At 60.6% G+C, this 139902-nt stretch overlaps 2 protein-coding genes across 6 annotated transcripts; both read right to left on the bottom strand.

The window, feature by feature from the left end:
* Positions 1 to 25548: 25548 nt before the first annotated feature.
* NACC2 (NACC family member 2) lies at positions 25549 to 94822 on the bottom strand. Of its 3 annotated transcripts, none has more exons than XM_057725106.1 (6): positions 94736 to 94822; positions 54554 to 55493; positions 31250 to 31414; positions 29001 to 29106; positions 28625 to 28722; positions 25549 to 27230 (listed from the first exon to the last, which is right to left on the bottom strand). In XM_057725106.1, exons 2-6 carry the CDS (start codon positions 55428 to 55430, stop codon positions 26725 to 26727), a joined length of 1752 nt encoding a protein of 583 aa, XP_057581089.1. In that variant the 5' UTR covers positions 55431 to 55493; positions 94736 to 94822; the 3' UTR covers positions 25549 to 26724. The 3 variants fall into 3 exon arrangements, with proteins under 3 accessions (XP_057581089.1, XP_057581090.1, XP_057581088.1); XM_057725107.1 differs by lacking the exon at positions 94736 to 94822 and adding an exon at positions 86684 to 86710; XM_057725105.1 differs by lacking the exon at positions 94736 to 94822 and adding an exon at positions 56648 to 56878.
* A 16822-nt stretch (positions 94823 to 111644) lies between these two features.
* On the bottom strand, positions 111645 to 115480 carry TMEM250 (transmembrane protein 250). 3 transcript variants are annotated; one of them, XM_057725222.1, is made up of 2 exons: positions 115360 to 115480; positions 111645 to 113935 (listed from the first exon to the last, which is right to left on the bottom strand). In XM_057725222.1, the coding sequence occupies exon 2, from the start codon at positions 113815 to 113817 to the stop codon at positions 113398 to 113400; it is 420 nt and encodes a 139-aa protein (XP_057581205.1). In that variant the 5' UTR covers positions 113818 to 113935; positions 115360 to 115480; the 3' UTR covers positions 111645 to 113397. The 3 variants fall into 3 exon arrangements, with proteins under 3 accessions (XP_057581205.1, XP_057581204.1, XP_057581206.1); XM_057725221.1 differs by having other exon boundaries at positions 115259 to 115396; XM_057725223.1 differs by lacking the exon at positions 115360 to 115480 and adding an exon at positions 114241 to 114841.
* Positions 115481 to 139902: the final 24422 nt, after the last annotated feature.

Raw genomic sequence — 139902 nt, 5'->3', positions numbered from 1 at the left:
GACACGCAGGTGGAGACGTGCGTGACGGCTCCGGGACGGCTCCGGGCCGTGGGGAGGGCAGTGGGGGCGGGGGGCTGCCCTGTCTGCCAACTGCACAGTGACCTGTGTCTGGGGACCTGCACAGGCCCTGGGCCAGACATCCAGCCTTCAAGGCCATGATTGGCCCAAGGTCGCATCTTACCTGAGAGCTGCCTGGCACCTCCCCCAAGAATACATTTTTTTTAATTAACTGAAGTCCGTACTTTATCAGATTTCCTTAGATCTTCTCTACGGCCCTGTGGCGGTGCAGGTATTTTGCACTTTGGGGTACACGTTGCATCACTGTTTGCTTTAGTCTCCCAGCTTCGGCACCCCCCCAGGAGGAGCAGGGTTGGCTTTCAGGGCTCCTGGGTCCTTTAACATACTCCACAAACAGGGGTCCTTTTCTCTCCCCTAGGAATTTTTAAAATATATATTTAAAGATTTTTTTTTTAATTTTTTTGTTTGTTTATTGGCTGCCTTGGGTCTTCGTTGCTGCATACGGGCTTTCTCTAGTTGTGGAGAGTGGTGGGGGCGGGGGGGCCACTCTTCGTTGTGGTGCGCAGGCTCCTCATTGCAGTGGCTTCTCTTGTTGCAGAGCATGGGCTCTAGGCGCATGGGCTTCAGTAGTTGTGGGCACACGGGCTTAGTTGCTCTGCGGCATGTGGAATCTTCCTGGGGCAGGGATCGAACTCATGTCCCCTGCATTGGCAGGCGGATTCTTAGCCACTGCGCCACCTAGGAAGTCCTAAAGATTTTTAAATTGTGGTAAAATACACATCCCAAGGTTTACCATCTTAACCACTCTTAAGTGTCCAGTTCTCTGGCATCAAGTATATTCACACTGTTGTGCAACCATCACCACATCCTCCCCAGGACTTTCTCATCTTCCCAAACCGACCCACTGTCCCCGTTAAACCCTCCCTCCTCCCCCCTCCCCCAGCTGCGGCCCCACCACCTGCAGTACTTCCTGTCTCTGTGGATCTGACTCCTCTGTGACCTCACCTGTGTGGAATCACCCAGGATTTGTCCTGCTGTGTTGGGCTCATTTCACCAAGCACAGCGTCCTCCAGGTTCATCATGCTACGGTGTCAGGATTCCCTTCCTTTTAATGCAGCATTTTTCGCCTGCACCTTCGCTGACCAGCACAGGATCTGTTGCTTCACAGGAAGGCACCCGACCCTTGGGGGAGGTGGCAAGTCCCAGATGCAGGCGGAGGGGCCGATCCCCCAAGTGAGCCCCAGCTGGTCCACATCAGCTCAGCACAGGGGTCACCGAGGGGGCCGGGCCTTGGGATGGGGCCACCGAGGAGAGTCCTGCACCCTCACCCGGGGGCTAGGGGGTGGCAGGCACAGGGAGGCAGAGCCGCCTGGCCACGCCTTAGCTCTCGGGCTGCAGGCGCCCCATCCCGGCCATGGCCCCATGGCCCCCAGGTGCAGCCCCCAGCCCCCAGGGAGCCTTAGAGCGTCTGGAAAGTCTCCAAACTCCTGTTGTAGAATCACAGACGCCGGAGCTGCTGAGACCCCCGTAGAGGCCCCACGCAGATGCGACACTGGCATGATTTGCCTGGAACAAAGTTCATTTCTTTCCAGGAATGAGTGGCCTCTTCCAGAGGGGTCTCCCCACAGGGACTCGCCTGCCCGGGAGCTGTCCTGGGCCGCCCCCAGCCTCTGCTGCTGAGCCCGCACCCTTGGAGACCTTAGGCTGGCAGCGTCATGGCCACGCATGCCTTGAGAGAGACTCAGGCTTGGGGGTCCTGCCCGAGCACACGCCGAGAAGAGCCAGGCTTCCGCGTCTGCCTCCTCGGCTGACACACACGCGGCCTCAGGCCAAGCTGGGCGTCCCCAGGGGCTCTTGGTCACCAGGTAAGGGACTTGAGCACAGTCCTGTGCTGGGTCTCGCCTCCCCCCACTCCCCAGGGCCAATGCACACTCAGGGTGGCCCTCCCGGGGGGGGGGTCCACCCTCCCCAGGGGGCTCGCCTCTGACAGAGGCACCTGGACAGGAGGCCACGGGGCGAAGCCCTGCCCGGTGAGGCTTCCCGCCAGAGGTGAGCCTGGCCTCGCCTCCTGGCAGCTGCTGGGAATCCCAGGAGAAGAAGGACAAGGGTGCACCTCGTCAAGGGCAGAACATCTTGCAAGGAGAAATCGAAATTGAGAGAAGGCCCAGGCCACCAGCCCTCGTCCTGCACCAGAGCCTCCGGGGTGACCCAGCACCCGCCCTGGCGTGGGGCTTGACGTGAGGTCCTCCCGACACACGGGGGGCCCTCCGTGACGTGGGGTGCGAGAGAGGAGCACGTCTGTTCAAGACCAGGGCCCCCCCGCGTCCGGGTGGTGCGTGAGCTGGAAATTGCAGTGGGGGGCAGAGTGCCGTGACCTGGGTCCCACAGACGCAGCTGCACCCACTAGGCCCTGCCCCTCACGTGGTCACCACTCCTGCCTCCGGGGCCAGGCCCACGAAGAGGAGGGGAAACTGAGGCACAGAGTGGGGTGGCTCCTGGAAGTGAACCTGCTCGCCACTCCCACCCCTACGGGCCCCCCATTCCTCCAGCAAGACCAGAACTTTTGGGGAGGAGGCAGGATCCCGAGAGGCCCCACCTCGCGGTCCGCCCCGCACCTCAGAACAGTCACGGAGGAGCCCAGGGCCTCCCCCGCATTCTCCTTCCCCTTCCCCCGCCTGGCTCCGCTGGACTCCGGCCACTGCTGGGCACACACGCTGCATTCAGAGCGGGTCCCTGCCCGGGAGGCGGTGGGAACACGGTGTTCCCTGGGTGCCTGGCCAGGCAGCCTGGCCGCCCGCCCTCCCCTCCCCCGGAAGGGCACTTCCAGCAGCCGCCGCTGGGTTCTCGGGCACTGCCCACCTCCAGATGCACTGTCTGCAGCCCTGGCCCGAAGGACGTGCAGCCGGCCCATAAGCCAAGGAAGTGATGGAGGTGGGTCCCACCATTCTGGACGCAGGGGTGCCAGGAGCCCACCGACCTGCCTGGGCTGGACTGGACCGTGGTCCCAGGTCACCCCTCCTCCCTCTGGGTCTGACCAGGCTCGGGTCTCAGGCCTGACCCGGGTTTGGGGCAGGCTGGGCCCCCTTCCGCATGTCACAGGTTCTCGGGGGACACTGGTCATTTTGAGTGTCCAGTGCTGGGCGACTGCATGTAACCATGGTTGGTAAGTGTCGCAGGGCTGTTCCTCCCAGCACGGGGCCCCCGGGCAGCTGCAGGCGGGGTGCACAGCCCGCATTCTGGGGCCTCTCCCATGTACCCCTCCCAGCGCTGCTCTCCATCTTGCTCCCACCCACCCCCATCCTTGCATCCCTCCTGCAGGCTTGTTTTTTCCCCTGCCCTGGCTCATGCTGGATGCAGGACTTTCTCCACAGCACCTCCTCCATGAAGCCTCCCAGACTGCTGCAACATCGCCTGACCGAGGCGGACCTGGGGTGTCCTTCCAGGGATTGGGGGACTGGGCTCCCTCCCAGAGGCACCCCCCACCTCCACTCACCAGGACCCTCTGCAGCCCCGCCAGGATAGAAGGTGGGTGTGGCGGTTGTGGATGGGGGCTTGTCTGAGGCCACCAGACCCTGGTTGGCAGAATCGGGACCTGACCCAAGCCCTACTCGGGCCCTGAATGTGGGGTCAGTCGGCCTGACCGCTGTAGGGAGGATTCAGGGGCCGGAGACTGGAGCCAGCCAGGGGGCCCAGAGGTGATGGGCCGCCCGGCCTCCTCATTCTCGGGCTGGGCTGGGGAGTGCAGGTGGGGTGGCTGGACAGGAAGGGCCCAGGCCATGGGGAAAGTGGCTACGGCTGCTCGTGGCCCGTGAGCGGCAGGCATCGTCATGGTCTCAGCTCCCTGGCCATTGAGCAGCCGCCTCACGATGTCCCCAGAGCTGCTTGAACGCTCTTCAAGCCTGGAAGACCCTTGGAGTGCCCCCCAGGGCCCCGGCCCAGATGCCAGCCGTTACAGACGCGGGCCGAGATCTGCACCCCATCCGAGAGCAGACACCCCTCAGGACCCCCAGGAAGGGTTCCTATTATTGTGCTGTTGCCGGAGCCTGAGCAGAGGAGGCACAGCTGACCATGCCCCGGGGAGCAAACCAGTCTGGGGAGGGTGGGTGGACAGAGGACACGCGGGGCAGGGCGGGGGAGGCAGCTGGGGGCTGAGGGACCACCACCTGCTATAGCTTCCCAACAAGGGGCCCTTCTGGCTCTGGGCGGGTCCACAGCAGGGACTGGAAAAGAAATCTTTCCAGCAAGAAACTGCCCCCACTGGGGATGCCAGCCTGTCCAAGTCACCCATGTCCCTCACCCTGGCGGGAGGACAGGCGAGCTCAGCCCAGGCCGCCCAAGAAGGGGGATCGGGCCAGAGCTGCTCCCTCTGCTCGTGAGAGGCCCCCCCCCCGACTGTCCCCACCCTCGGGACCAGGGTCCCCTGCTGCAGCGGACCCTCGGCCTGTCCTCCACCTCACGCCCAGGTGGCCTCCGTGGTCTCTTGGGCCCCAAACGCTTGCTGGGAGCTGCCCGGACCGACACCTCCCCCAGAGTCCCCGCGACCCCTCCGCTCCCCATCGGCCCCCAGCAGGGCTGAAAGGGCCCTCCCGTCCCAGCCGGCGCCTGCCAGGGGCACCGGAGTAGTAATTCCTAATTAAATAGGCACCAAACCGAGGACTGAGGAGCGATTACCCAGACCGATTAGGTTTTGAAGAACAAATAGCCGGCTAGCACCACTTCTGCTGCGTACACATGGCCATAAAACAGGGCCAGAAGGAGCCGGGCTGAGGATACAGAAACCTGCTTCTTTGGGGCGGCAGGCAGGCTGGTAAACGAGGCCGCGTCTCAGAGAGCCGGCGGGGTGGGGGGATGGGGTGGGGGGGACGACTGCTCCCGGCCTGATTTATCAGCGAGAACGCTTTGCGGTCCTTCAGTTAATAAAAATATTTAATAAAGAATCAAGATGGTTTATCTGTAATGCAAAGAGAATCACATTGCCTACATTTTTATTCCTGAAAAATTGGAAGCAGGAAGAAATAATGATATAAGCTACTGTATAAATGACAAAAGTACCCATCCCGGTTACGTGCTCCGCGCCGCAGCCTCCCCCTGCCTTGTAAACATAATCCATTCGCCGCCTCTCTCTGCTGGTTCTAGAGTCTGCGCCGCCTTGTAGAGTTTAATATCGCCCTGCTCTCAACAGCGCAGGGAAGTGATTAAATAAGAAATAAATTTGGCTGTCATTGCATTTAAAATCAAATCAAGGATCATTTGTTACCCCAAATGAACCAGTTCTCCTTTCCTGCCCATAAGTAGGCCGCTGTTTGCCAAGCCATTTAGAAATGTATATATAGTCAACTCCGCGCGTAATGGCTTGTACTAGAATATGATCTTTATGGGGCTGCCGTGCTGAGCTGCCGGAGAGCCCATAAACAGCACATGGCTTTTGTAATTTAAAGTTATGGGTGTGAGACTTTGCGGGCTTGTCTCAGACCCACCTGAGCCTCGTTGGCAGAAGCCCACGGCAAGTGGGGGCTGCGGCCCCGGGACCCCCACTCCGCCCCCACCACCTGCCCTGGGCGGGAGGTCCTGAGTGTGCACAGCCTAACCCGGACCCACCCTAGTGGGCAGGAGGAGCCTGCGTGCTGCCTCGGGAAGCAGGGCCCGGACGGCGGAGCTGCCTGCCTCGGGGATCCAGATGGGATGCGCCCGCGACGGCAGGCAAAGGGCCGGCCCGTGCCTGAGAGACCTTCTCAGCCTGAGTTAGGTCTCCGGCCTGGGCGCCCACCCACAGCTGAGGGGCAGGGGGCCGGCAGGGCACAGATGGAGGGACCGAGGAACCTCCCCACGGCGGCCCGTCCGCGGCGCTCAGCAGGCCCGAGCGGCGGGGCACCAGGGGGTGGCTTTCAGAAGAGCTTCCAGCACAAACGGTTTACCGGCGTCCAGTGTTTACAGGGGCCGAGTTTCAGGAAATGCGCTAAACCCTAACGCGGGCCCCCCCCACCCGACGCCGCCGGGTGACTGCGACGCTCCCCTGGGGTGGGGGGCGGCCCTCCCTCCCAGGCCCGGCCAGGAGCCGGCCTGCACCCCACCCAGACCATGAGCCCGGGCCGCCCTCTTGGTCAAACTGCCTGATCCTCAGCGCGAGGCCGCGTCCCGCTCAGGCCTCAGGGTCTGAGATGCCACCACGCGCGTGGCGTCCCCTGCATTTGTGTGGCCGAGGCGCTCCCTCGCGCCCCTTCTCCCGCCACTCCAGCCCCCCCGCAGGGAAAGCCGGGCACAGAGCCTGCAGAGGGAACGCCGGGGTGCATCGAGGGGGCCAGGCTGCGGAAAGTCCCCTGCGGCCCCCACCTTGGCCCCTGGGGCCCCCGGAGCTGTGGTTGGAGCAGCGTGCCTGCCCCGGCCGAAGCCAGCAGCAGGTAAAGGTGGGAGGAGACCCCCGGCTGGGGGCACTGAGGCCCAGAGACAGGCGGGTCGGGCCAGACTGGAGCAGATACTGGCCCTGCCCGCTGTGACCTTGAGCCCAGCACAGCACCCTGACCCCAGAGTCCTCTCCGGAAAGATGGGGTGCTGGGAGGAAGAATTCCAAGTACTCCCCCCGGGTTCCGGGACGTTAGCTGGGCAGGTCCCGGGGCCTGGAGCCGGGCAGGGGCCTCCGGTGTCCCAGTAGCCAGGGTGCTGAGGCAGGGCCTTGGCAGGGGCCCCAGCCCACCTCTGACCTCCGACCCGGCTCCGGGGCCCTGACTTCTGACCCCTCCCCAGACGGAGCCCCGCATCCCCCTGGACCCTGCCCTCTGCTTATTGAGCTGCCGGACATGCAGGGGCAGGAGGGGCGGGGCAGCCCACCCAAGCCCATCCCCCACCGCCCGGGGCTCGGCGCCGGGTCCGTCCAGGGCGGGTCCGCGGCTGCCTGCCCAGCGCGGGAAGGTTAACGTCCGCACCCCGCCAACGGCGCGCGGTGCCGCGGTGTTCAGCCTCAACTCGGAACTTGAGTGCCTCACCTTCCGAGGCTCCTCAGCTGCTCCTGAAAGGAAACACGCTAAAGAGCCTCACGTTAAAGTCAGTTCTCGTTAGAAGGTGATGTTGGACCCAATTCCTTTTGTTAGCTCGTGATTTCACATCGTCTCCTCCCTCCCAGAAATCTCCGTGCGTGTGTGTTGGCCTAATTTTTTAAATGCTCAGAGGAAAACGGCTGAGCCCTGGGGCCGGGGCTGGGTCTGCGGGTGTGGGACAGGCCGTGGGCACAGGCCCCCGGCAGCCTTGGCCCGGGCGAGCGCGTGGAGGGTGGAGGGGCTGCTGTCAGCTCCCAGGGACCGCCCCCATTCCGGGGCCCTTGGAGTCCCTGGGACGTTAAGGCAGGACCCCCAGGTCATGGGACGAGCCGCCCCATCCTCCGGCCTCGGTGCCCAGGCAGGGTCCACCCGTCTCCCCAGGACCTGAGTGCCGTGTCCAGCTCCTCCAGGCCTCGCCGTCCTCCGCCGACATCTGTGAAAGCCCACGGGCACACCCGCTCCTGGTCAGCGGCGCGGCAGGGGTGGAGGGTGCTCTGCAACTGTCCTGTGCTGGACACACAGGAGGCGTGGGCCTCCGTGGACCCTGCGGGACAGCTCCCTGGTGACCTGGCTCGTAAACCAGGGGCCCCAGGAGGTGGGCACCCAGACACACTCGGGGAGGGACCACGGGGGCAGGCGAGGTGGCCCTGGCCCCGAGGGCCCGGCCGGCGGCTGGAAGTGCCGCAGGGTCCACTGGGGGGCACGTCACGGCTCCTCGCACCACTGGGCAGAGCTCCCTGTGTCCCTCCCCACCAGGAGACGGGAGAGGGTGGAGACAGTGGCCCCCTTTCTGACAGTGGAGAAACGGAGGCCCGAGTGGGGCTCCTGATGGAAGAGCCAAGACGAGTAGGCCCAAGACCCCCATCTGCACCCCACCTGCAGCACCTCCCCCCGCCCCAAGAGCCACCCTCTGCCTTTTTTTTTTAATTATTTTTTGGCCGTACGGCGCGGCATGCGGGATCTTAGCTCCCCGACCAGGGACTGAACCTGTGTCCGCTGCAGTGGACGCGCGGCGTCTTAACCACCGGACCATCAGGAAGTCCCGCCCTTCTGTCTTCATATGACCCGTTCCCACGCGTGTGCACGGTTGAGGGCACACCCCCAGCCGGCGACCCTCTCTCGCTGAACCCTGAGCCCCGGCAGCTCCCCACCGCCCACCCCTCGCTCTGCCTGTCAGCCCCCGAAGGCCGCCTCGGAGCCAAGGCCGAGGGTGCCCCAGCCGGAGAGGTGGGCGCCGGCCCCTCCTCGGGGCTCCCGGCCGCAGGTGGGGGTGCGAGCTGCCCCAGGCTCCTGCCTTAAGCAGGCTGAGTTTATCGCCCGGAGAACAACACATCACTCTGACAAATGAGCAGACACTTCATTACGAGGCTATGAGACGCACAATGATTAATTTTAAATTGGGCAACTCAGTCCTGAAGGCTGAGCCTGAGAGCAGCTCGGTGGCTGGGCGCTCCGGGCGGCCCCAGCGCTCTCCCTCCTGCCAGCAGAGGGTCTGGGGAGCACGGAGTCCGCAGAGCCAGTGCGGCCTGGGCTCTGGGCCCCAGCGTCTGCCCTGCCAGCAAGCTCCGGGATCCACCTGGGGTGTGACACAGCCAGCCCCTCTTGCCCGAAGGGAAGTGGAAGGGCCCTCCACCCCGGGGGTGGTCAGCCCAGGCTCCAGATGAGAAGGGCCCTGAGACGGCGCCCCCTGCTCCGGCCAAAGTGGGTGCCGGTGTCAGCGTCTGCACCGGGAAAGGGGCGCCCCAGGGAGCCCCGGGTGCTTGTGAGCCTGACGGGCCACCAGGGGCCTGCAGAGGGGCCCCGCGGGCAGACCAGGACTGCTGGAGGGACTGGGGCCCTGGCACGGGACAGCCCGTCCCCCAGGCTCGGTGCCGCCTCCTCCCTCCTGGCACTCCTCAGCGCTTCCCACAGTTACCATCTCCCCAGAGCTCTGGAACTCCTCCTGAGGGGTCTCCCAGCAGGGGGGGCGGAGCGCCCAGGTTCCTCCTGGGACTGTGGGGTCTTGGTGACTGCAGAGGCCACCGGGGGAACAGCACGGGGGCATGGCGGTTGCAGCCCCATCGTGAGGCTGCAGGGCTCTGAGCGCAGCAGGGGACAGCCCTCCCCAGCCAGCCCCCCACCCCCACCCCGGGAGCCCAGCGGGAGCCTGGTGCCAGGCCAGGCAGCTTGCGTGAGCCGACTGTGAGCCAGGCTGGCGGCTGGCAGCTCTTGGCAGGCGGCGCGCAGAGCGGGAAGGGATGTTTGCAGACTGCGGGCGACAGTTTCCCAGCTGAAACCTCGCTGGTTAAACAGAAGAAGGGAGCAGTGCCCACGGCAGATCCCCTGCAGGCCCAGATGGAGGGCGGGGCCCCCTGCCCGCTCGCCCGGCCTGGGCCGCCGTGGGCACCCGGGAGAGATGTGGGGGCCTCGAGCTCCTGCGATGGGTTCCCCCCAGGTGGGCTGACCACCCCTCTTGGGAAGGAATTAGAGCAGATCCTCTGGGTCCCAGGATCTGCCTGCACCACTCTCCACCGAGGCCCCATCGCACTGTTCGGTGGGTAGGTGGGTGCCTGCTTCCCCCCACGCCACCGGAGGGCCTGGGGGCCTCAGTCTTCCTGAGGGTCCAAGCCCACGTGTGTGTGCGTGCGCGTGTCCAGCCGTGGCCCGGCTCTGCCGCTCCCAGACCGCCTGGGACCCAGGGAGCCCGACCGAGCTCTCACCTCCTCTGCAGGGTGCGGGGATGGGGCCCGTGCAGCTCCCTGGGGAGCCCGAGGGTGGGGTACCCCAGTGTGGGCTGGGGGTGGAGCGGGGCAGAGGAGAGCGAGAGAGACAGAAGGGGGGCCCTGGGCTCCGCCCTGCCTTCCCCTGCCGGCCTCAGCTTCCCAATCTGCAGCTAGGTCAGCAGTGGCCCCTCCTGGCCAGGTTTCCCACCGGGCCCCCAGCGTCCCAATTCTTGAAGGACAGTCTACAGGGTCTCAGTCCTTTAAAGGACCATGTCCCCCCCAAGCCCGACCCACCACCTGCCCCAGATCCCCGCAGACCGGGAGGAAATCTGAATCCACACAGCTCTGAGACCCAGGGAGGTGCTACCCTAGGAGCAGGTCTGGGGATGCAGCCCCTTCAGGGACCAGCCTGGAGGGTGCGGGGTCCCCAGCAGGGGTGCGCGGGAGCCCTGGCGGATGGGAGAGCCCGAGGGCCTGCGGGTCGCTGGCACAGCAAGAGCTTGGGAAATGACTGCTGCAATCATTAATTGTCATTATTATTTTTTTAATTGAAAAAAAAGAGAAATCATAGGCAAAAGGAGTCGCTTTGCAGGGTAAACAGTGTTGCCACGTACACGCTGCACTTGGCCCTGAGTGGGGGATCAGAGCGGCGTTCACAGAGCCCAGCGCTGCAGCCTCCTCCGAGGCAGACGCAGCTCCCCCGCTCCCCGCCTTCCTCCCCTCCCCCTCCCGCTCCCCTGCCTGAAGGTCAGGCCACGAGGTCCCTTGTCCTGCGTGATGTTTCCTACAGCGCAGGGAGGCCGCATGCTGACCCTGCCCTCCTTCTTTGTCTTCCCAGTTTCGGGGTGCCCCTCGGTGCTGGAGACCTCTCTGGGTGTGCATCTAGCTGGACGCAGAGCCCTCCCCCTTCGCCTTACAGTTCCACGCGGGCGCAGGGGACTGGCAGCTGTGCGGGTCCCTCGGTTCCTTCTGGCCTCTGCTGGGTCCCTCCTCCCATCTCCCTCGTGACTTGTGGGTCCCCTGTACCCCAGAAAAGCAGGCAGGGTGGCTTCTGCTGCTGTCACCAGGAACCAGGCTTCCCAGATGAGGAAAGAAGGCTCCAAAGGGCTGGTCCGCGGCCCGCGGTGGGCAGGGCGCCCCCGGAGCAATGTGGACCCAACCCCAGGCTGGACAGTAGCGGACAGGTCCCCGAGCTCAGGGCTGGTGGGAAGACACGGATCCAACACACAAGTCCACACAGAGCATGCTGAGAGCCATCAGGAAAGATGCTCCGTCCCCCGGGGATGTGGCCACCCAGGGAGGGACGCCCGAGCCTGGCCTGCGGGCTGAGTGGGGTGGCCGGTGCAGAGGGACCGGCCTGGACAAAGGCCTAATGGCTGAGACAGAGGGAGGCCGGGAGGCCGGAGCAGCACAGAGACGGGGGCTCCTGCAGGAGGAGCCAGAAAAAGTACAGAAATAAAGCTGAATTCCAAATAAACAATGACTTTTTAAAATACAAGTATGTCCCAAAACGGCATGGGACATACTTACACTAAAAAATTACTTCTCGTGAGTGTGAAATTCAGTTTTAATAAGGTGCTACGTATTTTCATTTGATAAATCTGGCCATCCTGGCCAGAGGTGACAGACGCTCCGGGCACCTGCCTGGTGGCAGGGCAGGCCCCCAGCCCACATCCTGCCCCCACTTGGGGGTCCTGCTGGGAGGACACCGAAGGCAGCCACCTCCCTCCTCGCTCGCCAGGTCCTTCACCCCATGGTCCTTTCTCGGAGGGACCAAGGGACCAAGCAGCCCCTTTCACGGGGGAAACGCTGGGCCCAACTCTGTCCCTGGAGGCCCCCCTCCAGTGGCCAGTGGCCAGCCCTGGAGGGCCCACTGCAGGCCCCAGGGAGGTCCCGCGCCCCCAGCTTCCTGCCCCACCCCGTTGGCCAACAGCAGAGGCCACGCTGCTCCCCTGAAGCAGGTGTAAGTGTTCACTTTCAGGGCTGGCGGACTGCTTATTAATAGCATGGCCGCCAGTTACAGGAACTGCGTGGGGTGTTAACCTGCTGGAGGTCGCAGAGCTGGTTTCCTCCAGTCTGGAGACCGGAGGGCACCCCCCCCGGCCCTGTCTCAGGAAGGACGAAGTGACCAGATTTATTGTGGCCACAAGAGACCATCAGGCACTTAGCAGCTTCCAGACCTGGCTTGAGGGGAAGTAGGGGCTCTGGGGGCTGAGGTGGCCGAGTGCTCCCGGAATCGCCCCTTCCCAGGGCTCCTCCCTCCCCCACTGGGTGGGCAGGATGGTGGGGGAGGAGGAGGGAGAGACTGGGGGGGCCGGTTCTGCTCCCCACAACGGCCCGTGCTCAGCAAGGCCCACCAGGCTCTGGTGTCCACCCCGCCACCACTGCCCCAGCAGGTCACCTCCCAGGCCCATCTCCTCCTGGCCACTGGGTGTCCCTCCTCCCCTCCCCTACCCCCACATCCCCCCAGCCCCAGCCAGCCACGCAGAGTGGCCTGGACCGAGTCCCTTCCCCTCTCTGAGCCTCACTCTCCTTTCCTGCAAAATGAACAAAGTGAGAGCAGCTTCTGCAGGATTCCACGACATCCGCCAGGCCAGTCCAAGGGTGGCACCTGGCCCTCGCCGGGCTCAAGCTCGGGAGCTGCTGTCAGCTCTGGAGTAAGGCCAGGGGGATGGGGCTTTGGAAACTGAGGTCCATGCAAGGTGGGGGGGCCATGGGGCGCTGGGATGGGAAAGCCACACCCAATCCCTACACGCCCTCCTGAGCGATTCCTGCAGTCAACGTGGTAAGTGATTGGCCACAGTGATTGGCTGCAGTACCGCTGGACCTCGATTCTCAGAGAATAATCAATGGGTCTTTAATTTCCATACAATAACTGTCTTATTAAATCTAAGTTTAATGTGCTTTTGGAATCCTTAATTTTAAGTGTTACTGCAGCACCATCTGCTCCACTCTCTGTCGCAAGCGCAGGAGCACGTGACTCAGAGCAGCGCCACGACCGACCGAGGTGCCGAGATTGACAGCACAACTGTCACTCCTGGGGCGGCCCCGCCTCCTGCCCGGGCTGGCCGGGGGTGGCACGGCCCCAGAGCCAGCCGAGGAGGCTGACGGGAGAGACGGATGTCTCAGGCCCTGCGTTCAAGGCCGCAGGAGCTCCTGCCTGGCCAGGGCTCAGGCTCCGTCGGCCGCCAACAGAGCAGCGGGATCTGGGCCCCGTGTCCGCTCAGGCTGTGCCTCTGCCCTCGCCTCCTTCAGAGACGCTCAGGGCAGCTGACCCCGAGCACTGCCCAGAGCGCCGCGGACCCCGTCCCCCACGTCTCTCCCTCCCTCACATGTGCCAGGTGTCCCCGGAACTCACGGGTGCCTGTGGATGCCGGGCTCAGAGCACCCTGGGTCGGGTCTTGGCTGCTCCTCCAAGTGTCCACGTGGCTTAGACCCTTCCGTACAGGGGGCGAGACGCTCAGCTCCTGGGAGACTGAGGGGCTTGGGGGGATGGGAGCAGCTTCCTCTCACAGTCTGGGGGCTGCAGTCCACAGGTGGATGTGGGCTGGGGGTGGGCCGTCTGCGGCTCTGCCTGCCCCCACCCCCCCCGGAGGCCCCTGCTGTGTCCCAGTCACCCCTGGTCTGGAAGGGGGTCAGGTAGCCCCTCCTGGGGCCAGAGTGCCCTGGGCCGGCCCTGGGCTGCAGCGCACGCCTCCTTCCTGGCTCTCCCCGCGACAACAGCGTCCCCTGAGTGGGTCAGTCACCTCCAGCCCTCTGTTCCGACACTGAAGCTCTAGCAGAGGCAGACCTCTCATCAGACGCGAGCTCAATTACTGCAGAAGCACATCCCGCCTCCACCGGGGTGCCCACCGGGGAAGCAAAGTAACCCGCTGCCCCCCTGCTCACAGCTCACGGGCCCCGGGCCTTGACTCAGTTTCCCGTCTCACCTCCATCACTCACTGGCCATGAGAGTTTTCTTTTAATTGTGGTCAAATACACAAAACATAAAATTTACAGTTTTAACCATTGAAAACGGAACAATTCAGTGGCATTAAGTCCATTCCTTATGAGGTTGTGCAACCAGCACCACTGCCTGGTTTTAGAAAGGAGCCCCGTACCCATTAAGCAGCCACTCCCATCCCTCCCTCCCTCGCCACCCCTCGGCCTGGCCCTGGCGACCCTGGCCCCTGGCCCCTGGCAACCACCCATCTGCCTTCGCCTGTTCTCTACATTTCTCGTAACTGGAATCACTTCGTATCACCTGGCTTCCTTCACTCAGCGGCATGTTTTCAAGGTTCATCCACAGGGTGGTGTGAGTCAGCCCTTCGTTCTTATTTATGGGTGAATAATAGTCCACCGTGTGGCTGGACCACATCTTGTTTTCCCTTCATCTGCTGATGGACACGTGGGCTGTTTCTACTTTTAGCGACTGCAAACATGCTGCAGTGAACATGGGTGTGCAATTTTGTGTAAACCTCTGTCTTCAAGTCTTCGGGGTGTAAGCCTCGGAGCGGAATTCCTGGGTCACGCAGGGATTCTACGTTCCCCTTTGAGGAACGGCCAGGCTGTTCTCCACCGTGGCTGCACCGCTTCGGTCTCACCAGCTGTGCAGTTTGCGCCAGGCTCTGGCCGCCTTGGACCTTCCCGTCTGTTAAATGGAAACCATCCCCTCTATCTCTCTCGGGCGTGTGAGGAAGAGGGAGCAGGGGTGGTAGCCGCTGCGTGGAAGGCCCTCCACACGTGGCGCTGACTTGGGGGCCACAGTCCCTGCCCACATGCGGTGCACTAGCCTCTCATTCGAGAACAGGCCGACGGGTCCCCCCGTAGATGCTGCATCCACCTTGGCCAACAAAACCGTGAACATCGGAGCTCCTGCCTGCGGGTAGATGCTCTATAAACACTGAGCGGAGGGGTGATTTCTAATTTCCATGACACCCCAGCAAGATAGAAACTGTTATCTCTATTTTACAAAATCTCACACAAGTGACTTCGAAAGCCCCCGGGCCAGAGGATGGCGCTGGGACCCTGAGTGCAGGGCTGACGCGCACCTGCCTGCAGGCCGTTCACGGCATGAGGGTGGTCGGCTGAGGGATGGACGGAGAAAATCTCCAGTCCCCATTCTTTTCCCTCCATCGGGGACCTTGAGGTCAGCACGGAGGCGCTGTGAGGTCTGCTGAGGGCTGGGCAGGTCCTGGGCCGCCCACTGGGCCAGGCTCACCCAAGGAGCTCTGGGCCGGCCCCCACCACACGTCAGTAAAGGGGCACAGCGCACCTCTGACACAGGAGTAGGTGGAGGCCAGATACAGGCTGGCCTCCTTGGAGGGGCCCAAGAGGGCCTGGACCCCAGAGTAGCACAGACCCAGAGTCTGCGGGAGGACACACCGGGAGAAGGCAGCACCAGCCTCCGTGTGTGGGGGTGAAGGTGAGATCCAGACCCTCCACATTCCCGCTCTCAGCAGAGGACGACCAGAGGGGAGGCCACCTGGACGGTGGTCCCGCAATGAGCCCCACGCCTGACAGACACTCCCCCTCCTCCCTCGGCAGCTACTGCTCCGTTTATAGAAGAGGGGACTGAGGTTCAGAGTGGCCGGGCCAAGGTGCGCAGGACACAAGCCCAAGGTCCTCCCCTTCGCAGGGCTTGTCTCAGATGTCCCTCGGGTAATTGGCTTTGGCTGCTGGACCTGCTTTCCCTGGATTCTTGGTACAGAATCACCGCCTGAAGTTACCCAGGGCTCTGAGTGCGTGCGTGCTGGGGGCTGAGATTTTGCTCTGCTGGTGAGAACCCACCGGGCCAGCATTCACTGAACGGACACCGTGCCCCAGGCACCAATGCGCACGTCGTGAACCTGGTCCCTTGTGCGCCCCTGAACCCTGCGAGGTGGCATCAGCACGATCCCATTTTACGGAGGAGAAAACTGAGCGCTTACCAAGGCTGAGCAGGGAGTGCGCTCGGGGCCCCCCGACCCCGTGGAGCGGGCGGGGCCCCCTCCCCCTCCCGAGCCCCCCTGCGCGGCGGGTCTTTCCTCGGAACGTTGCGCGTGTTTGCGGGGCTGGCTGGCAGCCTGGTCCTCGCGGAAGCTGACAGCTCTCTAATCAAATCGATTTCCATTCCAGGGAGGCCTGCGGGCCTCCATTCCAGGAACAGTCGTTTGAGCACAGATGCAAAAAGCAGAGGGCACCGCGGGCCTCGCTGCCGGTGGAATAGAAGCTAAAAGGCCCGCGCTGTCAGGCCTCACGGCGTCTGTGCTCCCGCTTGGGGTGGGTCTGCACAGAGCGCCGGGCTTAGCTGGGTCTCGGCACCGCTCCACCAGTCGGGGACCCGCTTTTCCTCGCAGCCGGGCCCGCCGCGCCCGGCCCGCTGCTGCAGGTGACTCCCTCGCGCCCCGCGGCCGCGTCCCCTCCGGGGTGGGGGGCTCTGCCGCTCCCTCGCGCCCTCGAGGCGCCTCGCCCTGCACTGGGGTGGACGCAGAGCCTGGAGCACACGCCCTCCCCGCAGTGGGGGGCTGAGGCGGCTCCAGCCCAGGCCGCCTCTGGGTCTGCAGGAGCCCTCGACGGGGAGCGTGGGGGTCCTGACGCCAAGGGACCGCCCGGGGCCTGGGGAGAGACCGACCCCAGCACTGCGCTCCGCGGCCCTCTGCAGCCCCCGGGGCCCCTGCGGCCGGCCCTGAGCCCAGAGGGGCCCTGATCGGCTCCCGCCCCAGTGTCCCCCGCGGTGGGAGCCGGCTTCGCCCTCTACCTCCTGCCTCCCCCATCCTGCTCCCTCACCCCACCCCTCAGGGCGCTTCATTCCACCCCCACTTGGGTGGGCACGTCGAGGGCCCGGAGCCCCTCCCCGAGGGTCAGAGCCTGCTTTGGCCTAGGGCCGCCCCCCCACCCGGCTCCGCGCCGCAGTCCCCTCGTCTAGGGTGGGTGCCTTGTGGGGCAGGTGCCCTGCGGCAGCCCCTTCACCTGCCCTGCCTCCTACCAGCCCTCGGGGCTGGATGCCCGCTGTGGCCTGCACGGGCTCTGTGGGCTTCCACGGGCCGGGGCTGGGGTCCAGGGCACGGCCCCCTTCCCACACAGTGGGCCAGCTGTGCCGTGGCCACACCCCTCTGCGGGCCTCAGGTTCCAGTGGGCTTGGTGTGTGGGGAGTGTGACCATCGGTGATGGTTTCCTCATCAGGGATGGGGTGCCTGTGGAGTTGGGGACCTCCTGGAACGGATGGGGGCCGTGTGGGCTAAGCAGCAGGGGTCTCTGGCCCCTCCCCTCCCCCACCCCAACAGAGGGCGCTCTCAGGGTCCATGCCCTTCGAGCATCCCCGCTGCCCCTCGGCCGAGGCCCCAGGCTCCCTTCCGGGGCATCAGCTCCGGTCCCAGTAACGGAAGGCAGAGTGGGGGCAGGCGCCTGTGTGGGGCCCCAGCTGAAACAGAGCTGCCCCCACACCCCAGGGCAGAGGGAGCCTTGTCCCTTCTGGGTCAAGGTCCAGGTGTCCTCCCTGGCCCTTGGCCCTGCGGGCTTGTCGGGCCCGTCCTGCAGTGAGCAGACAGCTTGTGCCTCCTGAGGGCCCTGCAGAGCCCCCCGGGGCGTCAGCCTACAAGGACACTGAAGTGGTGTGGAGAAGCCCCTCCCGGGACAGCCGGGCCTCCCCCACCTCCGGCAGGCAGCTCGGTGTCTGTGGAACCAGCTTGAGTGCAGCCACATAAACAAGGCGGGTGCGGGGCAGCGGGCAGCCCTGCAGGAAATCCTGCTGCCTTAGTCAGCAGACGGCCGGGAAGACCCTTCCCTAGAGGAGGGGTCTTGTGGTGCCGGGTCCTCCCTCCACCTGAGGGTCCCCGGCTCCGCAGACGGGGATGGCCGGAGTCTGAATCCAGGAGGAAGCCGCCCAGCACGTTTCTGCCATCCTGTGTCGGGAAGGACCCAGAAACGAGTGGAGATAAAAGCTCGGAGCCTCTGTGTGGCCATGACCAGCCCCCTCATGCCCCCCACTGCCCCCCACAGAGGACACATCCACGGGGGGCCGGCCAGCAGGCCTTTACACGAGGGCTCCTCGGATGCGCGAGGACGAGGCACCCCCCCTTCAGAAAACAGGCAAGGCCTGGGAGAGGCCTCACTAAAGGGGAGGCTCGGTGGCCAGCAGACGTGATAGGAGCCGACGCCCCACCCGGGGAGGTCAGAGCGAGCAGAGTGTGGTTTGCAGCCGCCCAAGCTGGCAAACGTTGCAACTCCCGTCGAGGCTCGGTGTCGGTAAGGGGGGTGGACACCCGCCCCCGCTACCCCGGGCGCTCCCGGGAGCCCAGCCTAGAGGAGCTGATGTGTGGACCAAAGCCGAAGCCTGGGACCACCGCGGGGGACCCTGCCACCCCTGCTCCGCCAGCCCCAGGGGGGCGGGCGCCTGTGGCAGATGACCTCAGCTCAGGGCCCTCGCCCCACACAGGCCTCCCAAGTGAGCCAGGCCACAGGCCGGCACCTGTCCCCATGGCCCTCCTCTTTCTCAAGAGCCCTTGGTCACCTCAGAGGGACGGCTGAGGACCCCCCTTGTGGGGGAGGCGAGGTGCAGGCCACGCACGCCCTGGTCTGGCCAGAGAGGCAGATGGACGGGGGGCACCTGGTGGTGGGAGGAGGCGGACCACCCTCTGCTGGTCCCTGCTGAGCCCATGCAACCTGCGAGCCTGGGGACACTCCCTTCCCCCGGCCAGGGGCACTGCCAGGGGGTAGGGGCAGGGAGGTCAGTGCCAGGCAGGGGCCTAATTCAAACCCTGGCTCTGCTCCCTTCCAGCTGTGCCCGGGTGACTTCCTAAACTTCTCTGAGCCTCAGTTTCCCCGTCTGAAAAATGGGGCTAGAGTTGGATCACCTCCAGGATCGTGGTGGGACTCCAGTGAAGCCCTGCGTGGACAGTGGGCCGGCAGAGGTCAGCTGGGGTCAACCCCCCACCTCACCCCCCAACCCCAGTGAGGCCTGAGGCTTGCTGGACAGAGACAGCTCAGGAAGCAGACCCAGACAACCCGGGGGGCCTCTGGAGCTCAAGTTCCCCACCCCTCCCTCGGGACAGTCCCCGAGGCAGGGGGACTGCCCGGGGAATCCTGCCCAAAGGCCAGTTTTGAACACCTGCCACTTGGGGTGACCTCCTCTCCACCCCTCCCGCATGCAGCCCCCCCAGCTGGGCGCCCTGACCTCTGCCCCCGCTCCAGGGGAAGGGCTGCCAAGGGTCTTGGTGGGGTTAGGGCCACAGAACTGGATGCCTGAGGGGGTGGCTTGCCAGCAGGTGTGGCCTGTCTGCGGCACCAGCAGGGGGGCACCCTGGAATTCCCTGCACCAGGAGAGCTGCCTGCTGGGGCCCTCGCTGCCCTGCAGGGGGGGCCCAGTGCTACCCAGAACCAGCCCAGCCCAGGGAGGCCAGAGGGGCAAAGGTGGCCGGCTCCCCCTTAAGGCCGCGCGGTCCTTACCTGATGGGACCAGGACAGAACCACACACCTGGGCCTGCCCCTCCCTCACGCAGGTGGGGAAACTGAGGCCCAGAGCCCAGGACAGGCAGGCTCTGTCCCAGGCCCTGGTCAAGGCCTCTCCCCTGCCCCACCCCTGATGGCCCCCCCTGGAGAATCAGGCTGCCTCTCCTGGAAATCGAGGCCTCCGCGCCCGCCCCCGGGAGGCAAGGCGCCATCCACGTCCCAGCCCCGCCTGCGCGTCTGGAGCCGTTAGTCAATGACAGTCCCGGGAGGCTGGGACCAGCTTCTCCGTGGCTGCTTCTCTGCTCAACGGGGCCCGTGTTCCGAGGGCAGGGTGGGCGCTGGGTCCCGATGAGATGCCCAGCGCCAGCATCAGCGCCCGGCCGGAACGCTGCCCACGGCGGCACCCTCCCCGCCCACACGCCTCTCTCTGTGGGCCCCAATCACAGATGTGCAGCAGAACCTGGCTTCTGCGAGAGGCCCCTGGGAAGGGAGGCTGGGCGGGGACCTCAGATCCAGGGGAGCCTTCCCACCAGCGCGCCCAGAAGGGCCTCCCTCAGCCTCCACGATGGCTGAGGCCCCTCCCCCCAGTCCCGCCCAGCAAGGACAGACCTGGGCGGAGGTCCCATCCAGCCCCGTTTTGGTGACTGCATCTCTACTGGGGCCAGCTGGAGGGAAGGCCACCCCCACCCCACCCCAGGACACACTCCTCAGGCCCCGTCCCAGCTCCAGCCACTGGCCACAGACATCCCAGGGAAGCCCAAGCAGCCGGGCCCAAGAGGGGAGACGGCCTCGTGGTCTGAACCCCCCACTCTGTCACAGCAGGAGTCCTATTGGCACAGCGTCACCAAATCCACCTTCTGCGCATGCCCTGCCCCGCGCGCCCTGACCTGTGTGGCCAAAAAGGCGCGGAGCTGGGGCCCCGGGCAGCGCAGAGGGCCAGGCGCCATCCCTCCCGCCCTGCCCGCCCGCCCTCCCAGCCCAGGGGCCTAACCTGTTCCCACCTGCCTGCCCCGCTCTCCTTCCCCCACCGGTGAAGACCCCCCGGGGTCCCTTGACAAGCGCCTGCGTCCACTTCCCAGTAGACCCTCCCGGCCGGCCTCCTGATGGAGTGGACGTCACACAGAACCGTAAGTGACCCACCCGAGCCCCCTCGGCAACAGCGGACAGGCCAGGACGCCCTCCGAGCGCGGCTGCTGCCCGTGTGGCCCGGGGCGCCTGGGTCTCCGCCTCTAGGGAGCGCCGGTGCCCACCCAGGGGGTCGTGAAGGACACAGCACTCAGTTTGCCCACCAGGGTCAGGAGCGGGCGTGACGACGGTCACCCCTGCGCTGCCTCGCACGATGTGGACCCGGGGGCGCCCGTGCCCCGCAGGCTCAGGACCCCCCCCCCGGGCTCTGACCCTTTGTTTGGGGGGACAATGGGCTCCCGGCAGAGCCTCGGGTCCTGCTGACTCTGCACCCCCTCCCAGAACTGCACAAAGGGGTGGGCGCAAAGGTTCTGATGCCTCAGCCAGTTTCTGTGGAGGCTGCAAGGGCGGGGAGGCCGGCTGAAGGACGCAGGCTGGAGGGGACAGAGCCAGGCTGGCGGGTGCCCGGACCCCCTCCTCCTAGGACATCAGGAGGCTCACACGGGGGAGAGGCGCTGGGCCGGGCGACTGGAACTGGAAGAACGTGGCAGGACTCCTGGGTTCAGAGCAGAGCCCTTCCTCACGATACCCACCGCCCACCTCCGGGCCTCAGCTGTCCCCGCCTCCGGGGACTTGGGGCCCGCCTGAGCGGGGCCATTTGGAGAATTATGTTGGCGTTTGGGGGCCTTCCAGGGGTGCAGCCTGTGGCCCTGAGGTTGGGCATCTCCGCCAGCCCAGGTGGGTGACCTGGGACCCACCGGCCCAGCAGCTCCGAGGCCCTGGGCAGGAAGGGGGAGGGGCTCGTACAGGCCGACTCGGCGGTGGGTGAGCTGGGCTCAGGGCAGCAGGGCACAGCTCTGAACACAAGACCCGAAGCCCTCGCCCATCGGGCCTGGCAGGGGGATGGCACAGGCACATCTGTCCCTCTCTGGGCCTGCCTGGGGCCAGACGTGCTCCGGGGCCTCCCTGGGAGGTCTGTGCGATGTGGCCCCTGCAGGGGGGACGCGGCTCCGGGAGGCCCCGAACCAGCATACCCATTGCTGCAGGAGGCCCATTTGGAAACCAAGTCCACCCAGGTTAGGCTCTGTGCCTGCTCCGTGCTGGCCACGGCTTTAGGGGACCCCATTCTGGGAATGTCACATGAAGCAGACCTACAGACCCCTGCCCCCCGGGGAGGCAAGATGAAGAAGCGAGCAAATAAATCCATCCCTAGCTTGGGCAGGGCAGCTGCTACAAGGCCTGAGAAAGGGGAAGTGGCCAGGCGTGCTTTTAGAAGCAGGTCAGAGGCGGCCCCTCTGGACAAGACCTCGCAGGACAGGGGAGGCGAGGAGCCTGCCGCCCAGGTGTCCGAGCATTGGAATCTCGTGTGAGGGCCCGAGAACTGACCCACGTCCGTGCGACACATTGTGCAAAGCCTTGCCCACCAGGGCCCAGGGGAGCCCAGAAAGGTCCTGTGGTACAGCAGAGGAGCGCAGGGGGACAGAGCTGCCAGGCCCGAACCAGAGAATGCCTGGAGGGACGGTTCCAGAGATGGTAGGGGATGGAGTGGCCTGGCCTGGCCGCAGGGGCTCCGGGCCGGGCCAGGCGACCAGCTCCGTCCAGTTGCAATTCCCCCTCTGTCCACCTGGGGTCAGACCCGGCCCAGGAGCAGGAGCCGGGGGGCGGGAGGCAGCCGCACACCTGGAGTGGCAGGCAGGTGAGCCAGGTGAGATGGGCGCCCAGTGTGCAGACAATAAGAGAGCCCCCCGCACAGTTCACCTGGAGCTCAGCGCCCTTCCCCAGGCACGGAACCCCCCAGGACATCCTGCCCACCAGCCCCCTTCCCTTGGAAGGTACTGGGGGGAGGGAGAGGTAAGTGGGCCGGGCCAGGTGTGCACAGTGGGCAGTGAGCCTGGGAACGGCCCCTCCCCCCCGGGGGGGCTCCTGGGTCCTGAGGGTGTCCGGGGATGGTGGATGACCCTGCCCCCAATAGCCTACCCGCTCCCTGGCTTCTCAGTGTGGCCCCCCAACCCCACTGGCCAAGCAAAGTGCAGGCAACCTGGGTTTGAACTGACTTTATTATTCTGTAAATGTGAATTTTACAAAGCGCTTTACAATGAACAATCACATCCTTTTGTTTGTTTGTAACGGATTTCCACCTTCCGAACGGCTCTGAGCAACGGCAAGCCCTTGGTTTCCTGGTCGCTGGCGGGCGTTGTGTCGTCTGAGTTACGATATGGTGTCAGCCGTGGCGAAAAAGCAACAGTCTGGACTCTGCCAAGTAGCAGCACGAAAGACAGGGAGGCACAGGAGGAACAAACGGAGCTCTCCTCCTTCTTCAAAGAAAAGAAAGAAAGAAAGAAAAAAAAAGCCAGCCTCTTCTGCGGCTGAAATGGAACTCAGTGTTACTGTGAAACAGGCCTCCTTTATACAGCACAGGACAATTTATTTATTTATTTTTAACAGTCGAGAGTCACAGTACTACTTAACCCCTCCACGGACTCTTTACAACCACTGTCTCCTTTTTCAAAGTCTCTTTTTTCCCAAACATTCCGTCCAAAGGATGAATGGTCTGTTTGCACCCAGTGCATCCAAACGTTCAAGTCAAAAATATTTATACATTTTATATTTAGTTCTTTTATGTATTTATTTTTTGTCTGCTAAAAATAGTATTGCAAGTTTTGGCTTCTTTCGACATAAAAATTACAATCATGTGCAAAACGCCAGGATGGAGCACTGGTCAGGGTTCAAGCGGGTTGTCCGATCCGAACGCTTTAGAAGCTGCGTCACTTTCTTTTCCATTTTTCTCAAAGAAACAAAACAAACAAACAAACAAAAACCAGAAACCCTTGCCTCGTTAGGAACGCCTTGTACCTACCGAGCCCCCCGGTCTCCGGCCGCCACGGCTGGCATGCCCGGAGCTGGCTGGCCGGCATCCTGACGGATTTCCGTAGCAGCTACATTCAGACACAGTAGTTACAGCTCAAGGTGGCCCTGAACTGGCAGTTCTGAGTTTAGGATTTACTGCTGGAAGAGAGGCAAACAGAGGTTTTCTCTGAGTTTCCAGGTGGTTACTGGGCCATAGCCCTTTTTCTACCTGCAGCAAGAGATCTCCATACGGATAACCCGCGGGGGGATCTAAGCTGTCAATGGCTGGGGCGGCCCGCAAGCTGGAAGGCTCCGGCCGTCAAACGGGGACAGGTCCGGCCGGGCACAGAGCAGGCCCCTCCCAGGCCAAGCCTCTGCCTTCCTCCTTCCTTTACACACCAAGGCCGCCGAGGAATGAGTTTTTGCGGAGGAGAGACACGCCCGGCGCCTGGAGACCCAGCACCAGGACAGCGGGAGGGGGCCGCAGGCTGCACGCCCGGAGCCTCTCCCCTCGCCTCTCGTCCACGTTCAGGGGCGAGGTGAGCCGATCGAATCACACGCAAGATTAAGCAACCACAGAGAGCTCTGGGCAAGACCAGACACAGTGCAGAAAGCAAGACAGGATTCAAGTACGGGGGCCGCCGGCCAGGCGGGCAGCCCCACCAAGCTCACAGTATCTGTCACATCTCCCGGTCCCTTCTCCTGGACCTTTGCACGCGTCCCAGATGCCTCCCACAGCGCATCCTGGCCGCCGGGGAGGGCAGGAGAGGGCGGGCGGCCGCCGGAGCCCAGGCCAGTCGCCCGCCGCAGCCGCCGGGACGCGGCCCGGTCCCTCTCCCCTCGAAAGGCGCTGATAGGACTTAGCTCTATATAGACTCTACGTAGTATACGCGTATTGCTAATAGTCAAGCTTAGGGGTGAAGGTGCGAACGTCTCACAAACACGGAGTGGCTCGTCTCGGGCTACAGGGTCTGGGCGAGTCGGGATCACGCTCACGGAACAGGAACGAGTACACAGAGGGGGGGAGGGTCCGCTTCTCTTAACTGGTTCTCCTTGGGGAAAATGATCAAAGGATGCTAAGGCACTCTGGAAGGCCCCTCCGAGCCCAGGCCCGCCGCCGCCTGCCCCGCGGAACATTCAGGACGCGGAGGGAGCACCCCGGCCACGCCCGCCTGCAAACGCTCCGACCCGCGCCCACCGCGGGACACCTGAGTGCAAAACGCTCGGCCCGGCCCGCCCGGGGCGCAGGGAGAGCTCAGAAACCATTCACATTTGATTATCAAAGTTTCACCTGTAGCTCTCGCCTTCCTTACCCAGAATAACAAAACAGACGGCGGTCATACACAACTAAAGGACAGAGGTCACGGGACACGGTGCTCGCCTGTGCGGCAGTCAGGCCGGCTCGGGGAGGCCCACGCTCCTCCGCCGGGCCAGCGGCACCCCTCCCTGTCCTGGCCTCGGAGTGGAGGAGGGGGAGAGCGAGCCCTTCTGTCAACAGCCAGGACCGGCGGCCGGCCCCGAAGGTCCCCAGGGATGGTCAAACGAACGTGCAAACGTGGGGCTGGGGCAGATGAAGGCAGCTCCATCCGGAGGAGAGACGGGGGTGTCTGCCTCACCCGCCACCCACCGCTGCTGCGCCCCACAGCCTCCTGGCGGCCTAGGGGGCGTGGCCTCCTCCCAACCCTAGGAGGATGTGGTCCCGGTCCCTGGCGGGATGTGGGCCCCGGGCCGTGCCGGCTCCACCCCACCTGGCTCGTGGGCCACGTGGCTGGTCCAAAGCCCCAGCAGGAAGGAGCCCCTTGGACCAGGACCAGAGGGCTCAGCCCTCCTTGGGCCTGGGCACGGACGGTGGGTGGAGGAGCTGAGATCCGCTCCCATGTGCCCACGCAGGGTCCCCCGACCCCGGCCCGGAGCCATCAGAGCTCCCTGGAGGGCAGGCACCTGTCTGGCCCGGCTGGAAGGAGCCCCCCCCCCGAGGTCTCCCTCAAGGGCCCTCCACAGGGGAGGGCTGCAGCCAGCAGGAGGAGCAGCCGCGCAGGAATGTGCCTGAGGCCCCGTCCTCCCCAGCCAGGCTGCCCCACGCTGGAACCCACGCTGGGGCGGCTCGGCTGTGCCCGTCAGGGGTGTTGAGCCACACCTGCCTGGCGTGGGGAGGGGGAGGCGGAGCGCAGGGAACAGGGTGGGGCAGGGAGCAGGCCCACGCGAGTCCAGGGCTGGGGATGCCTCTGGCTGGGCCTGGGGGCTGCCTGAGACGCGGTGGGGGGAGGCAGCCCCTGGACATCCGGACATGAGCACTTTGGACAGGCGGTGCCCCTTCCCTCAGACAGGGATTCAACTTCACAGTGAGCTTTCCAGCCTCAAACCAACCATGTCCCTGCCCTCCCCACCCCCATGCACTCCAGAACCTCTGCGCCGGCAAACCGCCCCAGCTCAGGCCTGTGCCCACCGGGCCCCCAGCCACAGCCTCAGCGGCGCGCACCCCAGGGCTCGGAGCACAGACGGGGGAGCCCAGCACCGAGGGGGCCTGGCTCCGGCCCCAGCCTGGCCCCCGGCTCCCTTCCTCCGGCACAGCCTGGCTGCACTTCAACCGGAGGTGGGTGGGACCTGGCCCCACGGCTGGGGGACATGATATCTAGGGAGACCCACCCCCAAGCCACGGTGGGTGGGGGCAAGGACCCCAACCTTCCCTAATTTTTTTGCTCTATTGGGTCTGAAAATTTCCAAATCGTATGTGAAAGAGATCTGAATTAAGACGAACACAAACAAACAAACATAAACCCGACGTGGCTGAGGGCTGCGTGGGCTGCACCAGGGGCGGCGGCCCCATCCCACGGGATAGCGGGCGGCCGGGCGGGCGGCCAGGTGGGAGCCAGGCGGACCCAGGGTCCGTGGAGCTGCGGGGGTCAGGCAGACCCCACGGGCGCAGAGCAGGAGGGCAGTCACGGCCAAGATCACGTCCTCCAGCCACACGGACCCGCGCAGCGCGTCGCCGTGCGTCACCACCGCCCCTGCACACGCTCACACGCTCCGCACACACACCCACACCCCACACGCACGGCGGACCCAGCGGGCCTGACCCCCGCGTCTCAGGAAGAAGGGAAAACAAGGAGTTTGGCCCCTGGGGGCCCAGCCCTGGCCCGTGGCCCCGGAGGGGTGGGGGGTCCCCATGGGAAAGGAACGAGGGCCCCGAGGCGTGTGCTCCTGCCCCACAGGCCTCCGGCTTCGTCCCGGGCAGAGGGAGTGGGGGTGGGGGTGGCGGGAGGCCGGCAGGGCCCAGCACCAGGGCCTGGCGGCCTCCCGCCCTCTCCCCGCGTGGGGAAGGGAGAGCTACACCTTGGAGACTAACCGCTCGAATATCAAAAAGGCACCCTGGGACCTTCCTCACAACTAGGTCGCCAGTGGCCTAATCGTTTACAGTATAACGAGTGCATTTGTTTCCTTCATAAATTTTAAATACAAGCAGAATAAAAATCACATTTTTCTCAGGCAACAGTAGCAGTTCAGTAGGTAAGTGGCTTGATCACATCTGTCTGTATTAGTAACGCATGCAAGCAGCTTCAGCACCCGCCCGGGCGCGGCGCGGCTTCGGGCTCCTACAAGGCCCCCGCGTACGGGCCCTCGGGTCTCCTCCCCGCGGCCGGCGTCGCGGGCCGGCTGCTGCTGGCGCTGCCCTGCTCGAAGGGCCGCGGGGGGCTCCGGCCGTCGGCGGGCAGCGGCTCGGGCGCGGCCACCTCCTGGATGACCGAGCCGGCCCCGTCGGCCTCCTCGCCGGCCTCGAAGGCGGGGGTGGCGGAGGCGCCCAGGTCGACGTGCGCGGCGTCCGTCCGCAGGGCCGCGATGGTGGCGGCGTCGCCCCGCCGCTCGGCGTAGATGCGCTGCTCGAGCACCTGCGCCGCGCCGGGCGGGAGCTCGGGGTCCAGGGGCGCGCCGGCGGCCGAGGGGCCCATGACCGTGCGGTACACCTCCACGCCCTCGGGCAGCATGGACCTGATCTTGGGCAGCCAGCGCTTGCGGACGCGGCGGGCGTTGGTGCACATGTCCGCGGCGATCACGTTCATCTCGCTCTCCTTGAAGCTGGGGGCGAAGTTCTGACAGTACACTGCAAGCACAGGCCCGGCAGGCGGCGTCAGCGCCCCGCGGCCCTGGGCCCCTCGACGCCGACCCGCCCCTTCCCGAGACGCCTGGGGCTGAGACCCACGGGCCGGGGGGTGGGGCAGAGCGCACCGGGCTGGAGCGGCCACTGTGGGGCCAGTGGGGCGGGCAGGGGACCTCCAGGGTCTCCTCCACCCTGCTCCCCGCTGCCAAGGGAGGCCACGTGGCCACCCAGGCCTCTCCCGGGTCTGCCTAAAGACCAGCGGTCGCTCTTCTCACTGCCGGAGGCCCCGACCTGCTCCTGTGGGACAGTCTCGAGGGAAACCTCCAGGGCAGGGGCAGTCAGAGCACGTGGGACCCTAGGCTGTGGCTCGAGCGGGAGCACAGGGGCCCCTCCGGACCACGGGCTGGCTGTGTGGCTGGGGGCAGGGCCCCATCTCTGGGCCTCGTTTTCCCACTCCGTCCCACCCCCCTCGCATCCTTGGTCAGACAAGCCTGATAGAATCCCCGCCCTGGTGGAGCGGGAATCAGGGCAGGGCCCGGCCACCCACCCAACTGTGAGGCTCGGGTCTCTCTGGGCCTGATCAAAGGGCTGGCAAGGAGTGAGGGAGGAGGGGGCGGGCTCACGCCCGCCCCCAGCCCAGTCCCCAGCCCAGCAGTGGCACCCTCATCAACAGTAACAAAACGCCCTCTCCGCCCTTCTCCTCCAGGAGCCACGAGACCCAGCTGTCCCAGCAGCGCGGAACCCGGAGGCGGGTCCCCCAGAGCGAGCCCCCACCACTGTGAGCCCGCGACGGGGCAGCATCAGCCGCACCCCCTCCCGGCACCTTCCCAGAGCCCCTGCCGGCACCCCCCGCTTTGGGCTGCAATTACCGGCTGCAAAGGCCCCTCTCTGCTCTAAAACAGAATTAGCCTCACGAGAGATATTTTTTAAGCAAGAAAACTAAGACAGTGTTTCCCATGCCGACAGCTCCAGGAGGACGTGCTCTCGGCGGGTCTGGCCCGTCCCCGGCACCTGTGGCTTCCTCCTCGTCTGGGGGGGGGACGGGGGCGGCGGTGTGCCACCGAGATGGACCGGGCTCCGCCCCCACGCGCCCAGGAGCGGGAGGCAGAAGCGGGCCGAGCAGATGGCAAAGGCTCAAAATAACCCCAAAATGTAAATAAGGGGTTTTGTTCAAAAAGGAAAATTAGATCTATTTCACATATTAAAATAGTTTCGCAGCTGAATTCATCACGCTTGGAAACCTACCAAGAACGTGAACACCTCGAGGCCGGGCCCCCACGAGCTGCTCTTTTCTCCCCCTCGACCCTGCAGCCCGGCTGCCTCTTGGGGAGCAGCCTTTTCCAGGCTGAGCTCCTTGAGACGCCCCCACCCCCCGGAGACCCCAGGGCCCCCCTTACGTTTCACAGCATTCAGGACGCGGCTGTCCAGCGGCTTGCGGCTCGGGTCACTGGTGGACGAGCGGATGCCCGTGCCACAGCTGTTGGCCAGCGTGTTCCTGGAGGGGGGACGGGAAGCGGGCAGCGTGAGGCCGCCGGCCGGAGGGGACGCCCAGGAACGGGGCCCCCACCCGCAGGCCCCACCGCCCCGAGGGGAAGGCGCACCCCCCGCAGCGGGACACGGAGCCACGCTGGGGGGGTCCGCAAGCCCTCCCCAGACCCCAGTCCCGCCGCCGGCCTCAGGCCGACGCCCGCGACGCCAGGAAGGTGCAGGGCCCTGAGCACACGCCCTCGTCCAGGGGAGACGCTGGAGGCCGCGGCGCCCGCGGGGACCTACCTGTCGAAGAAGGTGGCCAGGAGGCGCCGCAGCAGAACCTTGTGCTTCACCCCTGCACACAGGTGGCAGTTCATCAGCTGCCCGCGCGTGATGTAGACGCCGGAGCCTGCGGCCGCCGGACACAGAGGAGGGAGGCCCTCAGCCCCGAGCCAGGGCCTCGGCCACCCCAGGGGCCGCCGGGGCCCGGACGGGCGGACCACGGGGGCGGGGGGCGGCCTGAAGGCCTTCCTGACACTGAGAGCAGCTCCCCCGCCCCGGGGCTGGGACCCCGAGAGGCTGGGGAGACCAAGCTCCGGGCCTTCCTCGCTGCCCGGGGGCCCGGCCGCCCGGGGGAGGAAGCCTTCGTCACACGCCTCGCAGGGCTGTCCCCACACTGCCCTCCCAGCCTCGAGGGAGTCTCCAGGAGCCGCCGGGGTTTGGTTTGGGAAACACCTGCCTCTCAATTGCTCCCCGAAAACCAGGGAGCCGAGGGCAGTGATGGGAGCTGGCGTCACGGAGGCCGGCTGGGCCCCCCACCCCCCGCCCCAGCACCGAGCTCTCCGGTGCCGGGAGGGAAGAGCCAGCCCCGGGCAGAGGTGCCACCCGCGAGCCCACAGCGCCCTTTACCCCGCAGAGCCCGGCCAGGCCGGGGCCCGACCAGGGCTCGGGCCGCCAGAGCCGCAGGGAGGCCTGTCTACCCGGGGGCTGCCCGTCGAGGGAGGAGCCTACGCGAGAGGCGGCCGGCTCCCGGATGCTGCCGGCGTGAAGGGCGCTGCGGGGCAAGGACACGGCTGGGGCGCTGGGAGCCTCCGGGGCCTCGTCTGGGCCTTTGCGATCTGACTTTTTACAGTGCGCATACGGCCTCTTATCAAAAAACAAGGACAAGGCAGTGTTCCCTTGGTGGGGGGGGCAGGGCAGAGGCGCGAGGACCCCGTGAGGGCTGCCGCTCCGGCTCTGGGGGGGGCGCTTCCCCAGCTTGACGTTTTGTCCCTGCACGAACCAGGGCTCCAGGAAAGCCCGCGGCCATGGGTGAAGAGGCGTGTGGCTGATTCTGGATGGAGACCACCCTCGGGCCACGCCACGCCAGGCAGCCCCGAGGGCCTCGCCCCACCCAAGGTCTGCAGAGCCTCAAACCCAACAGCAGGGCAGGTCACTCGAGCCACGCAGGCCGGACAGCCCCTCGCTGTGGGAAGGTCTGTGAAGAGGATGTAAGCAGGAGGCTTGGGGCGGGGCGGGCCTGGCCAGGGAAGGCCACCTGACAGGCCTCCCCGCGGACCACGCCCACCCTCGGCCCCGAGAAGCCTGCCTGCTCCGTCCAGTGCTGCCGCTCCCTGAGCAGAGCAGCTGGGCCCTGCTCAGAGCCGCGACGGCCGGCAGGGGGCTCGGGACCTGGCGAGGGGCACCCCCACCCCACCTAGGCCCGCCCAGACCTGCCAGCACTGCCTGGCCGCTGGAAGGTGAGCCCGCCCGCTGAGGCTTCGCTTCAGCAGCGGGGACGGTTCGGGCAGAAGGAGCCCCACGACACCCCCGCGGGCGGCCGGCGGGGTGCTGGACAGCAGGGGGGACCGGCGGCTCCCCTTCCTCCCCAGGGGCCCCGTCAATTCTCATCTTCCCACCGGACAACCTTAAAAATCTACAAGGAGGGAATTCCCTGGCGGTCCAGTGGTCAGGACTTGGCGCTTTCACTGCTGGGGCCCGGGTTCAATCCCTGGTCGGGGAACTAAGATCCCGCAAACCTCGTAGCTTGGCCAAAAAAAAAAAGAAAAAAGAAATCTATAAGGAGCCGTGAAGCCAAATGAATCCCAACACTGAGACGATAAATATTTCTGACAGGCACCAGCCCTCACGGGCTCCAGACCCCATCGTGTTGTTTGTTTTTAGAGAAGAAACGAGTCCTTTTCTGGCTGGGAGCTGCCGTCGGGAACCTCCGGTCATGACCCCTCGACTGGACACTTGGGGCGCGGGGGTGGGTGGGAGGTGAGGAAACCGTACGGGACTCGGTTTTACCCACGACCTAAATTAAAACACAGGCGCGACTGCCGCCCCTGCCAATCAGAGGCGCGACCAGCCCAGGGGATTCTATTAGAATGCTAAATTAATTCAATTGAATAACTCCTCTTAATGACACATTCTTCTAAAAGGAAATTAGAGGAAATTTAAGATGTTCTTTTTTTTTTTTTTTTGACTGATTGGTGATGAATCCATTGTTCATCACTCCACAGAAAAAAAGAACAAATAAACGGGGTGGGGGTGGGGGGGCAAGGCCTCACCTGCCACCAGCTCCAGCTTCTCGCCGGGGTCCCCCTCAGAGTAGAGCTTGGGGTGGCAGCGGTAGCCGATCTGGCTGATGAGGCTGGCGGGCAGGGCCACCAGGTCGCGGCGGATGAGGACACACGAGCGGCTCTCCAGCGGCACCGGCTCCGGCTTCTCTTGCACTGCGGACACAGCACCCGCCTGCTCAGGGGCGACCCGGGGGCAGGGACAGAGGAGAGCGCCGCCCCTGCCCACCCGGGCCCGGGGCCGCCGGCCCCACGCCCGCCCCTCCCGCCCAGCGGGGGCCGTCCCTTCCGGGAGGACCCGAGTGCACCAGAGGGCAGAGGAGGCAGGCGAGGGACGCCCACCCCGGCCTGGGAGCGAGTCACTGGGGGCCTGGGAGGCTCCCGGGGGCGTCCACCAGGCCGAGGCCTGCAGGGCGAGCAGGAATGGGGGCTCAGGGCTGGGGGTGGGGCAGGAAGGGGGGCACATGCAGGGCCCCGGCGGCAGAGGACGGCCCGGTGGAGGCGGGGCAGCGCGGCCACCTTGGCGGATGGCGTGAAGGCTGGAGGAGGGGAACACCTCGTCCTGTCAACCGTCCCCCCAGCCTGTCTCCTCGCAGCAGCCCCGTTCTACAGATGGGGGGACACAGCCCCTCTGCGAGTGGGACCCCCGCCCAAAGGCTGCGCCGTGTACTCCCGGCCAAGAGTGGCTCCAACGACTTCCACCAGCAGCAAAGCCAGGCAGGGCAGACGCCGCGTCTCCACGGCCGGCTCCAGGCCTCTGCGCTGTCTGGGAATGTTCCTGACGAACCACTGCTGGGGGGACATCCAGGGACGCCCCCCCCCCCCCCCCCCAGTGCACCAGCACCTGCAGCTGTGACGGGGCGGCGGGGTGGGGGAGGCCCCCTCTGACGCCCCATGCCGCACCCTGCGCGGGATGCCAAGCCCAGCACGGCCCTGCCCCCCCACCCGCAGGCCCCCCTGGAGGCCTAGCGCTCACGGGGAGGGGCCTGGCCCATGGGCACTTGCTGGGAACCCAGCACACCGACGTGCCCCACCAGTGCCCGCGGGGAGTGCCCAGCCCAGGGGCTTCAGCAGGCGGCCAGGCCGGGTGAGGGCAGAGCCACAGGGAGGCCCCTCCAGTGGACAGCACCCTGCCTCCCCAGGCGCCACACCCCAAGACCCTTTCAGCAGGCCCCCAGTTCCTGCCCTGTACCCTCCTCCGCTCCCCTCCCCCCCAGCGTCCTGGTGTCCCTGGTCCTCACTGCAGGGTCAGCGGGAGGCCCGCACCCAGCAGGGCTCCACCCGCAGACCAGCTCCCCCACCCCAGCTGCTCCCCCTTCACGCTCGCACGCGGCCATCAGTCTAGCACTCCTTGCCCCGCAGCCCCCACGCAAGCCGCCCTGGCCAGATAGAGGGCACGGGCACTGCCTTCCTCATCTGCGTCCTCAGCACGCAGGCGACCCTGGGTCACTCCTGGGAGGGCCGCCTGCTCCCGGCAGCTGTCATCATTGAGACACCACGGCTGCTCGAGCGCAGCCCCGCCGCACACCTGGCTGAGCTGCAAGGCCATCGGGTGAGGGCCCCAGGGCCCATCCGCCGTCGCCCACCTTTCACGCGGGCACCCAGGCAGCGCCTGCGGGTTGGGTTTTCCTTGCTGAGGACGACAGCTCTCATTAGCAGCCTTACTGACCCCTGGGTGGGAGGGCGCGGCTATTAAAACCTCCCGGGCTCGGACCCCCAGGGGGCAAGGCCGGGCTGGAAGCCCCCCTCCGGCAGGCTCAGGGCAGGGGCTCCGCAGCAGAGGTCCCAAGGCCACTCCAAGATGGTCAGAGGCAGCCCCTCCAGCTGGCCGGTGTCCCATCCCCTGCGCACGGTGACACCCCTTTGGCCCTTTGGGGTCACAGGAAAATTCAACAGAGGCACTGAGCCTGGGGGTGTGGGAGGCCAGGAGGGGCTGGAGAAGGACCTGGAAGCCACGTGGGGGCTGCTGTAAAGGGGCCTGGGGAGCGGGGGTTGGCAAGGAAGGATCCCCAGTCTCAGACCTGGGACCGTGGGAGTGTGAACGACCCCACGTTACCTCTGCACCGAGCTCTTGGTGGGGAGGGTCAGGGCTGCCCAGTCCCTGGAGGGCCAGCGTGCCCCAAACCACAGGGTGAGTCCCGTGGGAGAAGGCAGGAGGGTCAGGTCCAGCCCCGAGGTCGGGCTGGGGACCCACCTGCTGCGCGAGCCTCACCCCCACCAGGGTCTGGAATCACCCACTCTGGAGTCACCCCCAGTCCCCACCAGGGGACCTCCAGGCCACCCCTCCACCTGTTCCCACGGGGCTCAGCCCTTTGGGGGAGGCAGCCGCCAGCGTGCACAGGACGAGGGTGGCGCGTGGTGCCTCCGGCCCGGCTGTGCTGCGGACTCCAGGGCGAAGGAGGGAGTTTTCCAAGGTCAGCAGAGCCCCGGGCGAGGCTGCAGCACAGCTCAGGGCAGAGGTCAGGAGGGCGGCCCCTCGGGCGCCAGGCCGCTTTTCCCACCCAGCGCGTCTGGGGAACGCTGGCAGGGGCAGATCGGCAGAGAGCCGCCAGGATCTTCCGAACCCAGGATCCCCCAGGGGCTCGGGGAGCACAGCAGAAACAACCCGGATGGTGTTTTAAAACATAATTACCCGCCCCTCCCCCAGCCTGCTGCGATCACACTGGAGACGCGAGAGCAGGGAGAGCGGCGCCAACGCCACGCCGTGGCGTTCACACATAGCGCGCTCGCCAGCAGGGATCACCCCGCGCACAGCCGCGATGTTTCTCCAAGCAGCAGAAGCTGTGTGCGCGCCACACGTCCCCCCAGCCCCAGCCCGGCTCCCCAAGAGCCAGAGGCGGTCAGATCCAGAGCAACCCAGAGCCTCTGCTATTTCTGCTCTGCGTGTGCCGGATACGTGCGGCTAAAAATACCCTCCACAGAGTGGTGGCTCATCTGGAAAGGTGCTCCCAACTGCCTTGTGCACGCCCCCCAGCCCCAAATCACCACTGCGGCCTCTTCTAGAGAGGGGATGCCGAGTTACAGAGAGGTTCTGGAGATCCAGGAGAGCCCACGCACGGGCGCAGGGACAGGGCCCTCGTGTGTCCCTGGTGGCCTCTGGCCGGGTCGCTCCAGTGCCTGGTGGCAAGGGTGGTGGGAGGCCCGTCGGTGGGCTGCGGGCAGGGGCGTGGCAGCCTCAGACCGCTCGGGTCACACCCAGGTCCCCCCGGTTGCGCCAAGACCAGAGCGGCCGCCGGCTCCACCGACGACCCCGTTTATAACCCTTTATGACGCTGGTTTCCAGGATCGTGGGCTCCCAATACTTAGGCCCCGTGAAATTTGGAGAGAAGCACGTGAAAGCAATTAGCTCTCTGCACGGGGAGGTGAGTCAGCGCTCTGCATGTAGGGAAGGTGAGTCACGGTAGGGAAGGTGAGTCACGGTCGGCAAGGTCCCGACGGGACGACCTGGAGCAGCAGCTGATCTGGGCAAACGGGCAGCAGGGATGGAGCCAGGTGGACAGCTTCCCGCAGACCACGCGGGCCGCAGGAAACGCCGGTGTGTTCACGGGCACGTGGCGGGCCCTGCAGGGGCTCTGACTGTGGGTGAGGAGGGGTCCCATCTGTGCCTTCAAGGCCCTGCTCCTCCCACCCCTCCTGTGACACGGCCTGAACCCGGACAGGGGAGAGACATAGCGTGAGTGAGGTGAGCCCGACGCAGGACGGACGGACGGACGGACGGACGGACACACGCAGCCTGCAGGACCCACCGTGTGAGGTCCCTGGAGAGGTCAGACCCAGGGAGACAGGAAGAGGAGGGTGGGGTCCAGGGCTGAGGGAGAGGAGGGGGGTGAGTGTCTAGTGGGGACGGAGCTCAGTTTGGGAAGAGGAGAAAGTTCTGGAGATGACGGTGGTGATGGTTGCACAACGTGAATGTACTTGATTCTGTGCACTTAAAAGTGGTCTAAACAGTAAATCTTCTGTTAGGTACACTCCACCACAATAAAACAAATTTTTTTCTTAAAAGAATGAATGGAAGTAGGGAAACTGGGAGGGTCACACTAGCCTCAGGCCTGAACTCGCTCAACCTCCGGAAGGTCACGGACTGGAAATCTGAAGAAAGCGCTGGACCCTCTCCCCAGGCAACACACACCAAGATGCCCGCCCATGGGATGCTGTCACATCCAGGAGGCCCCACAGGGCCCCTGTTCCCGTCCCCAAATGCATAGCGTGTCCTGGGGAGTCACCAGCGGAGACAGCACAGGCAGCCTCACCCCTGGGAGCCCAGCAGTGTGGGCGGCCACCAGCTGGTACCTGAGCCACCCTGGTCCAGGCCCTGGTCCAGCCCCAGTGGAGCCCTGCGAGGCCCGGGGGCGGGGGACGAAAGAGGTGACACCCACTCCACAAAAGTGTGTGCCGCCTGTGAAGATGGCAGACTAAGAAAATGAACCCCTAGTTCTTAATCGTATAGAAAATTACAACTGAAAACCAAATGGGAAGAAAAATGGTGCAGCGCCCCACCCAGTACTGGCTCCCCACAAAGCACGGCGACTCGGCCAGCCGGACCCACGGCGCGCGGCCCAGGGACGGACACACACGAGCCACGCTCGGCCGATCTGTGACACAGACGCACGCATACCCAAGGGAGGACGTGACCGCTCCCAACGGACGGTGCCGAGGCACTGGCCACACACAGGCACACACCACGTCCAACACCCGTGAGCCGAGCCTCACACCTCACGCCGAAATGAACACAAGTTGGTCGCAGACGCAAACGTAGAACACAAAACTACAAAACTTTCACCAGAAAATCTGCGATCTTGGGTTCATGACCCCAAAGCACAATTTCTAAAAGCATTTAATGAGAAACGAAACTTCATCAAAAGGAAAAATTATTTTCTACGAAAGATGAGGCCAGCCAGCTACTGACAAGGAAAGATCTGGAAACCACGCGTCTCCGTGTGTCTGTGGAGGCCTCACAAAACTCAACAGAAGGAAAAAGAACAAACGGATTTTAAAAATGGGCAAGAGATCCGAACAGACACTTTTACCAGAGAACACAGAGATGGCAAATGAGCACATGAAAAGATGCTCAACTTCCTGAATCATCAGAAAAACGGAAATTAAAGCCACGCTGAGACACCCCCCCGCTTAGGACGGCTTGGCAGGACCTGAGCACAGTGCAAGCCGCGAGGACACAGGCCATGGGAACGCCCATCCCCGCGGTGAGAACAAAACACACAGGCCACTGGAAACCGCGCGGCAGTCTGCTTTAAGTTGAATGGACGTGTAGCGGAGTCAGCGATTCCACTTTTAGGTATTCATCCAAGAGAAGAGAGAAATGAGGGCCGGACACACCGAACCCATACAGAAATGTCCACACCAGCTCTGTTCACAGATGCCCCAAACTGGAAACACCCACTGTCCCGCATCAGGGGAAGCGGCCGCCACAGAGCCGTCCACACGACAGTCACCACGGGGCCACAGGAAGGGACAGATGACTGATGCACAACGTGGATGGAACCCAGGCGCACGGCGCCCAGCGGAGGAGCCCACGTCCAGGGTCACCTCCTGGGTGGGTCCACGTGTAGGACATGCTCCAAAGACAGCCACGGGGACAGGGAGCAGTGGCTGCCAGGGGATGGGGTGGGGGTGACTGTCAGAGTTGCACGGCAGAGTCTTGGGGCCCTGGGGGGTGGACAGAGCTGTTCTGGGTGGCGGATGCTCAGGCCCCCCAGCCCCCCTGCTCAGCTCCAGGCAGCCTCCGCTAGCGACAAACGCACCACGGGGGGCGACCTCGCCCGCCTCTGCGGCTACCAACTCTGCCCCTACCCCACTGGCAGTTTTGAAAAGGGCCACACCCGTGAGGACATCTGTGCGCTAAACACACCCGTGTCCGCATCCTCGGAACAGGGCAGGTGGCGGTTCCTGCAGGTGCGCTCGGGCCCAGGTGGGAGCGGCAGGGCGGTGGAGGGGGCGCCAGCGGCTGGGGGGGTCACCATGGGCATCTTTTGCGGGCCACCAACGTAACCGTGAAACACCACCGACTGTCAGACGCATCCCGTTTCTTGGATCTAAAACAAGGGGACAAAATGCACCCACGAGTCAATGTAATTTGGCACCTGGGGTGAAAACCAGAAAAGGCCTGGACGGAAAAGCCAGGAAGAAAGGAAAATCACAATGGAAACAAAAACACGAGGCCAAGCCTGGGGAGGACCTGTGTGCAAACGCCAGCTGCCTGGCCCCCAGGAGCCAGGACAGAAAGGGACACGGTGGGTCTCCAGGCCCGTGCTCAGGAAGTTACAGGCACAGCTGCTGGAAAGGACGCTGGGCCGCGGGAGACCAGACGCTGGACAGCGCCCCAGCGGGGCTTTGCGGCCACCAGGACCTGTGGAACGGCCCCTCTGGGCCACAGCTCGGAACACCTGAAACTCCCTCTGGGCAGCTCCCCTCCCACTCAGCCTGTCCCAATCAAACCTGGCGCTGCCCCTCCCCAGGCCCAGGGCTCTGTTTTTCTTGTCTCCTGCACCCAAGTCCGGCCCCAGGAGACCCCAGTGGTCCCCACCCTGGTCTCCCCCTCCCACAGTGATCCCGACAGCTCTTCAACCGCCAGTCTGACCACGTCCCTTTCCTGTTCTCCATCCTTCTGTCCAGTGCTGGCCTTGAGATGCTCACAGCCTCCCTGCCCACCTGTGGATGCCAGGCCAGCTGTGAATGCTTCTGGGGACCAGAGTGGGAGGCGGGGGGGCCCACGTGGGAGAATGGCTTTCCACTGTATGATCGTCTCACACTCTTTAAGATAACGCGCATGCCTTAGCTACACCAAAAATAAATGCACTGAACTTCTAAAATACCCCCGAGACGCCCACTGTGAGTAGGAGGGGGTGGCCGACAGTGGACTGACGCCCTCAGCAAGAACACCTCTAAAAGCTGAATTTAAAAAGCTGCCTGGTAGATATGATCATACTAAGTCAGACAGAGAAAGACAAGTATCCTATGATACCATTTATACGTGTGATCTTGAAAAATGATACAGGGGCTTCCCTGGTGGCGCAGGGGTTCAGAATCTGCCCACCAACGCAGGGGACATGTGTTCGACCCCTGGTCCGGGAAGATCCCACATGCCGCGGAGCAGCTAAGCCCATGCACCACAACTACGAAGCCCACACTCCTAGAGCCCGTGCTCCGCAACAAGAGAAGCCACCACACAGCCATGAAGACCCAATGCAGCCAAAAAATAAATAAATTTATAAAAAAAAGAAAAAGAAAAAAATACAAATGAACCTATTTACAAAACATAAGCAGGCTCACAGACACAGAAAACACACTTGTGGTTACCAAAGGGGAAACGGGGGGACGGACAAATCAGGAATTTGGGATTAGCATACACACACTGCTACATACAAAACAGATAATGCACAGCGAGCTACTGCAGAGCGTGGGGCACTGTACTCAGTACTCCGCAACAACCTAAATGGGAAAAGGATTTGAAAAAGAATAGATATGTGTATGTGCAGAACTGAACCACTCTGCTGTACACCTGAAACTAATTTGTAATGAGACGCCTTCTCATTGTAAATCAACTATACTCCATTACAAAGTAAAAATTAAAAACAAAAACCCACGGGGACGGAGAACAGTGGCTGCCCCAACAGGGGATGGGGTGGGGAGACTATCAGAGCGGCCAGGCCCAACGAAGGGACGGCAGCCGCGGAGCGGAGCAGAGGGCCGCGGGGCCGAGGGCCGGCGGAGACTCGAGGGACCACGGCCCGGGAACCAGCACCTGGGTGTGACTTCCCACGTTTCCTTCCGCGTATCCGCCAATGCTAAGCAACACGTGTGCAGGGCCAGATGCAGAAAAACTACTGCCAAAAATGAAGAAACAACTTAAGTCAAGAATGTGGTGTCCCACGCGTGGGCTGGACAAACACGGGGGTCTGGGGCCTGCCAAGGAGGGGCACGCCGGGGAACACCCAGGCTCTCAGCCGAGCCCCGGGGACAGCCAGGGCCCAGGAGCAGGGCATCCAGGAGTGCCCAGCCGGACTTGCTCAGGAGGGCACGTCACCGCTTGACAAATCCGATGGCCTGTCACACAGACCTCTAACTACAGCTCCTGGACCCTCCTTTGAGCAGCTCTGCTTTAGAGGTTCCAAAATGTCTTCACAGAACGTGAAGCATTCAATAAAAAAATGACCAGGAATACAAGAAAGCAGAGCCGAATGATAAAAAAAAACCCACAATTTACAAAAAGACATTAGATCAGACCCATAGGTGATCTGTACCAGAAAATAGGCAGACACTGCCTTTCAAATAACTACTCTTAATTTGTGCAAGAAATGTACAAGATGGAGAATTTCACCAGAAAACTAGAATCAATAAAAACAATCAAATCCTAGAAATATGATTGGTTGAAGAGGAAATTAAACGGAGCAGATGAGAAGATTGGTGAACTGGAAAATAACTCAATCCAAAACATCCAGATTGAAGCAGCAGAAGAAAAAAGAAATAGAAAAGTCATAAAACAGAATAAAAGTCACCTGGAATTCACAGGCCACGGTGAATGCACAACACGCGTGTCACGGGAGCCCCGGAAGAGGGCGGCTGTGCGTGGGAAGCTGTAATGGAGGAGAATCCCACTCTGATCAAAGACGGGAAGACACTGGTCCCAGACAAGAGGGCAAGGGTGGGGGCCGCCCTGGCTGCCCAGCGGTTAGGGGTCCGCGCTCTCATGGCCAAGTGCAAAGGTTCAATCCCTGGTCGGGGAACTAAGATCCTACAAGCCTTGTGGTGCAGCCAAGAAAATAAATAAAAATAAAAATAAATAGAGGGCAAGGGTAACACAGGAAGACGTGGAAAAAATAAGTGTACAGGTAAGTATAAACACAACTATTTAAAACGACAACAAAAGGGCTGGTGCAGCTGAAAACATGCGAACATCCCAGCCCAGCATGACGGGGCGGGCGGGGTGCCACAAAAGAGGCTAAAGTGATGGAGGCCTTTGTAGTGGGGAGCTCCTCTAAGGAAGGCTGTGAGTCAAGATGAATGCTGAAACCTCAAACCTTTAAGAGACCAGCAGACAAATACAACTGGTATGGAAAGGCAAACAAACAGAGAAAAATACTTGATTAACCTGAAGGAAGAGGAAAACATGGAGAAACACAGAAGGGGACAAAGGGAAAATAGTTAAGATGGTAAGGCAGATGAAACCCAAAGATATCAGTAATTACATGAAACGTAAGTGGACTAAACACTCCAATGAAAAATTGTTAGGACTGGATTAAAAAAAGAAAACCCAAGAGACAATCTTAAACAAAAGGACAAAGAAAGTTTGAAAGCGAACGCTGGGGGAAAACATGCACCAGGTAAACATCAAAGAGAAGGATGATGGGTAAGACCACGCAGAATTCCAAGCAAGAAAGCTTCCTGGTGTTACAGGAAGGTTTCTTGAACTGGTCCTCTTATTTCACAACAACAAGAGGACCAGTTCACCGGGAAGATAAAACACGCCTGTGATTCACAGGCACAAAAATCAACACTTCATCATGACCAGCAGAACTAAAAGGAGGAACTCCACGAGCCTACTTCGAGATGTGGACACCCCATCTCCTGAGCCCACACAGGAAGAGGAAAGCAGATCTGAAAGAGGGCAAGATTTGACTTAATTATTGGTGCAATGTAGTTTTTCCTTAGGGCTGTGGAGCACTGCCTGGGCACAGCGTGAGTCTCAACCGCTGGTGGGGGCAATGCCATGGCCTGGGTACATCATGTGACCACAGGAAATTTAATTCAGAAGTTACAACAAAAAGATGACCGGAAAATCCAAAGCATGTTTGAAAATTTAAGCAACACACCACAATGTAACCCAAGGGTCAAGAAAAGAAAATCACGAAAGCATTGGGAAATATTTTTAACTGAATGATAACGGAAATAGGACATGTCAAAACGTGTTGGGTAGAATTCAGCCGCGCTTGGCCAGGAGACGGACAGCCCTACGTGCGTGTATTTTAAAAGGCTGAGAAATCAACTGATCACAAAAGCTAGGGAAAGAATAGCAGATTAACGCAGAGAAAGTAGAAATAAACTGAAATTTAAAAAAAACATATAAGTCCAGTTGATCCCTAGACAGCGTGAGGTTAGGGTGCCGACACCCCAAGCAGTCAAAAAATCCATCTATAACTTCTGTCTCCCCCCGAACCTAACTACTTACTGTTGACCAGAAGCCTTACGTATGCAGTCGGCTCACACACATTTCCTATGTCACATGTATTCATATTGCATTCTTAAAGTCCGCTAGAGAAAAGGAAATGTTGTTAAGAAAATCATAAGGAAGAGAAAACACACTTACAGTGCTGGACTGTATTTACCAATATTGTAAGTTTACATTGTCTGTTTACAAGATGAATCGTCTGTCTGTCGGTACGTACCTACAGCAATACTGTCTCATATGATAATGGAACACTGTAGGTGTTACACGTGTTACCAGCACTAGACATCAGAAAGGAAAAAGATAATGTGAAAAAGAAATGCATATTTATTTATAGGTACTGTATTTATTGCAAAAAATCTGTGTATAAGTGGACCCATGCAGTTCCAAGGTCAACTGTACACATAAGAGAGAAAAATCCAGAAGTTGGTTCTTTGAAAAGACTAATATGCTGGAAAATCTCTAGTGAACCTGAGCGAAGGAAAATGAGGCAGAAAGACACAAATTAACAATATTAATTGTTAATATATTAACACGACACAGCAGATTCTACAGAACAGGGGTTGGCAAACTTTTACTGTAAAGGGCCCAAGGGTCCATCTTTTAGGCTGGGTTCTGTTGAATATCCGTCTTTGTTTTTGCTTTTTTTCCTTTTAAACATCTCTTTAACAATCTAAACAGCACCCTTAGTTTGTGGGCTGTACCAAAACAGGCCATGCGGCACTTCTGCCCCGTGTCAACGTTTGCCACTTTTTTCGATAAACATGAGAGGAAGATTTTAAGAGGATATTCATGGTACATTCACACCAATTAGATGAAGCCCATAAGCTTCTAGAGAAACATGACTCACCAACACTGACACAAGAAGAAAAAGAAATTTGAACCTGGACCTGACAAAGACATGAATCTAATAAACACTGTCCTGCAAAAAACAGGCCTAAGTGGCTTCACCTGTGCATCACCTCAGATAGCTAAGGAAGAAAGTGACTAATGTGATACAAACTCTTCCAGGTCATCTTTAAAAACGGGGGTGGGGGTGGGGCGGTGGTCATAATTCTCAATTTATTTTATGAGGCCAGATAACCTCGCTAGAAAAAAGGGAAACATTACCTTAAAGGAAAATTAGAGGGCACCCTCCCTCGTCCACGTGGTGCAAAAATCCTGGAGAAAATGTGAGGCAACACGAAAAGCACGGGCTTGTCCCACGCGGCCAGCGGTCCAGGCGCTGGGTCCAAACGCCTGCCTCCTTTGATGTGGGTTTGGGGCACCTACACTGGCGCCCACACTGTGTGGGGCTTGTGTGGTGGGGGGGGCGTGCACTTAACAGGTTTCTCAGTGTTCAGGCTGGAGCTCTGCCTGGCACCCCCAGCAGAGCCAGGAGGTCCGTGCTCAGGGTCTGGCTGATTTAGCAGCTGCTGGACACCTGGCACCCCACCTGCCTCTCCCGCTGAGGCCTCAATGTGACCCTTCCTCAGTGTTCATCTCCTAGAAGGGGTCTGAGGAGGGGTCACAGCTCCGGAGAGCCCCCCAAAAAGGGCAAAAAAAAAAAAAATTGGACAGTTGAATCTACAGGTGTGTAAAAAGGATACTACGTCACAACTAGGCTGAACTTATGCCAGGAACACAAGGTTTTTGAATATTTGAAATAGCAGTTTACCATATTAACAGAGCAAAAGAGGAAAACTTTATGACCATTTCAGTATTTAGAGAAGGCTTCTGTTAAAACGTAACACTCACTCATGAAAAAAAAACAAACACTCAACCTGGGAAAAGAAATTTCCTTCATCTGATAAAGTGTATCACAAAAAAGCATGGAGCCAATATCCAACTTAAAGATGAAATACTGAAAGCTTTTCCTGAGTTTGGAAAGGAGACAGGATGAACAGGAAGCTCTGGCCAGTAGAGTAAGACAAGAAAGAAAATAAAAAAGGTAAAAAATAGGAATACAGAAATAAAGTTGTCCTTCTTAGCAGATGACATGACTGTACACAGAGAAACTCCAAAAGAATCCGCGGGTGAACTGTTAAGAATAAACAGGCAAATTTAGCTGGGTGGCAGATTTTTTTTTAAATAATCCAATTCGTTTCTAGATACTAGAAACAAGCAATGAAAAGAGAGAGAGAGAGACACACACACACACACTCAAATACCATGTAGACTAAAACAAAAAATGAGTTTCTAGGAATAATCTACAAAAGATATGCAGAAAACTACAAAATATTTCCAAGAAAAACTGAAAAAGATGTAGATAAATGGAGGGATACACCCAATCTTGTGGGTATCAGTTCACCCCAGACTAAACCACAGAGTCAATGAAATCCACCAACCTACAGCAGGAATTGTGTGGCACTGAACAAACTGGTCCTGAAAGTCATACACAAGTACAAAAAATAGCCGAAGCAAGGCAGCAGTAAGGAGCAAAAACCTGGAAGACTTCTAGATTTCTCTAGAAATTAGGAGAATGGGGACTGGCACAGGAGTACGCAAAGAACACAGCTCAGAGAGAATTCGCACGTTTTACAGACGTCAGGGGTACAATACGGGGGAACTGACGTGCCGTTGTGGACAAGGTGGTCTTCTCAACAGAAAGTGATAGAACGGTTGGAAAGTTATATGAGAAAAAAAGTAAATCTTGAGCCCCATATCACACCACATTAAAAAAAAAAATCAATTCCAGATACAGTACAGAGGTAAGAGCCTTACTAAGAAAGCAGGAGAGCCAGAATCTTGACTGTCAGAGGGAGAAACAGATGTAAGGAAGCGAGGACAGTGGGAGAAGCCTAGGGCACTGAGATCAATTTGGAGATGTCAGTAAAAACTCATGATTTTTTTTTTTAATTTTTTTTTTTAAAAACTCATGATTTTTAAAAATACAGATTCCTAGCTCTGACTACGAAAAGGGTATAAAAACCACAACACCCAGTAGCAAGAGACAAACTTTGCACCCAGATCTTGGTTCCTAAGCACCATCCCCTACTCGGAGGGAAACAGCTGACCCCAGGGCTGGGCGCAGGAAGCAGAAGGTGAACACAATAACATGAGCTCTGTTTAAAGAAAAATAACAGGGCCTCCATGCCAGCCCAGTGGTTAAGAATCTGCCTGCCAATGCAGGGGATACAGGTTCGAGCCCTGGTCCGGGAAGATTCCACATGCCGCGGAGCAATGAAGCCCCTGCGCCACAACTACTGAGCCCAGGTGCTGCAACTACTGAAGCCTGTGTGCCTAGAGCCCGTGCTTCACAATAAGAGAAGCCATCGCAATAAGAAGCCCCCGCACTGCAATGAAGAGTAGCCCCCACTCGCTGCAACTAGAGAAAGCCCATGCGCAGCAACAAAGACCCAACACAGCCAATAAATAAAAAATTAATTAATTTTAAAAAAAAGAAAAACAACAGGTCTACACGAACACTAAATAAGCAACAGCCATAAGTGAAGGAATAAAATAAGTAAGTCGGAGGTCTAAGGAAGCGCTTCCCTACAAAAGACCGCCATCTAATAAGTATAGGAGTTATGGAGTTCTGATCGCCACTTTGCAACCATCAGAGCAGGCATCAGTTGAGGTAAGAATCATCAGTAAACACTAAAAGGGTGAAAGGCTGATGACACTCCTTCTTTCCTCATGGAACTCGACCTGGCACAGACCACCCTGACCCAATGACCTAAGGGACCATGACCAACACTGAGCCAGGCTGGGATCGTGGGCCGGAGAAGGACACAGCGTTGTTTCTGTGGAATTCCAGCGGAAACGCACACGAGGCATCCGATCATGTGATGAAACCCAGCAAACCCAAATAGAGGGACCTTCTACAAGAGGGCCAGCCTGTGCTCTTCCAACAGGAAAGCTCTCATGAAGGATAAAGGCTGAGAATTTATTCCAGAATAAAAGGGTAAAGAGAGTAGTAACCAGAATGCAATGTGTGACTCTGAACTGGATACTGGATCAGGAAAGCTAACACGGCTGCAGAGGACAACACTGAGACAATTGGAGAAATTTAAGCGCCGATGGACAGTCGGTTACATAACAGCGCTGTGTCAAAACTGAATTTCCTGAGCTTTGAACACTGTACTGTGTTCACGCAAGAAAATGTCCCATTTGTAAGCAATGCTCAGTATCTGGGGTAAAATAGCATGATATCTGCAACTTGCCTTTGAATGGTTCAGAAAGAAAAAAAAAAGAAAAAAACAACCCTATACATAAAAAAAGAACGATAAAGCAAATGTGGCAAATTCTTACCAGCTAGTGAGTCTGAGGGGTTATACAGGAGTTTTTTGTACTTATCTTGAAACATTTCTATAAATTTAAAACAATTTCAAATAAAAAAAATTTAAGAATACAGAGGAGGACATCACAGCGATCTTCAGGAAAAGGTAGATTTCTCTAAACAAGATACAAAAGTTGCTATTGGTAAAGAGAAAAAAATTAATAAACTCACTACATCAAAATTATATTAAGACAATGGCAAGGCAAGGTGCAGAGCGGGAGGAGATATTTATGATGCCTACCTGACAAAAGAGGTCTATTCAGGGCATGTGGAGCTCGTGAGAAGTTGTGAGAAAGGGACAGACAAGTCACTCTACAAAAGTGTGGGGAAGATCTAAATGAGCACGTCACCAAGGAAGACAGCCAAGCTGCCAAGAGAATGAAAAAGCACTCAAAATCATGACTCGGCATGGAAATGCCACTTAGCGCCATGATGAGAGATCAGGACAACAGACTGCTGGAGCTCAGCATCCACAATGTCCAGCATCCGTGACAAAATTAGCAGACACCCGAAGAATCACAAAGAGGTGATCCTCAGGAGGAGAAAAATCAGTAGGTAGAAACAGACCAACAAATGACAGAGGGGACGGCATTGGCAGGCAAAGGCTTTACACTAGCCATAAAACATGATCAGAACTTCTTAAAAAATGTAAAAGCAGGAACTCGATGAGGGCAAAATGGAACCTACAGATAAGAACAAAATGGAACTGGCGAAAAGATCAGTGACCATGAAGAAACAGCAAGGGAAACGACTCCATCTAAAACCTAAATAGGGAAAAAGCTAAAAACTAATAAACAGAGCCTCAGGACCTCAGGGACAAAAACATGTTTAACTGGAGCTGTGGGGGGAGGGGCACAAGACATTTGCAGGAATAACAATATAAACGCACACGTCCGAAAAGCTCAACAAACTGTAAGCAGAGATAAAAGCAGCCTGTAAAGAAAAGACACAACTCATACAGAGAAACACAGAGAAGAATGACTATGATTTCTGGAGGAAAACGATGCGTTTCGGAAGACAAGAAGGTCTACTGAAAGCAGAAAGTTAACAGTCAACATAGAATTCGATATCCAGCAAAAATGCCCTTCAAAAATGAAAGTGACAATTGTACAATGAAAACTGATAAATTTTATTGTGCATAAATTATACTGCAGTAAGGCAGATTTTTTTTAAAGGTGATATAAAGACCTCTCTGCAATTTTTCAGAATTCATGACTAGTCTATCACTGGGACCGTAAGAAATGTTAAAGGAGATTCTTCAAGTGAAGGAAAATCACACCAGATGGAAACCCCAATCTATATGAAGTGTGAAGAACTAGACAAGGTAAATATAATAGTTTTTTTTTTTCATATTTTAAGTTGCTTCAAAAGAAAATTAGACATCCACATGAAAAAAATCAGAGCCTCGATCCATATCTCACACCTTACCCAAAATTTAACTCAAAACGGGCCACAGACTGAACATAAAGCCCAAAGCCATAAAACATCTCGAAGAAAACATAGGGAAAAAACTATTGTACTCTTCTTAGCTAAAGACTCAAATACCACATCAAAAGTATGATCTATAAGAGAAATGGTTGAACATTTAACTTCATCAAGATTTAAAAATGTCTATGCAAGACCCTATTAAGAGGAAGAAAAGACAAACTACAGTCTGGTAGAAAATGTTTACGAACCACATGTCCAACAAAGGACTTTCACCTAGAACGTATAAAGAGCACATCACACTCAACAGTACTCAATATTCAAAACACTGAATAAAAAGCGGGCAAAAGACTCAAAGAAGCACTTGACCAGAGCAGGTATACCGATGGCAAGCACACAAAGGGCGGTCCGCATCATTCAACATTAAAGAAACACAAAGTGAAGCTGCAATGAGACACCACTGCGGACCACGAGAATGGCTTAAAAAAAAAGACAGAACCGAGTGCTGACAAGATCACGGATCAACAGGAGCCCTCCTGCGTTGCCGGTTGTGACGTGAAGTGACAGAACCACTGCAGATGAGAGTTTGGGCAATTTCTTATAAAGTTAAATATGCACTTACCATATGACCCGTGCCCTCACGCCTAGGCTAATTTACCAAGTAGAACTGAAAACTCACGTGTGTGCGAGAACCTGTATGCCACGTGTATAGCAGCTCAGTCCATAACCACTAAAAACTGGAAACAAACCAAAGGTGCTTCGACTGGCAAATAGATAAACCCACTGTGGGAACACTACTCAGCAGTCAAAAAAAAAAAAAAAAAAAAAGAACCATGAACTCACACAACACGGATGAATCTTTCTCAAATGCATTCTGACTCAAAAGGCCACACACTGTATGATTCCGCTGATGTCACAGAAAATAGACCAGTGGCTGCAAGGGCTGGGGGAGGGGAAGAAAAGACTACAAAGGGGCCACCAGGGGAGGGCAAAACGTGGGCGGTGGCACTGCTCTGCGTCTTGATGACGGAGGTGATCCCATGACTACATATATGCATTTGTTTAAACTCAGAGAACAATACGCACAAGAGAATACATTCTACTCTATTTAAATTTTAAAAGTGACTAAAAATAGAAACAAGACAACTGGCTATTTCAAGTAAAAACAATGACATCATCCTAAGGCTTACAGCCTACCAAGAAGTAGAATATAGGACAACTTCACAAAGGACCAGAGCGAGGAAACGAAAGCACACTGTTGAGAGTCTGAGTTCCACGGGAGGGGGCCAAATACCTGGGAAGGTTGATGGGATAAGTCAAAGGTTCATGAGTCAGTTCCAGACAACGGAAGCACGGCAGGGGCAGGGTGGGGGTGTCCAACCACTAGGTCAACAGTGGAGCTAAAGAGGAACTCTGGAAAACATCAGTCAAAAAGTGCCGGAAAAGAGGAAAAAAGAAAGCATGACTAATAAAAAACTAATAGTGAGATGACGGATCTGAACCCTAACCCCCTCGAGAATTACATTAAACGTAAACAGCCTAAAGACTCCCAATAAAAAAGATGGTCAAACTGGATAAAAAAGCAGATCTCAACCACATGCTATCTATAAGAAATGCACTTTAAGACACAGGTGTGTTAACAGGAAAACGATGAAAAGATCCAACACCAGGCAAATACTAATCATAAGAGAGCTGGCACGGCTACAGTAATTCCTGCACAGATCAGAAATGGAGAAATTCCACGAAAGACACAAATTACCATGGCTTGAACACGATGAAAGAGTAATCTGAATAGTTCTATATCTCAACTAACAGAACGTGCAATTAAAAACCTTCCCACGATGAAGAGAAACAACAAAACTGCAGGCCCAAGTGGCTTCACTGGTGAATGAATTCTACCAAATGCTTAAGAAAGAAAGAACATCAAACTTATACAAACTCTTTCAGAAAATTAAGGAGAAGCGATATAAGGTTAGCATATCCTCCTACAAAACCAGACAAAAACTCTAGAGGCAAACTACGGATAATTAACCTTCATGAACATACATGCAAAATTCCTTAAGCAAATACTAGCAAACTGAATCCAGCAATATGTAAAGCTATAAAACAGTGACCAAGTGGGGTTTATCCCAGGAATACAAGGGTGGTTCAACATTTAAAAATTAACTAATGCAATACACCACATCAGTAAAAGTAAGGAGAAAACCCACATAACCACTTCAGTAGGCGAACAAAAAAGCAGTCCCACTTGTACGTGGATGTTCTCGGCAGCACGATGACAGCAGCCGCACACGACTGCCACTGGTGGCACGTCCACGGCGTGGGAGAAACCCGGCAACCACGAGGACCAAGGAACCACACTCAGAACCACAGGGATGCATCGATCTCCAGAGGCAGTAAATGAAAACTGCCAAAAAAAAAAAAAAAAAAGACTCCGTTCCATGTGATCCCACTTAAGGAAAAACGAAAGTGACAGGAAGCAGCCGGGTGGCTGCTGGGGGCTGGGGGGGCGGGCAGGGAGGACCCAGGGAAACGTTTGAGGAGGATAAACTGTTGTGCATCTTGGTCGTGGTACTTGACTGATTACAGCGACCAAACTCATCACCTGTACACTTGAACGTGGCACATTTTATTGTATATAAACGCTCTAATACACAAAAAAGAAGGGGAAAAAAATGCAGGGCTGCCCACACAGCGTAGGTGAGTCTCAAATGCATTCTGCTGATGAGGCAGCCAGACCAGTGCCTGCAGCCTGACTCCGTTTACGTGATGGACAAAAGTATCCGGAGAACACGAAGCAGATCCTGCCTATGGGGGGCGGGGAGGCCAGCAAAGGGGCACGAGGGCCCCTAGGGTGACGGACACATTCTCCATCTGACCGTGCTAACAGCGCCACACCCAGGTCTCAGATGGGTAATTTCATACCCGTGTCGCTGAGGTATGTAATTCACACCTCAATAAAACTGGTTTAAGAAGAAATCTCAGGGTGTTTGGGGGTGTGAGGGTTAAACGTGACATTGCATGGACGCTGAGGCCCAGGGAGCCAAGGAGGCCACTCCTGGAGGCCCTCAGGGACGAGCCCCGGATGGCACCTGGGGTGTTTGGCTGGCCCTCAGGGCAGCCTTTGGGGTGTACGATGGGACAGACACACTGGTGCTGGCAGCTCTTCAGCCCGGCCTGAGCTGCCAGGATGCTGTCTTAAAAGAGAGAGAACCCCCAATCCTGGGCAGGGCCCCCTGCTACCTGGGTCCCACCCTAGCCAGGCCAGGGATTGTGCTGGGCTCTAACAGTGTGGACACCCCCGGCTGAGGCCAGGAGGCAGTGTGGGTGGTGGGGAGCGGGGCTTGCAGAACAAATCCCACCTTCTCCCTCCTCTGTGGGACCCCCAGGCAACAGCCCTCGAGCTCTGAGCTGCGCGTGGAGCAGCCTCCCCCAGGCATCCCAGAGGCCCTGCTGGAGGGATGCCCGCTGTGCGCAGGGGGACGCTGTGGGCTTGCCCCCCACCTGTAAGACGGGACAGCAGCAGCGCTGACCTCACAGAGCGTGCTAGAAAGCCTTGGCTCCTGTGCACCGCCAGGGTCTGTCTCGTGTCCAGGCGTGGGGACAGCGGGCAGACCCGGAGGGGAAGGGGGAACAGGGCCACCAGCTCGTGGGCCACCAGCCGCGTCCAGGGGCACTGGCAGGACACCCAAGGGGTCCCCTCTTGAGAAAGGCTTAACGTGGAAGCCGGTGGCTGGTGGGTGAATGCCCAGGCGGGCCTGTGTCCAGACGCCCATGGGGAACACATCTGCCTGTGGGATTCAACATCTGCTGTGAGCGGGGCAGGACTGTAGGCCAGAGGGTGGTCAGACCCGCAGAGCTCAGGGGAGGGGTTGGCGTGGGAACCTCCCTCTCCCGTGCTCTGTGGGCTCACCCCCCCACCCCTCAGCCTCACTCCCAGCCTGCTCTGGTGGTGGCTCTGGTGGTGGCCCTGGCCACGAAGAAACACCATGTCAGGGTCTAGTCTCCGTCTGTCTGTCTCCACTGAAAGTGAGGGCTGGTGCCACGCGCATCCCGGACACCACCGCGCGCAGCCTGTGGGTACCGACGTGTCCAAGAAGCGTGAACACGTGGAGACCGTGGGAGCAGACCCCTCACGGCAGGGTGCCCTGTGCCCTGCCCACCCCGAAACAACACCAGCCTCTCCCCAGCCCGCTCTGCCTTGGAGGGGCAGCCTCTCGCGCCTGCCCAGCTCCTGGCCGGAGGCTGACGTGCGGATAGATGCCCTCCGGCTCCCGGGCCCTGGGGGCTGCAGCAGGAGCTGCCCTGCGTCTGGGGTGGGGGGCCGAGCCCCCTGCGACGTGGGGCGCGTCTGACGGGCCCCGTCACAGTTAGGGCCCTCCCGGGGGCACCTCTCTTAACAGCAACAACCCAGAAACCACCCCGTGTCCCCGGACGGGGAGGGGCGCCCGTCAGCCACGGCATCTCCACCGCCGGGGGACGACGGCGGACTCGGACACAAAGGAGGAGGCACACGGGACCCAAACGGGAAACCACGCGGGGCTGCTGGAGGGGCGGAGTCCATCCACTCGCCTGTAACATTCAGTTCCTTGGTTTCGACGACAAGAAGCCCATCACACAGGAGCTGCCAACGGCGCTCCACGGGGACGCGGGGGACGGGGTCTCTGGGGCGGGCTTGTGCGTCCTGCACTTTGCTGCACACAGGGTGCTGGTCAGAAGACCCCTGAAGGTCACTCAGGCCACCCCCTCCCTTGGCAGGTGGGGAAACCGAGGCCAGAAAGGAGAAGGGGCCCTTGAGAACCCTTACATCCCAGGAGTTCACCATAGAATGTTCCAGATTCCACCAGCTCCGGGGCACCGCCCCACCCTTGTCCAGGCCCTGGGCGAGGGCACCTGGCTATTCGGCCGCCCCTGGGGGTGTGAGGATGTCCCCCGACCGGACCAGGCCAGCGCAGAGCGAGCCTGGGGTAGGGGGAAGCAGCGCCCAAGGAGCAGCCAGCCTCTGGGAACACGCCCCTCTCTGCCTGCCCCGCCCCCACAGACCCTCCCCCCGACCCTATTCCCAGAGCGCCCGGCGCCCAGTGACGCCAGCCACGTCACAGCCAATAACCTAGATTTTAACCAAGAAATCACACCCCCCCCCCCCCGCCCCACTTACGGGCTCAGCGAGGAGAAAGCCCAGACCACAGCCTCCCAGGGCCGCTGCCCCCCAGTCTGCCAGCTTCCCACCACCCCGTCCCACCTCCAGCGCCCCCAGGGATGTGGGGTGAGGGGCTCTGAGGGCTGCAGGACGCAGGCACACGGGCCTTGGCTGACCCGTGCCCGGCCCCGGCAGCACCCAGCAGCCGGGCTCAGCGGAGGCGGGGCTGGTGCGAAGGCCCGACCACAGTCCAGGCAGTGGGGCAGCTCGGCCTCCCAAGCCCCACCCGGGCTGTCCACGGCCGCTGTCCACGGCCGCTGTCCCCTGGCTCCTTGGCAAGTCCAAGGACGCAGGTGGGCCACAACTGTCCAGGTGAGGAGAGGGGCCAGTACAGGCTTAAGTGGCCGGAGGGGCAGTGCCCGCAGACAGGCCACCTCCCTGCAGCCCCACGAGGCAATCCCGACACCCGCCCTGTCTCTCACCGTCTTGGACACACCCAGGCCCGAGGCCACACGGCGGGAAGGGGGCCGTGCAGGGAGGACTCCGGGGAGACACCTGCACTAGGATCCTCTCCTGGTTCGGCAGTGCACCGCCAGGGACCACTGGTGGGCAGCCCCGTCCACGGGCCCCTGGCAGATTCTGCCCTGACCCCCCTGCTAAGCCCTGTCCAGCTGCCGGCATGGGGGGTCCTCAGGGGCTGTGGGGGCTGCTCTGGGCCTGTGGAGCCTGTTTTCCCAGAGAAGGGCTTGGGGGTCTGGCCCAGTGTGGGTGTCTGCAGACCTTTCTAGCCCCTGGGGGCTGTCGGGGGGGGGGGGCGCAGGCAGAGGAAACTGCACACGGGTGGTGCCCGGGATCCCGGCCAGGCCTGACCCGCACCAGAGCTGGCGGGTTTCTTGGTGTCAGGAACACCAAGCTCTACCCACTGCCACTAACAGGGAAAAACCCAGTCCAGGTGCTCACGCCTTGCAGAATTTACGCAAATATGACAAAACGCATTCAAATAAAGTAATGAATTCTGGGGAAGCCAAGGCCCAGAGTCCCTGGCAGGGAGCTGCCCAGGGCACCGCCTCCCCCGCAGCTCTGAGAGAGACCCTGAGAAGGGCCCACCGTGGCCAGACCAGAGACCGGGACCCAGCCGCCCAGTCCTCGGCCACATGGGGACCGGCTGTCCCAAGGGCCCAAGCTGGCCAGTACTCCCGGCTCCCTCTGCCCCGGCCCCCCAGCACTGATGGACCCGTGCCTGCCTGGAGGTGGAGGAGTGGAAGGGGGGAGGGAGAGGAGCGGCGGCAGCAGGGGAGGAAAGAGTCCCCAGACTGCCCCTTGGGGCCCCCGCTCCGGGATGTTACTTCCCACTGACACCATGCATCCGGGCCAGTCACTGGACACGGGCCCCGCATGCAAATCAGGGCAGGCAGCGGGCCCAGGCACACAGCCAGTTTTCGGGGAACACGGAAGGCAGGGGGACACCCGACTCGGGGCCTGAACTACAGGACCCTCCATCCAGCAAATCCTGAACCATCTCTGCGACCGTGATGCATTTTACAGTCAACACCAGGCATCTCAAATCACGGCACGTCGGCTTTACAGATCCGAAGTGCAGGAGTGCCTCTCCTCCTCCCCAAATAAGCTGAGGGGCAACTCATTCAGTTCAACAGGCACTCTCTGGCCTGTCCAGTGGTGCTGGCCCCAGGAAGACAGCCGGGACTGGGAGGTGTCCAAGGGACTCTCTGGCCTCACTGAATCAGAGGGAAGGCAAAAGCACAGGGGTGGGAAGAGGGCTGAGGTCAAAGATAGCAAAGGTGGGCCTGCTAGGGCACTTCACCAGCAGGGACACTGAGGCCTCGAGCAGGTGAGTGACCAGCCTGGGTCACACAGTGCCCTGTGAGCCCGCAGGCAGGTCCCTGGTCCACTGAGGCCCTCCGTCTCTTCATCGATCCAGTGAAAGCCAGGGCCCCGTCCCACATGCTACGCTACGGCTGAACTTTCCCAGGATCAAGTTTAAAATCTTCAGCTAAGGCCCTGCAACACGGACCCAGGTCCTGCTCCTGCCCCGGGTGTCAGCTCCTGCCAGCCCGTCCGCTCTAGGCTGGGGACTGTCCCCACACACCTGCAGCACAGTGGCCGCCCTGAGCGATCCCGGCTCCCAAACATGCCCGTCTTCCCGCCAGGCTGTGAGTGCCACGGGGTAAGGCCAGGCTGGCCTCGGTGCCCACACAGGAGGTGCCTAGAGGTCTGCCCGGGCCCGTAGCCACCACGGGGGCGTGGGGCCAGGCCCCCAGCCCGCGTTACCTGCATAGCTGCCCGTGGCCTTGATGTACATCTGGCCGTACTGCTCCTCCACCATGGTGTCGTAGGCCTCGTCATCCTCCTCGTCCTCCTCGTTGTGGTAGGAGGTGGGGCTGTCGGTGGTGGGCAGGCTGCTGGCCCCCGGGCTGGTCCGCTCCCCCTGGGAGTACGGCGCCTGCTGGATGCTGGGGATGAGGGTGGCCAGGCTGGGCACCCCGTAGTAGGAGACCCGGGGCAGCTTGAGAGGGGCCGCGCCCGCCGCCCCCGCTGCCCCTGTCACGCCGTCCCGGGGCCCCGAGTCCAGCGGGCGCTTGGGGGCCAGGCCCGGGCCGGCGGCCAGCGGCAGCTCCACGGCCTCGTGCTTGACGCGGGTCAGCAGCGGGATGGGCACGGAGGGGGACACGGCGTAGGGCGGCGCGGCGGCGGCCGGCGGCAGCTGGTTGCAGGGGCTCTGGGGCTCGGAGCTGGCGTCCTCGATCATGGCGGTCTGCGAGTCGCAGTGGGGCGAGCTCACCTTGAACATGAGGTCCGTGCCGCGCTCCACGATGTGCTGGATCTGCAGGAAGCCGGCCGTGTACATGACCACGAGCTGCTCGCTGGCCGCCATGGTCAGCCTGCCCGTGTAGCAGAAGGACAGGATCTGCTGGAAGCAGGCGGGCGGCACCGTGCCGGGCAGCTCGAAGGCGCTCTTGCTGTTGCCGCTGAAGAGGTCGCGGAAGTAGAGGCTGCTGGCGGCCAGGACGGCCCGGTGGGCCTTGAAGGCCTGGCCCTTGACCACGATGGACACATCGCAGTAGAGGCCCAGCAGGCGCTGCTCGTTGAGGCAGCCGAGCACGGTGTTCCCGAAGTTGGGTATCTCGATGTGCAGCATCTGCGACATGGCGGGCGGGCGCGGCGCGGGGGCCTCAGACTCTCAGCGCGGCAGCCGCCGGGCGGGGCACATCTGCGGGAGAGGGGACGCGGGGCGCCTTGGTCAGGGCCGGGCCCGGGATGCCCGGCGGCCACGACGAGCCGCGCACCGGGTCCCGCTGCGGACCCGGCCGACAGCGGGGGGCCGGCCGCCCCGTCAGCGCCGCCCGGGACACCGGAAGCCCCTGCCGGGTGCCCGGCCAGGTGGGGAGGGCCCCCCGCGCCAGCCCGGGCAGCTCCCAGAGGCCGCCCAGGAGAGCGCACGGGGCCTCGGGGCCGGGAGACAGCCCGTCCCGGCGGGAGTGGCGGGCGGAGAGGCCTGCAGGCGGCGGACGGGCAGGAGGACGGGGCCCGGGCGGCCCCAGCGCGGCGCCGGCGGGGTGAGGGCGGCGGGCCCACGTCCCCGCGCAACTCTGCGCCCAGGAAAAAGTTAGCAGCAGAGGCGCCCCTGGCCGCAGGCCCCCCGGGAGGGGCCCGAGCGCAGAGCGAGGGGCAGGGCCCCGTGAGGGGGGTCTCGCGGGGCGGGGGGGTGTCTCTGGGAGCCTTTGCTTTCGGTTTGCTTTTCCCCGTCTCCCTGAGAGCGGCCGCGCAGAGGGCCCGCCGGGCTCGGGGTTGGGGGGGGGGGTCCTGCCCCGCCAGAGGCTCAGCCGCCCCCTCGGCCTCGGGAGGAGCGCGGGCGCCCAGCCCTCCGGGCACGGGGTACCTCGGGCCAGGGGCTCCCGCCGCCGGCTCGCGCCCCGGCCGCCAGCCCGGGAGTTGGGAGTCTGTCGCAGCCCCACCTGCGCGCCCTCCCGGCCCCCAGCTCCGACGCCGGCCAAGCCCGGCCGGCCCGCTCCCGGCTCCGCTGACGAGAGGGGTCCCGGGGAGACCGGGAGGGGTCCGGGGACGGGGCTCCCGCGTGCGGACCCGGTGCCCGGCTCAGAGGAGGGGGCCGGGCCGGCCGGCCGGAGGCGGCGCCGGGCCAACTCCGCGCAGCCGGCGCCCGTACAAAGGGCCGCTCCGTCCCGCGGGAGCAAAGTGCGGGCGGCCGCAGAGGCGCCAGGCGGCCGGCGCAAGGAGGGCGGAGCGCCGGCCCGGCCACCGGCCGGAGGTGGGCAGGTGGGCGGCCGCTGGGGGAGGGCCCGCCGCGCCCCCGCTGCGGAGAAGTTGCCGGCCTGGCCGTGCGCCGGCGGCGGGGGGGAGACCTACCTTCGGCCGCTGCCGCCGTGGCCCCGGCACTGCCCGCTCAGGCTGGCAGGGGCAGGCTGGCCCGCACGCCGGCCGCCCGCGGCCGCCAGCTGCTCCGGGAATGCAGCAAACGGAGCGGGAGCCCTTGGGGTGGGGAGGGCGAGAGGAGCCGGGAGAGGAGGGGGAGGGGAGGAGGGGGACGGGGAGTCGGCGCTGCGCTGGGCCGAGGCTCAGCTGCACCCAGCCCGGCTCTCCGGGGCAGCGCACAGCATCTAAATGAAGAGGCCGGATGCAGACGGACATTCAGGCAGCTCTCGGGAATGAATAGCCGCCTTTGATTTGGGAGCCGAAGTAAATGCCAGCTCCCAGCCCCGGCTTTAAAAACAGTGGAGTGTTGGTGCCAGAGGAATGCACGGCTCTGGCTGTTGGTACAAGACAGACTTTTGATGACTCACTGCAATGCAAACAAAGATGGCAGAAATACTGTACTGTGCGTGCAGAGACGCTCCGTGGTACCACGGCAACTGAGACAGCCTGGAGATTTACAGCGCAGGTTTGCATATGAATTACCCAGTAAACTGCCACCCTGCCATCCAGCACAGCCCGAGTGTCAAAGCATTTAAACTATTCCAAACAGTCTGCAGGGCTGGCACAGCCGCCTAACGCGTCCTGGGCGGGCAGGGGCCCGCCTGGGGCCGGCGAGGGGCGCGGGAGGCCAGGGGGTTGGGGCACACAGGGCAGGAGCCGGCTGAGTGGTGGGGAGCCCAGCACGGGAAGGAACGAGGGAGGTGAGAAAATGAGGCAGAGAGAGGAGACAGCAAGGGGCTAGGGAGGGAGAGGGCCAGCGTCCCTTCCCCCCAGCACCCCGCAGGGTCCCCCTCCCCCCCTTCTTGGCGTTCCAGCGCAGCGGGTCCAATTAGTCCGACCCCAGCACCCTCATCCCACTTGCCCAGGTAGTCACCTGTCCCCCAAGCCCCTGCCAGTGCAGCTCTCTTAAAGAAGTACAACTTTGCGATTGTAACTGGGGCCAGGCCCGTGGTGGCCACCAACCAGGAGCCCCCGAAGGACCAGCCCTGGTCCCTGATGGACCTGCCCTGAGAGGTGGCAGCAAAGGCACCGCCTCCAGATGACCCGTGCAGCCGAGCTACGGTGCAGGGCCTGCAGCGTCCACCGTCTATGAGCCTTTCCTAGGCAGAGGCGGCTGTGCTGTGCGCACGGCCTGTTCTGCTCTAGAGGACAGAGCCTCATTCCCGGCTCAAGCCCCCACCTGCTGGATGGCGTGGGCCCTGGCGCAAACCACTGGCCTGCCCAGCCTCGGTTTCCCTACCTGCCACCCACTGTGGCAGCCTGCAGGAAGGGGCAGGGTGGAGACTGGAGGTGGCCAAGCAGGGTCTGGTCCCCGCAGCGCCCAGCATGGCCGCCATCAGGTGACGCAGGGGCAGGGAGGCGGAGAGCGGGGCACAGGCAGCACCCCCCCGCTGTCCCCTCCGAGGCATCCAGAGAGAGAGCCATCTGGCACCTCCCCATTCACACACCGCGGTCTCGGCTTCGGCCTCCGAGACCAGATACAAAGCCGCTGAATGGAGAGCGGGAAGAAGTCCAGGTGTGGGGAAGCCGCCCAGCGGGCAGCGGCCGGCAGAGGCGGCTTTGTGCCTCCCGCCCGGGGCCGTGACGACTCGCCGGGCGATGGCAACGCAGGCCTGCACGGGGAGCGTCTACAGAAACGGCCCCCCTCGGCGCCTGGGGACCCGGAGCTGTGTGGGGCGAAAGCGCGGGCTCGGCTGGGCTCCCCCGGCTCGAGGCCCACGCGGGGCGGCCGCCATCTCGGCGCCAGCTGGGCTTCCTGTCCTGGCTCGGCCTCGGCCGCTGGGGCACCGAGCGACGGCCCTTCCGCACGGCGCTCTCGGGTCCACATGGACGCCAGTGTCTGCACACCTCCCCTCACACCCGCCGGGGAGCCCCGCCAGACCCCCACACTGGGCTGTGTCGTCCTGGTGGTCCCTACTTCGTGGGCCCCAGGAGAAGCCCACTGGCCCCAAGATGAGGGGCTGGGGCCTCGGGTGAGGGCTGTGGGCACAGCCCCATGTGCCCGCCCAGCCACAGAGGGGGGCAGACTGGGCACAGGCGGAGCCACTGTGGGGAAACAGGGACACTCAGAGGCCAAAGGACAGCGGCACCCATGATGCATAAGGAAGAGCAGGGCCAACCCTGGCCTGGGGCCAGGACACCCAGGCCTCCACTGCCCTCCACGCCCTCTCCCCTCCGCTGTGCTGCTCCCAGACCCCTGCCCAGAGCAGACCTGCTGCCTTCAGCCCCTGCTTCTCTGTCACCTCTGCTGGGACGTCCACCAGGTGCCACACGGGAGCTTGCTGAGGCTGGGGCGGGTCTGCCACACGTCTGACGGGCATTTAACCCTATGGTGGGCACAGCCAGGGAGGGCCTCAAGATAGAGGCCGTGCAGCCCAGAAACAACACAGCGCAGTGGGGAGGGCCCCCAGCAGGGCCTCTTCACCCACCGGTGGGGACCCCCTGGAGAGCAAGGTGGGGTCTCCTGAGCCAGATGGGGGCTCCTGTGCCAAGAGGGAGGAGAGGTGACCCAGCCTGGCCGGGGAGGGCAGAGGCGGCAACGGTGCCCTGTGCACGGGCCCCCAGAGGGTCCCAACTGCCCAGGGCTGGGCAGGGAGCAGCCAGGTTCTGAGCTGAGAGCAGGGGACAGCGCGACGCCTGCAGAGCTGGCCCTTCCAAGAGCGGGTCCTCAGTTCCGCTGGGCACGACCCCACACGCCAGGCCCAGCGCCGGCCACCTCCAGGGCAGGACCTGTGGCCTCCAGCAGAAGACTCCACGTCTGAGATGCCCGCCTGGGACGGGGGTCAGGGTCACCCTCCGATGGTGACCACAGGGTCGAGGCCGGTGATGTTACTGGGAAAGTGCTGGGCTGGAGCCTGGTGCTCGCGAGGCCTGTGAGCTGCGCCGCGGCGTCGCTCCCGCCGTGACCCCGCCTGCCGGGGCCCCGCGCTCCAACGGCCAGACCACTCACCCTGCGACCGGACCCTGCTGCCCCCGGAAGGGGCCGGAGCCGCCTGGTCCCCAGGGAGGGGACAAGCAGGCCTGTTGTTGCCGTGTCCTCAGGCCACCTGTGTGGGCCAGGGCGACGCCCCACGCCCAGCCGGGACAGCCCAGCACGCTGGTTTCAGGTTGCTTTCTTAGAGGCCTTGGCCGGAGCGAGAACAAAGCTGAACTTTAGGAGAAAAGAATAAAATAAAGGCTTGGTTTACACACCCCGGCCGTGAAAGCAGGACGCGCCGAGGGCCAATCTGCGGGCAGTGGCCGGAGGGGAGAGGGGCTGGGGGCCTGCCCCGGCCTCCCCCTGCCCCGGCCTCCCCCTGCCCAGCCCCACTCGACCTCCTTCCCCTTGTGTGCCTCCGCTTCCCACCCCCGCACACAAGCAGCACCACCTATCCCGTTTCCCTCCACGCAAGACTCCTGTGCCGTCCACCCAGGGAGGTCCTGAAGAGCCGGAAGGGACAGCCGAGATCCTATCTTTGTTCATTCTGGCCATCCTCAAAGCCACTGCACCACGGAACCCTCCCCCCATGATGCCCTTCAGAATGGAACCCACTTTGGGAAACCCCTGCCGACGCCATAAAGCCAGAGTCCAGCCCTGCAGCTGTGCCAGCCTCAGGGGAGCCCCGCTCCACACAGACTCCGGGACCCCCCAGGAACTGGGGGGGTCCCTTCTCTGGACCCTCGCTCAGGGACGGCTGGGACCCAGGCCTGGGACCGTGGGCTGGGACCGTGGGCTGTCCACCAGCACGCCCCCCGCCCCTGCAGGCAGCACACCCACAGGCGGACGAGACAGGGATGCGGGGGTCGGGCCCCCAGAGGGCAGACGCGCGGGCACACGGGGGCCGAGGGAGCGTCCGGGGCAGGGGTGTTGAGTCCAGCAGGGCCACCCTGCTGCCCCGCCCCCCCACACCCGCCCCAGATCCCACGGAGCCTCGGACCGCGGCGCAGCCGAGGAACGTGGTGCTTAATTTCTGCAGGATCACTACCAGCAAGGGAAAGGGAGGCGAGATAAATTAAATTAAATTAAATTATTTTGCAGGATTTAATTTTACCAATCTAATAAGAGGTCTGGACCTCGGCAAACACATAGCCGTTAAACACACCCACCGCCAGGGAAGGAGGGGCAGGTGTGCCAGGGAACACTCTGGCAGCAGAGGAAGGAGCCCCTCTCGCCCCCAGCCCCCAGCCCCAGCTGGGGGCCCATCCCCGTGGCAGCCCCACTGCCCAGCTGCCAAGCCCTGCCATCTCAGAGCCTCAGGAGAAGCCGGCCTGGCGGGAGGGACACCTCCTGAGAGGCGGGGCCCTCCGGGGTCGGGGCCGGGCCCCAGCGGCCACACCCCCCAGGACCGTGTCCTGCAGGGAGGCTAGTAGGTTACTGAGTCAGCACGCACACACGTGGACACACCGAGCATCAGGAATACCGCCCAGGCTGCCACATCGGAGGCTGTCAAGGTGGGGGGGATCCACTCTGTACAGCGGCCGGCAGAGGAATGGCCTTGCTTTCCGATCTCAGCACAGGCTCTGGTTACCAGCCTCTCACGCACCCATCGTGCGCCCCCTCCGCAGTCCCCAGTTGAGCTCTGCTCCTCAGAGGGGCAAGGGGGACGTGACCCGGGGGCAGACCCTTCGGAGGTCCGGGTGCTTGTCTGAAGCAAGGCTGCCCGGCTTGGGCGTGCCAGGCCCCCTGAGAGCTGGGCGAGGCACCAGCCAGTTTGAGCCTCAGGTTCGCATTAAACTTTTAACACATCACCACGCAGGGCTGGGGCCGGGCTGCTAGTGGAAGGACCCAGGCAGGGAAGCAGGGCTCCAGGGTGGGGTCTTAGCTGCCAGGAGCCCCTCCCCACGGTCCCCACTTGTGTGCTCACCTCCCAGCCCCGCTGCCTCCAGGTGGGTGCCGACGGGGGGGCTGAAGCACCCAGAGGCTGAGCTTCCCGCCCAGGCCTCTGGGCGGGACGACACCCATCGCCACCTGCCCCAGCTTCCTGCTTTCAACACCTGCCAACCACGGGCAGCTGAGGTCGTCAAGAGGGCGGGGACGGACTCCGCTGGACAGAGGGGCGCTGAGGCCTGGACTGGCCCTGGACCCCCAGGACCAGGACTCTGCTGCAGAGAGGCGAATCCCACTTCAGCCTCTGCTCCTGGCTGTCCTGGAGTCCCTCATGCCCCGGGGAGGGGGCGCACAGGCCTCTGAAACCTCAGGGTCACGCGGGTCCCCCCAGCTCACCGCGCCCTGGCCTGACAGGCAGAGGCGAGAGGCCTCCTGTGTTCGGCTGGGCACCTGGGCAGCCTCCACCCAGACCACAGCCTGCACCGGCATCAGGCATGAAAGCTGGTTTTAGCTGCACTAACAAATGTTTGCCTGGAAGCTTTTTTTTTTTTTTTTTCTTTCAAGCAGAGAAGGGCAGCCTTCCAGAATCTGCAAATTCAAAAATGTGCTTATCAGCCCGTCCCCTGCTGCCCCAAGGAGAGAGCCACAGAGGCAGGGCTGGTCCTCAGGGAGACGGAGCACACACACAGGCTCCCTGCCGGCCCTCCAGACGGCACCCCCAGCCCCCCGAGGGCCCAGGGCACCGGGCAGGGCACCCACAGCAGGCCCCATCAGCCACACAGGCCGCAGGACCGCGGCGGGGCGGGGCGGAGGCTGGGTGGACACCCTAGCAGATGGGAGAGCAGGCCGTGCGTCACGGCACGTGGCCCATGCGGTGGGCTCTGACCAGGGTCCAGCCCAGGGGCCTGGGTGGCCCGCTGATCCCTGTGCGGGGGGACCATGCTGCTGGGGCCCCTTCCGACGTGCCACGCCCCACCCCTACCCCCAGGAGGGATGGCCTGCCACCGCCTGCCAGCCTCCGCCCCTCCGCTCAGAACTGTCAACTCTGTGCGGGTAGGGGGTCGGGAGCCAACAAACAGGGCGTGAACCCGAAGGAACTGCAGCAGCCGGCCCGGCGGGAGGGCAGTGGCCCCCGTGAGCCCACCCGTCCATCCTGTACCCACCACGTCCCCGGACGCGCCATCAAACAGTTCCAGAGGCTTGCGAAGAATTAAGCAGTGTTGTGAACAGAGCCGGCAATCTCTCTCACCCGCATTTGTAATTTAAATACTGTAAGCTTGAAGAGTGTCCCCCTCGGGCATCATTTAATAACTTAAAAAGCCAGCTCTGCGCCGGCAGCCGGCACCCTCCTCCTCCCTCGTGGGCTGAAGCGGGGTCTCCCCCGGCATCCAGGCTGGGGGGCACGCGGGCCGGCGCGGAGAGCAGGGCAGCGCCCCCGGAGCCGGACCCCCCTCCGCCTCGCAGGGCCTTGCTGTCTCCTCCTGGGGCCCGCGGGGCCGGGCCGCAGGAGGAGGGGGCGCGTGCCAGGCCGGCCAGTCACCCCCTCATTAACGCCGGCGCCTCTGCACACACTCCCGTCTTTAATATTCACAGCTCTCTTCATCTGCATATCTGCCATAAATAGTCGAGGTAAGACACAAAGCTCCTCTGCATTTCTAATTATGCTTAAAAATCTAATGTAAATCAGACCAACACAGAAATACTAAGTCAGCCGCTGGGGGGGCGGCAATGACGCTGAGACGGGCGACAGAGCACCAGCCCCCACGCCACGCTCCCGGCACGGGGGCCGCTGGCGGCCGGGGCCCAGGGCCCCTGGCCTGGAGCTGGGCGGAGGGGCCCCGGGCCACGCCCTCGCCAGCCCTGAAGAAAGAGACGGGTGTGGGCAGGGGAAACGCCCGCGGTGCCTCAGGGACCCGGCCACCCCTCCTCCGGGGCCGGCCCGCCTGTCCCACCTTCTCCCGAGGGGCTCCCGGCACCTGGGGACACGCAGCCACCCCCCCCCACACACACCCAGGGGCCCAGTTCCCGGGCTCTCCAGAGGAACCTGAGTCCACGGCAAAGGGGAATCGGAGCACACGGGCCGCCCTCCCAGGCACGCCCACTCTGGGGGTGGGATCCGGCAGGCAGGGATGGAGGGCAGAGCGCCAAGCCACTGAAGGGCCGTGGGGACAGCAGTGGACGTGGCAGGGGGCCCCCGACCCCCGAGGGGGCTGCAGCCCTGCCTGGCCTCGGCTCTGCCCTCTGGGCCCAGTCCCCCTCCCTGGAGGAGACGCAGTATAGGGGCTCCAGGCCACTCAGAGCCCGACACAGCACCACCCCCCATGGGTGGGCACCAGAGGGGCACCGGGACCCCGGTGTGTGGCTGTGACACCAGATTTAGGGTCCCTGTGGGCTGAGTTGCAGCTGGGACGGTAGGGGCACCGGGGGGCCAAGTCGCCGCCCGGGGAGCCCAGGAGGTGCAGAGCCAACAGCAGGTGACCCGACCTCCTTCAGAGCACGCATCTGCCTCCCTCCCCTCAAACACACGCCAACACCCCCAGCCCCCGCCTTCCCAGGCAGCCCCGAACACGCACGCTCAGCACACGCCCGGCCCAGCTGCGGTCCTGGACCCCCACATGCAGCCTGGATTCGGGGCCCCTGGGCTGGCGCACCCCTGCGCAACCTGGGGTGCAGCGGTCGGGCCCCCAGAGGGACCCGTGGGAGGCACAGGTCCACGCGACACAGGGGTTACCCCACTCTGCCTTTAGAGCCGCAGAGATGCCTGCTGCCCGCATCTGCCTGGCATCATGCCCAGACCTATTTTTAAGCCCGTTTACTAGAAATCCCACAAATTAAAGGAAACACGGATAATGCAGTAAGAATCCTGGGGGCTGAATAAAAGCTACACAGAACTGTCCTCGTGCTCCAGCGTGAGAAGCTCAACCACAAAACCAGATCTCCCCAGAGCGCCCGCGCGACGCGGCAGGTCCCGGGTGAGAAGGAAAGTCCACCCGCGCCCCGGGATCGGAGGCACGGGCCACGGCCGACAGCAGGGCCATAAAAGGCAATTATGGTATGAAAAAATAAAGACCATAAATACAAACACCCAACTTTACGGCCTGGGAATGCCGATCGCCGGCGGCTGCTGACTGCACGTCGGGTGGTGCGTTCTTTCCAGGAGGTGGGTCCAGGCTGCAGACAGCACCCCGCTCCCCTCCTCACCCAGGTGGCTCCTCTGGGGGGCAGGCTGGGGGCACCAAGCGGGGACTGGGGTCCTCCCTCCCAGAAGCTGCCCACGGCCACAGCTCCGTGGCTTCCACCCCGCCCCACGTGTCACGTGGTTTCCCAGACAATCCAGGAGGGGCTATGGAGACCCAGACCCCCAGAAACCAAGACGCAGGGAGGGACCAGCCAACTGGGTTTGCCCAGGAATGAGGGGGCTCCGTGCACACCCCAGGAAGGGCCAGGCCCCCCAGGACAAGCTGGTTGGCGGAGATGAGGGGTTGAAAGGCCTCACATGTGGTCCCCGAGGGTCAGGCTCAGGCCTCCTGGTCTCCAAGGTCGAGGGCCGTCCTGCAGGCTCATCAATGCCTTAAGGTGTGGTCAGGACAGAGGACAAATGGCCAGGACAAAAAAGCACCAAAGATGCAGCTGGGTGGGCACCAAGCCCCTACAGACCCTCAGGAGCCCCAGGGCAGGTCCTCCCCAGCCCTCCCCTGCCTGTTCTACCTGCCAGGTATCCAGGTATCCGCTCTCCAGCCGCCTCTTCACCAGAACCTTCCCCTCTGCATCCTGAAGCCCACCAGCTCCAGACACAGCTGGGCATCCTGAGAGACTGGGGGTCAGGGGGTCTGTACAGGTGGAAGGGGAGCCAGGGATGGGGAGGTGCGTGAGTGTGTGTGCGTGTGAGAGAGAGAGAGGGGGAGAGACACGTCCTCGGATCCCCTGGCCTGAGGTCACACTGTTCATCCTGAGTTGTCACAGGGTGGGGACAAGGCCCACCGGTCCCACCACATTCTAGGATGGAACAGACCTTCCCCTCGGGGGCTTGGGGAGAGGAAGCCACGCCGGGTGGGCCAGCTCCACCCCAGGCCTGCTCCCCTGATGGCCCTGGAGGTCCAGGAAGCCGCGGCCACATCCTGCCAGATGCTGGGTGGTCTTCTGCTGCCTGGTGGGGTGGGTGGGGGGTGCTCCCGGTACACCAGGCACACGGAAGTGGGTCGCGTGCGCCCCCAGCCACCGGGGCCACAGCGGGCCCTGCAACCGACACCCCCACGTACTGGGAACACCTGACTCGGATGCTGCCCCCGCCCCGCGGAGCCCGAGGCTGACCTGGCCACCGAGGCGGCAACCGGGAACTCAACCCACAGGAGAGGTCCCTGCAGCAGCTGCTCCAGCCAGACCACCACGGCCCCCGGCCTCCACACCACCAGGTCGGGAAAGGCCGGGTGGAGAGGCTCTGGCCGCCCCGGGAAGGGCTGGCAGCCGGGTGGGGGGCGAGCTCGCGGGACACATGAACCAATTCCAGGTGGACAGGCGACCGCTCAGAGATTATCAAAAACTTGGAAATTAAGCAAAATATCAACTGACTGACCCTTCACCATCACAGGGGCCGCCCAGGGGACTGTCTGAGGACGAGGACCACCCTTCCGCTCGCACTCCGCCCAGGTGCTGTCCAGTTACGTGCACACTCATTCGTTGTTTTGTCCAAGATAGATGCAAGGATTTCTCTCCATAGAAAAGACACCCCAAAGGTTACAGATTTTGCCCTGCAGGACATTAGCCGGTTTGGGGTCGGGCCTGGCAGGTCCAGGACATCCCTCCCCAGGGGCCCACGCTGCCGGCTCCTTCACGTGGCGGTAGACAGAGCCCCGACACACACTCTCTCTCTATCTGTACGAGCGTCCTGTTCACAACCTTTAGACAACTACACGTGACAGGTGCCCAGGTGGACTCACCTGCAGAAGCAGGTCAAGCTGGTTGGTGGCAAAGTCAGTCAGTCCGCGTGCATCCTAACGTGTGGTTTGGGCCACGTCCCTCTTCTGCAGCGAGGACCAGGGATAAGCAGTTACTGGGACCACTAGGCTGGTCTCAGCCACGCTGCCCAGAGCACCCCAAGGGGACGGCTGCAACTGGGGGCTGACTCTGACCACGGGGAGACTCTGTAGGAAGGATGACAGGGTCCTGTCTGTCCCCACCGGTCACCTGTTTGTCTATTTGTCAATCAAGGAAATAGCTCATGTCCCCTGCAAAGGAAAACATCTCTCGGAGACGTGGAAAAAGCCATGTTCCGTGTTTGTTTCTGACCCACGGCTGAAGCGGTGGGTTCCCCGTGTCTAGACTCAAGGGAAGCCCTATCCTCACATTGGGGGTGGAATTTTTTCCTCCCTCTGCAGGGCATCCATGAATTACAGACTCTTAAGAGAGCTGTGCCCTCACGGGCTAATAGGCAATGAGCAGTTTTATAAGCCTAATATTTTTAGAATTCCCGGAACATAAAGAAATGTAACTTCTAATATTCTAAATGAGCTAGCATGTAAGGGGGAGGGGACCCTCTTCAGAGAAACCACTAGCTCAAAAAGCACTTCCACGTAATCCCCCAAATTCCTGCAATCAAGGGGAATCCTGGGCCAAGCAGACTGCTCTGATAACAGATTAAAGAGACAACACCATGTCTTTTCCCTGATTTATAAGTCCAGTGCACATTTTATTTTCAAGACCTGGACGTGTTTTCTCATGAGCAAAGGAGCGCATCTGAATTTCCTCAACTCCATATAGTTTCAACCAGAGAAGCTAGCATCACCTTTACATGATGCTCAAGGCTGTAAGAAATATAAAATTATAAAGTCAACTACACTGAAGAATTCTGACAAACTGATATCAAAGTTAATTGTGAACATGGAATACCGGAATACTGCGATGTTGCTTTAAAACCTCTGCCAGATAAAAACAACACCACCACAAAAACAAACAAAACAAAAAAAACCTCTGTCAGACAATTCTAACATCTGTCATCTAAAAATGCACAGCACATAAATAACACATAAAAACACTCAGCACCTAAAACAACACTCAACCAGCTAGGAATGGGAGGAACGTCCTCAATCCGATAAAGGACATGTGTGAAAAATCCAAAAGTCACATCGTACTCCATGGTGAAAGATCAGATGCTGCCCCCCTAACCTAAGGACAAGGCAAGAAGGTCAACACTGAGCAAGTTCTACTTTTGAGTGAGGGCAATTAGGCAAGACAATAAAATAAAAGACATACAGTTGGAAAGGAAAAAGAAAAACTATCTCTATTCATAGACAACAGGATCTCGTACAAAGAAAATTCTAAGGAATCAACCAAAAGACTATTAGAACTAAGAAACAAGCTGAGCAAGGTTGCAGCATATAAGATCAATAGACAAAAGTCAAATGTATTTCTATACATTTACAATGAACAATCTGAAAATGAAATCTGGTGAGAAATCCCATTTATAATGACATTAAAGCCTAAAATACTTGAGAATAAGTTTAACAAAAGTAGTATAAAACTTACACTTTGAAAATCACAAAAACTTTGTTGAAAGAAACTAAAGATCTAAATAAATGGAAAGGCATCCATGTTCATGGATTAGATCTAATATTGCTAAGATGTGAATACTCCCCAAATTGATCTACAGAGCCAATGCAACCCTAATCAAAATCCCAGCTGACATCCTTGTAGAAATTGACAAGCCAGTTTTAAAATTCAAAATTCAGAATAGCCAAAACAATACTGAAAAGAACAAAGTTAGAGCAGTAGTACCTCCCAATTTCAAAACTTACTACAAAGCTACAGTAATCAAGAGAGTGTGGTATTGGTATAAGGATAGACATATAGATCAATGGGACAGAATTGAGAGTCTAAAAATAAATCCACGTGTCAACAGTCAACTGATTTTTCAACAAGGGTGCCAAGACCATTCGGGGGTGGAGAGGGGAATTGTGTTTCAAAATATGGTGCTGGGACAACTGGATATTCACATGTAAAAGAAAGAAGTTGGACCCTTACCTCATACTATATACAAAACTTACAGGCATTAAGGTCTTTGATTCCAAAGACCTTAATGTAAGAGCTAAAACAATAAAACACTAAATCTCTGTGACCTTAGACTAGGCAGTGGATTCTTAGATACGACATCAAAAGCACAAGGGAAAAAAAAGAGATAAATTAGACTTCATAAAAATTAAAAACTTTTGTGGTTCAAGGAATACTACCAGAAAGTTAAAAAACAAAGAATGGGAAGGAATATCCGTAAGTCATATTTCTGACCTGAGACTTGTTTCTAGAATATATAAAGAACTCTGACAACTCAACAATAAAAAGACAAATAACCCAATTTAAAAAAGGGTAAAACATGTAAAGAGACATTTTTCTAAGGAAAATACATAAATGTCCAATAGGCACATGAAAAGATACTGAACATCATCAGCCATTAGGGAAATGCAAATTAAAACTGCAATGAAATAGCACTTCACACTCACTAGAATGGCTATAATAAAAAACACATTAAAAATGTTGGTGAAGATCTGGTGGGACTGTAAAATGATGTAGCCATTTTTGGAAACCAGTCTGCCCATTCTTCAAAAGGTTAAACACAGAGTTAGCACATGACCCAGCAATTCCACCCCTAGGTATCTACCCAGGAGAAGAGAATACATATATCCACTCAAAAACTTGTTCCTGAATGCTCATAGCACCATTACCCATAACAGCCAGAAAGTGGAAACAATCCAAATGTCCACCAATGGATGAAAGGATAAACAAAATGGGGTCTATTCATACAATGAAATATTGTTCAGTTTGCTACAACACGGGTGAAACCCAAAAACATGATGCTAAGTGAAAAAAGCTAGACACAAAAGGCTACATGTTGTATGATTCCATTTATATAAAATGTCCAGAACAGGCAATTTATAAAGACATAAAGTAAATCAATGGTTGCCTAAAACTAGGAGGGGTGAAGATGAGGGAGGGATGGAGGAAATGAGAGTGACTGATGAGAGGCAGGGGGTTGCTTTCCAGAGTGATAAAAATGTTCTAAAATTGATTGTGATGGTTGCACAACTCTGAATACACTAAAAACCACTGAATTGTACACTGTATGCGTAAATTATATGGTATGAAACTACATCTCAACAGAGCTGTTACTTTTAAAAATCACAGATACATCAAAATAAAATTTTTTTAAATGTTCAAGTGACTCACAGGAAGGCACAGGAAATAAACAGAGAATGAAGAACAAACAGAATCAAAAAATAAAATGGCAGATTTAAGCCCTGACATATCAATAATTCCATTAAATGTAAATGGCCTAAATGGACCAATTAAAAGACAAAGATTGGCAGAGTGGTTTTTTTTTTTTTTTAAAGACTCAATTATATGCTATCAACAAGAAACTCACTTCAAATATAATGATAAAGGCAAGGTAAAACACAGACACATACACACACACACATATATATAGCTGAATCACTTTGCTGTACACCTGAAACTAACACAACATTGTAAGTCAACTATAGTTAATAAAACTTTAAAAATTAAAAAAGGATAGAAAAAGATAAATCATGCCCACATAAAAGAAAACAATGGTTTTTATATTAATATCAAATAAGGCAGATTTCAGAGCAAAGAAAATTATCAGAGACAGAGAGGGACATTTCACAATGGTCAAGGGGTCAATCACCTAGAAGACACAGCAATCTTGTGTATGTACCAGACAACAGAACAGTAAAATATATGAAACACAAACCAGCAGAACTGGTAAAAAGAGAAAGACAAGTCCACAATTAGAGTTGGGGACTTCAAAACCCTCTTGAACAACTGATAGAACTAGAAAGTTAATCAACAAAGATACAGAGAACTAAATATCAACTAACGGGATCTAACCGACATTTACAGAACCATCCACCCCAAAATAGCAGAATACACACTCTTTTCAAGTGCCTATGAAACTTGCACCAAAACAGGCAATATCCTGGGCCAGGAAATAAATGTCAAGAAATTTAAAAGAACTTTAATCATATAGAATGTGTTCTCCAGCCACAGTGGGATCAAACTGGAAATGCAATTTAAAAAAAAAAGAAAAGAAAACAGGGAAATCTCCAGACACTTGGAAACGAGCAACATTCCTCTAAGTCATCCATGTGTCAGAGAGGAAGTCTCAAGGAAATTGAATTAAAAGAAAATGGAAATACAATACATCAAAACTTGCGGGACACCACTTAAGAGCTGTGAGCAGAATTTACATGTACTAGAGAGAAGGAAAATTTTCAAATCAATAATCTATGCTCTCATCTCAAGAACCCAGAAAAAGAACAAAATAAACCTAAAACAAGTGGAAGGAAGAAAAATAATGATAAGAGTGGAAATCAATGAAACCGAAAACAAAAAAATCAATCGAGGGGAGAAAATCAATAAAATAAAGAGCTGGTTCTCTGAGAAGATCAGTCAAATTGACAAGCCTCTAGCAAGACTGACAAAGAAAAAAGAGAGAAAAGATAATTACCAATATTAGAAGTGTATCGGGGGTATCACTACAGACCCTGTAGATGTCAAAAGAATAATACAGCAATAATAGGGACAATTAAAGGAATCGATTCCTGGGCACGGGCGGGGGTGGGGGTTACTACCACAATTCTCCACATATGAAGCAGAACATTCAAACAGCCTTATAACTATTGAAAAAATCAAATATTTAATTTAAAAATTCTCAAAAAAGGAATCTCTAAGCCTAGATGGCTTCCCTGGAGACCTCTACCAAACATTTAAAGGAAAATTAGCACCGTGTATATACAATGTTTTCCAGAAAATGACAACAAAGGAACACTTTCCAATTTATTTTATGAATTACCTGATACCAAAACCAGTGTCCCTCATGATATAGATGTAAAACTCTTCAACAAAATATTAATGAAGAGATTTTAGCAACATATAAAAGGAATTATATACCATGACCAAGTGGGATTCATCCCAGGGATGCAAGCTGGTTCAATATAGGAAAATCAGTGAAACCACATGAAAATTTCATTCAATGCATAAGAAGGATTTGACAATATTCAACACCCATCCATGATTAAAAACAAAACAAAACTCTCAAGAGAACTTCCTCAACTTGATACAAAGCTTCTACAAAAATCTTACAGTTAACGCTTTCTCCTCAAGATGGAACACAGCAAGGATGTCCACTCACCACTCTTACTCAACACAGTGCAGTGAGGCAAGAAAATGCACACAGATTGGAAGGAAGAAATAAAGCTGTCTCTGTTTGCAGATGACAGGGTTGTCTTCATAGACAATCCCAGGGAATCCACAAAAAACTCCCAGAACAAATAAATGAATTTATCAAGGTCACATGATACAAGAGAAACTATATTTCTATGTACTAGCAATTACTAAAATTAAAAATACAATACCACCTACAATCACTCAAAAAATATAACTACATGTAAATCTAACAAAACATATACAGGACTTACATGCTAAAACTACAAATTATTGATGAAAGAAATCTAGGTCTAAATAAACAGAGAGACATACCATGTTCATGGATTGAAAGACTCAACACAGTAACGATGTCAATTCTCCCCAAATTGATATACAGGTTTAACACAATTCCTTTCAAAATTCCAGTAAGATTTGTTTTGTAAACATAAACAAGTTTATTCTAAAATTTATATGGAAAGGTGACAAAACTAGAATAGCTAAGACCATTTTGGAAAAGCATTAAGTGCAAGGAATCAGTCTACCTGACTTCAAGACTTACTATACAGCTATAGTCATCAAGACTGTATGGGGACAGACAGACAGGCCAATGAACAGAACAGAGAATCCCAAAACAGACCCACAAATATGCTCAACTCACTCTTCACAAAGATGCAGAGCCATCAGTGGAGGACAGACAGACTTTTCAGCAAGTGGTGCTGGAGCAATTACACATCCAGAGGCAAAAAAGTGACCCTCAGGAATTCCCTGGCAGTCCAGTGGTTAGGACTCAGTGCTTTCACTGCCGTGGCCCAGGTTCAATCCTTGGTTGGGGAACTAAGATTCCACATACCATACAGCACAGCCAAAAAAAAAAAAGAAAGAAAGAAAGAAAAGAAAAGAAGAAAAGAAAAGTGACCCTCAACCTAAACCTCACACCAATACAAAAATTAACCCAGAATGGATCAAGAACCTAAACGTATAACTTAAAACTAGAAGAAAGCATAGGAGAATATCTTTGGGATCTAGGGCTATGCAAAGAATTCCTCCACAAGGAAAAATTGATAACCTTGAGTACCTTACCCAAATTTAAAACTTTTGCTTGGCAAGAGACTTTGTTAGGAGGGTGAATGGACAAGATACAGACCAGGAAGAAATACTTGCAAACCACGTATCTGCCAAATGACTAGTATCTAGACTATATAAAGAATGCCCCACTGCGGCCATGCTAAAAAAAACAATTGAGCCTGGAATAAGACAAGGATGCTCACTCTCACCACCTCTATTCAATATAGTATTGGAAGTCCCAGCCACAGCAATCAAACAAGAAAAAGAAATAAAAGGGATCCAAATTGGAAGGGAAGAGGTAAAACTGTCATTATACACAGGTGACATGATACTACATACAGAAAACCCCAAAGACTGCACAAAAACTACTAGAACTGATAAACAAATTCAGCAAGGTAGCAGGATATGAGATTAACATACAGAAATCTGTTGCATTTCTTTATACTGACAATGTAATATTAGAAAGGAAAAGTTTTTTTTAATTCCTTTTTAAATTGCAACAAACAACAACAACAACAAAAAACCTTAGTAATAAACCTGACCAAGGAGGTGAAACAATTACATGCTAAGAACTATAAAACACTGATAAAGGAAATCAAAGATGATTCAAAGAAATGAAAAAGTATCCCATGCTCTTGAATTGGAAGAATTAATATCATTCAAATGGCCATACTACCCCAAGCAATCTACAGATTTAATGCCATCCCTACCAAATTACCCATGAAAATTTTCACAGAACTGGAACAAATAATCCTAAAATTCATATGGAACCATAAAAGACCCAAAATTGCCAAAGCAACCCTGAGGAAAAAGAACAAAGATGGAGGTATAACACTCCCAGACTTCAGACAATACTACAAAGCTACAGTAATCAAAACAGCGGGGTATGGGATTTCCCTGGTAGCACAGTGGTTAAAAATCCGCCTGCCAATGCAGGGGGCAAAGGTTTGAGCCCCGGTCTGGGAAGACCCCACATGCCGTGGAGCAACTAAGCCTGTGCACCACAACTACTGAGCCTGTGTGCTACAACTACTGAAGCCTGTGCGCCTAGAGCCTGTGCTCCACAACAAGACAGGCCACCACAATGAGAAGCCTGCACATCGCAATGAAGAGTAGCCCCGGCTTGCCACAACTAGAGAAAGCCAGCGCACAGCAACAAAGACCCAATGCAGCAAATAAATAAATAAATAAATTTATTTTTTTAAAAAAGTGTGGTGTTGGCACCAAAACAGACATATGGATCAAACAGAACAGCATAGAGAGCCCAGAAATAAACCCGCACACCTACGGTCAATTAATCTTCGACAAAGGCGGCAAGAACATACAATGGAGAAAAGACAGTCTCTTCAGCAAGTGGTGCTGGGAGAGCTGGATAGCCACACATAAATCAGTGAAGTTAGAACACACTCTCACACTATACAAACATATAAAAAACTCAAATGGTTTAAAGACTTAAAGATAAGACATTACACCATAAAATTCCTAGAAGATCATAGGCAAAACATTCTCTGACATAAATCATAGCAATATTTTCTTAAGTCAGTCTCCCAAGGTAATAAAAATAAAAGCAAAAATAAGCAAACGGGATGTAATTAAACTTATAAGGTTTTGCACAGCAAGGGAAACCATAAACAAAATGAAAAGACAACCTATGGAATGGAAGAAAATATCTGCAAATGATGCCACCGACAAGGGCTTAATTTCCAAAATACACAAACAGCTCATACAACTCAGTAACAAAAGCAACCCAATCGAAAAATGGGCAGAGCCCTAAATAGACATTTCTCCAAAGAAGACATACAGATGGCCAAGAGGCACATGAAAAGATGCCCAACGCTAATTATTAGAGAAATGCAAATCAAAACTACAATGAAGTATCAGCTCCCACCAGTCAGAATGGCCATCACTAAAAAGTCTACAAATAACAAATGCTAGAGAGGGTGTGGAAAAAAGAGAAATCTCCTACATTGTTGGTGGGAATGTAAATTGGTGCAGTCACTATGGAAAACAGTGTGGAAGGTCCTTAAAAAACTAAAAATAGAACTACCATAATGATTCATCTATCCTACTCTTGGGCATATATTCAGAGAAAACTAACTCAAAAAGATACATGCGTCAATTGTATCTCAATAAAAGTTCTTAAAGAAAAACAAAACAAAACAAAACAAAAAAAAGATACACGCACCCCAATGTTCAAAGCAGCACTATGTACAATAGCCGAGACATGGAAGTAACCTAAATGTCCATCGATAGATGAATGGATAGAGATGTGGTATGTGTGTGTATACATATACACACACAATATGTTACTCAGCCATAACAAAGAAGGAAATACTGCCATTTGCAGCAGCGTGGATGGACCTAGAGAGGATCATACGAAGTGAAGTGAGTCAGACAGACACCATATGATGTCACTGACGTGTGGAATCTAAAATAGGATACAAATGAACTTATTTACAAAACAGACACAGACTCACAGACACAGAAAGCAAACCTATGGTTACCAAAGGGGAAAGAGGGTGGGGGAGGGGTAGATTAGGAGTTTGGGATTAACATCTACACACTACTATATATAAAATAAACAAGAAGGACAGCATGGGGAACTCCAGTCGATACTCTGTAATAACCTATATGGGAAAAGAATCCAAGAAAGAATAGATACATGTAGATGTATAACTGAGTCACTTTGGTGTACACGTGAAACAAACACAACATTGTACATCAGCTATCCTCCAATATAAAATAAAAATTGTAAAAAAAGAAAAAAAAGGATATAACTCATATACTATAAAATTCACCCATTCCAAGGCTACCTCACTTCCTTCTGTGGTCAGATAATACCCCATCATAGGAATGGACTGCTTTTGTTTATCTATCCATTCCGTACTCTTCACAGCAGCACCTGAATCTATAATTATCTCAAAATACAAAGTCTAAAAAAAAAGCAACTGTGTGGTGTATGAACTTAAAATACCCCCGGATCCTCATTCCCTTTAACACCCTGTACTAACATAAAGTTTAATTAACTAGTAATGTTTCCATAGCTGGATAATTTCTAAGTACAGGATCCAAACACTGGTCGGTAAGCCGAGCTTTAACGACGTGTGAGAGGCCTGCGTGAGTGTGCGCGTGTGCCTATGGCAGAAGGGAGGCTGACGGGCATGCTCTGGGTCTGCCCGATGTGCTAAGACGTTTGTGTAAGACCAGCAGGTCCCCATCGTGTCTCTGCCGTCACCTGCAGCCCTCTCGATCAGGAAGAAGCTAGTTACAGGAGTCAAAAGCTGCAACTGATAAAACAGTGCTGCCAGCAGCACGGCTCACATCCGAGCACATGGACGCGTGTGTTTCCGTTAACGCAGAGAAAAGAGGCATTCTGCTCTAAAGTGAAAGGTGTGGTTGCCCAGCAGGTGAAAGGGGACGGGAAAGATAAAAACTCCGATGGATACAGGGAGCACTGTGGGGGGTTCACAGGGAGGAATCTTTACTTCCTTGGGTTTATCATACCTGGACGCGAGTCTGAAACGAAGCCGTGAAATGTTAAAATGTGGGCACAATTTGCTTAGTTTTGATGGGCTTATTCATAAGATAATTTTTTTTAAAGTTGCTTATGAATCCTTTACTGCCAAGCATTATGTCTTGTAAAACAAGAACCTGGTGCTGTGTGAGAAGCGCGAGCAGTGCTGGCGTGTAGGGGCTGCGTCCCCGCAGGATGAGGTGACCGGGTGCTGCACCGCCGCCCTGACGGCTGAGCCGGATCACCCCAGAGTAACTTTCAGTGCTTTGCACTATCACATCCTTGACATTTTAAAAAAAATTAACATTCTTCTCTCCCAAAGCAGTTACGGTTCCTTGGAAAGGTGTTACTGATTTCTAAGGTTATTTGTTAAATGCACTGTCCCTTCGATTAGGAGAAACCCAGGCTGAAGCCAGTCACTGTTCTGCTTGATCGGATACATGCAGCTCTTCTGATAACGATACCGATTTCACCTTCCCCGAGTCAGACCCTGAAATACATGAAGTCAGACTTCACCTCTGACTGTTCTCTGCAGCTTCCCAGAGTCAATCACAAACGTGCTTTCAGCTGGTGAATCAGTGAAATGCTGGATTCCATGTCCTGTGATTCTCAACTCCATGGGAAGAACTGTCCAGGAAGAGGCTGCCTTCCACGGCTCAGCCCCGCCCACACAGTGCCACCCACGGGGATGGAACCCTCACGTGTCGCCTTCCAGAAGCACCACACGGGTCTCTGTCCTCACCGTCCATTTATGCTCTTACTCTGCAAAACAGCAACCAAACCCTCATGCTATGCTCCACTCGATGCCCGGGCGGGATGTCCCTTCCTCCAGGCTGGCACTGTCGGCTGCCCTGTGAAAGGGACCGACCCCATCTGGTCATCCACTGGTGGCGTCTGCTCCCTGGAAGCTGCCGGCCAGAAGGGGGCTGTCCACAAAGGGGGACACACTTGCCCACCTCCCAAGGAGCCACCCGGCATGGGCTCATCCTTGGAAAGCTGTCACCTCACCAGGGAAGGGGATCAGGGCCCCAGATGTCTTTAGGTCCAGGAAGTGATGGGCTGCTGACCAAGGTGCACGCTGACCTCACTGAACAAGATCTAACTGTGGTGTTGGTCTTGGAATATTGGGGAAGAAAACCCTCCTCTTCCGTCTCAATGCAGCTCAAGCCCTCCACGCGGTGGACTCACTTCTACAAACTACACAAAACGTTCTGTACACCGTGTGCCTTTCCCGAGGCCTGAGAATTCAGAAACAAATACTTTTCCAGAGTCCCTTTACCTTTCATGGCAATGTAGCTATTTGCAGCAGTTCCATGGGAACCTGGCCTCTCATTCCCTGACGGAGCTCGACAAGCTGATCCTGCGACCGAGCCAGAACCCGGCGCCACCGCTGGTGACACGCGTGGGCTCCCGGGCTCCAGGGGGAGACCAGTAAGAGCAAAGCCCACCTCTGCAGTAAGCGAGGTTCTCGAAGACGGATCTGAGCCTCCTCGTGAAGTGCAGAGAAACGGACCAGCTGTAGCGGCGGTCCGGCGCCCGACAGCTCTGGGGTCGCCCTCCACAGGGTGCCTCCCACCAGGGCGTGTGATGAAACCCGCTTCTGAAAACTACACTTGGAAGCTATGATCACAAAGGGACGCTGAACGATTATCAAAAACTTGGAAATATGGTAAAGAGTGACTGTGTTCTTTCCATGTCCCAGGAGGGACTGGCCACCAAGGCCACCAGGACTGTCTCATTCTCCAGGGGACTGGAGGTACCTCTGCTTGGCTTGGTATCTGATACTGATTACATCCTGGATCCTGTACCTGTTAACTCTTAAACAAGGTCGTGCCCAGAGAGATGAAAATGACTTCTGCCCAGGAGCAGAGAGAACCCCAAAGGCGCTGGCATTCTTGCCAGGAGGACGCCCAGCAATTGTGTAACTAACTGAATGGTCTGAGTGCAACATTCTTTCTCCAATGACTATAAATACACTCAGTTCCTCAAATGCTCTTTGATGAGCCTTCCTGCTCAGACCATGAAACATTACTCAGCCTTAAAAAAGAAGGGATTCCTGACACAGGCCACAACGTGGCTGACGCTGGAGGACATCATGTCCAGGGCCATGAGCCGGTCACTGGAAGACAAATCCTGCAGGGTTCCACCTACGCGAGGACACAGAGGAGTCCGGTTCATGGAGACAGAAAGCAGACAGTGGGGGCCGGGCCGGGGACGGGAGGGACAGTTAGTGCTTTGTGGGGACGGAGCTTCGGCTTGAGAAGATGGAAGAGTCCTGGAGACGGATGTGGTGATAGTTGCACAACGATGTGAATGCGTTTAATGCCACACTGAACTGTGCACTTAAAAGTGGCTACGACGGTACATTTTATGACATGTATGCTTTACTACAATTAAAAAAAAATTTTTTTAAGTTCTCCTTCATCAGACCTACTGTGAAAGGCACAAGAGTCGAGCTTCAAGAACAAAAGAGAAATGTGACCTTTGGCAAAAGGGTCCCCAACAGGACACAAACAGCCCCAACCATAAAGGAAATTGTTCATAAACTGCATTTCATTCAAATCGAGAATTCAAAAAGTCCACCATTAAAAGTGAAAAGATTATACTCCAATAAAGATCTGGGGGGAGAAAAGGGTGAAAAGACCACAGGGATGCAATGCCTGTAAAACAAAGGCTGTGTGGTCAGAATATTGAAAGAATTCGCCAATCAATCAAGGACAGGAAGGCTCAGAAAGGCGGGAGGGAGGCGAAGCCTTGAACAGGAGCTCACAAAGAGAGAATGCCAAAGAAGACAGGCAGCGCACCGGTCGGTCTCGGGGGACGCAAAGACTCCTGGCATCCAGGCAGGCCACGCACCTGTCCTGGGCGGGGTCTGCCGGGGTGGGGGTGGGGGGTCAGCTGCAGGCACCTGCACCGCAGAGCCTCCCCATTCCCCCAGCTGTTCATCAGCACCCGCACCTGGAACCTTCCTAGCAGACGGTGTTCACAACAGCTCCAAACCGGAAAAAACCCACGGCCCACAACAGACGAGACACTTAAGTCGTGGAAGAGTCCCCGGCCACACCACCCACCAGGAACCCTCCAGATCCGTCCCACCGGACGCATCTCAAAGTCTCAGCTCTGAGCAGAAGCCAGGCCCACTCTGCCTCCGGGAGGTTCAGGAACGTAACCTCTTCCAGGTTCAGGGTTTGGAGGCGGGGACTGGGAGCCAGGCCTTTACCTTCACCCTGGTCACACAGGTGTGTTGGCTGCATAAAAATACATCAGGGGACTTCCCCGGTGTCACAGTGGTTAAGAATCCACCTGCCAATGCAGGGGACACAGGTTCGATCCCTGATCAGGAAAGATCCCACATGCCGAGGAGCAACGAAGCCCGTGCGCCACAACCACCGAGGCTGCGCCACAACTACTGAAACCCGTGCAGCTAGAGCCCGTGCTCCACAACAAGAGAAGCCACTGCACTGAGAAGCCCACACACTGCAACGAAGAGTAGCCCCTGCTCCATGACTACAGAAAGCCCGTGCGCAACAACAGACCCAACGCAGTCAATTAATGAATGAATTAATTAATTTTGAAAAACCCATCAAACCGTGCAGCTGCGGTCTGTGCCCTCTTCTGGAGGCTGCACGGCCAAGTGTGCTTAAAACATCTGCTTACGTGGTGATAAAAGGTGAGTGGAAGCAGTGTGAGAAGTGAACGATGAATGTGAACATTTGCACCTCGTGACACAAAGGTGTGCTTTTCAAAGGAGAAAATCAGATAAATACGACCACTCTACTAATAGTTTTTGATCGTAAGGTTTTCAGGGCTGCATATAAAAAAATCCGTGTGCAAGTTTTAAACAACACAGTGTTGGGGGGACAGTGCCCACCACCGACCGTGTCCACAGGCCCAAGGCCCAGGCACACCCCCACCCAGCAGGGCAGCAGCCAGGCTCCCCAGGACCCTCACTCCCCTAAGCCCTGAATCCACAAAACCTCAGGCCCTCTGACTTCAGAATCCAGTTTCCATGAGAAAAGCGGACAGATGTGTGTGTGTGTGTGGGGGTGCTCCCTAAATAATCCCAGGCCTGGTTTCAATGGCTTAAAATTCCCAGGTCCTATGTAGCTCTTTTAATCCAAGTTCAGGAGAAATACCATTACCCCATTTTACAGATGGGGAAACTGAGGCTCTGGGTGGGGAAGGAACTCGCTCACTGGCCTGAGAACTGGACCCTGGACCTTGAGAGTGGACAAGAGACCTCTTCACTCACAGACAGGACTCCAGACAAAATGCTCCTGGGCTGAAAGCAGAGGCCAGAGAGAGGAGGACGAAGGCCCCGGGCGTTGGCCACGAGGGCTGAGCAAAGCCCAGAGGAAAGAGCCACACGGTGGGTGGGGTGGGTGCGGTCAGGAGTCCTTGGGGCCAAGGCGCAGCCCGCTACCCGGCCTCCTCTGCCTCCTCCGGGGATGACGGCCCCGGGGCCCCTGCGAGCGTCGGGGGAGCTGCTGGGGACGCTGGGGGCCCGCATTCGTGGGGACCCCCGCCCGGGAGAGCTGGGTGCCACCCTCGCCAGCAGCCGTCACTGTCACTGCACGCAGCAGCCGCCGCTGCACCTCTGCGATTCCCTAACGCGTCCCCTGGGAGCACTGAAGGTAAATATGTTAATTTGACTTCAATCATGGCTTTTTAAAACAAAGTGCACACTGTATTAATTTCGGGCACGGAACCTGAAAACGACTCACACGTGTGTCTGAGCATCCCATCCCGAGCAAGGGGGAACCGCGAACTCGAGGGGGGCCAAGGGGGCGGGGACCCAGGAGGAAGGCCCACCTGCTGGATCCCCAAACGTGAGCTGCAGTGGGGACCTGAGCCTCGAAGGCAAGCCCGGTGGCCTCAGCCAGGGTGCCTCCCCTCGGCTTCGAGGCAGAGGACGCTCCCTCCCAGCAAGACAGCCGATGGCGGGGCTGGGCGGGTGGAGCAGGGTCTGCAGACCCTGGACTGCCCAGGATCCTCAGGAGGGCCCGGCTCCCTGGTTCCTCAGCCCTCGATCACGTCGCATCACAGCCTGGAGGCAGCACCCGGCCCGTGGCCTGTGGGCCCCAGGCCCACCCCTCTCACCTCCGTCTCCAGCCCTGTGGGCTCTTAGAAAGTGTTGTTCATGCCACAGTGCTGAAACAGCCGGCCCAGACGGCACAGAATCAGCCACAAAGGACACTGTGGTGTCCTTGCTCTTCTTATTTGGCGGTGGGGGGTGGCACAGGTAGGGTGGTCTCCTCTCCAGACACCCGGGAGGGGATGCACTGCAATACCCCAAGGAGAAGGGGCTCGGGGACAGGATGCCAGCGCGACACCTGTGTGGGGCGGCCTGCGGGCAGCGCAGACTCTCCAGGGCCCCACCCAGGACTTGCCAAGCTGCCCCCACACACCTGGGGTGTCACGCACTTCCAGATGGCGCACTTTGGGGTGACGGGGCTGCAAGTCAGTAAAAGAAACAGCCCAGTTCCCAGCACGAGTGTGAGACGACCTTATATTTAAGAAGAAGTAAGTAACCACACCTGTGCTGTGAGTCACCATGGCGGCAGCGCTTTCGGGCCCTGGGCTGGCACCGGAGGTCCCACTGGTCCCTCTCCGTCACCAGCAGCCGTGGCCGTGGCCCCAGAAAAGCCCCGTCTGCACACGAGCCTGGGCAGGGGCCAGTATGCAGCCCCTCCAGCCGCCTGGGGGCAGCGGGATGGGCCTGCAGACCAGGAGCCCCTCCAGGAGGCACGGGGTCGAAGGGAGGTGATGGAAGAGGCTGACCTAGAAACACCACGGCCCAGGGTCAAGGGTCTCCAACAGTCTCGGGAAAAGAAACAGTCTGTTCGTACGTGTTCGTATGTTCTGGAACCAACGAGGGACACGGGAAGGCGTCCCCAGGAAAGAGACCAAACCAAACTCAGAACCGGGATGGCCACCTCCGGACCTGCCACGCTGCCAGCCGCTGCAAACCCAGAGGGGAGGGTGGCAGGGTGGACACAGGCTGGCCAGCTCCCCGGGGGCCACCCCGGCCCACCCTGTTAGCCACCGCCCTGCGCGCGCCACTGCCCTGGCCACCCAGGCCGGCCCAGGCCCCTCCCCGCAGCCAGGCCGGGTGAGCGCTCCCCCCGCGCCGGGCCCGTCCGGGGAGGCGACGCCGGGCGCCCGCTTCCACTGCGGCTCTAACGAAATCCCTCGTGAGGTTTCTTGGAAATCAGTGGCTGCAGTGTAATCACAGCTGCCGGGGCTCGGAACAGGCGCGCTCGGGGGCTCTGCGCGGTTGTAATTATTACGAAAGCGCAGTTGAGAAACACTGAGGAGGAACCAAAACCTGTAGGGATACCCGAGAGCCGGGGGAGGGGCGGCCCCCCACCCCGCCCAGGACAGGCACATGCCGCCCCTCACTGCTGGGCCCTCGTGCAGCCATCCTGACTCAGCTCCGTCCACCCAGGTGCACCTGGCCCAGGTAGCCACGGCTGCCCGGGGCCCTGGCTGTCTTTGCCCCACCCCGGGCAGCACCCTGGAACCCCAAGAAACCCACGCGTGGGCACAGCGATCAGTACCCCGGCTCTGCTCTGCGACTCATCCCCGGGGCCCTTGTTTCCTTCCATGAAATGAGCAGGTATGAGACGCTCTCCAAAGACGCTCGGCCCTGGCGTGACCTGAGAGCAGCTCCAGACCGGCTCACCACCAAGGTGAGACCCTGACCGCCTACTACCCCCTGCAGAGGGCGGGGCTGTGGGGGGCTCCTCCCTCCGTCCGCGTGGGGCTCTGACGGAGGGGAGCAGCCAGCAGGGCCATCCCAAGCCTCCGCCTCGCAGCCTCGCGCCATGGCTGGACCTGACTCCTCCCGGGTGCCCGCGGGGGGCCCTCACCCAGAAGGCGCAGGCGGGGCCCTTGGAGTGGCACCGAGCAACACAGAAGGGAGCAGGGTGAGGCCTGGCCGGTGCAGCGGAGCAAGGCCCTCCGTGCGTGCGGGCCCACCTGCCCCACAGGCCGCGCCGCCCCTGCTGGCATCAGGCCCACGCCTGGAGCCCCCAGCGGGAGGAAGCCCCAGCCCTGCCCAGACCCCAGAGACCAGCGGGTGGGGGGAGCGGTCCCGGCCTGCTACGCCCAACACCCACCCGCGGGCCACCGCAGAGCCCTGGGCCACCGTCCTCGCGCAGGTGAGCCTGGCTCACAGCCACAGCGGCCCCGCTGGCCACTCCCAACCTCCAGGTGTTTCTTCCGTCCTTCCCCCCGCAAAGAAAAACAGACCCTCACGTGTGGACCACGTATGACTAGGGTTTCGTGCTGACTGCCTCGACCCTGTGAGACTTTGGGTCCTGTGTGTTTCGAGGCTACGACAACCCCTACTCCATGAGACACGCACACTGACATGAAAGTCACCAGACAGATGTCCCCACCCCCCCTTTCCGATGGAGAACTCCGTGTGGGCAAACAGCCTTTCTAATACTGGGCTGGAAAGCTCACGGCCCTCTTAGCTGCAGAAAGAGGGGCCATCTTGCCAGACGGGAGGCCTGGACACCCCACCCACCCCCAACAGAGTGGAGCCGGAAGCCAAACAGGCAGGCTGGGGGGTTCTCGAGGAGCCTGGACAGGAGGTGAGAGGGCAGGGGCCCAACCTGAGATCAGGAGACACAGGACAGTATTGCTGTTCCTTCCAAGACTCGGGGGGGGGGGGGGGCAGGCGGCAGGGGAGCAGCCACGGAAAAAAGGGACCAGTGGCAGGTGGGCACTCTGGCCTTCACCCCTCTGCTGGGTTGAATAGGGTGCCCCAAATTCATGTCCGCCTGGAACCTCAGAATGTGACCGTAAGGAAATCAGATCTCTGCAGGTGTGATTAGTCCAGTTAAGACAAGGTCTTGGGAGATTTAGGGTGCCAACGATGGGCACCCTAAGAAGAGGAAAATTCTGGACATGGAGGAGATGCCATCTGGCCAGGAGCCGGGAGAGGCAGGGGGGAGCTCGGCCCTGAGGCGCCCTGACTGGGGGCGTCCGGCCTTGGGACGGGGGGCGTACACCTCTGCTGGTTCAGACGGCCCAGGCTGCCGAGCTGTCTCAGCAGCTCCAGGAAACTAACAACCCCTGCCTGCCTGACTCTGATCTTGACCTGGGATCTGAGGGAAAGGGGACCTGCTGGTTTCGGACAGATCTGCTCAGACTCACACAACATCCTCCAAGTACCAGGACAGCCCCAGTGCGGCCCCAGGTCGGGAGACGGAGAAGACTCGGGAAACGGGGCTGGGGACCCCACTTCTCCCCACGGCTCAGGGTGGGCAGGAGGGGACCAGGCTTGGGTACACCTCCTACTTCATCCTCACAGAGCCCCACAGCCCAGAGGAAGAGCGGGCTGGCGGCTGTGACAGCAGCAGCCCAGAGCCCAGCTCTGAGCTTCTCCACGGGGGACCCTGGAGGGACGTGGCTGCAGACAGCCAGGACGCGACCCGTCCTTCCGGCAGCAGCTGGTGCTGATGTGACCCGACATCCCTCATCGCTCAAGAGCCTCCCCGTTCCAGGGCCGAAGACCCAACTCCTTCCTGCAAACACGGTCCTGTGTGGCCCAGCCCCGCCCCACGCCCCGTATCCTGCCCTGGCCCCAGGCACACCCCTGGCCATGCCCCCCATGCTGGGGCTGCTTTAGAAACACACACATCAGACAAATTCCCCTGAACGACGGGACGAAATCTACCACATGCCACCTCCAGCCGGCAGGACAGTGGCACGGCCGCAACACTGCTGCACGGGACGCACCCAGACTGGGGGTGTTCTGCAAAACTGGCCCTGGGGTCAAGGTCACGAGAGCCAAGGAAAGACCCTGGATCTTCCAGACTGAAAAAGCCTAACAGACACAAGACTTGGACAGAGACGCGCACATCCATGTTCACACGGCAGCATTCACAACAGCCAAGCCTGGAGGCGGCCCCACGTCTCGGACAGAGGAAGGGCAAGCCCACAGGGGTCCGTCCACACGGTGGACTACACCCGGCCTTAGGAAGGAAGGAAATCCCGACAGGCCACAGCAGGGGTGGGCCCCAAGGATGGCGCACGGATCGAAGCCAGACGCCAAGGATGCACTGTGATTCCAGCCAGGTGAGGCCCAGAGGGGCCACACCCCCAGAGACACCAGTGGACGGTGGGGCCCGGGGCCGGGGCGGGGAGCGCAGTGGGTGTTTAACGGGGACAGGGGGTTGGTTTGGGAAGATGAAGGAGTCCTGCGGATGATGTGGCGACGGCTGTACAACAACATGAATGGACTCAGCGCCCCTGAACTGTGCGCTTAAATGTGGCTAAGATGGTAGGCTTTAAGTATAAGTAACTAGAATGTTTTTAAATAAAAATTTAAAAGCAGACCCCACAGGAGCCAGGGACCTGGGCTCCACGGTGACCCCCTGGCTGTAAAGGGCCCAGGGTGGGAGCCGGTGGGGCCGTCCAGGGACGGCTGGGACTGCAGCAGGGCGGGGCGGGCAGCGGGCGGCCCTTGCTTCAGTGGGTCACCCTGCAACGAGGGGTCACTCCTCTCAAACGGCCTGGAAGAAGCGCTGCGTCCGGCTCACGCAAGCTTGGTGTCACTCCTCCTCCACCCCTTCCTCAGTCATCAGAACCCGACCCGGCGGCCAGCGCGGGGCAGGGGGCAGGGGCTCCGACACCAGACTCAAGACCTGAGGCTGCGACAGCGGGGCCAGGAGGCTGGAGGGAGCCAAGCCACCGTGCCCCCACCCCGGAGAAGGGGAGCCCAGCCCTGGGGAACCCCCGCCCCCAGGGTCCACGCCAGCCCTGGCCAGACGTTCTGAAAGCCCTCGGAAGCGCATCTCTGAACATGGCGGGGACCCTCTTTCTGAGCTTGAGGAGCAAATCACGTTGCCGGTCCTCCTGGGAGAGAAGCCCCACGCCAGGCAGCTGGGGGCGGGCTGGATGGGGGAGGGAGAGGAGCCCCCCAGATACCCCAAAGGCCTCCCAAGCGGAGCCGGGGGCCGCCTCCCAAGGAGGCCTGGTGGGGGCGTCCTACTTGGCTAGGGTACTAGGAGTGCGATGAAAGGACAGGGGCAAAGCTGCAGGCAGCCCCCAGGCCCTTGCCCGGCCGGGCGGTCACCTGCACTGGGACAAGGCTGGGGCCGCGGGGCCTGCAGAGCCGGGCAGGAAGAGGAGCGAGGGGAAACCCTGCTCCTCCACCAGGAGAGGCCCGAGGCCCACGCCACGAGCCCCCCGCCCACCTGCCCGCTCCCAGGCCTGCCTCGGCCACCTGACGTCGCGGTCCAGGTACAGGAATGGCAGGGGCCTGAAGTCTGGGCTTGTCTGGACCCCAAGGGCACTACCCCCGGGCCCCCCTCCCCTCAGACGCTGTGGCCACCTCCAGACCCGTCCTGGCACCCACCTCCTCCCATGGCATCTCTGCTCTGATTTTCTCTCTGCCTCGATTTCTCCAATGTTTCGCTCACGCTTCATGACCTGATTTTTCTTCTGGGGGGTGGAAGAGACACAGGAAGGAAGGACTCGGAGGGCCGCAGTGGCCCGAGTCTGTGCCGCAATTCGGGGTCCAGCCCCAAGGAGTCCACTGAGACCCACCTCCTCCTCCTTTCCAGGCCGCTTCCCGGGACAAGGACTGGCCGCTAAACTGGGTTACCACAATTAACACAAATTCTGCCTCCTGGCCCCAAACTTACGTAACCGCAGACACTCGGTCTCAGGAAAGTCCTCCTCCGTCCGTGGCCCCATTTCCCGCCCTCAACCCCCACTTAGCTCCTGAACCAAAGGTCCTTCCCTTCCCAGCCTGTGCTGGCCCTTCGAGCCGGCCGTTCAGGTGCTCATGGGAGCAGCGGCTACTGTCTGTGTGTCTGGCTGCCCACCCTCCTGAGCAAGCACAGGGCGGAGCCAGATGGCCAGCAAGGGCCCCCCTACTTCTGAGACAGCCCCCACCCCCGCTCCAGGCACTGAAGGGTTTCTGAGCCCGCCCTACCACACTGGGTTGAGTAGGGCGCCCCCAAAATTCATGCCCATCCAGAACCCTAGAATGTGATCTTACTTGCAAACAGGGTCTTTGCGACCTGTTTAGCTAAGATCTTGAGATGGAAGCGACGGGTCTACAGGCCAAGGAAGGCCAGCCCCGCTACCTGCTGGAAGAGGCGAGGGTTCTCCCCTGGAGCCTCTGGACGGAACCAGCCCTGCCCACACCTGGATCTGGACCTTCGGCCTCCAGACTGTGAGAGAGTAAATTTCTGTTGCTTTAAGCTCGCAAGTTTATGGTCATTTGTTACCCGGCCCCAGGAGACTGACCCCCCCCCACCCCCGTTATACTCCAGGGTGGCAGCGAGGCTCACACCCCTTCCAGCCTGTCCGCTCCACGGGCAAACACACATCGCTGCCCTCCTGCAGCTGAGACCCCGCGGGGAACCCCAGAGCAGCGTGCACAAACTGGGGGGATGCCCCGCCCTCGGGAAGGGAGGGAGCCACCTGGGACTCGAGGAGGGGACACGTGGGAGCGGGCAGTCAGGGCCACACGCCATTCCCACCACCGCTTCCCCCTGAGGGCTGCCCCGAGCCCCCGGGGGCTTCCAAGCCGGGGGGCCAAGTCAGCCAACAGGATGCCCTGCTGCACCTGGGGGTGGGAGCAGGGGTGGGGGTGCCCGATCAGTGACCTCAGTCCCTTCGGGAGTGACAAGCTCTTGGGACTCATGGGTCTCCAGGCCCAGCTGTCGCCAGAGCCTGTCACGGTCCACCATAACCACTGGGCTAACTGGCCATCTCATTAAGGCCCACGTGTGTCTGCCAGGGCCCGACACAGCAGCAACAGTCACTCAACAACCAGCCCAGGGCCCGGTGGCGAGCCTGCGGGACGGGAGTGTCCCGCCCTCACCCTGCCCCGAAGCCTCCACTGGGTCCTTCCCGCCCCACTGCTCCCCGCATCCCCCCCACGTCCCCCACCGCAGACAAGGGGCGAGGCCAGTGTGGAGGAAGGGGACAGACTCAGCCCAGTGTCCTGAGACACAGCCAGGAGCCGACGGCTGGTGGGCCGAGACGCAGGGGTGTCGCCCCGGAGGGACCCGCCCGTGCCCCACACCCCACGCACGTCCCCACCCCGGGAGAAGGTTTCCCACAGGATCCAGCGGGCAATTTGCATAATATTCTTTGCAAGTTAATATCAGCCTCAGATAATGATCCCGGCATAGCGTGGAGCGCTGAGGCGGCTGTTACAACACTAAGTAATCATATTTTAAATTATGTTTCCCTTTATAGAAAGGTGTTGCAAAAACACACAGACACCAAGTCTGTCTGTTCCAGCCCCCTGCCAACCACCTGACCAGCTTCCCAGCACCACGGCTGTGCCTGCAGCACGGGGCCCCGGCCGGCCCTACGCCCCCACCCTGCCTGGGCCTCACCCAGGCCAGGGATGCTTCCCAGCAGGGGCGCCGCCCGGATCGGAACCACCACGGGCTCCGGTCACGGTCAAGAGTGAGTCCCTGCAGAGAAGTTCTGGGAGCACGTAGGGCCACTCTCATCAAGGGTTCCAACTCCCCGGGGGACAGGCAAGGGGGGGGGGCTCCCCGTCCCCACAGCCCCCAGCCCGTGTCTCGTGCAGAATTACAGGCGTGTGTCTCGTGGGGGACACGGGATCCTGGGAACTCAAAGCTAAAACCATCGGCTCTTCCGGAACGTCCCTGCTGCACCCCGTCACCCAGCGCCTGGACTCGGGGATCCACCCCGGGAAGGCGAGCTCATCCTCGACCCTTGCACGCCCGTACCCCGACGGCAGCCCCAGCACATCCCCCGCTACAGCGAGCTGGGCCTGGCGTGGACACGGGTCTGAGCACACGGCCACACTCCGGCCCCTGGGGCGGCAGCAGGGGCCGGGCCTGCGTGGACGGAGCAGCCGGTCACCACGGGGAAGCAGAGAGGACCGAGGCCAGGAGCTGGAGGAGGCCGGGGGCCCAGCACAGGGAGGGGCCCACGGCCGCCCCCAAGGGGAGCCCCTTCTCTCCCTTTCCCTTCGTGCAGGAGCCAGGGCTACCACTCAATCTCTATTTTCTTAAAAGCTTTCTTTTCTTTTTTATTAAAAAAAAAAAAATCCAATTATAGCGCAAATCTCTCAGCAGGGGTCAGTGTGGAATAAGAATAGCCAAAGTTAATGGACATGACACAGGCAAGATTAATGCCTAAAGGGTTTCAAAAGTTGTATGATGCAGATTTCATTAACATTTTAATTGTAATGTATCTTTTTAATCTTCTCTCACCCTAATGGCTTTATATCCCCCAAAAAAAGAAAAAGAAAAAAAAAACTGCTGACAACAAAAAGTATCAATATACAAAATTTAACAAAGGCGCTTAGCAGCGCGCGATGGAAACTAAATTAAACGAGCAAAACTATGTTAACATTGTGATTTTTAACAGCACAAAAGTCAGAACGCTGCAGACGGCGCTGCTTCTGCCTTCTTGGCGCAGAGACAGGGAAGGGCGAGGAAGGAAGACAGGCAGATGCCGAGGGCCGGGTGGGGAGGCCCCGAGGGACCCAGGACAGCCCAGAAGCATGGGAGCAGACTTCCTGCAAAGACCACCAGCAGCGCGGGCAGGCCCTGCCCCTTCCCCACTAGCTGGACTCCGGGCAGTGTCCGGGAGGCGGAGGGAGCCAGGCCCCCTTCCAGACAATGCCAGCCACCAGGACGGAAGCTCCTAGCACTGCGGGGATGGGGAGGGGACATCTAGGGGTGTCACCATAATGGAGGGGGCATTCTGTGGGGCAAGGGCTGGGGTGGCAGACGAGCAGGCACCCCGCCCCAGCCCACAGTGAGGGACCCTGGGTGGCTCTGGCCGACAGGGCAGCCACATGCTACGGCCTCCAACTTTCAAAAATGGTATCTCAAGAAATACACTTGACCCAGACTACTGAGTGCCCAGGAGATTTTTATTTTCAATCAACAAACACTCCTAGAGCACCAAACCCGTGCCTGCTGCTGTATCTGACGCTTCGCCCCAAATCCAGCTCCCCTCAGCACCCTCCCACCCAGGGCCAGCCCGCCCTCAAGGACCTGGGGGCCGGGCTTGATGCTGGGCCCGGGGGCCGGCCAGCCCTGGGCCTGGGACACAGCCCCACGGCCGGGCTCACTGCTCACCCCAGTGACTATATATGGGCACTTTCAGGCCCCTGCGGTCCCCGCCCCCGGCCCGGACTGCTTCCCAGGCACACGGGCAGACATGGGGCGGGGCCCAGGAGCTCCCAGCCCATCCATGGCCATGTGCCCTCATGGATGCCAGGGCCTGGGGCCAAGGGGGAGGGGGGAGATTCCTTCAGAGAGATCCAGAGCCAGCCTGTCCTCGCCGTGGGCCCAGAGACCAGAGAAGACACCTCAGAGAAAAGTCTAAAGTCTGCCTCCATCCACCCTGGAGACTGAGAAGCAGCCTCCCCTTAAAGGGGCATGAACCCCTCACTGGCTCCGGTCCACTTCCAGGGAAGGGGCATCTCCAGAGGGCCCACAGGCTGGGCCGGCTCACCTTTGGCCTCCCAGCAGTAGCACCACAGCACACAGGCCAGGGAGGGGCTCAGAGAGGGTGAATTACCCACCCAAGGTCACACAGCCTTGGGCTGGCTGTGACCTGCGAGAGACCTCAGAGGTCCTGCTCCTAAGTGCCTCCTCGCCTGGACCCGGGGGCAGCCAGCAGGAGAGCCCAGGGTCACATCAGATTCCTGCTCTGTTCCTCCTCGGACATGCTCCCAGGCCCAGGCAGGGCTGAGTGCCCCCTGCCATCCTCATCCTCATGGGGGCTGCCCTCACTCTGAGGATGCCAACCACAAAGGCGGCCACCGTGGAGCCCGGCTCCCAAGTTCATGTCCCAAACACCTCCCTCTGTGCCTGCCTGACCTGCTGAGACCCCCACTCACAGGGCGTCTGCTTCCAAAATCTGAACTTTCAATGACAAAGGCCAGAGGCCAGGGCAGAGGAAGGCCAGCTCCCAGCGAGCAAGCAGCTGCAGGTGACACAATGAGGGCGCCCCGGCCAGCGGGAAGCATATTTTGCACATGACCTCATCGAGAGCCAGGCCTGGTGAGAGCAAGGATTTGCTAAAAGAGAAGCAGAGGTCGCAGATCCCCGCCTGCTCAGGAGGCAGGGCGGGCGGCAGGGGCGCCTTGGGCCTCGCAGAGGGGGCTGCTTCCCCCGCCAGCGCCCCGAGGCCCTGAAGCCCGGGGTGGGGGTGGGGCGTGGGGCAGGAGGCAGCGTCCCAGGCACGACCACAGTGGCGTGGGACACAAGGAAACGGAGCGGGAACCCAGGTGTGGAGGAGAGGAGGGTAGGGGAGTGCGCACCGGCCCTGCCCAGGGCCAGGCATGCGGGGGTCACTGAATGGGGTGCAGACAGGAATGTAGATGCCAACTTTGATCCTAAACTCCAGCCCCACCTGGGAGCACCCAAGGGCCACTGCTCGGCTGGGGAGGACCAAGGAGATGCCCTGGAAAGCGTGCCAGACAGACACCAACAAGGCGCTCGGAGAGGCCTGGGCAGAGGCCTGCAGGCAGGCGGGCCTGGGGGACCAGTGAGAGGCCCTGAAGCCCCTCACCAGCCCCCAGACCCAACCAGACTTTACAAGCTCCTGGAGTGGAGCTGCCCACAGCCAGGAACAGCTCCGGGTCCAGCGAGGGGCCGGTGGCCCCCACCCCTGTGTACAGAAACGCCCCCAACTGTCCTGCACTGCAGGCGTTGCTCCCCTTCAAAAGATCAGGTCTGAAGGCAGGTTCCTTGGCCCAGGGCACCCCTCGGGGACACTGGCCAGGGGAAGGAGCCAGGCCCAGGCCAGCAAACACGCTAGATCCTCAGCTGGAAGGCCTCTTGTCCCAAGAACCCAGCCCGGGTCAGACTCCCCAAGTGTGCCTGTTACACGGGGTTCTGCAGGAGGCCCTGGCTCTCGGGAGAAACATGCTGCAGAATCAGGAGCGAGGGGGCCGTGATCTGGGCTGCAGCTCACACTCAGACGGCTCAGCAGACGGTCCCCGTGCTGCCCTCGGCCAGGGCAGCTCATCCACCCCCACACCCTGGCAGGACAACAAAAGCCAGGGAGGGCCCAGGCCAGGGCAGAGCCAGGCGGGACAGCACAGGGTGACTTGGAAGGGGCAGGCCGGGGGTGGGCTGTGGGGACCGGACTTGCCTCCCCGGCGTGGAGGGGAGGCGGCCTCGGGTGGCCGAGGTTTCTGACCCTACTGGTGGCGAGTGGCGAGCACCATGGACGGCACCGGGGGGCCCGGGGGGAGTCCGTGTCCGTGCAGCCCACCCCCAGCTGTGCCTTCCCGCGATCACAGACCTCAGAGGAAGGCACGTGGGGTGGAGCCCTGGGAACATCCTTGAAAGGGTCAAAGCCACAGCTCTTACTTTCTGTCCTGGGGCGGGGAGGGGGGGGTCCCAGGCTCACCCCAGCCCAGGCCGCAAGTCAGACACGCAGAGCCGTAGAGGCAGAGGTGCCCTAGGAACCCAGGCAGTGAGCGCCAGCTCAGCACTTGCCGTCACCACTGTCTCTCCCATATGAATAATGCATCTCACGTCTTAGTTAGAAAACAGAGAAAGGCTTTAAGGGTTCTGTTAAAAGTCACCCAGGAGCCCACTTCCCGGAAAGGGCCCCTCTGAACGCTCCGGCACACCCGTGACAAAGAGCCCAGAGGCCCTCGGGGCAGCCAGGGTGGGCTGGGGTTCCCGTGTCAGAAAACGTACAAGCGTTTTCTCCTGGTCCAAGATTCTGCAGGAGCCTCGGGACAGCTGCAGAGCAGAGGCCGGACGAAGCCGGCTCGGAGGCAGCACCGTTTCAGACACCACGTCCGGCACCCACCCCGCCTGGGTGTGACCACTGAGAACCGAGCTCTGCCACGGAGAGGGGACAAGTGATATCTTGTTCTCCTGCTGCGCTCCTTCCAGCCAGTTCATCGCAACAGCAGGGGGCCAACCACCTCGGGTCTCCCCCCCCTCCCATCGCCTTCACTCAGGCTCCAGCCCAGGTACCACCCCCAACAGTGGCACATCCCACGGGAGAATGCCAACAGCCACCTGGGAGGGGTGGGCACCCCAGAGGGCCACAGGGAGAAGGGGAAGGCGGTCCGTTGGAAGGTGGGAGGCAGTGCCGGCTGCTAGACCCTTCACCTAATCCCTCGTTTCCTCCTCTCTAAAATGGAGCCAATACTCAAAGACACCTCTCCTGGGGTCCTTGGGGGGCGCAGACGACACCTGCATGGAGTGCTCCTTTGTCCTGGGGCAAACTGGAGGGAGCTCAAGAGGGAAGCGGAGAGGAAGAGGGGGATGGGAAGGGGAGACCCGGAGAGAGACCCGGACCGGACCGGACCGGACCGGACTGGACCAGACCAGACAGGCACAAGGGTGGGCTCTACCAGATGGCCAGCCCATGCAGGGTGCTTCCCCCCACCCCACCCCCACCCAGCCGCCCACCACCCAGGACCGGCTCAGGTAGAACCTACAGCCAGGGCACACACAGCCGGGTGCCCAACGGGTCCCAAGAAAAACCACTAAAAAGAAAGAGCCCAACTGCCCCTGTGGGCAAAACACTTCGGACCCCCGCCTGCAGGAGGAGAAGGAAGAGGATTCCATCACAGCGGGCGCCACCTGGGAGCCCAGATCCAGGACCGACCCATCGCAAGTCCACAGGTTTAACGGGCACCAGCGGGGAGCTGGCCATCACCAGACCCGAGGCCAAACTTCTGGGAAGCCGGGAGGAGGGGACCCAGAGGTGACCTCTGACCTCACGTTCCCCACCCACACCACCCGGCCCGATGTCTCAAGGGCTTGAGTCGCCCGCCCTGGCCGTAGGCGGGGGAGGGGGGCAGCAGGCTCAGAGCTCACCTCCGAGCTTCCCGGAGCGGGGGCTCGGGCCCCAAGACCTCAGCCCCGCGGGAACGCGGCAGCGAGGTCCGGGGGACCCCCCCCCCGGCGCCAGTGCGGCCGCCCGGGGCTCACCCCAGGCAGGGCGTGCACCAGGGAGGACGGCGGCAGCGACGCCCCCGAAGCGGGCCCGGCGGGCCCGGGAGGGCGGGGAAGGCGGGGCGCAGGGCCCGGCCGCGGCGGCCTCGGACCCCGGCCCGGGAGGGAGGGGCGTGTCCCCGGGGCCGCGTCCCCAGGCCGCGCGCGCGCGGCTCCCCCACCCCGGAGGGCTGGGCTCCGTCCGCCGGGTCGGGAGAGGCCGAGCGTCCCGAGCGCCGCGGGAAGCCCGGCGGGAGAGGGGACGCCCGGGGCGCGGGTCCCGGCGCGGCGGGGCGGGGTGCGGCGCGGCCCGGCCCGGCCCGGCCCGGCCCGGGCGAGCGCCTCCCCAGGCCCGGCGCCTCCGGCCAGCTCGGCGGGCGGCGCGCGGCGCGAACTTGGGCACTGCGGCAGGCGAGGGCGGGCGCGCCGCGGAGTTCGCGGGAAGTGCGGCGGCGGGGCCCGCGGGCGGCGCGAAGTTGGGGTACCTGCGGGCGCCGGCCCGGTCCGGCCTGCGGCAGGAAGCGCTCCGGCGGCCCGGCGCTCCGGCTCACATGGACTTTCTCCGGCCGCGCCCAGCACCGGGCCGCACCGCGGCGGGCGGGGCGCGCGGGGGAGGCGCCGCGGGCCGTTTAAAGGGACAGCGCGCCGGCCGCGCGCGCGCACTCGCCGCCCCGGGGCGCGCCGCCCGCCGCCAGGTGGGCGCCCGGGGCGGGGCGGGGCGGGGCGGCGGGATCCCGGGGCCGCGGGGCGGGGGGCGGCCGCTCCGCGCCCCTCCGCACGCCCCCTGCCCGAACTCGCCGTGCGCGACCCTGCGCCGGGCACCGAGCCGCGGCCGCACGCGGGAAGGACCGGGGCGCCGACCTACACCTCCTCGAGGGGTGGCGCCCCCGGCCCTGGGGCGCCCCCTCCCCGCGGCGGCCGCGCTTGCACGGGGCGGCCTCCGGGATGCGCGATGCGGCGCCCAGTGGGGCCGCCGGCGGGACTGGGTGCGCGGCCTCGGCGGCCACTGACGCTCCGGAGGCCGGAAAGCGGGGATGCGGGAGCGCCTTGGGCGAACCGCGCGGAGCCCGGTCACTGCGCGCTGCGTAGACGCGGCCGGGGGCTGCTTTCAGGCCCGGCGTGATCTGGGCGCACCGGCCGCCCGTTAATGACTCTCCCCCCCGCCCCCGCCCGCGGCTCCCGGTTTGCTCGAGGCCACCCTCCTGTGGACAGAGGTGAGGTTTTAAAACAAGTGCGCAGACGTAAAATCAGCCACAAACCGGAAAGGACCCACAGAAGTCCCCCTCAGTCACCCCCACCCTAACCTGAGGCCTGGAGTCAGGACAGGCTGCAGTGGTCCTCCAAGGCCAGAGACCTCCTGGCTCCCTCACCCCCACAGGGTCCTTGCGGGAAAATGGGGGTGGCACCAGCACAATGGTCCTGAGCACAGGGTCACCTGGAGGAGGCGGTTCATGTGAAGAACAAGATCTCCACCCCCACCCCCAGAGCACATTCTGGGCCCCTTGGAGGTCAGAGGCTGGGGCTAAAGCCCTGCAGGGCAGTTAGCCAAGGTCATTCCTAGGACAGTGGCCAGAAGCTTGGTCTAAGTACACCTGTCCCCAGTCTCATGGTTGGTCCTTGACCTTGGTCGTGAACTGACCCGTGACCCCAACTCGCGGGTCTGCACAGAAAACATCCCCCCACTGGTTCACTCCTGCCTAGTTCTCTGGGGGATGGGTATGAACCCTCAAGGACTCTCTGGGCACACCCCCCAGAACCCCATTTAGACCTACGCTTCATCCCAGGTCCCAGGTTCCCACATCCCCCCAGCCCGGCGCGTGCCCAAGCCTGTGGGGCAGTCTGTCCTCGGGGACTCTACCAGTTGCAGACACAGTCACGTGGCTTGGCTTGTGGTCCCGGCCCAGGAGGTGCACACAGAGAGTGGCAGGTAACTGCCGCCTGCTCAGCTCGGGGACCAGCTGAGGCTCTGGGGCCAGGTGGAGGAGGGAGGCCATGCCTTGGCCTGGACAGCTCACAGCCCCAGAATCTCGGAGTGCAAACTTGCTGGGGCCCTGGGAAACTGGGGCTTCTGCAACCAACACCTGTGATCAGGCACAGACGTCTCTAGCCACTTCCAGGCAAGGGGTCAGGACTCAAGAAGCCATCCGCTGGGCTCCAAGGTCCCCCCATGCCCAGGGCTGGGGTCGCCGTGTGGATGGGGTCTGGAGGTGGAGATGGGTAGGGGTGCTGGCTGTTTCACACACTCCTGGCGGGCGCCAACATGCCAAGGGAGCCGCTCACAGGTCTGCACATTCCACTTGTTTTCTGCCCTTGTATTTTCTAAATATAATGAGATTCCTTCTTGTTTAATGAAGGACGTTTGGAAAGCATTGAAAAGTTTTTAGATGAAAACAAATAACCAGAAACGTGTCCCCAAGGATAAAGGGCTTCGGTGCAGTTTCCGTGTGCACGTGTGTCTGTGTCAACCACGCCTGCACTTTTTTTTTTTTTGGGCGCACGGGCTTAGTTGCTCTGCGGCATGTGAGATCTTCCTGGAGCAGGGATTGGAACTTATGTCCCCTGCATTGGCAGACGGATTCCCAACCACTGCGCCACCTAGGAAGCCTATGCCTGCGCATTTTAAACGCTACCACTGAGTACCGACGAGAACCCGGGCCCGTGCTACGTGTTCTGCGGGTTATCAGCTTAATTTGCACAGTTGTTCTATAGAGTTGGCTCTCTATTTATTTCAGTTTTACTTATGAGAAAAATGCAGCCTAGGAAGAAAATGCTCTAACGTGGGGTCCCTCACTCCGGGTGCCCCGGCAGGCAAGGCGGGGCATGGTCCTGCGAAGCCCTGTCCCTCCATTTGATGACTACAACGCTGAGACGTTATAAACGCTAGGCCTGGGCTGGCTGACATGCAGGCCGGGCGGCCGCCGTCCCCTCTTGAGGGGTCTGATGAGCACTGCAGGCCCTCTGAGGTGCCAGCGAGGGTTTTCTCAGCTCAGGGGGGCCTGCCCTGGCCTCTGGTCCTGAGCTCTCGCGGCCTGTCGCTTGATTTTCTCCCCTTTTATCCAGAGAGCGTCAGGCTCGGGGAATAAGGTCGTCGCAAGAGGAAGGTCTGCGAACAAACTGCTGAGCGGGGTCTCGGGGGTGGGGGCCCTGCTGCGCTTGCGAGCAAGGCCTGGTCGCCTGTCAGTGCTTCCCCGGACAGCGGGAGCGTTTGGTAGCCCGTCGGGTGCTGCTGCGGAGGTCCTGCAGGTGGCTGAGGGCTCCGCGGAGGCCTGTGGGAGCAGCGGCTGGATGGAGCCCGGCCTCCACATAGGAGGGACTTGGGGGGATGCCTTTCTCCTCCGGGCTTCTCGTGTCCACGCCAGTCAGCTGAGACCACTGTGCCGTGCACGCAGACTCGCTCACTCTACTCCTGTCCTGGGCTCCGTATAGCACGGGGCTCCCACCCTGGGGGCTGTGGTCTTTGGGGATACAGGGACCCTGGAGTCGAATGCAAAGGAGCAGGTCTGCACGCATCACCGCGTCTGTCTGGGAAGAGGCTTGCTTCCCCCATCCGAGGCTCACCTCAAAGAAGGATCAAGGGCCATCAAACTCACCAAGCCCAAGACTCACTTGGCCAGGTGCTTCCTGACCTGTCCGCTTGGGTGGCCGATCGATGTCTCAATATGACACGGCAGGACAGACCCTGACCGTGCCCCGGAACTGCTCCCCGACCTCCACCTCCTCCGCCTCGGCAAATGACAGCTCTTCCGTCTGGAAGCTCCATCCTTCAGCAGCTCAGGCCAACCTTGGATTCTCCTCCCCACTTTTCTCACACCCCAGTCCTGACAGCTCTGCCTCAGGCTGTGTCAGGAATCTGACCCCTTCTCACCCCCCACGCCCGCTACCCTCCTGCTCCAGCCCTCCCTTCTCAGGTCACTGCAGCAGCCCCAAAACTGGCCTCCCTGTCTGCCCCCCTTGCCCCTGCCTGGGTCTGTCACCATAGGGCGACACAGAGATGCTTCTAAATATGTCAGATCACAGCCTTCCTCCACTCAGGTCCCTCAGCGGCCCCTCATCTCATTTCTCACTCAGAACACAAGCCCGAGTCCTTACAGCGGCTTGGACCTGGCTCCTCACCCTATACTCTCCCCCGCTTGGTCTCTCTCCAGCTCTAGCCACATTGGCTTCTGCATGGATCCTCCACATGCTGGCATCCCTCTGCCCCAGGGCCTTTGCACCTGCTATTCACGCTGCCTGTACCTTCTTCCCCCATGTCTTTGAGGCTTACCCTATCACTTCTTTTGGATCTCTGCCCAGATGTCCCTGGACCGTGGGCCTTCCCGACCCTCCCGTGTGAAAAAGCCAGTTGGGCTGTTGCCAGCCGGCTCTCCCTGAGCCGACCCTGGTACTAATCCACTCTGACGTTCACAGCCCTGTCTCCCCCTCAGACACAGGCTCCCTGTCCTGTCCACCTGGGGGGTGCCCAGCCCGGACGAGATGTCCACGGACACCTGCGGAGTGTGGGAGCCTGAGAGGTGCTGTGTGCTCGCTGACGCCCGGGTTCTTGGGACCACTTCCCTGCCCTCCGAGCGTCCCGCCAGCAGGAAGGGAAGCAGCACGCGGGGGACCCCAGGGTCCGACCCTTGGCCGGGACGGAGGGGCTGCGAACAGACTCCAGCATCCTCATCGGCAGAGCGAGAGAGCAGCGCCTCCCCACGAGGGGGCTGTCGGCTGCCCTGTGTGGGGTCGACAGCCCAGACAGCCCCTTGGCCCCGGCGGCCGGAGAGCAAAGGGAAGCAAGCTCGTGTGCCTCCTGGCTTGGCCTTTGGCAGTAGGACACAGCAAAGCCTTGGGTGGCATGGCCAGCGTTTACCTTCTCAGGGACGCCTCCAGGTCGGGGGCAGAGAGGACACCTGACTTCAGGTCCAGTCCCTCCTCGGGAGCGGCCCCCACGTGGGGGCTTCCCGAGCCTTCATGGGGAGGGGCCGTGGAGGGTTTTCCTGCAACCATCATAGCATCTGTGTGCCCAGCGGAGGCACAGTCGGTGAAGACCCCCACCCCAGACCAAGCGACTGTCAGGAAAGCGGCGCGGCTCCCTTTCCGGCTCCAGGAGGGGCCCTGGCCACCCCGGCAGCGGCCGCACGCCAGCAGCCCACAAAGCGCCCCTTTGTTAGGGCCCTGCTCCGTGCCAACCAGGCCATCCATGCGCGGTCGGGCTTTGAGCAGGGCCCCCCCCTCCCCCAGACCTGCAGAAGTCAGGCCCTCTAGTTGAGCTGGGTTCCTGCCCACCCCGTCCCCGGCTCGGGGTTCACCGAGGCCACCCCCTCTTTTAATACTGGAACAGTCCTGATCCAATCCTGTGGCCTGGCTGACGAGTCCCCTGAGAAGTCTGCCCAGACCCCAGGGTGGCGCCCGCCCAGGCTTGGCAGGGAGCAGGGGCTGCTCACCGTCGTGGCCTCTCTGGGCGACAACAGCCCAGGACAGCGGGCAGGGACCTCCCCGGCCACCCAGGGCCCAGGCCACCCTCCAGCCAAAGCCTGACACGGGCTGTCGGGTCGGGCACCTCTCCGAGGAAGGCCCCAGCCTGCCCTCCCGAGGAAATTGTCTCTGCTTTTGCTCCTGGCGGAGCCTGGAGGTCCCCTGCGCCCGCAGGGGCGAATTGCGTGCAGATTCCAGCAGCAGGGGCAGGGCGGTAGGGAGGCGCTGCTGGGGGCTTGCGAGTCGGAAGGGCCCACGCCTCCCGCAGGTCCTCCGACAAAGGGGCTGGCAGCCCGACCTCCTGGAGGTAAGCACCCCTGGCCCCTCGGAGACCCTCCTGGTCCCTTAGCTGCCCCTCCTCCCCGCCTCCCCCCCCCCCCACCGCCACTGCTCTTTTCATGACAGTTATTCTGGAGAACCAGTGAGACCCCCGGGGAAGGGCCACCCCTCCACTCCCCTCTGGGGTCGCACTGGGCTGAAGGGCACTTCTGTGGGCACTTCCGTGGGCACTGTTGGGTCTTTTCAGTGTCACGGCTGAGCTTACTCTGAGGTCCAGTGTGGCCTGCAGGACCCAGAGGCACCTGGTTCTGCCTACCAGATGCCCATCACCCGCTGCAAAGTCTGCTTGGGGGTGGGGGAGGGGCATCCACCTACAGCAGAAATGGGATCAAACTTGTCCTGCAGTGAATCTGGGTACAGGCTCCCAGAGCTCCAGCCCCCTAGCCAGCCCTTGTTCCCCTGTGGGTGGCAACTGGACCCCACAGGGAGGGGGGAGGGCTCTTAAACGCCTGTGTGTCCAATGGAAACGTCTGGACGTCCTGCAGATGTGGGAGCTGGGGACTCGGGTGATGCCCAAGGACAAGGTGTGGGGGGGAGGGGCAGAGGAAGCAGAGAGCGGGGCTGGCAGGGCCTCACTCCATGTCCCATCTGTGCTCAGTGACGTCCCACCAGACCGGAGCGGCTGGCCTCTGCCCACTCCCCAGCCTCAGTCCTCTCCCCACGCACCCACACGGTCTCCCTGCAGCACCCTGGATGCCTGTCTGTGCTGGCCTCTCCCCCTGTGCCCATTGCCACAGGGCCTTTGCACCTGTGATTTCCCTCCCTGGGACACCTCCTCCTGCGTTGGCAAGTAAACTCTGGTTGATACATCCTTCAGGGCCAGGTAGTTCACCTGGGCCCTCAGGGAAGCCATCCCGACCCCCAGCTGGTTCTCCCAGCGCTGGGCCCCCCCCCCACCCACGGCCCTGCATACAGCTGAACCGCTACACTCCCGAGCGGATGGTTCAGTCCACCCCCAGATGAGGCGACAGGACTTGCTCAGAGGGCACAGCAGAAGCTCTGACAGCCTGTGAGGGCTGCAGGCGAGGCTCTCCCGTGGTTGCGGGCGTGGCGATCAGGTAGCACACCTGCCTCCAGAAACCAGGTCTTCCTGGGAGTCCTGCTTTGTGCCAGGCCTGGGACTCTGCCCTGGGACTCGATGGAGAACATGGCAGGCCAGGGCTGCTCCCCTGGGGCTGCTGTCCTAGTCGGGGAGACAGACGGTTAAAAAGAAACCCCAAATATCATGAACTGAAAAGTGCTGTGCACACAGTGAGATACCACTTCATCCATTAGGATGGCTAGAACTAAAAAAAGGAAACAAAACAAAACAAAACACAGAAAATAACCAGCACTGGGAAGGATGTGGGGAAACTGGAACCCTCGTGCAGCGCTGGTGCTGGTGGGAATGTAAATGGTGTGGCCGCCGTGGAGAACAGTGCGGTGTTCTTCAAAAAATTAAACACAGAATTAACATATGATCTGGTAATCCCACTTCTGGGTGTGCACCCCCAAAAACTGAAAGCAGGGGCTACGAGAGATGTGTGCACCTACACGTAACAGCCACGTGAAAACAGCCCAGGTGTCCACGAAGGGATGAACAAATTGTAGTACATAGGTGCCATGGAATATTGTTCAGCCTTAAAAAAGGAGACGAATTCTGATACAGGCTGCACCTGGAGGACACGGTGCTTGGTGGAATGAGCCCAACACAGCAGGATGAGTGCTGTAGGATCCCCTCATCCGAGGTCTCTAGAGGAGTCAGACCCACAGAGACAGAAAGTAGAAGGTGGGGGCTGGGCTGGGGGCAGGGAGGGGCGTGAGCGTCGAGTGGGGACAGAGTACCAGTTTGAGATGAGAAAGTCCTGGAAACGGATGTGGTGATGGTTGCATAACAGCGTGGATGTGCTTGATGTCCCTGAGCTGTATTCTTAAAAGTGGTTAAGATGGTGGATTTTATGCTCTGCATATTTTCCACGAGAAAACAACACAGTGCCGGGCAGGGCACTGAGAGGAGGAGGCTGTTGGCCGAGAGGAGACCCCAGGGGTGAGCAGGGGGCAGGTGGGCCAGACGAGGAAGCAGGGATCCAGGTGTCACGTGGAACAGGCTCCCGGGGGGCGGGGCCAGGTGGTGAGGGGCGGGGCCAGACCTCGAGCGACAGGTCCAGGACTCTGCCTTGTTCCGCCCCGCATGGAGGGGAAGAGGTCTCCTGGCTGCTGGGCAGAGGAGAGTGTTCTGTCAGACCTGCTGGGGCCTCTCCCGGGGTCCAGGGAGGGCTGAGGGGCACGGACTGGATCTGAGGGGGCAGCCAGGAGGACTCGGGCTGTCACTGGGAAGGTGGCCCGTGATGGCCATCTCCTCAGATGGGGAGGTGGGAGAAGAGTTTGGGGGATCGCGCCCCCCGTGGCAAGGACACGTGGCAGTTGCTGCTCCAGTGACGAGGCCCTGGGGAGTCAGACCAGACTCAGCTGGGGTCAAAGGCTTGGGGGGGGAGGGCCCGCCGTCACCAGCGGTCACATGGCTGTCCTGGGCTTGTCCTAACCTCTCGGCATCTGGCCACACAGTGGACCCTCCCTCCTCCCCCAAACACCTTCTAGTGGCTTCTCCAGCCACCTGCTGTCCTGGGTCCCCTACTCTCTGTGCTCCCGCTCTGCCCGCCCCCCCCCCCCCCCGCCCCAGGCCCCGAGACACAGCTGGCAGAGTGCAGGGCCCAGGTGACAGGTGCACGTGCTAGGGTCTGAGGTGCACTGGCCACACTGGGATCTGTGGCGACTGTCCTCGGGCCCGGCCCGGCCTGCCCTCACCGATGAAGGACCTGGGCCCCTGCCTGGGACTCACAGGCCCTGCCAGCTGTGGGCCCAGGGAACACGGGGGATGGATGGGGTGGGGGTGGGGCCGGGGAGGTGCTCTGGCGGCTCAGACCCCAGGCCTGATGCGGACTCCGGTCTGCACGTGGGGCCTCCCCCCGAGGCCGGCAGGGAATGCCGGCCCCACGGGTTTGGATCCGGGTCTGGTCCTGTGAGGAAAACCAGGTGCTTGGGGTCTGAGGCACATGGGACTAAACACCATTCCTTCTGCAGGTGGGGCAGGACCCGCACAGTGAACTGAGGGGAGAGGAGGCCCACAGGGTGTGGCCGTCAGCAGAGCCCTCCCCACCGGGCAGGGGCTGGGCTCACCCCCAGGGGCCCAGGGGTCAGCTCTCACCCAGCCCGCTCCCCCAGGTGCTACCCTCGGGGCTGAATGCTGCCCCAGGCTCTGTGGATCCGGGCCTCTGTGGGGGAGGAGGTGACGTGTCCAGTTGAGCCTCCTGGCCTCTGACCCCGCGGCACCGTCACTCCCGTGTCCCTGGCTAGAGGTGGGTCTGGCACCTCCAGGGCCTGGCCAAGGGCAGTCTCACCTTCTTCACAGGGAGTCGTGAGGTTTGGGTGACAACTGAAGGCCACGTGGTCATCCCTGGCCCTGGGAAGGCTCCCCACATGTGGTGGCTTCACTGAGCTCCTAACCCCTCCCCGTGGGCTGGGGTCATCCCTCGCCGTGGAGGGTCCCCACGGAGCTCTGTCCCTCCCAGAGCGAGTGCCCAGCGGCAGTGCCCCCCCCATGGAAGGTGAGTCCCCCGCGGATCCCCCTCCGGCTCTGTCTGCGCCTGGGTGCACCCCAGGCACAGCCTGACCCCAGGAAAGGGGTGCCGCCCAAGCTGGCCCGGGTGGCCTCTGGGGATGCTGTGGGGCCCAGGCTCGGTGGGCAGCGGGGGAGTCTGAGGGACACTGCAGCGTGGCTCCACTCCTCCCCCATCTGCCGTCTGGCTCAGGGAAGCGCTGAGGCCTCCCACCCGTTTCCCGCGTCCCGCGGATGGGCCGGGACCCACTCTCTGCTCGGGGTTGGCACAGAGAAGGGACGCACAGGCTCTCTGCTCCCCCAGCCCAACCCAAGTGACACCCTCCCACACAGACCCTCGGGGCTCAGGGCAGAGAGGGGCGCCGTGGCCCAAGGTCCACAGCAAGTCCCCGACCAGGGTGGCCCTGAGCCGGCCAGAGGGCCAGCTGAGGGGGCTCTGGAGGTCGCTGCACGTGGCCGCCCGGGAGAGGGTCCTCCCGCCACGGTCTCACCTCCCCGGAGGAGCAGAACGACGCGTGCGCCCACCCACTCCCCCGGCCGGAGTGTGGTCGTGCCGTCACGGTTCCCAGGACCTCCCCGTGTCCCCCAGGGTCCCCTCAGCTGGCCACGGTCTGGGCCCCAGGGAAGGACGGATGGACGTGAGGCCCCTGCGTTTCGAGGCACCGTCTGTCCGCACCCGGGGCTCTGGGGTGGCAGGTGGACCGAATCCAGCCCCGGTCCCTGAAGGTCGTTACCATCACCCTGTCACCTTTCTGTTCCCTGGGAAGTTCGGGGCAAGGACCTGGCGGCTCCGATCCAGGCTGCCCGAGGGAGGCGTCCAGCCTGGGGGAGGCGTCCAGCCTGGGGCTCCTGGTCACCAGACGCGCCTTAGCTCAGGCCCGGCCTTTGTGCTTACAGCCAAGGCCCCCTCCGTCCCAGGTCCCACTGCTGCTGCAGCTGCAGCTTCACCGCGGAGCTCCCGCCTCATGGCCAGGGGTCTGCCGGGGACCAGGGAACCAGCCCTACAAAACCACGGCCGGGCCAGGAGGGAGGAGAGGCTGAGGGTGCAAGGCGTGGCCTCCGCGCCCGTGCCCTCGGGGGACCTGCCCTGCTCCTCTCGCCAGCCCCCAGCCTGAGCGAGGCACGGCCTTCTCCTGGGGCAGGGGCCACCCGGCTCCGGGCGGGCGGCGGGAGGCGCGGACACCCGGAGGTGGTGCCTCTCTCCCTGACGGCCTACCAGGCTGCCTCCTCTTTCGTCTCCACAGGGGAGGGACCCCCGCCCCGGGGATTTGGCTCACAGCTGAGGGACTGAACAGGCGCCGGGCTGAGTGCCGTTTACCACATAAGCCAGGGCACTTCCAGACCCAGGGCAGAGCGTGTCGGGTCCCTTCTGCTAACTCCCCTCGCCCACCAGGGCCGGACGCCCACCCCTCGCTTCCTGCTCGAGGCTCCGGCCAGGCCCGCGAACCGGGGGTTCCCAGACTCCCGAGAGGGGCCGGTCTGCTTGGTCCCCCCGGAGCTGACTTGGTGTCAGCACAGACCCCGCTCCAGCCTGGAGGCTGAGTCAGGGCCCAGCGTGGGGGACGAAGCCAGTGGGTGTGAGGCCAAGCCGGCTGCGCGAGGCTGGGTGCACGGTGGGAGGGGAGCCAGAGGCCCCCCCCACCCACTCGCTCTCTCACAGGTCAGCCCCTGGCAGGCAGCCGGGCCTAGCAGTTCCACTGAGCGCAGGGTCCTCATGCAGGGGCTGGAAGTTGCCGAAGGGGACTCTGGAGATGAAGGCTTGTGCTCACCCGGCCCCAGACTCCTTCCCAGAAGCCCTTCTCTGGGGGCAGCCTCTGCTTCCACGGGGCCATCTTCTCCAGCTGGGAGCCTGGTCCAAGGGCACACCCATAGCCGGGGTGCGAGGAGCCCCGCCTCCCAGGCCCCGCATGGCCTGGGGCTGGGGGTGGGGGACCTGTCTGCGCAGGTGCTTCTGCCTCCTTCCCCATCCCCTCCTGGCCTCAACCTGGCCTGCAGGGCAGGTGCGCCAGCCAGAGCGAGGGGCCTGCTCGCCCCGGGCCAGCCGAAGCTCCTTGGCAGGCGAGTTTGGGTCCCTGGCACAGAAGGAAACTGGGTGAGTATTTTGGTTTCTTGTCAGAGGCTGCAAACGCGTGGCTCTCTCTGCGCGTGAATTAGGGCAGCACCGTTTTGGTTTCTGGATGCCTCCCCTCGGTTTAAATTGGATGCTCCAATCTTCTTCCTCTTTTGTCCTAAATTTCCCTCTAACATTTAGTGCAGCTGTTCAGCAGCTGCTGCTGCCTGCTCCCAAGAAGGCTGAGGACCAGGCGGCCGCGGTGACTCACCTCCTCGCAGGAGGGACAGCAGGCTCTGGCCGAGTCATGCCAGGGTGGGCACAGCAGCTTGGGGGACAGGGATGCAGGTGAGAGCTGGGCACACGCCCCCCAGGGAGGAGGAGGACAGGACGCAGACAGGACCTGGGAAAGGCTTCAGCAGCTGCAGCTAGTGACACCCAGGTGAGACAAGCAGAAGGACTTCCGGGGGTCAGGTCCTAAACAGTGGGGCCGCCTTTCCAGGAATAACCCAGCCAAAGGCAAGCACGTGTGCCCGGGGGCACTTCTGGAGGGAGATGTCCCGCCCCTGAGACCCAGCTTATAAAGGCCTTGTGTGACCCTGGACAGCCATTCAGAAAGCGGAGGGCCTACTGAGGGCCAGGCCTGGGGACACAGGGGCACCTGTGGTCTGAGTGTGTGTGTGTCCCCTGGGTTCATGTGTTAAATCCTAGACCCCAGGTGAAGGTATTATGAGGTGGGGCCTGGGCGAGGTGACTAGGTTGTGAGCGTTTCACCCCCAAGAATGCAATTAGTGGCCTAATAAAAGAGGCCCCAGAGAGCCCCCGCCCTTCCACCCTGTGAGGGCCCAGAGAAGACGGTGTCTGTGATATGGGAAGCTGCCCTCGCCAGACGCCGACAGTGCCAGCCCCAGGGCCTTGCATGTCCAGCCCCACGGCGGTGAGAATAGGTGTCGCTGTTTACCGAGGCACCAGGTCTGTGACATTCTGTCCCAAAAGGGCTGAGACAGGACCACCCCTGCCATTCCCTCGCTCATTCACTGACAACTGTATGCAGAGCACCAGGCCTCCTTGAGAAGGTCCTTCTATAGCCTGTCCCCTCGGGACGTGTCCCTGAGGTCAAGACCAGGGCCATCCGATCTGCCCCCTTGGCAGGGCCTGCAGCCCCTGCCCCTGGCTTCCGGCACCTTCCCTGAGAGGGGGCCAGGAGAGCTCGGCCACTGGGCAGTCTGGGTCGCAGGGGGGCGTCGGAGCCACTGCGCCCTGCCCTCTGCAGCCCCCCGCCCAAGAGGAAATGCTGGCCTTGGGCTGGCTACCCAGAGCCCTCTCCCTGCTCCTCTGGGAAGAGCCGTGTCCGGCGGCCGTGTCCACTCTGGGCTGTGAGTCCAGACTCCTGTTTCCTCTCCCTTATCTCAAAGGAGGAGCTGCTTGTGGAGGGAAGCAACCCCCCACCCCCCACTCCAGATCAGGATCAGGGAATCAGGCCCGTCCCCAGGTGAAGCAGCTCCGACGAGAGAGCGGTTTGACCGCGGCCTGATGCAGCCTGCGGTGGATACCGCCCAGTTCCCGAGCCCCCAGTTCTCTCCAAGAGCACGTAGAGGGAGCCCTGGGCGCAGAGGGTGGCAGGGCCGAGACCCGTCCACCTGCCCTGCCCGGAGCCTGGGTGGACAGGGTAGGCCCTGAAACTGAGGACACACACAGGCACACGCGCACACACACGCGTGCACCGGCCAGCCGCACGGCAAGGGGAGGGGCTGCAGCTGCTCGGAGATGCACCTCGGGGGCCCGTCTTCTTGGGCCACAGGTGGGTGTCGCATGCGGGCCGCGTCAGGCCAGGGTGCAGTTAGGAGGAGAACCGTGTTCACTGGGGCACTTTTAGGCACCGAGGGAGCCAGGGACACAGGGGCGTCGCAGTACAATTTGAAAAACATACAAATAACTCACTGTCGTGTCACAGTGTTGGTGTAAGTGGTGAATTCACACTTAAACCCAGATCCGTATCATTGAAGGACTGCCCCACCCCCCCGCCCCAGGCAGCCAAGGCCCCCTCGGGTCTGCAAAGCAAGCGCCACAGGTGGGCATCCGGGCAGCTGCCCAGGCCTGCGGGAGCCGGAGCTGAGCGGTGGGCCAGAGGGGGCAGGGGTGCCCCGGCCAGAGCGAGGCCCAGCGCCACCGGCCAAGGCGGCAGCACAGTGAGGAGAGGGAGAGGTGCCGGTGCCCGCCAGAAAGGACTGGAAACCCGTTCTCTGGCCACGTGAGTCCCTTTGAGAGGGCAGCACCTTCCTACCAGCGGGGGCCCAGGGTGTCCGTGGGCACGCCCTGCACACCTGGCTGTGCCCGGCCCTGGGGCCAGACCGTCCGTCTCCCATCTCGGCTTCGGGCAGCCAGCGCTGGCTCCTGACTCACTGCCCGGGGAGGCAGCCTCCGCTGCAGAAGGACGGCTGGCTCCTTCTGGGTCCACCGGGAAGGAAGGGCCCACAGCCTGGGGACATGCCTCCTCCCAGGGCCCCCCAGCCTGGGCTGATGGATCCTGGATGAACATCCACGCGGCATGGCAGCCAGCACGAGTCACTCCTGTTCTAAGAAAGCAGAGTGGGGCACCGTCCTGGTCCCCGTGTGATGAACACGGGCCACACGCACCTGAGGGGAACGTGCCCTGGGCCTTGAAGACACACCTCGGCCTCCGGGGCTTATGTTTGAAGACACGCTCTGACCCACCGACCAACCACGGCGGGTGGGGCAGAACTGCCCTGTCCAGAGGGATAAGCTGTCAGGGGGCTGCCCAGGCCCCGCCCACTCTGCTGGCATGGCCCTCCAGCCCAGGATGCTCGCCACCACGTCCACGGCCCTCCCTGTACTGGGGATGCTGAGGGACTTCCCATCACGCCCGCTCACGGGACCCACAGAGCCGGCACCTGCCTGCCCCGGGCTCGGGGCCTGCCCCAGCGTCCACCCGGGCTGCCTGTCAACCTGGGCCCTTGGGGCTTACACCCTGCCCGCTCTGGCCCGGGCTGCTCCCATCAGCTGGCTGGTCCCCACGGGTGGCAGAACCTGCCCCTTTCAGCCTGTGCCTGCCCCAGGGCTCCAGGTCACCCGGGTCAGGGTGAGGTGACCATGGTTGGACCCGCCAGCGGCAGAGGGACTCTGCCCGACCTGGGCTCCTGGAAGCTTGCACACGGCCAGGGTGGTGTATCCGCCATCGCTCGGCTAGGAGGACCAGCTAACTCCCTGGCCGTGGCGGCCGTGCCCCAGCGCCCTCCCGTGGGCCCGTTTCTCATCAGGCCGCGGACGTGCCTGTACGGGGGCGCCTGGCAGCCCGCCCGCCCGCGTCGGTCTGTCACCCCCCAGGCGCAGTGCGGGCCACACAGTGAGAGCCACAGCAACCCTGCCGGAGGCCCCGTGTGACACAGCTGCCAGCCTGCCTGGGCACGCTGCCCGGTGGGGGCTGGGGGAGGGGTGGGCCCGTGAGCGCTGAATCAGCTGCTCCTGCGCGGCCCCGTCCCCTCCCGGGCAAGGATGCTGGTGAGGTGGGGGGGGCTCCCTCTTTGGGGAGTTGTCAGACTGCTGGGGATTTTCTGGAAAGTGGCTCCTGCAGGAGCCAGGCCTCCTGGGGGATGAGAGGAAGGGCCTTCCCGGAAGAGAGCCCTTTCCAAACAACACCAAAAAGGGAGAAGGGAGAGGACCGGCCTGTGTGGAGGGAAGGAAGCGCTGAGTCAGCACCAAGCGCCTGCCATTCTCCCTCGGCCAATCAGGCGCTGGAGGGGACAGGGACCTCTCAAGGTCAGGGAACATCGATATCCGCGGGCGAGTCCCCGTGGACGGCCCTTCCTCCGTGGCGGCACGGGGGGTCACGCTCCGGTCCAGAGCTGGGCCGCGCCTGCCCCAGCCACCCTCCCGGGTGGGGGCCGTGTCCCTCCCCCTGGGCCGTCCTCCCAGGTGGTCAGGGAGGGGGACCACACGGGGGCCTGACTGCAATCCCCTCCCGGGGCTGCCAGCAGCAGCCGTGGGACAAAGAGGGCGTCTTGGAGGGCGCCCCATCCAGCCCCCCGCCCAGGGCCTGGACAGCACCTAGACGTTCTCAGATAAGTGTCTGGTTTCTAGAAATTGCCCCGTCTTGCCATTACACCCTCCCACCCTCCGGGCTGGGATCGCTCAGCAGAGGGAGGGCTGGCTCCACGGGCAGGCCGAGAGGCCCCCGACAGCCTCTCTTCTTTGTTGGCGGGAACCCCGTCTCCCTTCCTCCCCGCCCCCACCCCCGCCGCTGTCCGGCTCCTGCCCCGGCCTTGACCTCCTGTCTTGAACACCTGCTGCTCTCCAGATGCTCTCCTGCCCAGGGACTCCTGCCCAGGGATCGCCGCCCCCGAATCTGACCGTCCTCTTCCCAGGCTGCCAGGCTCCCGGTGCCCCCTCCGACTCTCCCACGCCCAGACGCTGACCGCCGCTGCCTCCCAGTGCCCTCCCCCCACCCCAGCTCTCCGTGGGGCACTGCTCCTCCCCTCCGTTCTTCGTCAGCTTCCCTCTCTGTGGTCACGGTGCCTGCCCGCCCTCCTCCACCCTCCCTGACTCCAAAATTCAAGGCCCGGTGTCAGCACCACCATCCAGGTGCTGTCTGCCCTCCCAGCAGAGGCGCTGCTCCTGGGGTCTCCACGCTGCGGACACGGCCGGCTCCTGACGTGCGGCGCCCTGAGGGCCCAGGAGACCCCTCTCGGGACGGCGCCTGAACTGGTCACTGGAGCATTGTCTGGGCAGAATGAAGTTTTGCCGGCAAACCCTGCACAGCCGCTACCTTCCTGCAGCGGCCAGCTCAGCACGTGCTCTTTGAAAATGGTGACTGTCCCCCAGGGGCGCATTGGGTTAATTCAGCCCATTGGATGGGCCGGTGGCTCCTGCACTGCGCAGCGCGGACCATGTCCCCACCACATACGCGTCCTGCTGGGCAGTGCTGGTCTAGAGAACCACTGGAGAACACACCCCAACTCGCCCAGAACGAGGGGCGGCCAGGCCAGGAGGCCTCTGGAAGCCGCAGAAGGTGGGTGTCCCTGAGGCTCCAGGGGCGAGTCCACCATCGTCCGGTCCTAGAGAAGCCAGCACGCCCAGTGGGCTCCCGGCCGGGGAGCAGCGGCCCCCCTGAGCCTCGGCCAGGCTTTGTCAACCACAGGGCACCTCCCAAGGGCCCTCTGCTATTTTGGGGGTCCGTGGCTTCTGTAAGGATTTAGCAACTCTGCCATCACAAGCTAAAGCCCAAAGGACTCAGATTGTTTTTTTCTGAAACATCAAGTTCCACAAAATTCCAGAGACAGCAGCCGCACCGCTCAGTCATGGACCCACAGCTCCTCTTCCAGGGCCGCTTTCTGGCCACCCTGGCTGCGTGGAAGGACATCCCCCTCATCATCACGGGGGAAGAAATCTACGCAAGTGAGAAATGTGAGTGGCCCCTGCACGGAAGCCAGGGAAGCCTGTACACAATAAAGATGCTCAATAATAACCTCATTTTTCCAACTGCTTTTTCATTAAACAAGAATCTGTAACTTTGCCTTCCTGCCAGTTTCTCTCCTGTGGCTAAGCGTCTTCCCTGCAACTGAGCAACACTGTATGTACAGGTCCAAATCCTACTGTCATTCCGGCACGTGAGGGCTTTGCGTGTCTCCTAAGGACAACACACTCACCTGTTGGTTGAATTCAGCCCTCATGGACCTCACCAGGCCCCCTTCGCCCAGCACTGCCACCCCAGCCAAATCCCCAGCACGGGTTCCGGCGGTGGAACTCCTGGCCCTGGGGCAGGGTGTGTGCCCTACAGCCCATCACACTCAGTCCTTCTCCGGCAGGGGACACGGCTGCTTTTAAAAGCTCCTGATCTGACTCGTGAAAAACGGCACCTGTGGTGTTCGGGGCTGGTTATATCTTTTAAAAAAGGTATAAGTGTTTTGAGCTTTTATCAGTCACACCATCAACATGTTAAAAAAATAAGTTTAATGCAGGTGGCTCATTTCATAAAGAATTTCACAGGCACTCAAGACACTGAGCAGCTTTGTGTCCGCACCGCCAAGACCCCCCGCCGCCCCCAGCCCCGTGGGCACCTGCCCACCTCCAAGGGGGCCTCAGAGTAACATGAGTCAGCTAACACAAAACAAAGCTTTTAGGAAATAGCGTGGTTTAGTGCAAAAGATTCTCTGCAGCGCCGAGAGGTGGGGTCCACGTGGGTCGGCTCCTCACCTGCCGCCTGGGTAACTGGGACAGACTCACTCCCAGTCCCCTCCAAGGAGCCGTTCACTGACCTAGAGTGGACGATGGTCCAACAGAAGCTGGCTACAAGTTAAAGAGCACGGTTTACAGCCAAGTATTTTTTCCTTTCTTTACCTGATTTGGGCTTTCCTTCGAGTGGCACACAACTGCCCCGACAGCTCCACCTGGCCACGGGGCGGCCTGCCACACAGGGTTGACAGGGCCACCGTCCGTGCCTGGGGGTGTGGGGACACGTGGAATGAAGCAGCATCAGCCTCCCCGTGGCCTTCAATGTGGGCCCTATGTCCCGCCTCTGGCCGCTGTCCCAGCTGAGTTACTCAGAGCGCCTCTCACCTGCCCGTGAGGCCCGCGGCCACCCTGTCCCACCTGATGGAGGCCAGGGTGAGGGGTCTGGGCAAGACACTAGCCCTCTGATACGTTCTTCTCTCTGCAACCAAAAGCCCCCCAGACCACTGGTTCTTTCCTGGCCCACAATGCGTTTTGCTTTGTACTCCCAGCTGCTCTAACAGCCGCCCAGGCAGGGACAAAGGGGCCCCGAGCCCCTCACTTGGAGGTCCAGCCCTGGTGCACCTGTGACTCCAAGAGGTGTTAAATGCAGCACTTGGGCCATCTCTGATGTCTGTTTCCGGCAGATTCGTCTCAGTCCCGGATGCTCCCTCAAGGGAAGAGACGGAAAGCCCCCACAAAGCCAGAAAAAACTGAGCTGCCTCCCCAGGACAGCGCCCAGCCAACACTGCCAACAGACCTGCCCAGGAGGAAGACAGGTGTGCCCTGGACCCCAGGCTGGCCCCTGACCTAGGATCTGCCAAGCACACCGAGGTGACGCTGAAGCCCGGCCTGGGACGCAGGACCCCATCGCCTCGCAAGGAAACAGATGCAGGAGAGTCCATGGGCTGAGCCAGGACTCCGTGGCCCAGGGGGGAGTGAAGAGCTTGGTGGCAGTGAGGTGCGTCAGCTGGTGGAGCCTGACGCTTCCCTAAGGCTGGGGCAGGGGCCGGCGGGTGCACAGGAGGGGGCTGTGGGGCCAGGAGAACCCCCTCCAGATTTGCACCTGGGCAGCGCACCCCTCCCAGGGGCCTCCCACACCACTGGTGACGGCAGTGTCCTGGAGAGGGGACAGGACACAGGCTCTCCCAGTGCAGACTGGACCGATGGTCCCCACCCCTCCCCCAGAACAGCTTGGAAAGTGAGGGCTGCAGCCACAAGCGGGTGGCCCCGGGGGGACGCTGCACCAAAGACACGCGCAGAAAGAGGCCCAGCCGAGACCAGCAGGAGGGACGGCGCCAGCGTCCCCTTCGCAGAAAAGTCTCAGCCCTTTCCTGAGCCAGAAACCCAGGCACTGGGGGCGGGCGGTGCCTCTGGGAAGGGGCAGAAAGGGCCCCCGACGTACCCCGTGCAGAAAAGAACCTGCCGCAGGCGCGTGCACCACCGGGTCGTCCTGACCCGCGCCCGGGGGAGCCGCGGCGCCCTCACATGTCCACGAAGACCATGAAGCACCAGCCCAAGCCGCCGACCAGCAGCATGGTCACGTGGATGCCGTAGACCAGCAGCTCGTTGAGGAGGCGGAAGTCCACGCGCCGGCGGCCCAGCAGCAGGAGCAGCGCCGACAGCTTGAGCTGGAAGCGCAGCAGGGCGCGCACGCCCAGGTACTGCAGGCAGAAGAGGGCGGCGAGCGCGCCCCACAGCGCGGCCGTGAACAGGCTGCAGCTGAAGTAGAGCAGGAAGCGGATGAAGCCGTAGAGCCAGCGCGCCCGGACGTACACGTCGAAGTTGTTGTACTTGGTGCGGGCCGGGCGGGAGGCGCGCGCGGGGCCGCAGGCGGCGTGCAGGCAGGTGGTGTGCGGGCCGTGGAAGGAGCGCACCCGCCGGGGGATGGGCATGACCGGCATCGGGCCCGGGTGGCGGCGCTAGCTCGCGGCGGAGGCGGCGTCCAGGCGGCGGTCAGCATAGGCGTCGTGGGCGCCTGGGCCTGGGAGGCCGAGGCTGAGCCCCAGGGGAGGCGTGGGCCTGCGGGGAGAGCGACACGGAGAGGCGCCAGGTCAGCCGGGACCTCGGCCGGGACACCAGCCAGCCCAGGGCTGCAGGGAAGCTGAGTCTGGGACTTGGGATCCAATCACATCCCCCGGGGTTACTCTTTTCACTGACGCTACTGAGGACACTCCAAACGGACCCAGGACCACCTGGGAAGAAGGGTCGGGGTGACCGCTGCCCCCCCGAGGCAGTCAATGCCAAAACCCATGAGGAAGAGCCAATAGAAAGCCTGGCTAACCCCCCCTCACCCAGGCCTGGCGAGTCCCCTTCACCGGACTCACCGGCCGGCTTCTATCTGGGATGCCCATGCCTGCCTGTGCTTCTGTGGCGGCCTTGTGCAGGGCGAGTAAGGCCCTGAGTGTCAACCACAACGGGACAGGAGGAGGGACAGGGTGCCCACAGGGCAGACGAGGCCATTCTCTTCAGCAACTTGACAGGCCAGGCGCTGGGGACCAGGCAGCCGGCACAGGGCTCTGGGCTCCCCTGCGGGGCCTGAACCCTGGTGCTGTCGTCCACCTGGAGTGACCCTGGGCAGGTCGCCTCACCCCCCGAAGACCGTCCCTGCTCTGCCCAACGCGGATGTCAGCAGCGCTGGGCTCCCAGGGGTGCTGTGGGAAGCAGGCGTTACTGGGCAAGGGCTGCCCGTGCCTGGCGGATCCGATGACGGCCCAGGGCCAGTGCTGTCTTCGCAGGGCACGGGGCCCCGTGGCCGGGACCACCCCAGGAGAGGAGAAATAGCAAGCGGCTCCTTAGCTGTTTGCCTAGCAACAGCCATCGCTAGCTTGCCTGAATCGTGCATGGAAATACAGAACGGGAAGCACAGCGTGTGTAACACCGGAGCAGCCCAGCGGGTCACAGGCTCCGGGGAGGCACTGCCCAGGGCACCTGCCTCCCATCCCATGACTCGCAGCCCGGGGGCCTGCAGAGGGACTTCCGCGAGCTCCCGCTCCGGCCGCCCACGTGCTGCTCCGGCCAGCAGGGCGCCCCCCGCGGCCCACGGGCCCGGCCCTCCCCGCAGGCTCCGGGCAGAGCCCGGTCTGACAGCACCAACGGCGCTCGGCCAGCGGTGCCCCCCCCACGCTGCGGGGTCGCGCCGGGGGCGGGCCGTCCGCCGTCCTCCCGTCGCCACCTGGCCGCGGGCGGCGCGTCTGCGCCAGCGGCTTCCCGGTCCGGGGCCGGGGCGCCCGCGCGGCATCCACGCGCGCGGCATCCACGCGGGCGCCTCTGGGGGCGCCGGGCCCCGACCCCGGAGGCAGGGCCGACCCGCGGCGCCCCGCCCGGGCACCGCCGCCGGCTCACCGGGTGCCCGCTCCGCGCCGGCGTCCCGAGCCGCGCGGCCCCCTGTCCCTCGGGGCTCCGGGAGCAGGGCGGCCGCATGGTGCCGACCGCGCGGCCCGTACCCTCACGCGTCCCCGCTCAGGGCCGCCCCGAAGGGCCAGGGGCTCCCGCGCCCGGTGGCCGGCGGCGTTTGGCCCAGCGTGGGAGCCGTAGCGCCGTCCCTCTGCGGCCACCGTAGGGCTTTCCTCACGCCCCTCCGCCCGAGCCGACACGGAGAGCGCCTCCCTTCCCCCAGCTCGGCGCCGGCCCCGAGCGCCCGGAACTCGGCGCTTCCCCTGGGCGGGCGTGCGTGCGGGCGTGCGTGCGTGCGTGCGTGCGCGCGCGGGCGGCGCACAGCCCATGGCGTTGCCACCCGAGGGCACCGCCTCATCTCTACGGCCGGCGCCTACGCCCGTCCTGCGCAGGCGCAGATCGCGGACCTGAGCCGCGGTGCCCCGGGCGGTTCCTCTGCGCATGCGGCGCTGCGCCCGAGGCGGCTGGCAGTGCGCAGGCGCGCGCCCTGCGGCCCGTGCTGGTGCTCCTGGCCCAGGAGAGCGCTTGCCGGGGATGCTGGGATGGGTCTCGGTCCTGCGTGTCCGCCTCCCGGCGCGTCTGGAGCGGGCTGGGTGACGTCACCCACGGAGGCACGTCCCCAAGTGTGGGGAGGACTGGCCGGCTAACCACCCACGGACGGCAAGGCCCCCAAATGTAGGGAGTCAGGGCTGGCTGGCTGACCCCTACACCCTGGGATTGTCGTTTGCCAGGAGGATGAGGATTTCGATGTAGACGAGTTTAAATATTTCAACCCGATCGAGGTCAGGGTAGGGGAAACTTCACTCTCCTTGAAGGTAGTCGGCAGATTCCATCTGCCTGAATTCTGTTAAGTGTGGAGAAGCTGCTAGTTGCACACACGTGGAAGCGGCTGGTTCTGTCTCCTGGTGCCTGGGGGGTCCTGGTCTTGGTCGCTGTTTTTGATACTGGATGCTCTGATAGAGGCCAGCTCCTCGGCCATCCTTCACTCGAGACAGTTGGGCGTTGCCCTCCTCTTGGCTGACCTGCCAGGGCCACGAGCTTCCACCTGCAGGAGCCCTTGTCCTGTGGGAAGGGGCCGACGCTTGGGGGCACGTGTGGTCCTATTCCTTCAGCTGCTGCTCTGCTGGTGAGGAGAGTCTGGAAGGGTCATGATGGAGAGGGGAGGAAGGGGCGCAGAGAGTTTTGAGAAGTTTCCAGATCAGGTGAAGCAGCAGCAGGAGCGTATGGGAGAGAAGAGGGATTTTTTTTTTTTTTTTGGTTGCACTGCATCTTAGTTGCGGCTTGCCAACTCCTTAGTTGCGGCATGCAAACTGTTGTGGTATGCAAGTGGGATCTAGTTCCCTGACTACGGATTGTGGTGTCTTAACTGCTGCGCCACCAGGGAAGTCCCAGAAGAGGGATATTTTAAGAAGTGGTTCTTAAAATGCATCTTCTCTGCAGCTGGGTTTCTGGAAGACCCCCTGCTTTGCACCCTTCCAGAGTGCTGGTCTTCCCCCCAGACCCTGGTTCAGCCCTGTCCCCTTGAGATGCCCTCTGCAGGCCCTCGCCCTGGTTCTGTGAGGAGGCCCTGTTGCTGCTGTCCGTGACTTGTCCCTTCACACTTACTTTTTCTGTCCCTCTGCCCATCCTCCACCCAACGAGCTCCTGCTCACCCTTTCAGACCCCAATGAATATCAACACCTCTGGGAAGCCACCTCTAACTACGTGCCACCCTCTCCCTGGACCCCCTTGGTAGGGGGGATTCTCAAACCTGCCTTTCCTCCACCTCAAAAGCTGCCTTTTAGGACTGGCCTCTCCCACTAGCTCAGTTTTCTTACTGTGGCCCACACGGTAGATGTATTTCTACGTTGTGATCTAGTCCTCACATGCACATGTGTAAAAAACTCCAGCAGCTTCACAAACAACACTTCTCCTGACCATGTACTCTGCTACGTCCTGTTGCTTCGTTCAGTAGAAGCGCTAGATGCCACCCCACCTGCAGCCCGAGCACCACTGGGTCAGGAGCCCCGAGGACGAGGACAAGGCTGTGTCCTCAGGGCCAGCGTGGTGGCAGAGCTGGGGGAGACCCCCGACGTGTGCTTGTCCACAGGCTCACCCTGCTGAGGGGGTCCAGCGGGGGCTCCCGTCATGCTCTCCATCCTCCCAGTCATCCCTCTCCCCGGCTGCCCCCGGCCTTCCCGAGGGTGTCCCGGGTGTGGGCAGTGGCCTGGCGCCACCTGCTGGGATGGTGCACGTGGTGTCACCGAGCCCGCCGCCGTGATACCTCGTGAAGGGCCTGAGGAGGGTGAGTCCGTCAGAGGCTTGGAGGCCTGGCTGTAAACCAGGTCCCCCGGGTCCAAATCCACCCCGCTCCCTGGTTGTCTGTAGCTGCTTTTGAGCTACTGTGAAGCTTGATGGCCCCCAAACCCTCTCCTCTCTGCCTTTGCAGAAACCTAGTTCACCCCTGGTTTAATTTTGGGGGGGTGGCCTCGCTGCATGGCAAGTGGGATCTTAGTTCCCTGACCAGGGATTGAACCGCTGCATTGGAAGCTCAGAGTCTTAACCACTGCACCACCAGGGAATTCCCTCACCCCTGGTTTAAACAAGCATTTACCACAGGGCCCACAGTGAATACTACACGTGCAGACTGCTGGGTTTGGGATGGTTTTGGCCACCCCCACCCTCCACTGTCCCTGCATGTGCTAGGGAGTGAGGATCTGGGCACGTCAGGGGCCAGACAAGGAGTGGCTATTGCTACCCAGACAGTAGAGGCTGGGTGACCCCTGACGTCAGGCCATCCTGCAGGTTTGGGTGTGGGGAGGGGCTGACCTCTCTGAGATCATATTTTAACTGTCCAGTCCTTGGGCAGGGCCAGTGTGACTTCCAGCCTCGGGACAGTGGGTTTAATCCTCATGAATGTGGCACGTTGGTGTTCAGTGACCGCGTAGTCCTTGTAAAACAGCCTTGCAGTCACCTCACCATCAAGAGACGGACTACTGGGACTTTCCCAGGGGCGCAGTGGTTAAGAATCTGCCTGCCAGTGCAGGGGATGTGGGTTCGATCCCTGGTCGGGGAAGATCCCATATGCTGCAGAGGAGCTAAGCCTGTGGGCCACAGCTACTGAGCCCGTGTGCTGCAGCTACTGAAGCCCACACACCTTGAGCCAGTGCTCCACAACAAGAGAAGCCACCACACTGAGAAGCCAGCACACCACAACGAAGAGTAGCCCCTGCTCGCCACAACTAGAGAAAGCCCACATGCAGCAGTAAAGGCCCAATGCAGCCAAAATAAATGAATAAATAAATAAACAAACAAATAAATAAATGAGACCGATGACCATGTGATCCAGCAACCCCACTCCTGGGCATATACTCAAACAAAACTCTGATTCACAAAGGTACATGCACCCCTATGTTCATAGCAGCACTATTCACAAGAACAAAGACCTGGAAACAACCTAAGTGTCCAGCGACAGATGAATGGATAAAGAAGATGTGGTACATATGTACAATGGAATATTACTCAACCATAAACAAGAATGAAATAATGCCCTTTGCAGCAACATGGATAGACCTAGAGATTATCGTACTAAATCAGGGAACTCAGAGACAGATACCATATGATGTCACTTATATGCAGCACCTAAAATATGACACAAATGAACCATCTACAAAACAGAACCAGACTCACAGACACAGAGAAGAGACTGGTGGTTGCCAAGGGGGAGGGGGTTGGGGGAGGGATGGAGTGAGAGGTTGGGGTTATCAAATGTAAGCTTTTATATATAGAATGGATAAACTACAAGGTCCTACTGTACAGCCCTGAGAACTTTATTCAATGCCCTGTGATAAACTGTAATGAAAAAGAATATTAAAAAGAGGATGTAAAAACAAAAAAGAATGTAAAATATGTGAAAATCATTATGTGCTCAAGGGAGTAAAATTGAAAACCACCAAAAAAGAGAAAATGGAGGGGAGAGTAAGACGGACTCAAATCCCCTCCCCTCGGCCCTGGGCTGCCTCAGCGACCAGATCCCGAGGCCCGAGGGGCACCGCACGGCTCGAGGGCTATGCAGCCTCCGGGACATTCCCTGGAAGCACCAGCCGCCTGGCTGGGAGACGCAGCCCACGTGCAGCACGTGGACAGGCTGTTGTGGGCAGCCCAGCCGAGCCTCGCCTTCAGGTGTCCCGGGGCAGGTATCAGACCTGTGAGCGAATGGCCCTCTGGGTGATTTTGGCCCCAGCCTTTTGGGTCACCCACCAGCTTGAGTCTCCCCAGCCGAACCCCCAAATGGCTCAGAGAAGGGAAGCCCTGTCTGGACCCTGTCCACATCCCTGCCTCGGGGACACTGTGAGTGTAACACAACAGTCGCTGTTTCAAGGTACCAGGCTGGGGTGGCCTGTCACATCCCCAGATGGCTTGAGCAAACATGGCAGTTCACATCCTTACAACCACCTTCACGGGAAACGGTCTTGCCTCCACCTTAGACATGAGGCAAGAGATCTTTGCTCGTCAGGCCTGACCCCCAAACTTGGGATGAATCCACTGCCCAAGGATGGCACGCGTTGCTGGACCACCTCCTCCAGACTCCCTGCAGACATCATTGGTTGATTTGGAACTCTGGCAAAATCCCTGGTCATCTCACCAATGGCCATGTCCTTGCTAGTCCTTGGTTACTGAATCCCAGCCTGTCTGTGGGGGCATCATGCCTGGCTAACAGATCCCAGCATCACCACCCCTGAGGTGATTCCTCCTTTACCCCTGTGAACCCAGAGAGGATGCCCTCTCCTCAAGGTGGATTCTGGGCCAGTGGGTCACTAGGGCCAGTCGGGCCCCCAGAGGTCACCACAGAAGCGATGGACGGCCCTTATGGAGGGCAGTGCAGTGGAGTGGTCAGAGCGTGTGCTCCAGACCCCGCCCACCTGGCTGGGCTCTGGCTCCACCACTTTCTAGCTGTGGGCGAAGGTCCTCTGTTCTCTCTGCCGCTGGGCTGTGTCTTGGAGGTAGTCGGGGAGGGGCGCGTGGCCTCACATCCCACCTCTGCCACCCCTCCCACCTCTGCCACCCCTCCTTCTGATTTCCTAGCCAGCTGGCTCTCCTCCTTCCAAGTTCAAGGCCAGCGTGAGCTGGTTGCTAAGTCTCAGTGGGGTGGTGCCTGGCAGGGGGGCCGCCTGCTGCCCAGCCCCCATCCCACCCCTCTGGAGCTGAAGCTTCTGCTGTAGCCCCGGTGCCTGGCACTTGCAGGTCCAGTACTACTTGAGTTGGTTGGTTGGTTGGTTGGTTGGTTAAGGGCCTGGCCTGTGCTAGGCATTCAAAACTGGGGGCCCAGGCTCTGGAGGGAACCAGGCCTCCTCCTGGCATGGCCCAGGGACGTCCACGGGCACTAGCTCGCCTGGCTCCTGTTTGGGCCCCCTGGGCACTCAGTGCAGGGGTAAAGGGCGCTGGGGGAAGAGCAGGTGGGGCTGGATGCTAGGGCAGCACGCAGAGCCCTGGCTACAGGCTTGGGGGTGGCACCAGGGGCTGGCCCAGGTGGCTGGATTACAGCTTATAGGTGACAGATTTGCCCCGATTTCAGAAGTGTGTTCGCCCTCCCCGCTCCCCTCGGGCTCTGCTGTGTAACCTCCCTAAGCGTCCCACCTCCATCTGTGACGACGCATCCCCAGTGGCCGTAAGTGAGGGTCTCAGGGGGCGGAGCCCTCAGCCAGCGCCGGGGCAGGACGCGCGCTCATTAAATCCCGCCGGGGACCAAGCCCCCAGACCAGGGCCAGCCTCTCACCACGGGGCGGGGGGACCACACAGCCCATCTTCTTGGTGGCTCTGGCCTCCTCCCTGGTGGCAGGCCCGCCGTTTCCGGGCGTGCCCTCCTAAAACCCAGACCCAGGCTGCAAAGGGGGCAGGGGAGCCTCGCGGTCAAGGTCAGCGCTCATGCCGGTTCGGCTCATGCCGGTTCGGCCCCTCCCAGCACCCACACCCTGCTCCCTGGCCCAGGTTGTATTTTCTCCTGTGCTAATTTCACAAAAGACACAACTCACACTGCTGTTGAGTGAGCAGGTTTGTGCTGACAGGAGTGGGGACGTGTGGCAGCGTCACCATCGCCCCAGGCGGGGGCGACACGTCTGGCTCGCAGGAGCCCGGCGGGGCCGGCGTGTTTTATGGCGGCTCGGAAGACAGACACAGGCATTTATATGTCACTTGTTGCCATATAAACACTCACTTGTACTTCTTTCAAAACTTTTAATGAATTGTATACGTCCCGGAAGATTTATAAGGTGAAGGCCATGGCTCAAAATGTTACTTTTAACATTTGTCAGTTTGGCAACAGCACCAAAAAAATCGGGAAGATACTGCGTTCGGAAATAAATCGTAAATAGATGCATCTTAAAAGAGGGTTATTTTGGTGGCTGGTGCTTGATGCCCCCCCGCCCCTGCCCCGTGCAGGATTTAAAGGTAAATTATGCAAAATCAAAAACAAACCTTATAATACTTAATCAAACATGCATAAAACTGTCAGGGCCAAATACATTCTCTCAATTAACTTGCTTCAGATTGTGATTGCATTCGCTGATGTAATCAGCCCCAGAATAATCTGGAGGCCCGGAAGTGATGGATGGCCGTGGGCACGCCCCAGGGAGCAGGGCAGAGCCGGGCTGCTGCATGCCCGGGAGGCCAGGGCCCACCTGTGGCCACGGGGCGGCCCTTCCCCACGCCCTCTGGTGGAGGTCGAGCCCGGCACCCGGCTCAGATCCCCGACAGCTGCCACCCCGCGAATGCGGTGGCCTTCGCGTGTGTCACCCGGCGGGCCGGGCCTGGAAGCCACGATCCGGACCCAGTCCCACGCTGGCTCTGCTTGGCTCCCGGAGCCCTGGCGTGGATACCAGCTCCCTCCTGGACGTTTCTAGAACAACAGGAACCCAAGTGGACCGGGAATGTTTCCCTCGGAGTCTGCCCGTTCCACCCCCCGATCCTTGACTAAATGAGGGTTTTTGACTTAAACTGTGTTTTGCCTGTTTTGCAGGGGGACAGTGACAGGCAGTCAGGCCTGGGTGAACCTGTGTCCTGCATCTAGGCCTGCAGGGGGAGGAGGTGGTCTCCGCTCAAGACCTGGCCCGAGGTGGGCCCGGAGCTAAGCTCACCAAGCGTGCCCTGCAGTGCGGGCCCGGACAGTCCTGTTTCTCCATCACTTTGCTTCCCTTCTGAACGAGACTGTGTGCCCGTTTCCCTTGCTACCTGCTGAAGACTGCCCTGCCCGACAGGACCACCCAGACCAGAGCAAATCACCAGGGAGACCTGCGCAAGGCTTTGTGCTTTAAGAAGGGAAACCAAGGTTTATGGAGTGTCTTATTTCTTTTTGTAAAATCTGGTGAGTCTATTTCAACCAGAACTAAATCTGCTTCTTGTGTAATTGCAGAGATGAGAAAGGGAAAACACACAGAGAGAGGGAGGGAGAGAGAGACGGAGAGAGAGAGGAGGCTCGTGTGCAGCTGGTCGAGCTGATCCGGGTGGTTGGGTCCCTGTGATTCAGTCTGAGCCCCTGACTGCTGCCTGGATCTTGGGACCCCACCTCACCCCAGGGCCCCTCTTTACCCCTCTCCCCACATTTTGACGGAGGGCCCCTGTTAAGCCATCAGCACACACTCCGCCTCCCCTGCTTCCCTGGCTGCCCGGTGGGGCCCCGTGGGGACGAGCCTGGCTCTGCCCTGGGACACAGGAGAAAAGGTGTGTTCCTTGGTGCCCGCTTTCCACCGGCAAAGGCTCTAGTATCGTACTGAATTGTCGAAGTGGGACTCTGTTGGGTGCCTGGGTTTGCATTCTGCTCTCCCCACTTGGCCTTTCGTGGACACTCTCTCTCTGCACCTGGCGTTGGGGCCTCGTGTGTGCTGGTGCCCGATGTCCCGTCACTTACCTCGTCCTTCCTCTCCTGCTGGACACGGGCATTGGTGCCAGTGTTTTGTCATCACATACAATTCTGTGAGGAACACCCTGGTGCACAGAGCTGGGCGCGCACTTCACCTTCCCTCAGGAGGGATCGCAGGTGCCGGCTAACTACTTAAGGCCCCTGACGACTGTCGTGGCTGGGGGCTGGCGGGGACGGGGCTCCCCGCCTGAGGCTCTGGCTCAGGATGGTCTTAGCCAGCAGATGCACTGAGGGCCCCCGGGGCCGGAGCACAGCCTGCCTCCCGGACTGTCAGCCCACAGGGCACCGAGCTCACGCAGTAAAAGGCGGTGACCCCGGGGCATCGTGCGTGCTCAGTGACATGAGCCAACGTGACAGACAAGTGCTGTGCGACCCCACGCGTGAGGCGCTGGAGGGTCACACCCACAGAGACAGGAGGCAGACGGTGGGGCCCGGGCTGGGGGCCGTGAGGGGAATGTCTAGTGGGGACAGAGTGTCAGTTTGGGAAGAGGAGAGAGTTCTGGAGACAGTGGTGGTGATGGTTGTACAGCAGTGAGAATGTGCTAATGCCCCTGAGCTGTGCACTTAAACATGGTTAAGATGGTTAAAAAAAAAGGTTAAGGTGGTAAATTTTGTGTTATGTATATTTTACCACAATAAAAAGAAAAAGGGGAGTGGGCGATAGAAACAAATATTCCTAAGTGCTTGAATCTGCATAAAAGCACTAGAAGAGTAAGAAGGCTGGGGGATGGGGGCCAGGTGGGAGGGGCTCTCCCTGTGTGGACGGTGGGGTGTGGGCCTAACGTGCCAGCTGATGGGACCCAGACCTCAGCCCTCACACAAGCCGAGTGGGTGGCCTTGTGTGGATGTCCGCTAAGGCATGCGTGCGTCCCTGCCATGGTCTCGCCTTTCAAACGGAACTGTCCACTCCCCATCACACCCTACATCCTTCCAGATGCTTCCAACAGTCCTCCTGCAGCTGCCTCCACTGGGACCCTGAGCTCCTCTCTGCACCTCTAGAAGCGCTCCAGCCCAGCCAAGGGTCCTAGGCCTTCTGGCCCCTCTGGGGTTTGAGGGTTTAGTGGAGGGAAATAAACTAAACTGAACAGGGGATGGGCAGAGCATTGGTCAGCACATGCCCCTGGAGGCAGGCCTGTGATGGGGGACCCAGCCCCACCCAGCTTCCTGGCTGGTGGAGGCAGCAGCCCCAGCCTCGGTGGCAGTCACCTGGCCAGTGTCCTCATGGGGTCCCCGCTCTGTGGAGACACAAGGCCCCTGGACCCGACATTCCAGCATGGAGGCATCCTGAGCTGTAAGGCGTTCTGGGGGCTGGTCTGTTGACCCTCCGAAAAGGACAGCAGGAGCCGTGTGCCCCTGACACGGAAAGTGCTCCTGTCCAGCCCTAGGTATGCTCCTGTGTCCTGGGGACAGTGTCCGCCGTGAAGGGATGCTCCGGCCTCCACACACCTCTCAGGAGGGCGCTGGGGCCAGACCACCCTTGGGGCCCCCACATCCTGGCTGCATCTCTGGGGTCTCACCACCCCTGGGGCCCAGCTTCCTCCCCATTGTGTGCGTGTGCGGGGGCGGGGGGGGGGCAGGGACAGGCGTGCATTAGCTCTCATCAAGGCTGGGCTGACATTAGGTCAGACTGAGTTCCCTCCCTCTGTCACCTCTGACCCACATCCTAGGGTCCTGAGAACCATGCTGCTGGCTCCTGGGAGCACTGAGGGTCTCAGGCCCAGGACTCAGGTGCTGGATCAAGCCTGCCCTGAAGCTGACCCCAAAGCAGTTCTTCTGCACCCACCTCGTGTGCTGCTGCTGCATGGGCTGTTCGTGGGGCTCCCCTTTCCCGCCGTCAGGCCCTGGCCCGGTGGTCTGGGTCTGGAGAAACAGCCTCCCTCAGCCCTCCCTGCCAGCTCTCAGGAGTGGCAAGGGCAGGTGGCGAGGGCCCTTTCCCTGAGGGGCTGGTGTCCCGGGGAAGGTCCTCTTCATTAGACGGGGACAGTCAGAGCATCCAGCACTACCTGCAGGGCAGCGGCCCGCTGTGTCCTAGACCTAAGACCGCGTGAATCGCGGGTCTGCCGTTGTTTTACTCCCGGGGGAGGAAGAAAAACTACTGCCAAACACTCACCCTCCTGCCCTCGTGGACAGGCGGCCGCTTCGGAGGCGTCCGCACGGACAGGTGAGCACCTTAAAGGAGCAGGTGCGCACCTCCGCGCCTGCGCAGCGAGGCATCTCAGCACCCAAGGCTGTGGGTGATGGAGCCACAGACAAGAGGACTCGCCCAGGACCGGGCGCCCCAGCTCCGCGGCCCGGGCTCGGCCTGGCTGGTGCGCGCGGCGGCCGGCAGGGGGCGCCCCCGGGCCGGGATGTGCGCTCGGGCGGCGGCGCGGTCTCCCAGGGCGGGGCGGTCTCCCCGAGAGCGCGCGGGCGCCGGGCGGCTGGGGCACGCCGGGCACCCCCTCTAGCCCTCACTCAGCGCGGGGGACCCCGGGGCACCCCTGTGCACCCCGGCGCACCCCGGGGCACCCCGGCTCATCCCCGCGCACCCCGGGGCACCCCAACTCATCCCTGCGCAGCCAGGAGCACCCCTGCGCATCCCTGTGCATCCCAGGGCACCCCTGCGCACCCCCACGCACCCGGGGCACCCGGCGCATCCCAGGGCTGGGCAGGTCGCCGGCGCTCTCCGTGCCAGCTTCCTCCTGGGGCAGCTGGGCTTCGTGAAACGGGCCGCGTTGCCGCCTGGCCCCGGCTCTGGGGCGTCCTCAAGATAAGGGGTGCGCTGCTGCGGGTCGGGGTGCAGCCGCGCCGGGAACCCAGGGTTTTTGGGGCGAGCAGTGAGCTGATCCAGGAGGAACTTGTACCCCCTGTACGCGGGGACCCCCGGCGCAGAGCAGGTGGGGGGCACCCGGGTTCGGGGAGCGTGGGCAGCGCCCACAGGAGGGCTCTGTGTCCTGACCCGCCCACGCCGGGGGTCCGCACCCGCGACCCGCCCCGCCACCGCACGGGGCAGACCGCGCTCCCGCGTGGGGCGTGTCTCCCTCCCGCTGCTCGGCGAGGGGCCTGGCGCCGCGCTCCTCCGCGGGCGCTAGGGGGCGGCCTCTGCCTTCCCACCGGCTCCGGACCCTGGTCCTCGGGCTCCGCGGGGGAGGGGGTCGCCGTAAGGCTGGGGTGGCCGTGGCCCCCGCCCCCAGCGGCCTCCCTCCTGACACAGGACCAGCCTCATCAGGAGGGGCGCGGAGGGGGCTGCAGGGATGACCCCCAGTGCAGGCCTGGGCTTGTGTGCAGCGAGAAGAGACAGACAGGCAGACACAGGGGCACCTGCGGACGGAAGAGGTGGGTGAGGAGAGGGAGGCACGGGCGTTAAGAAGCCTGACTCCGGCCAGCCGTCCAGGATGGCTAAGGCTGGCACCAGACGCCTGCCCAGGACACAGGGCGGGACGGGGTCATGGGTCCGGCAGGAGGATCACCCCGTCTCCTCCTGCCCCTCGACGTGGCGGTGGAGGTGGGCATCCCGAGGAGACAGCCGGGCACGACGACCTCCCGCTAAAGGAGGTGGGGGGGTCGGTGCTGGGCGCTGGGCGGGCCCCGGGGGGGGTCGCTCTAGTGCCACTGAGGGTGTCAAGGGCCCCCAGGACAAGTCGCCAGCCTTGCAGGGGCCCTGCCGCCGATTTCCCGGCCCAAGTGTCTGGCGTGTGGTGTGGGCTGCGGGGACGGGAGGGTCGCAGCCCAGCGGAGTGGTTCCTGCTCTCCTCTCCCCGGGAGTGTGGGGCACAGCCTTGGTGGGCCCACCGCGGCCAGCCCCGCGCCTGCCCACCAGTAAAGACAGCTCCTCGGGTCTGAGACAGAAACACCTCTTGGGCAAACAGTTCTTTCAGGCCCAGGGGGACTCGCAGACCTGGGAGCCTGAGAAGGACGGTTCCTTTAGGTCTGGGGGGACCACCCGGCACATTGAGAAAAGCTTCTTGTAAGGAGCTGCTCTGAAAAAGCGCTTATGGAAAAGTGGCAATGACCTCTGATGGTGTCACCTTAAATATGTATATATATAGACCACTGTTTTAGAGCAGTTTTAGGTTCACAGCAAAGGTGAGAGGAAGGTACAGAGAGTTCCCATATGCCCCTCCCCACACACGCACAACCTCCCCCACTACCATCCCCCACCAGAGAGGTGCGTTTATTACAACTGAAGAACCTACGTAGACAATCACAATCACCCAAAGTCCGCAGTTTCGCAGGCTTCGCCCTCAGTGTTGTGCGTCCTGTGGGTCTGGACGAACGTGTGATGTCCCGTATGCACCGTCAGAGCCCCTGTGCTCCGGCTGCGCGTCCCTCCTCCTACCCCGGCTCATCCCTGGGTTTCTCCTTTTCTTTGGGAGCCTCTCTTGGGAATCCGGCCAGGCCGGGGCCAGGATTCACCAGCTTCAGAGGAGGAGACTCAGGTTTGGGGCTGAAGGAACACACATCCTCAGGACGGGCCTGCCAGGCGGAGGCCTGACCGCCAGGCTCAGCACGCAGCTTCCAGCTGCAGGGCCGGACTCCACGCAGAGGACAGACTCCTGGGAGGTGCAGCTTAGCCACGTGCTTCGGGCGGCCAGACGGGCCACTCACGCTCCTGGGCAGAATCACGGCCACGCTGAGCTGTTTCGCTGTCAGATGCTGAATGGAAGAGCCAGGCAGCAAAACCTGTAGGCCGCAGGGAGGCAAGGCACCTGGCTGGGTCTCGGTCTAGGGCTCAGGGAGTCTCTGGGGGTGTCGCTCAGTGCTGAGTGGGCAGCTTGGAGGTCGCGGGCAGCGTGTGTGTCTAGCGGCTCCCCAGACGCGCCTGTCTGGCCTGCCTTGCTCACTGCTGCTCCCCACGTTCTTTGGTTGAATGCGTGACTGATTCCAGGAGTAAACAAATGCCTTCTTCCGTGAATCGACCTGCTGCCCTGGGAGGCAGGACAGAGGCGGCACCACCTGGCAGTCAGAGCCCTAGGGAGACAGCGAGGCTCACCCGTGTCCACCCCTCACACCCCCAGGGTCTTGTATCTGCGGACCGGGTCCCCATGGGAGCCAGAGCTCAGCAAGGGCCCCCTCTGACCAGCCACAGAACACTCACCCACCTCATGCCAGCTCCAGGTAACAGTTGGGGGACAGTCACCCCGGGTGGGGCCATGCCACGCAGCTCCGGCCGGACACGGGCACCGGGCGCCGCACTGCATTAGCACGGCAGCAGGGTCCCATGACTGTTGATATCAGCACTTCAGGGTTATTTATGAATTCATCTATTTGCCGGGACAAGCTTTTCTGCATTCGGTTGCCATGGTTGCCTTAAAGCCAGTATCTTATTAATTCTGCATGTTATGAAATAAATTTAGATCAGACAATCGCAGTGAAGGTTCTTTTTTTTATGACGCAGTTTAGTTCTTGACGCCCCCCCGGGGCAGGACGTCTCCAGCACACGGAGCATCACGTTGCCACACATCCATCAGGTTCTGGGCGCCGGGTGGGGTGCAGGGAGGACGGGGAGCGGGGACAGGGAGCTGCGGGGGGAAGGGCGAGGCTGGAAGGCCCACGTGGCCTCAGCAGCCCCTGAAGGGAGCGCACAGCTGGATGGACAGTCCCATCAGGGAGGGAGACTGGGTTCCCTCTGGGGCGTTTCAGCTGGGGTTGCAAAGCGTGAGTGAATTGGAATCTCCCCAGACTGCAGGGGGACCAGGGATGCCAGGGCGAGGGGCACGCCCTGCCCTGGGGCTGCCTGGGGCGGTGGGCAGAAGTCCATCAGAAACAGCACGGGCCTCCCGACGGCGTGAGCTCGGGCTGGCCCAGAGGCCTGGCTGAAGGGTCTGGGATGGGCACTGCTGGGATCTCTTTTGGTCAAACTCGCTGCATTTAATTTTAGTTTCTGTTCATTACCTGCCCAGGATGGCCTTGGCTCTGCCGGGCGGCCTCAGGAAACACCACTGTTCCACCTCTGCTTTACAGAAGAGACGAGAGGTTACCAGCACACAGTTTTGTGATGGCCGGGACTGGATGCCTATGCAGGGCTCTCAAGGGCCCCTCCCCAGCCTCTGAAGCAAAGCCTCTCCATGAACCCCCCCAAAGCCCCGAGGACCGTTCCCCTGGCCCACTGCAGCCCGGGCAGCCACGCCATCATGCCTGGCCATGGGGTCACCTCTGTGGAGCTCAGTGCGTGGGGCCAGGTAGTGGGTGATCTGCGGGCCAGGGGGCACCCAGTGCCCAGGCCCCGGCACAGATGGTGTCTACGGAGCACAACAGCTCCGGCCAGGCCTGGCCTTTGCTTCTGACAACCGCTAAGACCCTGGACTCAGGGCCAGGAGGACGTGAGGAGCCCAGACAGGCGGGGGGAGGTCAGTGGGCGGAGTGGGGGCCAGCCTGGGGCCCTGCAGGGAGCTGCAGGCAGAGAGGACCAGCCTGCACGTGAGGCCTGCACTGGGCACCGCCTCAGCCGCCACTGCTGCCTCGGCCCTCGGGCACCCACGAGACCCCTGGAGACGCGGCCACCGCGAGAAGAGGCGGCTGGAGCTCGGCTGCTGGGTGCCCGGGGCCAGCTTGCTGTGTGACCTCGAGCTGTCACCGGCCCTCGGGGGCCTCAGGTCCCTCTGTCTAATGCCGGGCGTCTCCAGGTCTTCCCAGCTGGCCAGGAGGCGCTGACCCTCTGCAGGGCGACGCTGTCACATCATCACACGTGCCGTCCTGAAGCCCCCCCCATCGATCCCCTCCCACCAGCACCGTCATGGCTCCTCAGATGCTCCCAGGCCCCCAGGGCCTGATCAGGGCATCGACAGAGCCGCGCTCACCATTTAATTAAGCTTAGTGTAATTAAAAACCTGGGGTTCGTTATTAGACTTGGTAATTGATTTAATTTTCTGTGGAACTCCAGTGCCCAAATCCTCCATCCAGTGAACTCCCAAATTCTGGGGGGCGGGGGGGGAGTGGCGTTGGACAGATGAAAAGGAAAAGCTTCCTGAAGTGGAAGGTTTGCTCCCAGGGCTCCGGTCCACAGGGTCTCCCCCGCCTCTCCTCCCACCCCCTTCTCCCCCTTCCCCACCCCCCAGAACACATATCTTAGGTTTTGTCAGCTGAGGATCCCCACCTGAGCCGGGGGCTCCCCTCAACCAGGCAAGGCCGTGACCTCGCTGCCCAGCGGGGTTTCTGGAAACCCTTCAGCACAAGTGCCTGGGGGAAGGACGGGGTCTCCTCCAGAGGTTCCAGAAGACAGTGACGTGTGTTCTGACCTGGTGGGGCTCTGGACTGGGGGGGGACGGGCCTGCCCTGCGGGGAACCCTGCCAAGGAGACCCCCCCCACCCCAGAGGGCAGAGTGCCAGGCAGCGGCTGCGCTGGGGCCTGGTGGCCTCGGCGAGCAGGGGAGGCAGGACAGCCAGGGACACTTGTAGCAGAAAAGCCTCCACTCATCCTCCAAGAGGGAAGCCGGGAGCTGTGGGCCCCGAGGGCACCTGTGAGATTAAACGTCTGGACCGGCCAGGGTAGGGCGTGGGGCCCCCATCTTTCATCACTAAACACCTTGGGAGGACTGGACACTGTTTTGTCCGGTATGCAACAGCGACCTTTGACCACCCCACCCGCCCCGGGTCCTCCCAGGGCCAAGAACATCTTCTGTAAAGAGAAATTTCTCCTCTGTAATCAGGGTGAATCCTGAAACTGCCTTTAAGAAATAGAGGTTGGGAAGAGTCTGGCAGTTCCTCCAACACGTGAACCTGGAGTGACTCTTTGTCCCAGCAATTCCACTCGCGGGTCCACACCCGAGAGAACTGCACACACGTGTCCACACGGGAGCCTTCGCGTGTGTGACCACAGGGCTTCATGCCTGATGGTCAAAGGGGAAACAACCCAAGTGTCCACGTGGTGAATGGATAAACAAAGCGCGGTCCATCCACTGGATGGAATATTCTGGGTGATGGAAAGGGGTGAAGCACCGACACCTGCAACACGGATGGACTCAGAAGCACGAAGCTGCGTGAGAGGAGCCGGACACAGACGTGCACGTGTCATGGGGTCGCGGTTATGGGAAATGTGAAGCACAGACCGTCTGTGGAACAGTGATTGCCAGGAGCAGGGATGGGGGGCATTGGGGTGACAGCTTATGGCCACAAGACGTCTCTCCTTCTTTTATTTTTTAAGTTGTTGTAAAATCCACCATCTTAACCTCTTTTAAGCGGTTCAGGGCATGGAGCACATTCACACTGTCGTGCCACCGTCACCATCACGCATCTCCAGGACTTTCTCATCTCCCCAAACTGACACTCTGTCCCCACGAAACACTCACTCCTCATCCCCATCCCAGCCCCTGCCCCGCCCCCCCACCAAATCCCTGCTGTCTCTGTGGGTTTGACTCCTCTAGGCCCTCCCACGAGTGGATCCCGCGGGACTGGTCCTTTTGCATCTGGCTTTTTCACTCAGCACAGTGTCCTCCAGGTTCATCCTCATTGGAGCCCGCATCAGGATCTCCCAGGGATTCTTTTCAAGGGGATGAAAATGTTCGAAAATTGACCTTGGTGGGATTTTCCCTGGTGGCACAGTGGTTAAGAGTGCGTCTGCCTAGGCAGGGGACCCGGGTTCCAGCCCCGGTCTGGGAAGATGCCACATGCCAAGGAGCAACTAAGCCCGTGCACCACAACTACCAAGCCCATGTGCCGCAACTACTGAAGCCCGTGTGCCTAGAGCCTGTGCTCCACGACGAGAGAAGCCACCGCACTGAGAAGCCCGCGCACCGTAATGAAGAGTAGCCCCTGCTCACCGCAACTAGAGAAATCCCGTGTGAAGCAACGAAGACACAGTGCAGCCAAAAAAAGAAAAAATTGCCCTTGGTGACGGTTGCACACATCTGTGAATACACTAAAAACCACTGAACTGTACGCTCCAACTGGGTGAATCATATGATGTGTGAATTATAAGTAGAGGTTGGGTCCGGGCTGCCTGCCCACCTTCCCTTCTGTCCTGCGAGGGGCTGGGCTCCAGAAACCAAAGGTTGTGGGCTTTGTCACCACTTCTTAGTGACAGAGGCACACGTGTGGCTCCCTGGTGATGAGAAGCTCCTGGAAGCTCTTGGACTGAGGGACTGAGCCAGCTTTCCTCCCTGCGGGGCCGGTCCCGCCCTGGCACAGCTCCTCCGCTGTCCCTGGCCCCACTGCACCTGGCATCTGAGAACCCTAGCCCCTGCCGGGCTCTGGCTGCCCCAGCAGCGTGGGGCACATTCCGGGGCAGCGACTGCGTTGTCACCACCGTTCTCTGCAGCTTTACTCCTGCCCTCACCTGGTCCCGGGCAAGTGCCCAGCGCAGCTGTGCCCGGCACCCGCCCGGAGGCACTCAGCCCAGTGGGTGCCCTCCTCCCGGGGGTGTGAGGGCAGGCGCCCGAGTGGATAAAGCCCTGGCGTGTGGTGCCCAGTGGAAGGTGGGTCAGGAAGCCGGAGCGGGGCTTCCTCTGGCCATGTCCCGGCCTGGACTTCGGCAGCACCGAGGCGGCAGGGGGCTTGTGCGGTTGGCACGGTCTGCCAAGCTCGGCGCGCTTCCTGGGAGCAGAGTCACACGCACCTTCCTCGGACGCGCATCTGCTGTTCGGATTAGAGAATTTTCAACAAGAAGAGGGTTGAAGGGGCAGCAGGAGGCCCTAGGACACCCGGCCTTGCGCTTCAGCCCCCGTGCCCAGCCTAGCCCACCGGCCCCACGGTTCCCCTTTGAGGTCAGGGAGGGTCCTCCAGGACATCCACCGTCCACCCGTGTGCCCAGGGCCCTTCCCCCCGCCTGAAACCCGGCCGCAATTTATTCTGCCTGTTTTATATCGTAACACGGGCTTGCTGTGCTGTGTCCTACAGGTATTGATTTTGCTCTATTTTACTGGTTTTAGCTTAATGACTAGAAACCCCAAACAAATAAAATTTCCTTTAAAAACTCAGGGAGATCAATGAGTGAGGACCAGAATCACTATTCTATGAGCCACAGGCACGGTCCCCCGGGCCACCCGGCGTGGTTGCTCACGGCCAAGGGTTCCCCAGGGAGGGGCTCCTGGGGTGACGGCGGGGCGTGCGTGCCCGGGGCCTCCCTGCTTCCCTCATAACGCCGGCCCCCCACCCCTCTGCGTGGTGACTCCGTTTGAAAGCCTGTCTCCGGGTTGTAAAACTGGGAAAATCTACACTTGTCATTCATGTTTCCACGAGTCCCAGGCGGCCTCTGCCCTCAGTGACCTTGGAGGCTGGCCAAGGAGGGAGAGGCCCCAGGCCAGGCCAGGCCAGGCCACAGGCGCCCGGGGCGGAGAGGGCTCCTCCTGGGTGGTTTGCTTGGCGGCTGCTGCGCCGGGTCTGGGGAAAGGGCTGTGGCCGCCCAGGAAGAAGGGCCCTGGTGACGTTTCCCGTGGGGACAGGCAGGTCCCCAGCGCCCAGCACTCCTGGCCCTGGGTGTGGATGTGGATGTGGGAGGCTGCAAACACCCAGCCAGAGTCACCGTGAGGGTCCCGCCCTCCCCTACTGGTGGGCAGGAGGGGACGGGGTGGCAGTCCTGCAGCCCAGCGGTGGGCCCCTCCTCCTGCTCCCTTTACCTGGACTGGAGGCCACCCCGTGGAGGCCTTGCGGACCCCAAGGGCTCTTGTCCATCTGGGGAAGGGGAAGCTGAGGGGGACCCTGGACAAGGAGTCCCAGCTCCACCCCTCCCACGTGGCCTGGAGCAAGGCCCCCAGCCCAGGGCTCCAGGCTTGTGGGCACTCACGTCTGCAGATCTGTGTCCTCTGTGTTGATGTGCGGGCAGCCCAGCCACAGGGATGGACGCGGGCAGGAGAGGAGAAGGCCCTGCCTCCCCTCTGCCTCAACCCTGCGGGAGGGGGACTAACAGGACCCTCCCTTCCCACCCCTGCACCAAGATGACCTAGCCAGGCCTGTCCCAAATCTGGGGCCCAGGCAGGTGCCTCCATGTCCCTCCCCACTGGGGGTCTGGGTCAAGGCTCCCATCCCCAACTCACGTGAGCATCACTTGGGAAGGTTTTGGCCCAGCTGGGACCCGTTACGGGGAAGTCAGGGTCCCCGAGCTGGGTGAAGCTGGCGGGAATGTGTGGACCCGGATGGGGCCCCTCTCCCCCAGGGCAGCCTCCCCCACCGCTTCCCAGCTGCAGTGCCAGGGGCTCACCTACTCTTTGCCCACCAACCCCGGCACATCACCAGGTGGGGGGACGTGAGTTCAGATAAAAACACCCGTCTCCATCTGGGGATGCATTTCTGAGCGGAGGCTCTTTCCCAGGCCTTTGAGGGGGTGCCCTCGCCCGCAGGGGTCTTCACACGGCTGAAGCCCACCCCTCTCCCTTGTACATGGCGGGCGGTTCCCAGATGCCCCCAGGTCCCCGGTCCCGTCGGGGGCAGGCTCACGGAGGGAGTCTCTGGACCAACAGGGATGCTGCCCAACACAGTCTGCCGCCGCCTGGCTCCACCAGCCCCACAGTCTAGGGGCCTCTGCTTTGAGGAGGGTGTGGGGGGGCCACAGGGACACAGAATGCCCACCCTGGGGGACACTGGAAAGCTTACCCTGCCCCACCTGACCTCCTGCCATGAGCCCTTTCATCCACTTGAAGTGTCACAATCCAGACACCCCACCACGTGAGCGGGAGGGCGTCAGGGGCGTCCTTTCCCTCCCCGCTCCCACACGCAGTCGGCTTGGCCGGGGGCTCGGAGCCCAGCCCCGACCTTACAAATGGACGAGGGCAGGCAAGGGCCTCAGCTCCCAGACCAGACTCCCATCTGCAAAATGCACCCGGCCTCCGGAACAGAGACTGGGTCACGGTGAGGACTCGACCAGGCAGCACCCCAAAGCCCTGGCCCAGGGCTCACATGGGTCCTCAGATGTGGGGGCGAGCTTTAAAAACCATACGAGGGGACTTCCCCGGTGGTCCAGGGGTCAGGGCTCTGCGCTTCCACAGGGCGCACGGGTTCCATCACTGGTCGAGGAGCTAAGATCCCACAGGCCACACAGTGTGCCCAAAAAAAGAAAGAAAGAGAAAAAGAGAAAAAAGAGGAATGACAATAAGGAGAGACAGGAGGGACTTTGGTTGTATGCCTCTGTGAGAGGGTTTGGGAGGTCGTGGCCCCATTGGACAGACGGGGACACTGAGGCCTGCGGAGTCCCGTGGCCGGGCTTGGTTGCCAGCCGGCGGGTGGAGGATACAGGTGCAAATCCCCATCCCGACGTGCACCTGGGGGATCTTCTCCTCCTTTAGCTCCCGGAGGGCCAGCTTCCTCGGGATTCGAGCGCTTGGCCAGGTTGCTTCCCCTCCTCAGACACCCCACCCAGGGTCAAGGTCGGAAAAAACATCCACCAGAGACGTCCTGGGAAGTCCAGTAACTTAGGGACAATTAAGGGACGTTTCTGTAATGAGGAGATCGTTGACTCGGGTGGGGGTAGGGAGGCGGGCCGCGCGCTGGGAGGGGCGCCCTTCGCGGGCACGGGGGGGGGGGGGGTGGGGGCCGGCAGGCGGGGCCGTTGCCGCTGCTGCCAGGTCCCGTGGGGCCCAGAGTGTGAGGTGCCCCCTGAGGGGGGCCGGGGAAGGCAGGGGTGCCGTCCGAGATGCTCGCCTGGAGTTGGCGTGTTTGTCTTGACCACCCACCCACGGCCCCTGGGCCGCTCCCCTCCCCGCTCCAGCGCCTCCTCATCCCCAGACAAGGGGTGTGCCTGGCTTTGGGGGCTCCTCCATCTCCTCTCCACAGACATCACTCCGAGACCCAGTACCTGAGTTCGGAAAGTTCTGGAGCTGCCCCTTCACCACCGCCCCAGCCCACAGGTGCGCCCCTGCCCTTGAGGCCTCCAGGCAGTGCGCAAGGGGGCTTTACACCGGCTCAGGAGGAGGGTGGCGCCGTCGTCCAGGTGGGCACTGACGGGGGGCCCCTGCCCGCCGGGCCAGCCGTCCAGGCTGCCAGGAGCCCACGTGAACCGGGGTGGGGGTGGGGGGTGCAGTAGGAGGTAAGGGTGAGGACCCGGGCATCTGGGCACTGGGTTTGGAGCTGGGCAAGTTCTTCCCTGCCCAGGCCTCAGTCTCCTCAGCTGTAAAATGGGAAGATGCTGCTGAGTTGTGAGGATTAAATGGAGTGAAACGTCAGGAAGGGGCCAGGTTGCTGTGTCTCGAGAGTGGCCGGTTTGGGGCGAATGAATCCCCTGCGTGTCTCCACGTCGGACTCTGACGGGTCTGAGAGAGCAGAGTCCTCCCTGGGGACCCGTGGGCAGCAGGGGTCGGGCCACCCCTCTGGCGCCTCACCACCGAGGTGCCACCTCACCCTGCGAGCATGCTGCGGCCCCCGGCTTCCCCTCCTCACCCAGGCCCGCCTCCCGAGACTCCCGCCCGCTCTGCCTCCGTCCTCCATCCGGCCTCAGCAGGAAAGACGCTGCCCAGGGGGGCTGCCAGGTGCTGCTTCCACCACCAGGGTGCAGGCCCCCGACAGGCCCGGCCGTTCCTCCTTCCCGCCTCCAGGGTGGGGCAAGGAAGGAACCTCCCCCCCAGGGCCGGGAGAGGTCCCCGCCGTCTGCAGAGCCAGCCGAGGGGCCCTCGCGGGATGGACTGTGCGCACACATCCGTGTCAGTGCACACACCTGTGTGAGTGTGTGCCCACACATGCAGGCGCGCATGTGTGTGTCATGCACAGTGTGTGCGTGCACGTGTGGTGTCTGTGTGTGTGTGTGCACGACTGTGCACATGTGGTGTGTGTGACTGGTGTGCCTGTACGTGCCTGGGGGGTGAGTGTGTGTACTCCTGAGCGCCGGCCTGAGCCCAGGCAGCCAGCCGCCGCCTTTGCTGGGGGACACCCCTGCCCCAGGAAACCCCAGGTTGCAGCGGGGGTGCAGGGCAGAGCGGGGGCAGGGGTGGGCACAGCTCAGCACCCCGCCCTCCCGCCGGCACCCCTCCTTCCGCAAAGCCCGTTGAACTTGATGCTGCCGCCCGGTGGAAAGCCCTCCAGCTGCCAGATGTTCTGCGGGGTCAATTGTTAATTCCTTTCATCAATTATTCAAGGGGCGGGATCCCTCTTTTCTTAAAAAAGCCGCAGCAGCAGAGGAGCAGGCTCAGGTTACCTGGTCTGCAGGTGCCCAGGCCAGAAGGGGGGAGCGGAGCCCTGGGCCAGGATGGGGCAGGGGGAGTGTCCCAGGAACAGGCCGGCCTGGGAGGGTTTCCTGGGGGCCCGGGTGAGGACCCGCCTGCGGCTCTTGCATCTTTCAACCCTCACAACACCTGCCAAAGGAGGACCCCTAGTGAGAGGGAGGGGGCAGAGACCCTGGCAGGGGCCACACTGCCGAGGCTCCCTTCTCTCCGCTCAGCTAGGCCGTGCCCCCTGGGGCTGGGTGTCTGGCAGAGATGAGTTTAGGGAGGCCCTGAGGTCCTGCAGGCTGGGTCCTCTGTGCCTGGGGGTCCTGGGAGCGTGTGGCCAAGCTGAGGTCCTGCTGGAGCCCGCCAGCGGCAGATGGGGGGCGTGCAGAGCAAGCGTGCCCCCACCCCCATTCCCTGTCCAGGCTGAGCGCACCTCCTGGTGATCCCACCGGAGATTCAGGCCAGGAAGCCCTGGTGGGGGCAGCCCCTTCCCTGCATCCTCCATGGAGAGCGGGCCAGTGAGCTGTCCCATCACCCAGCGGCCCGTGGCGGGGCTGGGATGAAAAGCCCCAAAGCCCGGACTTCCAGGGAAACACACGGGGGTGGCGGCCGAAGCAGTGGTCCCTTGGAGATGCTGTGTGGCCCACGGGGGGGTGGTTGGGGGTCCTGGGTACTGCAGACCGAGGTCTGAGATCTCATTTTAGAGTCAAACAAGAGAGGCCAGAACCACCTCTCCGGTTTCATCAAACGAGAGGGCACGGCCAGGGGAGTGGAGGTGGCGCCCAGATCCAAGCCCAGGTCTCCAGGACTCCAGCCCCGAGCTGACCAGGCTGCTGGGCCTCCAGGGGCGTAGCTGGCCATGCCTTGGGGCAGCCCTCACCAGAGGTCATCCTCACGCCTCTCCAACCCTGAGGGGCAGGTGCTGCCCTGGGTCCTTTTCATAAATGAGGAAATTGAGGCCCGAGGGCTGGGGTGTGGTCGCCGATGAAGGCCTCCAGCAGGAGGGGGCGCGGCTGGGGGCCGAGCCCACCGCCACCCACCGCCCACCGGAGCGGCCCAGCGCCCTGGCTGTGTCTTGGGCGCCTGCAGCCAGCACAACCCCCCACACCCAGGAGACCGCCACACTGCTTCCTGCTCACCGTCACCAGAGCGCAGACAGGGCAAAAGGACACTTGTCCTGCGCATCGCGTGTCCGATGTCACGACACCCGATCAGGCCAGTTGGGCCTCGTCAATACGCGTTCGCTGGGGCTTCTCCAAGGCACCTGAATTATGCACGAGGCCTGGCCACGCGGGTGGCAGATGGAGGCGCACACGGTAACCAGAGCCCTGGGCGGGCAGGCTGTCCGGGGGAGGCAGGCAGGCCGCTGCTGCCCTGGCATGCACCGTGAGGGACGGAGCCGGCGGTCTGGTCCCAGGCACGTCATCTTTGAGGCCCTGGCTCTCGATGCGTGGATTCTGGTGACCCGGGGGCCTGGTTCTCACGGAGCTCCGATGGGGACGCGGGCACCAGGACAGACACCTGGCCCAGCCTGGGGAAGCGTGTGGGCATCACGGCTCACGGGCAGAGGCAGGGGGTCTTGAGAGAGGTGCTGGCAAGACCTGGGCAGCCAGGGCTGGGCTGCAGACGGGGACGCAGGGCCCAGAGGAGTCTGGGGCTGGGGTCTCACGTCCGGCTGTCCCTGGAGCCTGGCAAGGCCTGTCTTTCGTTGAAAAACCAAAGATGAAAATTATAGGAGAGTAAGTGTTGCCCAGAAGAGCAAGAGGGGAGATGGGCATGCTGGAGGGGTGCTACCCGAGGGCAGCAGGGACACCCTTGTCACCAGGGTCTGGGGCCAGAGCCCACCTTGGGGGTGCAGGGCAGAGGTGTGGGGAGATTCTTGCGGATGACTGGGCCTCCCGGGTCATGGGGCTCAGACCTTCCCCACGAGGTCTATTCCTTCCCATCCCAAGGTGGTCTTTCTGGTTCTCGTGTCTGTTGAAATGGCAGCCCTGAGATTTCTGGAGGAGTCACCGGGCTCCTCTCAGCCTCCCCCCGTCCAGTCCCCCAACCCTGGCCCAGGCCCCAGGACCAGCCCTCTCACTCACCTCCCCGACACCAGGAAGGACTTCCAGACAGAATATGCCCCCGGAGAGCCCATCATTCCAGCCCCAGGGCCGGTGATACCCGAGCCCTCCCCCAGTGCCCCTGGTCCCCTGGGTGGGGTGGGCTATGTGAGCGTCTCTCCAAACAATGATTTATTTCAGAATTAAGTGTATTACACCGAGAACTTGCCAGTTCCGTCCCGCCAACGTGCATAGGAAATCTGGCGAGTGAAATATATTATGCAGTGTAGCCTTGATTGTTGGAAATGAATCAGTTTAATTACGGTGAGGATCACGCACCACAATTAACGTTCTGGCTCTAAATCAGAGATGGGGCGCTTTCCTGCTCCCCAGCCTGGCCTGGGAGACACAGAGGGGCCCCCGTGAGACCCAGGATGCCTGGCAGCCCCCTCCTGCTCCACCCACATGTTCCCCCTTGGACAGACGGGGCCTCGGGCAGCCAGACGCCTTAGTCCTCCCCTTGGGGCGGCGAGCAGAGCTCTGGGTCCAGTTCTGCCCTTACGAGAGGGAGACGGCCCATGAAACAGGGAAATAAGTCCAGGTGCT

The sequence above is a fragment of the Hippopotamus amphibius genome, chromosome 2, assembly GCF_030028045.1.
Source record: "Hippopotamus amphibius kiboko isolate mHipAmp2 chromosome 2, mHipAmp2.hap2, whole genome shotgun sequence".
In the NCBI taxonomy this organism is placed as follows: Eukaryota; Metazoa; Chordata; class Mammalia; order Artiodactyla; family Hippopotamidae; genus Hippopotamus; species Hippopotamus amphibius.
Note: the sequence above shows the minus strand (reverse complement) of the source record. Positions and strands in the feature narration are given on the sequence as shown.

Excerpts from the sequence above, each read along its gene's own strand:
- NACC2 (XM_057725106.1), bottom strand. The coding sequence starts at position 55,430 with ATGTCGCAGATGCTGCACATCGAGATACCCAACTTCGGGAACACCGTG. Across the intron at positions 31,415-54,553 it reads GGCCACGGGCAGCTATGCAG|TGCAAGAGAAGCCGGAGCCG; the intron begins GTAACGCGGGCT and ends CTGTGTCCGCAG. Across the intron at positions 29,107-31,249 it reads GAAGCTGGAGCTGGTGGCAG|GCTCCGGCGTCTACATCACG; the intron begins GTGAGGCCTTGC and ends CGGCGGCCGCAG.
- TMEM250 (XM_057725222.1), bottom strand. The coding sequence starts at position 113,817 with ATGCCGGTCATGCCCATCCCCCGGCGGGTGCGCTCCTTCCACGGCCCG.